At 42.0% G+C, this 144,179-nt stretch overlaps 2 protein-coding genes, 3 long non-coding RNA genes and 1 pseudogene across 8 annotated transcripts; 3 read left to right on the top strand and 3 right to left on the bottom strand.

The window, feature by feature from the left end:
* The first annotated feature begins 29,953 nt into the window (after positions 1 to 29,953).
* On the top strand, positions 29,954 to 43,179 carry LOC129040457 (uncharacterized). Of its 2 annotated transcripts, XR_008503640.1 has the most exons (4): positions 30,523 to 30,673; positions 32,827 to 32,895; positions 33,629 to 33,733; positions 36,314 to 43,179. It is a non-coding gene; the product is annotated as an uncharacterized LOC129040457 (long non-coding RNA). The 2 variants fall into 2 exon arrangements; XR_008503641.1 differs by lacking the exon at positions 32,827 to 32,895 and having other exon boundaries at positions 29,954 to 30,673.
* Positions 43,180 to 47,845: 4,666 nt separating this feature from the next.
* On the bottom strand, positions 47,846 to 74,272 carry LOC129041503 (60S ribosomal export protein NMD3-like; annotated as a pseudogene).
* LOC129041071 (zinc finger protein 736-like) lies at positions 70,705 to 109,279 on the bottom strand. 3 transcript variants are annotated; one of them, XM_054496225.1, is made up of 7 exons: positions 109,113 to 109,279; positions 103,310 to 104,206; positions 102,853 to 102,904; positions 80,025 to 80,151; positions 79,433 to 79,528; positions 77,072 to 77,321; positions 70,705 to 71,199 (listed from the first exon to the last, which is right to left on the bottom strand). In XM_054496225.1, exons 2-6 carry the CDS (start codon positions 103,372 to 103,374, stop codon positions 77,152 to 77,154), a joined length of 510 nt encoding a protein of 169 aa, XP_054352200.1. In that variant the 5' UTR covers positions 103,375 to 104,206; positions 109,113 to 109,279; the 3' UTR covers positions 70,705 to 71,199; positions 77,072 to 77,151. The 3 variants fall into 3 exon arrangements, with proteins under 3 accessions (XP_054352200.1, XP_054352201.1, XP_054352202.1); XM_054496226.1 differs by having other exon boundaries at positions 79,433 to 79,507; XM_054496227.2 differs by lacking the exons at positions 70,705 to 71,199; positions 77,072 to 77,321 and having other exon boundaries at positions 77,881 to 79,528.
* LOC129041502 (zinc finger protein 736-like) lies at positions 71,194 to 77,068 on the bottom strand. Its single transcript, XM_054497048.1, has one exon. It carries the CDS (start codon positions 77,066 to 77,068, stop codon positions 76,619 to 76,621), a length of 450 nt encoding a protein of 149 aa, XP_054353023.1. The 3' UTR covers positions 71,194 to 76,618.
* Positions 109,280 to 113,605: 4,326 nt separating the features above from the next.
* On the top strand, positions 113,606 to 114,952 carry LOC134739840 (uncharacterized). The gene is made up of 2 exons (XR_010126881.1): positions 113,606 to 113,782; positions 114,762 to 114,952. It is a non-coding gene; the product is annotated as an uncharacterized LOC134739840 (long non-coding RNA).
* A 6,622-nt stretch (positions 114,953 to 121,574) lies between these two features.
* On the top strand, positions 121,575 to 137,570 carry LOC129040553 (uncharacterized). Its single transcript, XR_008503669.1, has 5 exons — positions 121,575 to 121,833; positions 125,280 to 125,398; positions 125,981 to 126,070; positions 126,199 to 126,373; positions 137,343 to 137,570. It is a non-coding gene; the product is annotated as an uncharacterized LOC129040553 (long non-coding RNA).
* The last annotated feature ends 6,609 nt before the right edge of the window (positions 137,571 to 144,179 follow it).

Genomic DNA, 144,179 nt, shown 5'->3' with positions numbered 1-144,179 from the left:
CTATCTCTGCTCTGATTTTTTTTTCAACATATGTTACCTTTGCCTGGAATCATACAGCTGCATTATTTTATGTCCAGCCTGTCTCATTTTGCAGGGTTAGGAGAGTCATCCCGGGTCCATGCTTCAGTAGTTTGTTCCTTTGTACTGCTGAATAGTATCCTGTTGTATAAATGCCCTGCAATTCGTTCATCCGTGTGGTTTTCTACTTTGGGCTATTATGACTAAAACGTCTATGAACAACCTTATATAATTTCTAATATTTAATTTCTTTATTAGCATTTAAGTGACACCTCTTTGCATTTTTAGCGGTTACTCCAGGGATTGCAATATGCACTTTTTTTTTTCTTTTGAGATGGAGTCTCGCTCTGTCACCCAGGCTGGAGTGCAGTGGCACAATCTCGGCTCACTGCAAGCTCCACCTCCCGGGTTCACGCCATTCTCCTGCCTCACCCTCCCAAAGTAGCTGCGACTACAGGTGCCTGCCACCACGCCCAACTGATTTTTTGTATTTTTAGCAGAGATAGGGTTTCACTGTGTTAGCCAGGATGGCCTCGATCTCCTGACCTTGTGATCCGCCGCCCACCTCGGCCCCCCAAAGTGCTGGGATTACAGGTGCGAGCTACCGCGCCCGGCCACGATATGCACTTTTAACATACCACAATCTATGTAGAGTTAATACTGTGCAATTTTAATCAATGTACATTATAAAAACCTTGCTATGAAACAATTTTATTGAACTCTTTCTATTTATCGTGCTACCATTATAAATTTAACATCTTCATGATTTAAATTCCACGTTACAATGTTATAATTTTTGCTTTAAATAGTCACAAGTTGGCTGAGCAAGGTGGCTCATGCCTGTAATTCCAGCACTTTGGGAGGCCAAGGTGGGCAGATCACCTAAGGTCGGGAGTTTGAGACCAGCCTGGCTAATATGGTGAAACCCTGTCTCTACTAAAAATACAAAAAAATAGCCGAGTATCATGGCACATGCCTGTAATCCCAGCTACTCGGGAAACTGAGGTGAGAGAATCGCTTGAACCCGGGAGGCAGAGGTTGCAGTGAGCTGAGATCATGCCACTGCACTTTAGCCTGGGTGACCAAATGAGACTCTGTGTCCAGAAAAACAACAACAAAAAAGTCATAAGTCTTTTCACAAAATTAAAAGAAAAATTAAATATCTGCCAGATATTTGGAGGCAGATACTTTGGAACTGTACAAATGCACACAGTTCCTATAACTCTTTAGTCACCATTTTTGAATCGTTCAGTGAATCTTGCTTACGATAATTACTACTGTGGTGTTCTAATGGTAATTTTATATCTGAATTATCTACCTATATTGATTAGTATTTTGGAATTCTGCAAGGAAAATTTTAAACTTCCTTCCTTCCTTGCATCCTTTATTCTTTCCTTCTTTATTTACCTAATCTTTTCTATCAATATGGACTCATGGATATTTATTTTATTCTGTGAGTTAGAGTTCAATGCTATCATGATTTCATTGTTCACATTGTTCCAGCTTGGGCCATTGGGAGGTCTGCCAAGTTATCTCATTTTGACATCTGTCTTTTTTGAAAGGCACTTTTCAGCTTTCTGGCCCTACAAGAAACTCTACTCAACTTTTATTTTCCATTTTCAGCCCTAGAATTATCCATTTTTACAAGCTTTGTTTCCTTTTATTAAAGAATGATATTAGAAATCAAGATCTAGAGAGCTAGGTGTGCTCATAGATACTGGGATATAACTGCTTCTGGGCCTCTCAGCAGACAGACTTTGAAACTGTGTATATAAATATAAACTCAAATATGCCCACATCTATCTATCAATAGATCTATCTGTCCATCCATCCATCCATCCATCCATCCACCCATCCATTCATCCATCCTGAATGTATGGACATGGCTTCATTCTGACATTTCCAACTCCAGTCCAGAACCACTAGTTTATTCTAACATGATTCCTTTGTTTATGTGTAATTGTTGTATGACTATACTGAGAAATGGGCACTAATTATCTACAAAATATATTCTAACGTATAAAGTAGTTTCAGAATTACTAACCCATATTCTTGCAGGAAACAAATTTACCAACTAGGTTCCAGTGTTTGTATACAAACTTGAGTCTTACAGCATTCAATCAAAACACTGCTTTCCAAAGTTACTTAGGTCAAGACTCTTTATCTCCACCCTTTTAAGGGTGGCTATACATTTGTAGTACAGTTAGACTCATTTATCTACTTGTATATTTTGAGATGGAGTCTTGCTGTGTCCCCCATGCTGGAGTGCAATGGCGTGATCTCGGCTTACTGCAGCCTCAGCCTCCAGGGTTCAAGTGATTCTCCTGCCTCAGACTCCCGAGTAGCTGGGATTACAGGCACTCACCACCACACCAGGCTAATTTTTATAGCTTTAGTAGATATAGGGTTTCACCATGTTGGCCAGGCTGGTCTTGAACTCCTGACCTCAGGTGATCTGCCCGGCTTGGCCGCCCAAAGCACTGGGATTACAGGCATGAGCCATCACACCCAGCCTCTGAGTTGTATGCTTTATAATAAACTGGTAAACTTAAGTAAAATGTTTCCCTGAGTACTCTGAGAAGTTCTATCAAATTATTGGACATGAGGGCTTATGGGAGTCCCTGATTTATAGACAGTTGCTCAGTATAGATGGGCCCCAGAGATTGTGACTGGCATCTGCAGTGGGGGCAGTTGGTGGGACCGAGCCCTGAACTTGTGAGATCTGTGCTAACTCTGGGTGGTGACAGAATTTAATTGTTGAAGAACTAGTTTGTGTTGGAGAATTGGTTTGTATTCAGCAAGCTACACACATTTGCTGTCAGAAGTGTTGTCAGATAAAAGACATCACAGGCTGGGTGTGGTGCCTCACACTTGTAATCCCAGCACTTTGGGAGGCAAAGACAAGTGGATGGCTTGAGCTCAGGAGTCTTAGACCAGCCTGGGCAACACGGGAAACCCCATTTTTATTAACAATAGAGTGGCTGTGGTCCCAGCTACTCTGGAGGCTGTGGTCCCAGCTACTCTGGAATCCTGAGGGAGGATTGCTTGAGTCTGGGAAGCAGAGGTTGCAGTGAGTCCAGATTGCACCACTACATTCCAGCCCGGGTGACAGTGGGAGACCTTGTTTCAAAAGAAAAAAAAAAAAAGGAAAGAAAGAAAAGAAAAGAGACATCACAGGTGAGAACCTTAAACTGACTCCAGGTGAGTTTGGCCACTGGTGAGAATCAACTTTCTCTCACTCACCACTTAGAAATGAACCACCCTGGGCTCCATCTCCAAGGTCAGAGTGGTTACTAAGCTTGGGCCTGTGTTTAATCTAGAGTATGGGGTTCCTTATGAACTGTGGATGAAACAGGCTGTTTCCCTTTTTGTTTTGTTTTGTTTTCTTTTTTTTTTTTTTTTTGAGACAGAGTCTCGAATTCTTTCCCAGGCTGCAGTGCAGTGGGGTGATCTCGACTCACTGCAACCTCTGCCTCCCGGGTTCAGGCAATTCTCCTGCCTCAGCCTCCTGAGTAGCTGGGATTACAGGTGCCTGCGACCACACCCGGCTGATTTTTGTATTTTTAGTAGAGATGGGGTTTCACCATGTTGGCCAGGCTAGTTTCAAACTCCCGACCGCAGGTGATCCACCTGCCTTGGCCTTCCAAAGTGTTGAGATTACAGGCATGAGTAACACGCCTGGCTTTGTTTTCTTTATAAAAATCTTGCTGCAATGTAATTCCAGTTTGCCCAAGTATTTAAGAATTTTATTTCTTAATTTAAGTATATGAGTTTTATTTTCCTGGTTGAAAATCTAGCCAGGCACGGTGCCTCACACCTGCAATCCCAGCACTTTGGGAGGCCGAGGCAGGTGGATCACGAGGTCAGGAGGTCATGACAAGCCTGGCCAACATGGTGAAACTCCATCTCTACTAAAGATACAAAAAATTAGCCAGGCGTGGTGGCAGGCACCTGTAATCCCAGCTACTCGGGAGGCTGAGGCAGGAGAATCGCTTGAACCTGGGAGGCGGAGGTTAATTTCTAGCCACTTTTTACATCAGTCAGTCCAGATTCCACAGAGCAAGCAGCTTCAAGAAATGGTTACAAAGCTCAAGGGGGGAAGTGAGACATAACTGCTGCCTAGTTCCTGTGCCTGTGTGGGCCTAATAACTTAGAGGTAGTTTACATTCCTCAGATTAAAAAATTTCTGCCAGGTGCAGTGGCTCATGTCTGTAATCCCAGAACTTTGGGAGGCCGAGGCAAGTGGATTGCTTGAGCCCAGGAGTTTGCGGCAAACTTGGACAATGTATCAAAACCCTGTCTCTACTAAAAATACAAAAATTAGCTGTATGTGGTAGTGCATGCCTGTAGTCCCAGCTACTCAGGAGGCTGAGGCAGGAAGATCGCTTGAACCCAGGAGGTCAAGACTGCAGTAAGCTGTGATGATGCCACATAAAGATGGGAACAGCAGACACTGGAGACCACTGGGTTGGGGGAGGGAGTGGGCCAAGAGTTGAAAACCTACCTGTTGGGTACTATGCTCACTGCTTGGCTGATGGGATCAATCCTACCCTAAACCTCAACATCATGCAATACACCCATGTAACAAACCTGCACATGTAACCGTTGAACCTACAAGTTGAAGTTTTCATAAAATCAAATATTTCCTCTTTATGGATGCCCAGTCATAGTTGAACATTGTAGGTATCTAGAAGGATTCCATAATGAACTATGTTTATTCAAGACTTTTTAGGTTAATCTGTTTTTAAAGTTTTATTTTGCAATTTTGTATGTCAATATCTCATGCTTTAGGATAGGCTACCTCATTTTAGTTGTTTTTTTTTTTTTTTTGAGACAGAGTCTTGCTCTGTCGCCCAGGCTGGAGTGCAGTGGCATGACCTCGGTTCACTGCAAGCTCCGTCTCCCGGGTTCATGCCATTCTCCTTCCTCAGCCTCCCAAGTAGCTGGGACTACATGTGCCCACCACCATGCCTGGCTAATTTTTTCTATTTTCAATAGAGATGGGGTTTCACCATGTTAGCCAGGATGGTCTTGATCTCCTGACCTCATGATCTGCCCACCTTGGCCTCCCAAAGTGCTTGGATTACAGGCATGAGCCACCACGCCCAGCCAGGATAGGCTACCTCATTTTAGTTAATTGTGTTTTGTTTTGATTTATATATTTATAGTTCTGCATGGCAATATTCAACATCATACATTTTAAGCCGGTGTACAGCAAAAGTCAAATATGAATCAGTCATACGTCTATTGCCGCTATAATTATCTTTGTGTTTGTTTGCCTGTATAAATATTACCCACATTTTAAAAATAATTTGTATATAACTGTTATTTTGGTTGGTGATAGATGGTTATTTTCTCATGTGTCAGTGAGTAGTCATGGAAATTGTCTTTATTTCTACACCTGTTTATTGTTGAATATGTATTATCTTGGAGTGAGAGAAACATTTTGTGATTTGGAGGTATGTTTTGAAAAGCTTCCTAACTCTATTGATTGTATGTTTATTTATTTTTGTGAAAAATACACACCAAAATGTACAATCTTAAATACTTCAAATTATGTAGTTCAGTTTATATTATATATATTGACACTGTTAGCAACATATATGTAGAATGTTTTCTATTTTTATGTTATTTCATTGAGACAGAGTCTCACTCTGTTGCCCAGGCTGGAGTGCAGTGGTGGAATCGTGGCTCACTGCAGTCTCCCAGGTTCAAGCAATTCTCCTGGTTCAGCCTCCTGAGTAGCTGGGATTACAGGTATGTGCCACCATGCCTGGCTAATTTTAGTAGTTTTAGTAGAGATGGGATTTTACCATGTTAGCTAGGCTGGTCTTGAACTCCCAACCTCATGTGATCTGCCTGCCTTGGCCTCCCAAAGTGCTGGGATTACAGGCGTGAGCCACCGTGCCCAGCCTAGAATGTTAGTATCTTGTGAAACTAATACACAATCCATGTGAATCCTATTTCCCATTGCCTGGCCCTTTCCAAACATTATTCTATTTTCTCTTTTTAATAGTGTATCTACTTTAGATATCTCATATAAGTGGATTCATATAGTATTTGTCTTTTTTCAGCTGGCTTATTAAATTTAACATAATGTCATCAAGATTTATGTTTATGGTAGATGTTAGAAGACTTCTTGTTTGCTTTTAAAGCTGAGTTGTATTCCATTATTTTTATATTCCAAATTATATTTATCCATTCATTTGGTGAGGGAAGTTTGGGTTGCTTTTACCTATTGGCTTTTGTGAATAATGCCATAATAAATGGTGTTAATAACTCATTTGGCCATACATATGAGAGTTTTTATCTGTGCTGTATTCTGTTTTGTTGGTGTAGGGTTTTCTTTTACGCCAGTACCAAAGTGCTTTGATTACCCTACCTTTGTTTTGTATTTTGAAATCATTAAGCACGATGCCTCCAATATTGTTTTCTTTTTTTAAATAGTCAGGCTCTTTGTGGTTTCTTGATATTCCATGTGATTTGGGGGTTGTTTTCCTATTTTTGGAAAAGAGAAATTTGGAATTTGAAAGGGATTGTATTGAATGTGTAGACAGATCCCTTTGGTCAGTATGGCCATCTTCACAGTATTAAGTCTTCCAAACTTTGAACAAGAGCATGCTTAAGTGTGTATTGTTTAATTTTCATATTTTGTGGTGTTTTTTTTTTTGGTTTTCCTTCTGTTAGTGATTTGTAGTTTCATTCAATTTGGCCAAAAGTAATAGCATGTAATATTCAAGTTTAAAAAATGGATTAAGACTTGTTTTGTGAGATAAGAGTTGTATCCAGGAGAATTTTCTTATGAGCCATTGAAAAAGATTGTGGATTCTGCTGTTGCGTGGTGTGTTCTGTATATGTCTTTTAGGTTTAATTGTTTTACATTGCTTTGAAGTCCTTTGTTCCCTTATTAATGTTCTGTCATGCTTTATTATTCATTACTGAAAGTATTGAAGTACTCTCCCACTGTTATATTACTTCATTTCTGTTAATGCTTGCTTTATATATTTGGGAACCCTGATAGGAGATATAAATAGGTTCCCAGTGAATGAACCATTTTATTTTAATATAATGTCCTTGTTTGTCTCTTGTGAGTTTTTACTTAAACTATGTTTTATAAAATATGACAGCTTTTTACTTAATATAATTAGTTCTCCACCTCTCATTTGGTTAACATTTGCACAGAATGTCTTTTTCCATCCTGCCACTTTCAGTCTGTTTTCACTATTAGATCTTAGGTGAGTCTCTTGGAGACATGACATAGGTAGATTTTGTTTTCTAAATTAAAAACAATTCCTTTATTTAATGTATTTCTTTTGATTGGGAAGTTTAGTCCATGAATATTTTAATACTTTTCTGAAAGAAAATGACTTGCAATTACCATTTTATTGTTTTAGTTGAGTCTTATAGCTACTTTGTCCCTATTTACTTTGTATTCCTTTATGTCTTGTTGATATTTGTAATGACTCATGCTTTGCTTTTTTATTTTCTATTGCGCATCTGCATTTTCTTTATGGTTACCATGTAAATTACATAAAATCTCTTAAAGTTACAACTGTATATTTTAAACTGGTAACAACTTGCACTCAGTTGCACACAAAAATCCTTGCTCATTACATCTGCCCTCAAATTATAATGTCACTGAGTATATCATATATTAACGGGTGTTTTAATTTTCATGATGTCTTTCAAATGTTAGAGCACAATTGTTTTCTGCCTAATTATTATAATACTACAAAGTTTTATTTTTGTGTATGTGCATATCTTTCCCAGAGAGTTGTGTATTTTTTTTTTTTTTTGAGATGGAGTCTTGCTCTCTCACCCAGGCTGGAGTGCAGTGGTGTGATCTCGACTCACTGCGAGCTCTGCCTCCCGGGTTCACGCCATTCTCCTGCCTCAGCCTCCCGAGTAGCTGGGACTACAAGTGCCTGCCACCACGTCCAGCTAATTTTTTGTATTTTTAGTAGAGACAGGGTTTCACTATGTTAGCCAGGATGGTCTCAATCTCCTGACCTCGTGATCCACCTGCCTCGGCCTCCCAAAGTGTTGGGATTACAGATGTGAGCCACTGCGCCCTGAAGAATTGTGTATTTTTGTATGATTTGGTTTGTTTTCTATCATTTTAAATTTTCAATGGGAAAGACTTCTTTTTGCATTTCTTGTAGGACAGTTATACTGGTGATGTGCATTCTCAGCATTTAGTTATCTTGGAAAATGTTTATTTTTTCAAATTTTGTAGGACAGTTTTGTTAAAAGTTTTGTTTCCTTTAGCACTTGGACTATATAACCAAAGCCCCCTCTTGTTGGCGGGGTTTTTGTTCAAAAATTCACGGGTAGTCTTGCAGGAGCATGCATATAGATGATACATCTCTTTTGTCTTTCTGCATTCAAGATTGTCTTCTGTGACTTTCAAAGCTTTGCTTATATTGTGTCTTGTTATGGGTCTCTTTAGCTGAGTTGAAGTTTGTTGAGCTTCAGTTTTTAGTATGTTTTTTCTTACACTGGATAATTTCTCAGTCATTTTTTTATGCTTCTGCTCTACAATTTGTTTCTTTTTGTCATTGTGTTGATATTCTTATTTTCCTGATTAAACTAAGTTTTCTGTGTTTCTATGTTACACATTGAGAATAACTGAGGTGGTTATTTTGATTTTTAAGGCAATTTATACATCATCATTTCTTTAGGGTTGATTTCTGCATACTTGTTTCTTTGATTGGGCCATGTTAGTCTGATATTTGTATATTTTGTAACATTTGGTTGAGATATGGGCATTTAAAAAAAGTAACCTGTCACAGTCTGTATAAAGTGGCTTTCTTCCCTGCAGTGTCTGACACCAATTTACCAGGCTAGATATTGAGAATTTCTCAAACCTGTTCTTAAGATGTCTCTTCCCTAGATTTTTGTGTTCTCTTTATTGAGTTATGTGGTTTTGCCCAAGTTTCTGCTTTACAGCTTGTAATTAGTGGGTACACCTGCTGTTTCTCTGTGGTTCTACAGTCTCTCTGCTGCTATAACAATCATTTACCTTTTGTCTTGCAGACACTAACCTGTCATTCAAAGAGTAGCACCATTTCTTTCAGCACTCTTTGTCACGGTAGACAGAAACCAGTCTTTGGAAAGATCCCTCAAAGCCAGAATTATGGACACATGTGCCACTATTTTTTTTTTCACTTTTGAGAGAGAAGCCAGGAGTTGAGAGTTTACACTTAAAGACATTATTTTGTATTGAGGAGGAAGTATGGCTGTGGTGGGTAAATGTAACAATGCTCCTTTTTCTTCTATGTGGCTGTTGGCATTGTTTTCATCTGTGGCACTGCAGTCTCTTAACTGCTTTTTAGAACTCTTACGAAGGCATTGTGGTCAATATATTTTTGTTAAGTTTACATGTCTATTAAGGAATTGGGGCTTGTGGTATTATGCTATCTTATTGTGCTTGGTATAATTTTATATTTTGTATTTGTAAGGTATACTCACCTGAGTCTAATAAGTGGTATAATTTATTTTTTTTTTTTTAGCTTTGTCCTCTCATTTTACTCCAGATCTTTTGCCTAAGCAAAGCATAAACATTTATTCCCAAAAATGATACTGAGAGGATATGAAAGCTATGACACTGAAAATTTAAACTTAAGACTGGAAAAGTGTGGGTAAGTGTAAGGAACACACACAAAAAAATTATAATGGACTTAACTAATGTTTATCAACTACCCTTAGCAAAATCTTTCAATGTGATGAATGTGGCAAAGCTTTTGACCGGTGCTTAATCCTTACTCAACATAAGATAATTCATGTAGGAAAGAAACCATACAAATGTAAGGAATGTGGCAAAGCCGTTAACTGGTTCTCAAACCTTATTCAAAATAAGAGAATTCATAGTGTAGAGAAACCCTACAAATGTCAAGAATGTGGCAAAGCCTTGAACCAGTGCTCACACCTGATTGGACATGAGAGAATTCATACTGGAGAGAAATCTTACAAATGTGAAGAATGTGACAAAGCCTTCAACCAGGGCTCACATCTCACTGGACACAAGAGAACTCATACTGGAAGGAAACCCTACACATGTGAAGAATGTGGCAAAACTTTTAACTGGTTCTCATACTCTTCTCAACATAAGAGAATTCATTCTGGAGAGAAATGCTACAGTTGTAAAAAATGTGGAAAAGCTTTTATGCATGGCTCAGTTCTTACTAAAAATAAGATAATTCATACTGGAGAGAAATGCTACAAATGTGAAGAATGTGGCAAAACCTTTAACCAGAGCTCACATCTTATTGGACACAAGAGAATTCATACTGGAGAGCAACCCTACAAATGTAAAAAATGTGGCAAAGCCTTTAACTGGGTTTCAAACCTTACTAAATATAAGAGAATTCCTACTGGAGAGAAATCCTAGGAATGTGAAGAATGTGGTAAGTCTTTGATCAATGGTCAATCCTTACTGAATATAAGATAATTCACATGATAGAGAGCCCCTATAATTGTAGGGAACATAGCAAAGGTTTTATTTTGTGCTCAACTTTTACTATAAGTGAATTCATTCTGGAGAGAAATTTTACCAAGGTAAAGAATGTGGCAAAACCATTAATGAATGTTGACATCACAATCTACATCAGTGATTTCACACTAAATAAAACTGGTATAAATGTAATGACTGTTGAAGGGTCTTTCACAAAATATAACCCTTAAAGTGCACAGGATTATTTTACTGAACAAAAACATTACAAATATAAAGAAAGGCACAATACCTTACTTATACCACAGATTTTATTGTACACTGGAAAACTTATACTGAAGGGAAACTCTCCAGGAGTTCCTCAAACTTTATACTGGGGAGAAACTCTATGGATGTAATTAATTGGAAAAACTTTTGTTCCATACATATACCTTAGAAAACACTGAAGAGTTTCTACCAGAATATATTATACAGATTTAGATAATGTGAAAATGTAAATTAGAAATCAAGCCAAAGAAATATCATAGATTGACAGTAGAAAGCACTAAGGCAGTAACAGTTTGAGACATTACTCTAAATCCATGTTGATTATAGAGAATAATTTAAAATAGGTTGCTTACTTGTACCTAAGTTTAAATGGAGAAGGAGATTAATTTTCTCTTTTTTGGACAGTTATAATTACATTCAAATTATACTTTTTGGAATTGAAATAATTTTAGTTATTTTGAAAAGCAAATATTTATGTAAATTAAACACAAATTTCTTGATGTTATATCTTCATTTCTAGTGCTTATGTGAAAGCATGTGGTTTCTGCATCAGACCTCTGAGACATGTTTCACTATTAGGTAGGCACCATTAACACACTTTTCCATGGAACACAAGGACATTTAAATGTAAGACACATGAAAATCTAAGTGGAGAGGCCCTTTATAACAGTGCTGTAAGTGATTCATGAGGCAGGTGTTCAGGGTAATATTATTTTGCATTGTAGTAGAAAAGAAGCATTTTGAATCTTAGAAGTAATTTGTTTTACCAGTTATACGTTAAAATAATGAAATGCGTGGAGTTTAAAATACTTTTTGAGACAATGTTTGAACTTAATTTATTTTAATGGAATAAAATTGTTTTTTATGTGTTAAGACTGTTTTCAGAAGCATAGACAGGCTCAGAGAGCTGCAGTGATATCCTTAGTACCCACCTAGTAGCCTGCAGACTCACCACTGTGTCTTGGAGGAGACAGATACCTACTAAATAGCAGGCCCAGGAACGGTGGATCGGTGGTAAAGTCCTGGTAGGAGCCCAGGAAGATGCTAAAGGAGAAGATGGCTCAACTTGGAAGTCTGGTACAAGAGGCTCATGCAGCTTCTGCCTTGTACATGGCTGGGAGTATCTGCATAATTCCCATCTCAAGGTTTAAGGTAGAGTTTTATTTATTTATTTATTCTGAGATGGAGTCTCGCTCTGTCGCCCAGGCTGGAGTGCAGTGGCATGCTCTCAGCTCACTGCAAGCTCTGCCTCCCAGATTCACGTCATTGTCCTGCCTCAGCCTCCTGAGTAGCTGGTACTACAGGTGCTCGCCACCACACCCGACTAATTTTTTTTGTATTTTTAGTAGAGGCGGGGTTTCACTGTGTTAGTCAGGATGGTCTCAATCTCCTGACTTCAAGATCTGCCCACCTCAACCTCCCAAAGTGCTGGGTTTACAGGCGTGAGCCACCACACCCAGCCAGAGTAGACTTATTTTTTTATGGAGGGGAACAAGAAGAGACATATGGTCAATGACAGCACTGTGAACCACTGGCAGGTTGGGGGCTGGGGCTTATACTAGGAAGCTCCCATTCTTCAGAGACTTGTGCATGTGGAGTACACATGTGTCCATGGTGAAGGTTCAAGGCTTCCAAAGTTATGTGGGCCAGGTGCAGTGGCTCATGCCTGTAATCCCAGCACTTTGGTAGGCCGAGGTGGCTGGATCACCCGAGGTCAGGAGATCAAAATCAGCCTGGCCAACATGGTGAAACCTTGTCTCTACTATTAATACAAAAAATTAGCCAGGTGTGGCAGCAGGTGCCTGTAATCCCAGCTACTCAGGAGGCTGAGGCAGGATAATTGCTTGAACCCAGGAGGTGGAGGTTGCAGTGAACCAAGATCGCACCATTGCACTCCAGCCTAGGTGACAAGAGTGAAACTCCGTCTGAAAAACAAACAAACAAACAACGACAAGAAAGTTTTATGTGGAGGTGGAGAATAATTAAGCCATTAACACCTTCAAGTCATCTTCATGATACTTTGTCATCTGTAGAGCAACGACACCCATCTACATTAATAGCCTGTATGAAGAGAATTATCCCAGTGAGTCCTCAAAAAATGTCCTTCTTGTAAAGTTGGGAAAACACAGGCTTTGTAATGTCAAATGTCTGCTCAACAGCACATTGATCAGAACTGAGAACCGTAAACAGCAAGGGCTGCAAGAAATTTCCTTCAAGCTGTTGGAGGCTCTATCTGCTCCTCACATGGATGGAAAGGGCCTCAAGAAGCCTCATTTTCTATTTTAGAGACAGTGCACAGGGCAAGACAGCCTAGGAATACTTTTTTGACTTTAAGCAACACAATTTTTTAACATTAAAAAGAACCTTGCCAAACAGATACAATTACAGACATGACAAGGGGGCAAATGCTGGGAGAGTCCAGGATGGGAGAAAGCCCACTTAAAGGGCCAAGAATCTGAGCAGATGACTCAGGGAAACACATTTGTGTTAAGCAATTGAAGGATGACTTGAAAATTTCAGTCAGAAAACTGGAAATCAACATGAATCAACATGATTTTATTTGCCACATGGATACCAGATTGGCAAAACATTAAAAGAAAGTTAACATCCAGGAGAATCTGGATTCAGGGAAGCAGCTACATTCAGAAATTGCTGGTGGCAATGTACCTTCCAAAGCCCTTTTGGAAAGTGATCAGTCTATAGCTATTAAAATTTTACATATGCATATCCTTCCACCAAGTAATCTCTTGGGAGTTTGTCATCTACAAGGGAATAATATATCCAATGGGCTGAGTGGTGTCCCCTTCCCAAAGTTCATGTTCTAACACTCAGTGCCTCAGAATGTGACTGTATTTGGACATATGGTCTCCAAAGAGGTTATAGGTTTTGAGTTCATTAGAGTGGACCCAAATCCAATATGACTGGAGTCCTTATTAGAAGAGGCATTAAGGATGCAGAGATAGAAGTTCAGCCATCTAGAAGCCAAGGAGAGAGTTCTCAGAGAAACCATCCCAGCTAACAGCTTGTTGTTGGATTTCTAGCCTCCAGAATTGTAGAAAACTAAGTTTCTGCTGTTAAAGTCCTTCAGTCTGCAGTGGTGTGTATGGACGCTCTATCAGATGGTTATAGACTATTAGGGCACACATAGGATGTTTCCTGAGAAGTGGCTGAAATGGAAATAGAAGATGATCACGTTCAGGCTCCACCTGCATTGCAAGGCTGAACTGCTGAGGAAAATGGCCTCCTTTATGGAATATTATGAAGACATGTGAGGTTGCAGCTCCAGCCCTGATGGGGCTACAGGAATGAATTCTGCGGGATAGCCCATACATAGAGTAGCCTAAACATCCACCCTCCCCTTTTCAGCACCCCTTTTTGTGTAAAAACCTCCCTAGTAAAATTGTGGGCTTTTAAATCTTAAAGGTCTGACAGGGCAGTGGAGTTGCCTGCTATAGGAAATACCTTGGTTGGGTGTTTAAAACAATATAAATAGGCTGGGCACTGTGGCTAATGCCTGTAATCCTAGCACTTTGGGAGGCTGAGGCAGGTGGATCACCTGAGGTCAGGAGTTCAAGACCAGCCTGGCTAACATGGTGAAACCCCGTCTCTGCTAAAAATGCAAAAATTAGCCAGGCATGGTGGCACGTGCCTGAAATCTCAGCTACCTGGGAGGCTGAGGCAGTAGAATCACTGGAACCCGGGAGGCATAGGTTGCACTAAGCCAAGATCAGGCCGCTGCACTCCAGCCTGGGTGACAGACCAAGACTCTGTCTCAAAAAAAAAAAAAAAAAAAGCCAATATAAATAGTAGCAACATGCAAAGATACTCATGGCCTAGTGTAAACAATACAAAATTATTTTTCTCCTCTTTCTACAACTATGTGAGCAAGAACTTAGCACCAAACCAAGCTTCTGTTGGTGATGAATGGAGGTCCAATTCTTTTGGGAGGTGGCTGTGGGTCACTTAGATGTGAAAGCCCTTCGACAGGGGCAATGGAGTCTCCATATTTGAGTCTGGGTCCTGGGCCTGCCCTGATCTTCTTGGATTCCTGTCTGAGGTGGCCCCTCTGTTCCTACTGTCACCCCAGACCAGTGCTGGCCATGGCTGGTGGCGTGGTGCTCCTGCCCTTTGTCCAAGGAGATGGGGTGGTTGAACCTATTACTCATTTCTACTGATCTGCATGAAGCTCTGCAAGAAGAGTGCCCAGAAGCTGGGCCAAGAGGCATCAGTGACCTGCCTGGCTATCTCTGCAGGGGGGAAAGCCCAACCTGAGTGACCTACAAAGAGACTTAGACTCCCACACATTAATAATGGGAGACTTTAACACCCCACTGTCAATATTAGACAGATCAACGAGACAGAAAGTCAACAAGGATACCCAGGAATTGAACTCAGCTCTGCACCAAGTGGACTTAATAGACATCTACAGAACTCTCCACCCCAAATCATCAGAATATACATTTTTTTCAGCACCACACCACACCTATTCCAAAATTGACCACATACTTGGAAGTAAAGCTCTCCTCAGTAAATGTAAAAGAACAGAAATTATAACAAACTATCTCTCAGATCACAGTGCAATCAAGCTAGAACTCAGGATTAAGAATCTCACTCAAAACCGCTCAACTACATGGAAACTGAACAACTTGCTCCTGGATGACTACTGGGTACATAACGAAATGAAGGCAGAAATAAAGATGTTCTTTGAAACCAACAAGAACCAAGACACAACATACCAGAATCTCTGGGATGCATTCAAAGCAGTGTGTAGAGGGAAATTTATAGCACTAAATGCCCACAAGAGAAAGCAGGAAAGATCCAAAATTGACACCCTAACATCACAATTAAAAGAACTAGAAAAGCAAGAGCAAACCCATTCAAAAGCTAGCAGAAGGCAAGAAATAACTAAAATCAGAGCAGAACTGAAGGAAATAGAGACACAAAAAACCCTCCAAAAAATTAATGAATCCAGGAGCTGGTTTTTTGAAAGGATCAACAAAATTGATAGACCGCTAGCAAGACTAATAAAGAAAAAAAGAGAGAAGAATCAAATAGATGCAATAAAAAATGATAAAGGGGATATCACCACTGATCCCACAGAAATAAAAACTACCATCAGCGAATACTACAAACACCTCTACGCAAATAAACTAGAAAATCTAGAAGAAATGGATAAATTCCTCAACACATACACTCTCCCAAGACTAAACCAGGAAGAAGTTGAATCTCTGAATAGACCAATAGCAGGAGCTGAAATTGTGGCAATAATCAATAGCTTACCAACCAAAAAGAGTCCAGGACCAGATGGATTCACAGCCGAATTCTACCAGAGGTACAAGGAGGAACTGGTACCATTCCTTCTGAAACTATTCCAATCAATAGAAAAAGAGGGAATCCTCCCTAACTCATTTATGAGGCCAGCATCATCCTGATACCAAAGCCTGGCAGAGACACAACCAAAAAAGAGAATTTTAGACCAATATCCTTGATGAACATTGATGCAAAAATCCTCAGTAAAATACTGGCAAACCGAATCCAGCAGCACATCAAAAAGCTTATCCACCATGATCAAGTGGGCTTCATCCCAGGGATGCAAGGCTGGTTCAATATACGTAAATCAATAAATGTAATCTAGCATATAAACAGAACCAAAGGCAAAAACCACATGATTATCTCAATAGATGCAGAAAAGGCCTTTGACAAAATTCAACAACCCTTCATGCTAAAAACTCTCAATAAATTAGGTATTGATGGGACGTATCTCAAAATAATAAGAGCTATCTATGACAGACCCACAGCCAATATCATACTGAATGGGCAAAAACTGGAAGCATTCCCTTTGAAAACTGGCACAAGACAGGGATGCCCTCTCTCACCACTCCTATTCAACATAGTGTTAGAAGTTCTGGCCAGGGCAATGAGGCAGGAGAAGGAAACAAAGAGTATTCAATTAGGAAAAGAGGAAGTCAAATTGTCCCTGTTTGCAGACGACATGATTGTATATCTAGAAAACCCCATTATCTCAGCCCAAAATCTCCTTAAGCTGATAAGCAGCTTCAGCAAAGTCTCAGGATACAAAATCAATGTACAAAAATCACAAGCATTCTTATACACCAACAACAGACAAACAGAGAGCCAAATCATGAGTGAACTCTCATTCACAATTGCTTCAAAGAGAATAAAATACCTCGGAATCCAACTTACAAGGGATGTGAAGGACCTCTTCAAGGAGAACTACAAACCACTGCTCAAGGAAATAAAAGAGGATACAAACAAATGGAAGAACATTCCATGCTCATGGGTAGGAAGAATCAATATCGTGAAAATGGCCATACTGCCCAAGGTAATTTACAGATTCAATGCCATCCCCATCAAGCTACCAATGACTTTCTTCACAGAATTGGAAAAAACTACTTCAAAGTTCATATGGAACCAAAAAAGAGCCCGCATCGCCAAGTCAATCCTAAGCCAAAAGAACAAAGCTGGAGGCATCACACTACCTGACTTCAAACTATACTACAAGGCTACAGTAACCAAAACAGCATGGTACTGGTACCAAAACAGAGATATAGATCAATGGAACAGAACAGAGCCCTCAGAAATAACACCACATATCTACAACTATCTGATCTTTGACAAACCTGAGAAAAACAAGCAATGGGGAAAGGATTCCCTATTTAATAAATGGTGCTGGGAAAACTGGCTAGCCATATGGAGAAAGCTGAAACTGGATCCCTTCCTTACACCTTATACAAAAATCAATTCAAGATGGATTAAAGACTTAAACGTTAGACCTAAAACCATAAAAACCCTAGAAGAAAACCTAGGCATTACCATTCAGGACATAGGCATGGGCAAGGACTTCATGTCTAAAACACCAAAAGCAATGGCAACAAAAGCCAAAATTGACAAATGGGATCTAATTAAACTCAAGAGCTTCTGCACAGCAAAAGAAACTACCATCAGAGTGAACAGGCAACCTACAAAATGGGAGAAAATTTTTGCAACCTACTCATCTGACGAAGGGCTGATATCCAGAATCTACAATGAACTCCAACAAATTTACAAGAAAAAAACAAACAACCCCATCAAAAAGTGGGCAAAGGACACGAACAGATGCTTCTCAAAAGAAGACATTTATGCAGCCAAAAAACACATGAAAAAATGCTCACCATCACTGGCCATCAGAGAAATGCAAATCAAAACCACAATGAGATACCATCTCACACCAGTTAGAATGGTGATCATTAAAAAGTCAGGAAGCAACAGGTGCTGGAGAGGATGTGGAGAAATAGGAACACTTTTACACTGTTGGTGGGACTGTAAACTAGTTCAACCCTTGTGGAAGTCAGTGTGGCGATTCCTCAGGGATCTGGAACTAGAAATTCCATTTGACCCAGCCATCCCATTACTGGGTATATACCCAAAGAACTATAAATCTTGCTGCTATAAAGACACATGCACACGTATGTTTATTGCGGCATTATTCACAATAGCAAAGACTTGGAACCAACCCAAATGTCCAATAATGATAGACTGGATTAAGAAAATGTGGCACATATACATCATGGAATACTATGCAGCCATAAAAAATGATGAGTTCATGTCCTTTGTAGGGACATGGATGAAATTGGAAATCATCATTCTCAGTAAACTATCGCAAGAACGAAAAACCAAACACCGCATATTCTCACTCATAGGTGGGGATTGAACAATGAGAACACATGGACACAGGAAGGGGAACATCATACTCTGGGGACTGTTGTGGGGTAGGGGGAGAGGGGAGGGATAGCATTGGGAGATATACCTAATGCTAGATGACGAGTTAGTGGGTGCAGCGCACCAGCATGGCGCATGTATACATATGTAACTAACCTGCACATTGTGCACATGTACCCTAAAACCTAAAGTATAATAATAATAAATTAATAAATAAATTAATTAATTTTAAAAAAAAGAAATTCTATTCCCCAGATCAGGTACATGTGAGCATCTGCATAGACTCCCAGCCAGAGAGAAAACCAGATTACAGTGTGAAGTCTTGGGGTTAACATCTGAGTAGACAAACTTGTTCTCCAACACTCAACTTCTTATCCTGCCAGCCATGACTTGGGATATGATCCTGGCAGACCCATCAGGCTCCAAACACCTTACCACCTGCTCCTGTCCAGGGAAGGCACCCTCAACTCTTGTTCCCCCAACACATGGTGATGGGCAGGGATGTGGGGTTGCCTAGATGGGATCACAGGTGAGGCCTGGCCTGGATGGGTCTTCCCTGAGCTGCCCTGTGTTACCTATGTGTGTCCCCTGCCAAGTGACCTGAGGATTTGTGGATGAGAGCTGAGCCAACGTCTGCATCATTGGAAGATGCCCTCACTTCAAGCCTTCCACAGATGAGAGCCTCAGGAAGTCAAGATACAGCAGTAGAACATCTTGCTCTTGAGCATCTCCATGAAATTAGCTTGATACAGGGCTGTGTCTAGAATAAGGGTTTCTGGTTACCAGAGTTTTAAGTTCTGGAGGGTCTGACACCAAGAAAGTGAGGTTACTTGAAGGTTCCATCACCTGGGCCCCTTCTTTCAGTGCGAGCTGCCCACAGGCCCTGCTGGGGTCCTGACTGCTCACCTTTCTTCCTCGTGTCAACTTCTAGAACTGCCTTAATTGCACATGACATAATCCTTTATGTAAAAATGTTTAAGACTTTCACTAAAATACCACTAGAATTAATAAGTTGATCAGTGTCACAAGATACAAGATACAAATACAAAATTTTACTTAAAGCAACCAACAATAAAAATAAAATGTATAAATCTGATTTATAATGCTTCAAAAATATTTAGAAAAAGTAATAGAAGTGCAAAAATTTTACACTTATTATTATTATTTTTTGAGATAAGGTCTTGCTCTGTCACCCAGGCTGGAGTGCAGTGGTGTGATCACAGCTCACTGCAGCCTTGACCTCCTGGGCTCAATTGATCCACCTGCCTCAGCCTCCTCAATAGCTGGGACTACAGGTGTGTGCCACCATGCCTGACTAATTTTTGTATTTCTTGTAGAGACTGGGTTTCTCCATGTTGCCTAGGCTGGTCTCCAACTGGGCTCAAGCAATCTGCCTGCTTCTGCCTACTAAAGTGTTGGGATTATAGGTGGGAGCCACCATGCCTGGCCTACACTTAATTTTTTTTTTTAATGCTGAAAGAAATCAAGATCTGAAATAATTTAAAGGTGTCTAATTTTCAAGAATAAAAATGCTTAATATTTCCAAGATAACAATATCCCACAGATGGACTGAGAAATTCAAAATAATCCCTTGAAATTCACAGCTATTTTTTGTTGTTGTTGAAATTGACAACTCTCCCCACACCAAAACTGATGTAGATATGCACAGGAAACCAAAAGCGTGAAACAATCTTGAAGAACAATTGACTTCCACTTCCCAATACAAATTCTTACTGCAGACTGGGTGCAGTGGCTCACACCTGTAATTCCAGCACTTTGGAAGGCCGAGGGGGGCGGATCAGTTAAGGTCAGGTTCAAGACCAACCTGGCCAGCATGGTGAAACCCTGTCTCTACTGAAAAAAACAAAAAGCAAAAAACAAAATTAGCCAGGCATGGTGGCAGGCGCCTGTAACCCCTGCTACTTGGGAGGCTGAGGCAGGAGAATTGCTTGAACCTGGGAAGTGGAGGTTGCAGTGAGCTGAGATCACCAATGCACTCTAGCCTGGGCGATAGAGTGGGGCTCCATCTAAAAAAAATTCTTACAGCAAAGAATAATATCTATTACCCCACTTCCTCCCCATTTCTTTCTCTGTCCAGACTTAGAGCTACAGGGTAATTTGACCGCTCTGTGATACAGCCAGCTGCAGGTTTTTCCCTGCAGGCTTAAACCCAAGCCAGGGTCTCAAACATTCCCAGGCACTGATAAAAATGTTTAGGATGTTGCCCACAGCATTGATAGAAACTAGCCCTGGCCCTAAGCCAAATTTCTTAACCTTTATATAAGCTCCATAACCAGATCCACTCATTGCAGACATACCGGGGTAGAACATCTGTGTTTTGTCCCTTGCAAGGATACACTGCCGTCCCCTCTGTGTGTCTGTTCCTTTAATGCATGCTTTGAACAGACCACTCTGGGCTTCGAGGCTTCTTTCTTTGGAATTCCATCTGCCCCATTTCAGGATGGTTTGGGGCAGTCCCTTGTGGGAACTCCCCTCCTGTCACTTTTAGGGCAACTCCAGCCACTGATTCAGCCTGAGGAAAGAACTGGTGTAGTCGGCATTACTCTAAAGAATGTGCTTGGAGGCCGGGCGCAGGGGCTTACGCCTGTAATCCCAGTCCTTTGGGAAGCCATGGTGGGTGGATCACGAGGTCAGGAGTTCAAGAGCAGCCTGGCCAACCTGGTGAAACCTGGTGTCTACTAAAAATACAAAAATTAGCTGGGCATGGTGGCGGGTGCCTGTAACCTCAGCTACCTGGGAGGCTGTGACAGGAGAATCACTTGAACCTTGGAGGTGGAGGTTGCAGTGAGCCCAGATTGCGTCACTGCACTCCAGCCTGGGCGACAGAGCAAGACTCTGTCTCAAAAAAAAAAAAGAGAGAGAATGGCCTAGAGAAAACAGGACCCTACTGGGGAGATCCCAGGATGACTGCAAGCGCCTATGTGAGGCTCTGTCACCCACTGCCTGATGCCTGCAGGCTGCCCTGTGAGTGCCAGGATGCTGTGAAAGCTCCAGCAGGCTAGAGGAGGCTGATGGGGGGTTTGAAATTTCCAAGGATCCCGGAGCTCATCGGGCAGAGAGTTGTTAGGCTGGCCTCTGCCACGGCAGTGCACCAGGGAACAAAGGCTCTGCTGGAGACCAAGAGCAAAGTCCCCAAGTTAGAGGAGGAGGAATGCACTTAGAGGAAGGCCTGCTGATGCCCACTCTGTCAGTTGCCCCTGTGGAGGTTAAATGGAAGAAAGGCTCTGTGGAGAGGTGCCAGGGGATTCTGCAGCCTCAGGCCTGCTTCTGAGGGTGGCTTTGGATGGTAGTGGCAGCAGGTGCTCTGGGTCCCATTTTCTTTGGCAGGCAGAGAAAAAAAGAGGAAAGAGAAGCTGCCTGCCTGCCCCACAGTCACCTCAAGCTCACTGGGGCTCTAGGTGATCTGTGGCGGTAGCTGGACCATGCTAGGTCTTGAGGGGCAGGGCTGAGGGGTGCTGCAGCAGTGGCTGTTTTCGTGTAGACAGCAGGCCTGGCTGATACTTGGACCTGTACAGGCCAGGAGTGGAATTTTTGGGGCTGGGGATGGAGTGTGGGTGCCAGCGTGAGGAGCAGGCTGGTTCCGCCACCTCTTCCCTCTCCCAAGAGTGGAGCTAGCACCACAGCCCCTACCATGACAGGAAGGCCAATATTTCTTTCAATGTTTGGCCATTGAAGGGCACCAGAGGCCCCATGTGGCTAGAATGAGTCACTGGTCCCTTCAGAGCAAGCAACAAGTTTTGGCTCTGAGGGGTCTACATCTTCCCAATCCTCCAGTACATGCTGGGACAAACACTTTCCTGGGAACTGTCCTTGAGACAACCTTACACAAGTTCTATCTCTAGGTGAGGGTCTCAAAAGCCATGCTTTGAGGGGAAGCCAAATGGAAGCCAGTGACATTATCCCACACAAGAGGACTGGTGTGTATCAAACAATGTCGCCTCCCAGGAGGGCACAGGGCATCATAGCTTTTTTTTTTTTTTTTTTTTTTTAACAGAGTCTGGCTCTGTCACCCAGACTGTAGTGTAGTGGCACAATCTTGGCTCACTGCAACTTCTGCTTCTCAGGTTCAAGAGATTCTCTTGCCTCAGTCTCCTGAGTAGCTGGGATTACAGTCAAGCACCATGATGTTGGGTAATTTTTGTATTTTTAGTAGAGATAGGGTTTCACCACATTGACCAGGCTGGTCTAGACTTCCTGACCTCAAGTGATCCACCCACCTCAGCTTCCCAAAGCACTGGGGTTACAGGCATAAGCCACCGTGTCTGACCTGAGATCATGGCTTCTCTTCAGGACTTGGAGAGGATGGGGACTGCATGTCTACACAGAGCCCATAAAACAGCTTTGTGTGGTTGGTGCCAAAGCCTGATGGCACCTGGAGTATGACAGTTGATTCTTGGGATATTATGACAGTTGATCATTGATTATTGGGAACTGAATAAGGTGACTCTGGCCATGCGTGCTGTTGTCCCCCAAATGGCTCAAATCCTGGAAAAACTAAATACTTGCTCAGGTCCATGGCATACTGTCCTGAATTTGGCAAATGCTTTCTGCAGCATACCCTTAGACCCAAAGTCCCAGGACCATTTTGCCTTCAACTGAGAAGACCAACAATGTGCCTTTTGGTTGCTCCCAGAGAAATTTACACAGCCCAACTATCTAACATGGTTTAGAGTGATGTGAGACATTTTGGAGTGATGTGCCCGACATTCTCTGGGAAAACCATATGGATAATGTTATTCTAATCTACAGATTGAAGTCTTTTGCAGAAACCTCCCCAGAAACTCCCAGAGTATTTACAATCCAGAGGATGGGCCAGTCATGCCCAGAAAGTCCAGGGACCAGGGGGCACCATAACATTACTGGGCATGGTCAGGTTAAGTAAGACCAAGGTTTTGCCAACAGCTGTGACCGTCAAAATCCAGACATACCCACAGGCCTGTGTATAGTTTGGATCTGTGTCCCTGCCTGAATCTCACATCTAGTTGTAATCTGCAGAGGTGAGGCCTGGTGGGAGGTGATTGGATCATGGAGGTGGTCCCTCATGAATGGCTTAGCACCATCCCCTCTGTGCTGTTCTTGTGATAGTGAGAGCTCTCACAAGATCTAGTTGTTTAAAAGTGTGTAGGCCGGGTGCGGTGGCTCACGCATGTAATCTCAGCACTTTGGGAGGCCGAGGCAGGCAGATAACGAGGTCAGGAGATCGAGACAATCCTGGCTACCATTGTGAAACCCCATCTCTACTAAAAATACAAAAATTAGCCGGGCATTGTGGCACATGCCTGTAGTCTCAACTACTTGGGAGACTAAGTCAGGAGAATCACTTGAACCCAGGAGGTGAAGGTTGCAGTGGGCCGAGATCACACCATTGCACTCCAGCCTGGGCAACAGAGTGAGACTCCATTTCAAAAAAAAAGTATGTAGCATCTCTCTCCTCTCTCTCTTGTTCCTGTTCCAGTCATGTAAGATGTGCCTGCCTGCTTCCTCTTCCCCTTCCACCATGATTTTAAGCTCCCTAAGGCCAGCAGTGTGAGAATGGACTAATATACCTTGTTTTATGAAAGGGCTGTATCTGCAAAGGGATCCCCAACGCAGAAGGAGTCAGGAAACCAAAGAATGAGACAGACAAATCCAGTTTGTCAGTAAAGGGTAATTTATCGGGGGGAATTTGTGGACAGAAGCATGGTCTTGAGTGGTAGCAAGACAGGTAGTTCCCCAGGCCGTTACCGCCAAGATTTAGGGCTTACTTAGTATAGGAAAAGGGTAAATATGCACTATAGGAATGTGCAGGACATTTAAGGTCAGCCTTCCAGAAAGAGAATGAGGTGGTCATCATAGCCTGTAGTTTGTGTGATGACATATAGGTTGCTTTGACCTAAGAAGATTTGCAGTAAGTATGTAGCTTACACAAGAAACAGTAGATCGGGTAGAAATCTTAAAGGCATTCCCAGAACTAGGGTTAATTCAAACTCAACATGGTGGATTCGCATCCAAGATGGAGCTGCTTTAGCCTCCACAGAGCTCCTTCCCCAGACCCATGGAGCCCTTAGGGTTTAGAGGACCAGCGTGGAAATTCTCATCCAGGCAGTTTCTTCCTTTTGGTTCTCAAAAGGGAATTGAATGTACACATCTGCTTATTATTCTCAAATAATTTCTTCTTTCACCTTATTATTTCTCAAATCTTTCCTTCTTTTCTCTCTCCACAGAAAAAGTTCCAGGAAATTTAAAAATCTTTTCAGAAAAGACAGTACACTGAGCAGGATTTGCACATCAAGAAAAAGTAGAGACAGGAGATGAGAGTCAAGTGTTTTGGGGGGTAGAGAAAAAGATTAGGCTGGAAGGGGTACTGGGCCAGGTGTAGGGGTGTTGAGACCTGCGTGTGTGTGTGTGTTTGTGTGTGTGTGGTGTGTAACATTCTCACTGAAGGTTTACTTGAAAAACTCCAGCCCTGTCTAGCCTGGATTAACAGAAAGATGTGTGTTTGCCCATGGGCAGGTGGGGTGCTTGGGGGCAGGAGACCCCAGAATGGGATGTGGTGATGGCAGCTGGGCTGTTGGGCAGGCGGGATGAGCTGCAGAAGGAGCAGGGCTCTGGTTCCCATGCTTGTCCATCCTGCTGGCATGGAGCCACCTCCAGGCTGTGGGTGGGTGTGGTAGGTGGGGCTTCCTTCCTTCCCCAATCTAGCCCAGCAATTCCCCAGGAAGCCAGACCTCTGCTACTGATTCTTTCTGCACCTCTACAGGGAGAGTCATCCTGTCTGCACCAAGGATGGGAACAGCAGAGGAATCCCACAGGCCAGGTGGGTCACAATGGGTAAACGGCGGGTGAACATATATGTGTTTGCTGTGGCTCCCCACTCTGTCATTTGCAGACACTGCTAATCAGTCAGTCACAGGATTCTCACCCCAGTGCCCAGTGAGCACCACCAAAAGCTCCAGATGGTTTATAAGTATCTGGAGACTCTTGCATTCCCTGTGAATCCTTCCTGACCAGATCTTAGAATCTTCTCTGGAAATGAGGAAGTGGCGTGTCACCACCCAGTACCTTAGGAAGACCCTGCCCTGTCAGTCAGAGATGGCATCTTGGGTGACCACTCCCTGAGTGGAGGAAGAGAGGGTCTTGTGCAGGGAGCTTCCTTGGTGGATCATGGGGTAAGTGATGCCTTTGGTCTGACATAAAGCCTGGCGTGTGGAGCAGAGATTCCAGTGGGGCTGGGACAAGCAGGTGCTGCTCAACCAGGCCTCCAAATACACCTTGTCCCCCTCCCACCATAGCTGAGCCTGGATGGGAATGTGGACACCCCATAGACTCCAGAGGATGGGACCCTGGTCAGTGGTGGTCCTGGGGTGTGGGGTGAAGGCAGCTGGGACAGCGCCTCCAGGTGTGGGAGGAGCCAGCCTCTCCTGTGAGGCCCTGGGCAAGTCTCTGCCCTCTTTGGGCCTCTGTTTCCTCATCTGGCAGATGAACAAATGATGAGCCTGTTGTGCAGGCCTCACAGGGTCATGGTGAGGTTCGGGGAGGATGGGAATTTGAGGGTGCTTGTGCCTGGCTCTTCCCATGAAGGATGATGGTGACAGCAATGCTGAGAGCCACATGAAACCGAGTCCTCAGGAGGCCCTGTGAGGATGGCGTGGTTCCCATCACACTTCCCCGACAAGAGGGAATTATGATCTTCAGACTCAGGAGAAATATGGGGTTTGTTTCAAGTCCATGGAGCTCCACAGTTCTTTTGAGAGGTGAGAGCCTAGCAGGTTGACCTAGCAGATTGACAGAGGGTGGGCGGAGACTCTGTCTTGTGGTCACTTTCAGACAGCCTGTGGCCACAGGTCCCTGGTCAGCAGCAGGCCCTGTTGAATGGGAACCCTGGGCAGGCACTGTGAGGGAGGCCTGAGGTGTGGCTCCTGGAGCCTCACAGCTGCTGCCCTGTCCTACAGCTACAACCTGTCCTGCTGCTGAGCCCCATCCCAGTAGGCCAGCCACGCCCTCAAGGCCGAGAAGACCAAGCCATGAAGAATCTCAGGCCCACTGAGTACCCGGGTGGCAGGGGCAGAGTGCCTCAGGGCTCAGTGAAGTTTGGGCTGAGTGTGTGCTCTGGGAGCCAGACAGCTGCACAGGGCTCCCAGCTCCACCATGACCAGCCCTGTGACTGGGGCAGAGGACTCACTCCTGTGGTACTTGAGCATCATTGTCATATATTTAATGTGTCTGTCCAATCCTTTTCTCTTTTTATCTCTCTTCCTCTATAATCACCATATACTACTGATCTGTTAGTGATAGTGTTCAAATGAATAAACATATGTTAAATAGTGTGTATTGTACTTCCTCATGATTTCTTCACTATAGTCTATGACTCCACTCATACGAGGTACTTAGAATAGTTAAGTTTACAAAAACATAAAGTAGAAGAGTGGTTCCCGGGGCTACAGGAAGGTAGGTGAGGTGTTTAATGGGTACAGAGTTTTAGTTTTGCAAGATGAAAAACACTCCCTATAAATGTGGAGGATGCTCGTAAAACCGTGTGAATGTGCTTAATTCCTTTGACCTGCACTCTTAAAAATTGTTAAAATGAAAAAAAAAATTGTTGACCAGGTGCAGTGGCTCACACCTGTAATCCCAGCACTTAGGGAGGCGGAGGTGGGCAGATCACCTGAGGTCGGGAGTTCAAGACCAGCCTGGCCAACATGGTGAAGCCCCATCTCTAGTAAAGATACAAAAATTAGCCAGGTGTGGTGGTGCATGCCTCTAATCCCAGCTACCCGGGAGGCTGAGGCAGAAGAATTGCTTGAACCCAGGAGGTGAAAGTTGCAGTGAACCAACATTGCACCACTGCACTCCAGCCTGAGAAACAGAGCAAGACTCTGTCTCAAAAAAAGAAACAAAAATCCCAGCAACAAAAAAAAAAACAGATTATAACTATCTGCAATGGCATGAATGAATATCACAAATATAATGTATGAAAGTAAGTAGATATAAAAATATACGTATTATATAATTTTATACAAAATCCAATAAGCAGAAAAAACTGAGGTCCTGGTTTTCAGTAATACTGGAGTAGCTTGTTGAATTAACACAGATTATAATGAAGACACCTGAATAATATATATATTTTATATATATATATATTTTAATGGAGTCTCACTCTGTCACACAGGCAGGAGTGCAGTGGTGTGATCTCAGCTCACTGCAACCTCCAGCTCCTGGGTTCAAGCGATTCTCCTGCCTCAGCCTCCCAAGTAGCTGAGACTACAGGCGCATGCCACCATGCCCAGCTAATTTTTGTATTTTTAGTAGAGATGGGGTTTCACCATGTAGGCCAGTCTGGTCTTGAACTCCTGACCTCATGATCCGCTCACCTCGGCCTCCCAAAGTGCTGGGATTACAGGCATGAGCCACTGTGCCCAGCCTATATTATATATTGTTATAGAAACACATCTGTATGATACAAATATGACCTATGTGTGAGTAAGAACTGAATGAGGATTTCAGCTGTGCCCATTGTAGGGGAGATAGGTATTGAAGTTTGAATCCAGCCCAGTTAAAACCATTTGTAAACAGTAACATCGCTCTTCAAAGCTACACAACAGAATTGAGAGTCTCTATAATGATTCTTTACAGTTTTAGTACACAACTTTAAAATTCATTGAGACGTGTGAGGAAACACGAAAATGTAATCCATACATAATTTAAAAAGCAGGCAGTAGATGTGATCCTAAGATATTCAAGGTGTTATAATTCAGGATGTTTAAAGGCAGTTATTATAAATCTGTTCATGGGGGTAAAGGAAAATATTTTAAGAGATGTGGAACCTAAGCAAAGAAATGGAAATTATGAAACAATAGGAAGATAAAGAAATTTAAAAAAAAAACTTTTGAGCTTATTCAAAGATTAGAAACAGAAGACAGAGCAATAGAAATTGCCCATTCTGAATAAAAGAGAGAAAAAGCTTAAAGAAAATGAAGAGTCTTAGAGACCTGTACAGTGATTGAATCCAAGTTGGAGAGGGGACAGGAAAATTAAATGAGGTACAAAGTAAATCACCAACTAATAGCTAAAAACTTCCAAAAATTGGTCAAACCCCCCAGTGTTTATGCCCAACATGTCAACAAACCCCTCCAAAAAATATAAATAAAACCATACCAAGGCCATATTGTGTTTTAGGAGACTGGTAAGGCAGAGCTTTCTATTGACTTGCTGTGATTTCTAATTTTAACTACCTAGAAGAATGAAAAATAGGTTCTCCTTAGAGTTTCTTTTTTTTCTTGGAGAAAAAAAGTATTAAAGGCAGATGACTTTCCAACTTTCTCTTAAATTTCCAGTGTCTTACTTTGGAAATTATTTGAATTTGTTTCTTCCAAATCCTGCAGTAATACTGATGCTCCAGAAAGGCGTCCCATGGAGATTCTGCTCTTGTGCATCCATGCTGCATGGAGCTGAGGCTGTGCCTCCTCTAGTTTCATTAGCGTGTAGTCGTGGGGTACTTCGAATTAATCTGGAAAACTAAACGTTAAAATGGATTCAGGGCAGGCGCGGTAGCTCACGCCTGTAATCCCAGCACTTTGGGAGGCCGAGGTGGGCGGATCACTTGAGGTCAGGAGTTCGAGACCAGACTGGCAAAAATGGCAAAACCCCATCTGTACTAAAAATACAAAAATTAGCCGGGTGTGGTGGCAGTGCCTGTAATTTCAGCTACTGGGAAGGGTGAGGCAGGAGAATCTCTTGAACACGGGAGGCGGAGGTTGCAGTGAGCCTGGATTCAGTCACCGCACTACAACCTGGGCCACAGACCGAGACTCCATCTCAAAAAACGAAAAAGAAAAATGGATTCAAAGAATTATCACTGTTAAGTTCCACCAGCAAATTACTGAACGTGGTTCCAAAGGAATATTTAAAAAGGGAAATTGTTTCCAAGAAAGCCCTATTTACAGCAGAAACACAGACACTGTTCATGACCTCACTACACAAACTTCCCTCATGTGTTGGGAGGGACCAAGGGGCTCTCTGGTCCTGCACCTGCATTAATTACCTCCAGGAGGTCCACACTAGGACCCCAAGGCCTGGGAACCAGCCTGGGTCAGGGGCAGAGAAGTGGTGAATGTGGTTCCAAGGGGCACTCCTGCGGGGCAGAGGAGGATTTGTGACAGCCCAGAGGATAGAGGAAATGGTGGCTTTGAAAAGGCAAGTGCCAGGTTATCAGGAACCACGTATCTCCATTTCTGCCAGTGAACTGACGGTTCCAGACACTCATGAGAAAGCGTCCCGCGTGGAATGCCCAGAAGTCGGAGAACTGTCAGACATCTGGCCGTTAGCCACATTCCTACGCAGGGGCTACACTGCGCATGTCCGATGGGGCGTGTCAGGGGTGGGGCGAGGAGGAGGTGCCGTTCCGATGGAGAGACGGTGCCGAGGAAGGGGCGGGGCGAGGAGAAGGGGCGGAGCCGAGGGAAGAGGCGGGGCGAGTCCAGCTGCAGGAGGAGGAGCGTTACCATGGGAACCTTGACAGGTTTGTGAGCAGCTCCCCGTCCCCTGCTGCTCCGTGAGGAATCAAACTTCTGGCACTGATGAAGCATGAAGCCAGCATCTTAGGGGGAGGTAGTGACATAATTACAAGATACGATCAGCCGCCCTGGTCCTGCTGTCGCCTGGCAGGCAGGAGAGGTTTGGGAACAACCAGGCTCCCCTTGGCATGGCAGAACTGCTCTGGACACAGGGAGGTGTGGATTGGTGGGCGGGAGCTACGCCTGTCACACTGGGAGTTGTCGTCTTTGATTAGCTTCCAGTTTTTTCATCACTGGGCGACTGGATTACAATCCCAGCCAGCATGAACAGGAGGCGGCGCGCAGTCCTGAAGGCGAAGTCCGGCTGTGCCGGCCTTGCTGTGCATGCTGGGAGCTGTATGTAGTCTCTTCACCGCTCCCGCCCTTTCAAGAGCTTCGGGACTACAATCCTAGCATGTCCCAGGCTCGGGAGCCGGGCGAAGTTCTCGCGGGGAGGAGCGAAGCGGCGCGCGCCTGGCCAGGTACGCTGGAAACGGTAGCTCTTAACGGTTCCCCGCCAGTTGGTGGCAAGGCGGCTGGACTGGAATCCCAGCAGGCGACATGAGAGGAGGCAGGCAGCCCAGGAGGGTTGGACACGGCAGTGTGGACCTCGCCGCTTCCACAGCGATGCTGGCTACTGATCGCAGTCACCTCCTTGTCATGAGAAGTGAGTCCGGAGGGGGACAGGAGGGGCAGGTCCAGGCTGGTCAGTGAGGAGGGCATGACGCCGCAAAGTGCACCTCGCCCTTGTCCAACTCGGACGGGTGGGGTCCTCACCCCACTTCCCGCCGCTCGGCTGGGTTCCCTCTCCCACCTGCACCCGAGGTCTTTCCTGGGCATCGCGCCTCCTGCAGCCCAGGGAGCCGCCTGCTTTCCTAAGCTGCTATGGGAACTGGCCTGAGGTCCAGGCGCTGTGCATTGTGCCGCTGCCCTCTTTTCTCTCCAGGCAGAGCGCAGTGCAGCCACTATGGGGAGAAATCCGCCGCCTGGCCCGCCAGTGCACAAGTTCAAAGCTTTGCAGGGGGTGACATGGCCTGTGGCTTCGTGAAAATGTCACCCTCACCAGTACCTTTTTCACGGATGTTGAGGCGGCAGAGAGGGTCATTATTGGTTTACGCAGGAGATGCTAAAATCCGAGGAGAAAATTTCACTTCCCAGGCGTGTGTCTCTGGTGCGTCATTTTTCACTAACCCATTTGGTGGAAAGTCCCCCAAATGGCTACCTAAAGATAAAGATGGTTTAGGCATTTTCATTGGCACATCATTGGCCTCATCTCAACTGAGGCCTGACTGGGCAGTGTCTCAAAGACACAGATGGCAACCTGATCCTCAAGAACAGGTAGTGCTCCAGCTTTGTGGGAGCGACTTTCAAGGTGTGGACCACTTGGGGAGTCTTTGAAATTCCTTAGCACATCTTTGCTTTGAATAGAAAGCTGATCACCCCTGGCACTCACGACGGTACCTTTACTCTCTCGGGCTGATCTGTTGAATTTTTCTGTCTAGACAATGGAGACTTCTGGAAGCACTTCTAGTTTCGTGTACCTTCCTAATAATTGATGTCCCTAAATTCCATATGTCCTCAGGGACAGTTGCTTTGATTCTGGAATGGCGCCAGCTTTTATGCTTTTATGTCTAATCCCTAAATTCCAAGGTGTTAATCTACATGAAAATAAGACCTTGTTCATATAGCACATTCCAACAGGCTTCATTTGCGATTCCTGAGTGAGAGTTACTATAAATAAAAACCCCTAAAAACCCTGGTCATGGATATTGACCCTGTTATTGTACTTTGTGAATAATTTACTCCTTCAGGATCAGTTACACATGGGCTCATCAGCACCTTTGTAAATAAAGGAATAGGAACCATGGGGCATCTATGGACGTGGCAAGATGAGGTATAGGGAGACCACAGCACATCAGCTCTTCCCTTGTTTTCAGTAGAGTCTGTGGGGTCAAGTACCTGCGTTCCTCCCCCATCCTTCAATATTCTCATTCTACTCCTGAGTGTTCCCTCGTTAGGTGGGAGTTTCTAAATACGTTTGTCTGCAAGTGTTGGTGGGGATGTTGTAACGTGAGGGCATCCATCATCCATCACCTTAAAGGTGAAGAGAGAGGATTTTGTGATTTGTGTTCAAGAGGCACTGCTGTTGTTCCTGTGACTGCAAAAACAGGTGATCTCAGCTGTCCCCAGCAGCTGCCTCATAAGATTGTTGCCAGAGTTAAATTCACAAAGATATCTAAAAGTGACTGTTAGTGCAAGAATCCACTTTATTTAAAAACAAACAGGCCGGGTGCGTGATGCAGCCACAGCTGCTGTTCACACAGCCAGGAGCTCCTTGCAGTTTGGTGTATTCTGCTGATGTTGGCATGCGATCCCCATTTTATAAGTGAGGAAACTGACACTCAGAGAGGTAGAGTAGCTTTATTTACTTCACACAAGCTTTTCATGAATTTCAAGTCTCAACCTAGAAGTCTTCCTCTAAGGTATGATTATGGCATATTCCAGTTTGTGTTTCTCTGCCAGCATCCCGAAGGGGTCCACATCGCATTAGGACTCCATTTTCTTCTTAATGACAGGAAACTTGCAGAAACAGGCCTTTGGTTGGGGAGAGCACTTGCTGGCACTTGGCCTTCCCTGTCCTCTGCTTTCCCCTTGTCAAGGGGTAGATTTGATTTGAGGTGATTTGAGGGAGCTGGAGCAGCGGTAGATCCTGACCAGCACTCACCTGGAACACTTGTTGATATGTAAAGATAACACCCACTCTCTTTTTGAGGTGTGATTTTTTTTGTTTTAATTATTCCTCTGGGCCTTCTCTTCCAGGTTTGTGCTATGTGCTAACATGCAATACAAATACTGATGAAAACAAAACTATTGCCCTCCTACCAAATGGTAACAAAGCTTATATTTTTCCTCCTTTTCTAGTTATAAAATAAATGCATGCTATTTTAAGAATGTCAGATCATAGAGATATTTATGTAGTGAAAGTCTCCCACGTCTTCCTCTTCCTTCCAAACTCACTCCCTTCTTAGAAGAAATTATTATAGCTTGGTGTTTATTCTTCTGGATGTTTTCTATAAATTTATAAATACATATAAAGTTGGCCAGGTGCAGTGGCTCAGGCCTGTAATCCCAACACTTTGGGAGGCTGAGTGGGGAGGATCCCTTGAGCTCAGGAGTTTGAGGCTTCAGTGAGCTGTGATCACGCCACTGCACTCCCAGCTGGGAGACAGAGTGAGACCCCGCCTCCAGAAAAAAAAAAAAAGAGAGATAAATACATGTACAGTTTTTGAACACAAATTATATCATACTATATTGTTTTTATTTTGCTATTTCACAAGCAATGTATCACTTACATTATTTCAAATAAGTGCATGAGATTCTAACTCTCTATTTTTAATGTCTTAAATGTATTCCAAAGAATGGGTATAGAATATTTGTTTCACTGTTTATTTTTTAATAGAAATTTACACTGTTTCTAGTTTCATCATTGTTAAAAAATGCAGCAATAAGATTCTTGTACATAATTTATTACACTGATAATTAACTGTTCAGTTTATCTTGTCTTCTTTTAGTCACAGAATATATCATGAGTTTAATATTTATTTTATGGTTTGTTTCATAGGGAAATTAATGTTATGACTGGATAAATTCGAGGTTGTCTATCTCTGTTTTCTGATGGAAAAGCGTGGAGTTCAGAAGCATTGCTCGCTCCTTCAGTTTCTAACAAGTCAGTATTCTCATAGGAATTTAAATTTAAATGTTTGAATTACCTCTCCTTCCCTCTTTCAGAATAAGTATGTTGTTTTTCTGTTTGTAAAACTTCTGACTCCGGGTTTTTTCAGTTGGGCTTTAGAGAGGACAACTCCCATATTGCTGTTGTATCTATTTCTCTTCAGCATCTGGCTGCATGTGATAAAGATTATAGAATTAGACCTGGTCCTATATGTATTTTGGGACCAAAAATTCAAAGTAATCAACTCAAGATAGGAGTCTACAACTTTAATTCTTAATAAAAGATTTCCTTTGATTTCCCCAAATCTTTATGACTCCTTGAAGAAATTCACTCATGGGTGAAGCATGTGGCTCTGTTGAATAATGTTTTGTTGGGGACTTCCACATCGAGTTTCATGAGGCATACTGTTTTACAGGGTTTGGTTTTGTTTTTTTTTTTTTTGGTACTGCCTTTCTCTGATTCTATTGGAGAGTAATACTAGCTTCCTAAAATATATTGGGAAATGTTCCCTCTTCTACTTTTGGACAATATTAAACTCATAATGACAAGTTTTCTTGTGAAAATGTTCTGAAAAAAATGTAGGGTGGGCCAGTCACAGTGGCTCACACCTGTAATTCCAGCAACTTTGGGAGGCCCAGGCAGGCGGATCACGAGGTCAGGAGTTCTTGACCAGCCTGACCGACATAGTGAAACCCTGTCTCTACTAAAAATACAAAAATTAGCCGGGGATGGTGGCGTGTGCCTGTAATCCCAGCTACTCAGGAGGCTGAGGCAGGAGAATCACTTGAACCCAGGAGGCAGAGGTTGCAGTGAGCCGAGATTGCGCCACTGCACCATAGCCTGGGTGACATAGCAAGACTCCGTCTCAAAAAAAAAAAAAAAAAAAAAAAGGTGTAGGGTGCCCTTTTCCCTTTTGTACTGGGTAATATTATTTATCTTGATTGGTATTTACCCATATACCTGCCAATGGTTCAATGAGCCCCCATCTTCTACTCACCAATCTTACCTCTACTTCAGCCACTCCTCCCTACTTTCTGGTACTCAGCCATATGTTTTTCTCTCCTCACATTCTCAACCCTGTCTCCTTAACATGTGGACTTCCATGCTCTTCCTATATCCTCCCACCCTGCACTGCCAGGAGGCTCTAAGCTGGGGCAGCAACGCGGTCCCCTCTCTTGGTTTCAGCCTCCAGACCTCAGTCCTGTGCTCCTTGCAGATGCTTCTAGTGTTTGGAGACATCTGGTTCATGTGGTTGGTCTGGCTTCGTGTGTGTTTGGTGCCAGAGGGAGTCTGTTTCTTGCTCTTCCACCATACAGAGAGGGCAAAGCTCTGAATTGATTTTGAAATCAATTCTTGGTTATCTCTTTTGGACTGAAATAAATTGACTATTAATTTGTGATGACATAAATATTGTAGCTTAGTTTGTGGTAGTTATAATTTCATTTCTATTTATTGTTTTACAGGCCATGCCACCATATGCAGCTAATGTTTTATTGTTTGGTAGAGGCATGGTCTCACTCTGTGGCCCAGGCTAGTTTCCAATTCCTAGGTTCATGCAGTTCTCCCACCTTGGCCTCCCAAACTGCTGGGATTATAGGCATGAGCCACTGTGCTTGGCCAATAGTTAAAATTTTAGATTATTATGTACAGTACTGTGATTAGCCATATTTAACTTACAGACAGGGCTTTAATAAAAATTACTTCATGTTACTATATTTTTCTTTAATTTTTTTCAAATTAGTTTTCTTTATTTTTCTCTAATCTTTTTGTTCTAGCCTCAGTCACCTTTACCCTGAGTTTCCATCCTGGTCAGCAGAGGCAGCTCCATGGATGATGGGCCTGTGGCTCTGTGTACTTGGAGCTCTTACCAAGTAAGAGTTTGTGACCAGGAGGGGGCCACAGGCCTCTTTTCAGGACAGATCACCTGCGCGTAAAACAAAGGAAGAGCCCTTCCAGGCCAGGAGTGCTTAGCCAAAATCTTTTTGCTTTTGAGGTTTCTTTTTGTTGATTTTGTTGTTGTTGTTGTTGTTTGAGACAAGGTCTCACTCTGTTGCCCAGGCTGGAGTGCAGTGGGGTGATCTTGGCTCACTGCAACCTCTGCCTCCAGGGTTCAAATGACTCTCTTGCCTTAGCCTTTCAAGTAGCTGGGTTTACAGGTTCACACCACCATGCCCCGATAATTTTTGTATGGGGTTTTGCCAGGTTGGGGTTTGCCATGTTGGCCAGGCTGGTCTTGAATTCCTGACCTCAGGTGACCCGTCTGCCTTGGTCTCCCAAAGTGCTGGGATTAAGGGCATTAGCCACCGTGCCCGGTGAGTTTTTGTCTTTATCCATCATTGGACACAATAAATATCCAGACACACAGATGTTTCCCAACATGTCTATACGTTTAGAGATTGGACATTTCTTTTTCTAGTGATCCTGGTTCTTGACCTTCTCACTTAAGGTTTTGTCATCTCCCAGCAGCAGACACAAGGTCTCCTTAAGCCCTGTGAGTGTAGAGGGAGGGTCTTTGAAAATCATCAAGTATACACTGTATTTCAAGATGCATTCACATTTCTCTGTCTCTTCCAGGCCAGGTCTTGGAGAGACCAGGAAGCCAAGAGTTTCCTCCAAGAATGGAGATTCCTTGGGAGCGATGTTTGCCTTGAGTAAAGAAAGATGAATCACATGTGGTCAAAGGCAGTTGTCCAGGGTCTCAAGAAAAGAGCCAGAAAGAGGAGCTGGGGCTGCTGGGATTGTGGGGGTCCTCTCTCCCACCTAAAAAGCTACTACTGCCTGCCGACCCTCTCAAGAGGAGACCTCTCTGGGCTCCAGCATCTAAAACAGACAAAACTGGGAGGATGGTTCTCTCTTCTGTGTCACACATGTCCTAGAGAAAACCTGTGTATCTGAATGACCAAAGAAAATGATGAGAAAAAATGCAAAATCTGTGCCAGGTCATTCAGTGTCTGGCTGGGGCTGCGTGGTGCACATGCATTCCAAGACTGAACGGTGCTGAGCCTGCAGAAAATGTCCGTCAGACCTGCCTCTCACACCTGTAGTATGACTGCCCATCCAGGTTCATGATGCAGAATTGTCTTTAAAAGGCCACTGCAGATATGGAGAGAGGGATTTCTAACCCTAACAGAATATGACCAGCTGTCCCGCTGGGGAAAGCCACATGCACCAGTGACATGCTGCCTAAACTGGCCCAGACCACACTCTGCTGCCTAAGGAATAAGCCCCACATTTGCTCTTTTCGAGTAAAGGGAGAGGGTGAGAGAGAAGAGGAGTGTCTGCACAGACATGAGAAGGCTGTAGATCCAGATGACTCCCTTGCTGATCATGATATTAAAGATCGATATGCGGAAACAATGACCCCATAGCAGATAAGCTTCTAGAGCAGGCTTCAACCATGCTTCATCTGGACCCACTGGCAGAGAAGTCTGCCCATCGTCTATGTTGATGGTCTGGGGGATACCATTTCTGAGACAGATTTAAGAAATGATCTCTACCTGTTGGCGAGATCCGGATGGTCACTGTTGTGCAGAGACAGCAGTGTGCTCTCATCAGCTTTCCACAGGGCAGGCTATGGAAATGGCCACTGAGAAGTCCTTTTGTAAATTGATTGTCCATGGCTGCAGACTCACCGTCAAATGGGGGATGATTCCAAGCCCTCAAGGAAAAGGAGAAAGAGAAGGACAGAACGGCAGACTCTGGGATCCTGCCAGAGCCTATTTCAGGGCCGCCAGGAGCTCCTCCTCCTGCCGCAGCTCTGGTCCCCACCTTGGAGCCTCCTTCCAAGGAGTGAGACTACCTTTCTGACTTTTTCTGACCATAGACAGCTTTTCTGACTATTTCTGTCCTTTGGACCTGCCGAGGACAGCAGACCCAGGGACCCGAACTCCTGGGCCCATTCTTCACCAGCTTCTACTTGATCGTGCAATTTGAAGTCGTTCTTGTGCAGTGGAAGCAGGGCCCCAGGACAACCCGATAGATCAATGGTCTCTGGCCTGTGCCCCACTGATGGTTGAATGGTGGCCACTCAGGGTGCGAGAGTCCAGCCATCGCTGCTTCCTTGAGTTGAAGAGGTTGCAGGCTGGTCCACTTGCTCCTATCCTGCCCTCAGCGATGTGGATGGTTGCTCTTTGAGCCCGGTAACATCACTGGCTTGGCCCTGCCAGGCACGCCCTGCCTTGTGGGGGCCCTGCGTACCCACACACTGCTTTAAGGGGCTTGCCCTTCCCTGGGCCAAATTCTAGTTTTGGCCAGTGCCCCAGGAAGCTCAGTCCCCTCTTTTGTTATCTTGGCTATTTCTCTGGCACCCATGGCTCCCTTGGGTCCCTTTTCTCCCAGGGCTGTAGGTCTGGGATGTTTGCCCTGTGATGGAGGCTCTGTCACGCAAGTGGGCAGGCATGGGGACATGTGACAGGCTGCTGGCTGGCTGGGGCTCTGCCGATGCCACAATCCCCCTCCCCTCCAGCAGCCTCTGAGTCCAGCTTCCGCATTGACGCTGATTTCACCCAGCTCAGGAGCTGTCTGGGGTTGTCTGGGTGCTGTCTTGGCTCTTTAAGGCTGTGCTGGTCAGTGGCCCCTGAGAAAGGTCAGATCCAGGTGCCACCATGCAAGGGGAGTGTCTATGGCCCCACTGCTGGGGTTTCAGTGGGCTGGGCAAGGCCTGGTTGTTGGGGCCCTGATAGGGTTCAGGGCCAGGGCCTGTCTATGGTCCTGGGGGTGTCCAGGGAAGATGTAGAAAGAACAGGGGTTTGGAATCCCTGCTCAAAGCTGCACTGTGGACACCATGAGCCCCGGATGTCCAGGTCCATGGGGAGTTTGGGAGAGAATTCCAACACAGAAATCACCAAAAATCCCATGGTCTATCCTGAGATAGGAACAGGCTTGCCACATCTTGAGCCGCTGGGCCCCCAGAGAGTGGCCTGTTGCCCTGGGCTCTGTGGAATTCTTCTCGTGCTGCTGGGCCTTGGCTTCAGGTCAGCTTCTGGGCTTCTGGAGCTGGGCTGGTGGGCCAGGGAGGGCCAACCTATCCCCCTTGGGGAGGGCCTCCATGCTGAGGGATGCCCGCAGAGGCCTGGGTGCCAGAGACCCTCACTCCAGGACCAGGGCCTTCCTAGGGATCTTTGTATGTTTAGCTGAATGGAAAGCAAACTTGGTCCACTTCTCCCCCAAGCCCATCTGACCTTTGTACGGCTGGGCCCCAGGTATCTGGGTCCTTGGAGTTTTGGGGTCTCTAGTAACCCCCCTGGTCTGACACTGAGGAAACACCTACAGCCTGCTGATCCCACAGTGAGGGATGTGTGCCACCCGGGGTATGGGCGCTCATGAGTGAGGGTCCCTGCTGATCCCACAGTGAGGGGTGTTTGTTGCCTGGGGTATGGGAACTCGTGAGTGGGGACCCCTGCTGCACTCTGGCCCTGTTGGTGCTCGCAGCTATGGGTGTGGGCTGGCACAGATGGGACCGAGCCCTCCAGGGGCTTTCAGGGTTCTTGTAGGGCAGGAGGGGAAGGGTGTGGTGGGGGGCTTGGAGGGGTCTTGCCCTCATCCCCTGCCCTGTTACTGGGGTGAGTCCAGCACCTGCCCTGGGGCCCAGCTGGCCTGTTTTTAGAAGCTTCTTAGAGAAGGAAGAGGAGAAGGAGAAGGAAGGCCTGGGGAGCAGCGATGGAGGGTCCTGGGCACTCCCCACTATTTACTGTCTTAGATGGTGACTCAGGAGGGGACCTGGTGATGGAGACCACCTTGGGGTCAGTGGTCACAGTGCATCTTTCTGAGCTCAGCCATGGAGGCCTCAAAGTGCTTCACAACCACATCATCATCCATAGCCCAGGTATCGGAGAATGCGTCTTAGGAAAGCTCCCACAGGACAAACAGGAGAGCTTCAGGAGAGGGTCTAGGTTTGGGGCTGGGCATCAGGCCAGGAGGGGTCTCCTGGGAGGGGTCTGTGACTTCACCTTATTTCTGCCATGGGCACCTCACACTAGGCAGTGCTGGGTCCTTTCTAGATACCCCTGGGGTCCAGCTCTGCACAGGAGGCCACTAATGGGGGAAGGCCCAGGCAGGGAAGAGCTTGCCACACTCCTGCCTTTCATCTGAGTTTTGTCAGGGGTGGGTTCGGTTTCCAGGAGGACTCATGGTGCCCTGTCCAGTCCACCAGGCCTGGCTTGGTTTGGCCGTCCCTCTGGGTTAAAGCAGAGGGTCCTGTGGACAGTGTGAGCACTGCCCTTGGGCCGGGTTTGGTGTGCTTGTGTGCTCCCCCAGCACCCTTGGGCACATGGGGACAGGGTTCTGTGCACTTTCAATGCCGCATGTGCCCTGGCTATGAGCATGCGCTTGCCCTGCAGAAGGCAGATGTTCCAGAGCCTGAGGATGAGCTTGTGATGAGCTTGAAGTAGGGGTTTGTGGGAACAGCAGGCATGGGAGGACCTGGCCTTTCACGATGGAGGGCTGGTGGCCTGAGCAGGGCCTACTGGGTGCTCAGTCTGTGGTGCTGGGGGCCCCCTCTGCATGGGATGAGACCTCCCCCAGGAGGCTGGATCAGATAAGGTCCTGCAGCTCCTTATGGGGGTGTTCTCATCTCCATCAAATGTGACCCCTGAAAGAGGGGGCTCCCTGAGTGCTCTCCCAAGATGAGTCTTGGCCCAGTCTGCCCAGGATGCTGGCCCTGAGTCCCAGACCCAGCAGTGTGATGCCCCCTCTCAGGCAGGGCACGGTTTGTGTGCCCTGCAGGGATCTTCCTCTGCCTCCTGTGCAGAGGAGGGGAGCTGGGTCCTTCTGGAGGAGCCAGACTCCTGGGCAGGGTCCCTGGACTGGGTCTCCTGTGCACACTTGTCCCATCAATCAAGCACTGTAGGAGTCACTTTAAGGTGGCAATCTGGGTGCACAACATTTGCTTGTCTTCAAGGAAGGAGCAGAGGTGTTCAGAATTCCCTGGACTGCCCTGAAAACCTCACTCTTCCAGGCCCCTCTGCAGACCCTTCCCAAGGCCAGATCTCCAGGCAGTAGGGTGCGCTGTCACCCTCTTCTCTGAGACCCTACCCCTGTCCTGAGACCTCCCCACTGCCCCTCAGATGCCCCATCCCTCCAGATTGCCCACTTCCCCTGGCACCCTCCATGCCCCACATGCCTTACTTGATGCTGCAGCGCTCTCTGAACATGGTGTGGCTTGTGAAGGTTTGGCTCACATCTAGGTCATTCTGGTGCATGTTCAGAGGACATCTTGGCCTGCTCCATTTTCTATAGAGCAGGGCCAAGCCTCAGAACAGACACAAGAGTCACTGTCAAAACTGCTGTCATAAAACAGCCATTCTGGAAGGAAAGGAGTCTTTTTCTGCAGATACTTCATTTCCAAAGCCAGGAAAGTCATCAGCACACAGCTCACCTGTGTTGCCATGCCACTGTCTGCCCAGGATGTGTGACTGACCCCTTCCGCCCCTTTGGGGTTGACTTTCCCTCCATCTGGGTAACTGAGCTTCTGACACAGTCTGGCCTATGCATCCTGCTCTAGCTGGGAGTGGAAGGGCCAGACCTGGTGTTTCCCTGGGTTCTTGGCCTTTGTCTTCTCGACATTCAGTAGAAGTGACCATGCTGGGCCCCAGACCTCTGTGAGGATTCCTTTTTAGACCCAATGAGACATTTGTGGACAGAAGATGCTCTGGTGAGACAGATCTCAGGGTGACCCTAAGGGGGATCTGAGCCTAAGGATTCTGGAAGTTTCCAGTCTTTGGCTCCACAGTTCCTCAAGAGAGGTTCAGTCCGCCTAGGACTGGGCCTCCCTTTTCACGAAGAGTGGGCAAGAGCTCAGGCTGTGAACTCTGATCTGGATTTATTCCTTCCTATGGGGTGTCCAGAAGGTGTTCCTGTTCCTGGCTTAGAAACAGCCCATGCCAAGCCATCAGATTCCTCCCAGCAAGGTAATCCTTGCAGGGATGGGAAGGAGGGCTAGGGACCAGGCCTGTTGTCCTTTCAGTGAAGAAAGTATGTCCTGCCCTGTCTGAGAGGCAGGCAGCACCAGGAAGCAACCATGAGTACCTGCCCTAAACCCTGAAGAGCAGCCATGGGGGACCCTCACTCACAGCTGTGCCTTCTTGCTGTTCCTAGATTTATTCCGGTTAAGCATTTATAGGCATTTATCTGTGTGTCTGATGCCCTGATGTTTTTGCTGTAGGTAAGAAGTGATGGAGTGAGCTGAGCTGCCAGGCTTCCTGGAGTGATTCTTGGATACTGGGTCATGTGCTTAGGGGCCCTGATGGGACTGAACTGGAAGGAACCAGAATAGGACAGAACCAAGCCCCTGATTAGTGGGCACTGGTGGCCTGGCCTCATGACCACAGGACACACTGTTCCCAGGGCACAGACACCCTGGGCTTTGGTTGGGTCTTGGCCTCCAGTTAGGGCCCTGTTGGGCAGCGGGCAGCAACTCCTGAGACACTACTGTGATTCTTGGTGGTGGCTGTGGTAAAAAACCTGCAGGGCTAGAGTTTGGGGTGAGATTCAGCAGTAACTGTGGCCTCTCCTAGTGACAGTATGTCACTCCCACTCCCAGCATGCATGCCCACAGGCCACGGCCACCACATCACAAACCCCCCACCAAGTTGCCCATCTATGGAGCAGCTCCCATACGGCAGGGTCAGGCTCTTACCTCCACCTCCAGGGCACAGACAGGGGGAGCTCTGTCTCACTGTAAGGCAATGAGGAGAGTTGAGGGCCCGGAACAGGCTGGGGGCCATCCCCTTTCCCGAGCAGGCCTCAGGGAAGGACCAGCCCCATCCCCATCTGACCCAGGTCTCAGCCCAGGAGCCTGCATAGGGAAGAAAGGACAGACAGGGCCTCCGTACTGGCGGACACTCAGGAGGGGCTGGGGCAAGAGAGCAGAGGGAGCGCAGGGCCGGGCAGGGGCTGCTGTATTGATGGGTAAGTGGAGAAAAAAACTGTGGGGGAGGTGTTTGTGTGTGTGTGTGTGTGTATAATATATAATGTAACATATTTCAGCTTTTAAAAAGCAGAAGATACTGCCATTTGTGATAACATAAATGAACATGGAGGATATTAAGCTAAGTGAAATAGCTTAGGGAGAGAGAAACATACTGCATAATTTCTGTTACATATGAAACTTTTAAAAAGGTTAAATACATAGACGATAGAATGATGACTGGGGGGAGAAGAGACACAAGTCAACGTTCAGTTACATAAAATAAATGAAACTGGAGTACTGAAGTACAGTTTAAAGGTTATAGTTACTATTTTTATATGATATACTAGTAATTTTTGAATAGGGTAAACTTTAGGTGTTTTGACACCAAAAGAAAACTACATGAGTTCATGCATATGTTAAATTGCTTTACTGTAGTAATCATTTATATGTATATGTATATATGAATATAATTATGGGCTCATTAAATTTAAATATTATAAATAGGTAACAAAGAATAAAGTTAATTGGAAAACTGTGTCATTAGACTTGATTTTGCCTAAATGACAAACTGAAAGTACCTCCTAAATATTAATATTTGTACATCACATAAATTTCATATATTGGAAATATGTTTACAGAAAAGAAATTATGAATTTTAATACAAAATGATGCAGTAAATGCAAAATGGTAGAAAGAGATGAAAATCTGATTAATCAGAGTGGTTAATTCTTAGATATAATTAATGATGTGTTAGGTGTAATTTCAAGACATATACATGTAGATTTAATACCAAAGAGTTCACTGTGTACACAGAGATTAATTAAATGAAAAATTGATACATTTACAATGATATTAATCGATTTTAAAATGATCACAGAAATCAACTGTCTGGTATAGAAAAAATAAAGAGTGTTAAGTAATTATTAGAAAGTTTGAAACTAAAAAAAAAAAAAAAAAGCCAGGGGCGATGACTTATGCCTGTAATCCCAGCAATTTGGGAGGCTGAGGCAGGTGGATCATGAGGTCGGAAGATCGAGACCATCCTGGCCAACATAGTGAAACCCAGTCTCTACTAAAAATACAAAAATTAGCTGGGCATGGTGGTGCGTGCCTGTAGTCTTAGATACTCGGGAGGCTGAGGCAGGAGAATTGCTTGAACCTGGGAGGCAGAGGTTGCAGTGAGCCAAGATTGCACCACTGCACTCCAGCCTGGCGACAGAGATAGACTTTGTCTCAAAAAAATAATAATAATAAAGAAAGAAAGAAAGTTCGAAACTTTATTAGAAAGTTAATCAAGTGGAAAAGTGATCAGCATTTTGGGGCACTAAACACAGGATGGACAAAATTTTCTAATACCAAGAAAATCATTTAATATTGCAAGGTTTTAAATCTAAATTAGTGTCTTTAACTTCACAAAGGCAGAAACCCTATAAGCAATGATTCTTGAACACTGTAAAATGACAATAAAAATTAAAGTAACAAGTAACATGTAGCCACATGCAAATTTCCTTTCAGATTGTTTTATTTTTTTTTATTTTAGGTGAATTTTTATTTCAATAGGTTTTTGGGGAAGAAGTTGTGTTTGGTTACAGGGATAAGTTTTTTAGTGGTGATTTCTGAGATGTTGGTGCACCCATAACCCAAGCAGGGTACGCTGTACTCAATGCATAGTCTTTTATCCCTAAGATTGTTTTAAATGACATCTAGATTAAACAGAACATTCAAACTGAGATTACTTTTACAGCACTAGAGAAATGCTAAGGAGGAAGCTTCATGACTGAAACCAAAAGACCTGAATTTATATATTTAACTCTACTAACTAACATTCTTAATTTTATAGAAGAACAGCAATTCTGCCCACGTGCAGGAGTTATGCATTAAAGTGGAGTATGATCACTTCAGACATTTGTCCGAAACATAAAAATTCTTCCAAGTATTAAGAAAATATTTATACTTCACAGATAACATTAGTGTATAATACATGGGCATTGAATAAGAAAAATTAAAATTTCTCATGTGGCACTGTTCTACACAAAATATTTATGTAAAAATTTTTACTCATAACACGTGTGTACATTTGATGTTTTAGTACAGAATAACATATTCTCAAAGGTCATTTAATGTAGTAACTTAAAAATCTTTAAATTTTACAAGAATTCTAAAACTGCCCAGCAGAACTGATAGAAAAATATAGGAACTTCCCATGACCAGAAGTGAATCAGGAGGCAAATTAACAGTCATGAAAGTGAGAAGTTAGAGCAGCCTTCAAAGACAGCTCTGATTGCAGGGCTGATTACACAGACCTTAAGCCTGTGACGATCGTCCACTCTGCCCCTTGGAATAACAGAGAAAATTGCTAACTGGGGCCATCCCAAATGTGAGATCTCTACAATGTAAGAACTAAATTGTAAATTATGAAGCACACAAAATAAGCTACCCAAAAAAGAGAAAGAAGAAATTATACATCACATAAACTTCATAGATTGGAAACATATTTAAAATAATTCAGTAACACAAATGGGGAAAGAGAATATCAAAATAATTTTGAAAACACATGAAGTTCTAAAGCGGGCACTGGGGGCAGTGGCTCATGCCTGTACTCCCAAGCACTTTGCAGCGGCCAAGGCAAGAGGATCACTTGAGGCCAGGAGTTTGAGACCAGCTTGGGCAACAAAGCAAAAGCTGTCTCTACAATAAATAGATATATAAAAAAATAAGCCAGGCACAGTGGTGTGTGCCTGTAGTGTCAGGTACTGGGGAGGTGGAGGTGAGAGGATCTCTTGAGACGAGGAATTTGAGGTTGCAGTGAGCTATGACCAGCACTGAACTCAAGCCTGGATGACAGAGAGATTCTGTCTCAAACACACACACACACACACACACACACACACACACACACAAAACAGGCATGTTTTGCAAAGACTCAAATAGAAATTTAACAACTGAAACTTACATAAATTTCATATACAATGTATGGTTTAATATTAAATTAGACCAAGTTAATAACAACAGGATTAGTGAACTAGAATACCGAAATGAATAAAACAACTATAGAAAAACAAAATGATCACAATACAAAAATGATTGTACATGTACAAAGAATAAAATGAGATGAAATCAAACACATTGGTTTCACTAGCTTACATACAAATAACAAATCACACTAATAACAAATATTTATAAATTTCTGAAACTGAATATCAGATAGGAACCCTTGAATGCAGAAGTGTATTGTGATTAAAAGTGACCACCAACAAAAAATACTCAACAGAAATAAAAGTCAAACTGCATAACACCAAAGAAAAGAAAAAAATATTTAAAACCATGAGAGAGAAAAGCAGGGAGAATCAATGAAGGTGAGAGCAAAGTCTCCACAGCCTGTGTTCAGCCAGAAAACAGAGAAATAAGTAAGAGTGCTGAGAGGTTACTGTTCAATCAATAATTAGATACTTCACCAACATATTTTGAATAAGTGAGGATGCACTAAATGATTTCCAAAAGCAAAAAAATGAGGAATCTTATTACCAACATGAGCTTATTAAGAATACACTTCAAAAAGAAAAAAAATTAAAATGAAGTTCAAGGAATCAAAATGAAATGCAAGAAACTGCAAACATATTGGGCTATCAAATCATGGTGGACAATGAACTAAAAGATCCCTCAAGTCTTTGGCAGCATCAGTTTTCAAATGATTAACATAAAATAACAGTGTTAAACTCTATAAATGTAACAAAATAAAATATCAAATTTTCTGATACTTCAATAATTTAACTGGTGTTAGAATCTCTTTTTCAGATAATTATTTTCAAAGAAAAAATATGTGATACTTCTGTCTCATCATTTGCAGAATATCAATTTTCCTTTTTTCAGACCTTATTAGCACCAAAGGGCTCACAGTGGCATAGGCCCTGGTCACGCGCCTCTGGACACCTGGGACGACTGGGTCATATGTTGATATAGGGATCGAGTAGGATGAGAGACTCAAATCCATCCAGTACATGACCACAAAGAAACTCACCAATAGCAAGATGGTCTCGGCGGCCCTTTTTTTCTGGAGAGACTCTTGGGGACATTGTTTTTTTTTTTTTTTACTTGCTCAATCTCTTTATTTAGTGGCACGCATAGAATGAATGAATCAGCTCTTAGTTGTGGCATACTTAGTAAGTCTGATCTTGCCTATAGAAATAAGATCTTAATACTTCATTCTCAGAACACTTTAAAACCCAAGCCACAGTTTTTCTTTCAAGGATGTGGAAAGCATTCCTCATTCAAATCTGATTAACGGTTTTATAATGTATGTACCTCATTTTTACTAGTCATTATCTTCATGCTGGATTCTAATGTTCTTTTTGATGGTGGTGTGTTCAATGATAGAAAATTACAGAGAGAAAATTCCTTCCTTCTCAGTTTATAAACAAACATTTTAAAAGCAACATTTTTGACGTGGTAGGAAGACATTTATATGACATATGCAGCTACTGCCTTAAATTGGCAAAAATAACAAAAGAAAAAATTGTTATTTAATCTTTAAATAACGAGTCTCTATTTGCTACAAATCTACAAATATTTTAAATATATTTCCTTCTACTGCAATAAAAATTAAGACAACCCTCTGTTTAACGCTTTTGAAGATGTTAATTTTATAAGGAAATAAAAAAGATTGACTTGCCTCCCAAATATCCAGTGATAAACTGAACCCTAATTTCCCTACTTCAAGAACATAAAAATGATGTAAAGTGGACCAAAGTGTGTAACAATATTAACAATACTAAAAATGATTTTTCATATGGTCTTTCACTAAAGTAATCAATGTAAAAAGAATGTAAAAGTGTGTTTTTGCTTGAAGATTTAGTGAATGTCCAGGGAATCACAATTTTTGAGCTTTTACATCTAGGGTACTATACTATGTGAAAATACTATGGTGCCTCATATAAAAAAGCACAGTGATAAAATTTCATATGTAAAATAGCCTAAATATCAGTAATAATTACATTCTCCATAATCTTTTATTATCTAAAACTTCAAAGCCATCCATCTTTTTCAGTGCTTTGAGTGAGCAATCAAAACAATCGTGTTTATTCAGGTTTAAATCTTAATTTCTCCTCTTGAAATCTGGAGGCATAGATGGAAGAGACACTTAAGGTCATCTTGTCCAACTTCTTAAGCCCACGTATGTGGAAACAGTCTACAACGTTTCATTATATCATCATTGACGCACCTTCTTCACCAGTGGCATTGTGGGAAATATGAAGGTCTTCAAGCATCTCAGCCAGACTAATTCGAGGTGCTCCTTCATTATCATCACTTTCCACAGGGATGATTGACTCTCTGTAAATGTTGACATTTTTTCTAATTGCCTCATCTTCTTCAAGATCTTCAAGAAAATCTTGGTATTGCCTTTCATCATCTGTATCCATGTTCTCTCTCTCGCAAGCTCTTTCAATTTCCAGTTTCTACATCACTGATGTTTGGTCCAGTCTTAGTTCTTCTTGATTAATACCACATCTGGAACTCTATCTGAGTTCATTTTATTGACATGCTCATCATTTAAATTACAGCTGGCCAAATCAAACCCTAACACCAGCTCTCCAGGATTTACAAGATGTCCCAAATGAGTACGACAAAAGTACTGTTTATCTGTATTCATTTCAGATGTCTTCTGTTCCCAGACTTCCCTGAGGGTATGCTTTTTTACATCATTCCAGCATCTGCACCACATTTTATATCTCGGACTATGCTGCATTCCATCACAATAAACTCCTCTAGCTGTTTGGGGTGACATAAACTATTGAAAGAGTGACTCCAGAAAGTGCTCCCATCAATATCCGCAACTTGTAGGATGTTTGGATCAGTGAGGTGAATGGCACTGGTTACTCCAATACACACACAAATGTGGTTCTATTTCCCAGGCTTTGTACCAGTTTTGGAGACAGACAACTTTATCCTTGCATATTGGAACAAGTGTGTGTGTGTATGTGTGTGTGTGTCTGTAGACATACACAAACGTGTAAAGTAGACTCAGAATTGCTAGTCCATACCCTTTTGGGAAGCAAATTGTTCAACTAGAATACAGTGTTTTTGTATAGTTCTTGAGTCTTACAGTATCCAACTAAAGTACTGTTTTCCAAAATTGCTTAGGTCAGGACCTTCCATTCTCACACATAGAATGGGATATAGTTTATCTTAAAAAAAAAAAAAAATAGGCTGGGCATGGTGGCTCATACCTGTAATCCCAGCACTTTGGGAGGCCGAGGCAGGCAGATCACGAGGTCAGGAGTTCAAGACCAGCCTGGCCAATTTAGTGAATCCGCATCTCTACTGAAAATACAAAAATTAGCCGGGTGTGGTGGCGGGTGCCTGTAGTCCTGGTTACTCAGGAATCTGAGGCAGGAGAACCGCTTGAACCCGGGAGGCAGAGAAAGAAGTGAGCCGAAATTGTACCACTGCACTCTAGCCTAGGCGACAGAGAGAGAGTCCATCTCAAAAAAAAAAAAAAAAAAAAAAAACACCAAAAAATTTAACACATGCTACAACATGTATTAACCTTAAGGACATTATGTCAAGTAAAATAAACCAGTCACAAAACAACAAATTCTAAGTGGTTCATCTTTTATGAGGTACCTGGCATAGGTAAATGCATGAAGACAGAAAGTACAATAGTGGTTGCCAAGGACGGGGGAAGGGAAAACGGAAATGGTTGTTTAATGGGTACAGAGTTACACTTTTCCAAGATAAAAAATGTTCTGGAGGTGGATGGTTATGATGATTGTACAGTAATGTGAATACATTTATTAATTCTAAAGTGTACACTTAAAATAGATACAACGGTAAATTTTATAGTATGTGTGTTTCACCACTATTTTAAAAAGGGAAGTTGTCAGCTTTAGTATAATAATAGGCAAATACTATAAACCTAAAAATAGAAAATAATTATCATTGTGTAAGAATACACACAGTTCTTAAATAATATTTTAAAAAATATATTACTAACTGATAGATGATTGATTCAAACACAAATAACATGAGAAAAACAAACTTAAGCATGATAATTTTATGTGATACTTGGGAAGGCTTCTGTAAATATAAAATAAAACATCAAAGTAATTTAGGATAAGATTAATACATTTGAATGTTTTTTCTGAAAGTTTAAACAGCAACAAAGTGAAAATTAATTAGAGACTATAAAATGAATTACAGTGTATTCTGTAAGCAGATAATTTATTTTAATAAAAACTCCACCAAAACAAAACTAACAAAAGTGGGCAAATTATTTTGAACACAAACAAATATTGCCTAAAAGTAAAAGTTCTCAAACCTACTCATAATTTGAGAAATGTGATTGGATATGAGATGAGAAGTCTATTTAAATAATTTTACCCAATACATAGGCAGTAAAAATTAATTTTTTGAGGCAGGTTCTTGCTCTGTCACCCAGGGTGAAGTGCGGTGGCATGATCTCAGTTCACTGCAACCTCAGCTTCCCAAGTTCAAGTGATTCTTGTGCCTAAGCCTCCCAAATAGCTGCAACTACTGGTATGCACCACCACATCAGGGTAATTTTTGCATTTTCTTTTCCATAGAGATGGGTTTTGCCAGGTTGGCCAGGCTGGTCTTGAACTCCTGGCCTCAAGTGATCTGCCAACCTCAGCCTCCCAAAGGGCTGAGATTACAGGCATAAGCTGCTGTACTCTGCCTAAAGATTAAATATTTCTGAAGACATCCATTGAAAGAAAATGTCAAAGTTGGTAAAATAGGGGAGAACAAAAAGTGGTCCCAAGGAGCCAACGCTACAACCCACAGCTTTCCCTGAAATGGCAAAACAAATCTAGCCCCCTGGGTGAGATTTTGCTAATCAAGGAAATTACCATAAGGAGGCTCACTTGGATGTGAAAAGCAGTGTCCAGAAAAATGAAGCCTCTCTCATAGGCCTGGATTTGACCTCATACCTCTAACCTCCAGTGCAACCACCATCATCTTTTCCACATCTCCCTCATGAAGTCCTCACAGCAACAGGAGGAATTCTAGTCAATTATCTCTTCTGAAAGGCCCTGTCCTTGAATTGTCTCTTCTCTTAGACTCTCAGTGTTTCATGCAGCTATTTTCTTTTCTTTTCCTTTTTTTTTTTTTTTGAGACAGGGCCTCACTCTGTTGCCCAGGCTGGAGTGCAGTGGTGTGATCTTGGCTTGCTGCAACCTCCACGTCCCAGGTTCAAGCGATTCTCCTGCCTCAGCCTCTCCAGTAGCTGAGATTACAGGTGCGTGCCACCAAGCCTGGCTAATTTTTCGTATTTTTAGTAGAAATGAGGTTTCACTATGTTGGCCAGGCTAGTCTTGAACTTCTTAACTCAGGTGATCCACCTGCCTCAGCCTCCCAAAATGCTGGGATTACAGGCATGAGCCACCGCACCCGGCCCATTCAGCTATTTTCACACAGAGCAGAGATCCATTGTCTGAGACATTAAAGTTTAGATTCCAACCCAGGTTGCACACTTATGCCCTGAGTGTATAGTGAACTGATTGCTATGGAGCAGGAACAGTCCTCAGGCTTCTAAGATGAAACCACAAGAGAACTCCAACACACACGACTCCACTTTCACATTTGGATAACCAACACCAAAGCCTACTTAAAACCATTTAGACACCTGTGTCTCTGACTGCATCTTCTGTGGGCCAATACCCTTGCTGGAGAAGACACACAATATGCACCCAGATATTGGTTCTCCAAGCCATTTACCTGAATAAGCAGCATTGGAAACACCTGAGAACTTGTAAAAAAAAAAAAAAAAAAGAATATTCTTGAGCCATGGACAAGAACTGCAGAGCAAGACATGAAGGAGAGGCCCAGTAATCTGTGATATTTCAAACCCTCCAAGTGATCCAGATGCACACTAAATTGAACAACGTCTGCAGGAATGAAGTCATAGCTCATCCCTGAGTTAACAAATTATACAAGGAATATACCACAGGCATGTGGCAATTTTGGAGTTTTGACTCAACACTCAAAAAAATATAAATAAAAATCAATTTGATTGAAGACATACCCTTCACTGACTTTTCACTCTTTTCTGTCTCACTTCTCTCCCTGTCCTCTTTGTACTTCCTGGGATCACCTCCCAAATCAACCTCTTGCACTTATTAAGTATCACAATTTTCTAAAGGAAAACAAATGATAATTTATTCACTAATTTATCAAATACAATAGAAAATTCATATGACAAGCGAGTAGCAGATGGTATATTTGATAACATTTTTATTATTGTAATGTGCTTGATAAGTTTTATTGTAAGGCCATAAATAACAATCAAACAAGTAAACAGATTTTCTTTTTTTTTATTATTATACTTTAAGTTTTAGGGTACATGTGCACAACGTGCAGGTTAGTTACATATGTATACATGTGCCATGTTGGTGTGCTGCACCCATTAACTCATCATTTAACATTAGGAATATCTCCTAATGCTATCCGTCCCCCCTCCCCCCACCCCACAACAGGCCCCGGTGTGTGATGTTCCCCTTCCTGTGTCCATGTGTTCTCATTGTTCAATTCCCACCTATGAGTGAGAACATGTGGTGTTTGGTTTTTTGTCCTTGCGATAGTTTGCTCAGAATGATGGTTTCCACCTTCATCCATGTCCTTACAAAGGACATGAACTCATCTTTTTTTATGGCTGCATAGTATTCCACGGTGTACATGTGCCACATTTTCTTAATTCAGTCTATCATTGTTGGACATTTGGGTTGGTTCCAAGTCTTTGCTATTGTGAATAGTGCCGCAATAAACATATGTGTGCATGTGTCTTTATAGCAGCATGATATATAATCTTTTTGGGTATATACCCAGTAATGGGATGGCTGGGTCAAATACTGTTTATAGTTCTAGATCCTTGAGGAATCGCCACACTGTCTTCCACAATGGTTGAACTAGTTTACAGTCCCACCAACAGTGTAAAGGTGTTCCTATTTCTCCACATCCTCTCCAGCACCTGTTGTTTCCTGACTTTTTAATGATCGCCATTCTAATTGGTGTGAGATGGTATCTCATTGTGGTTTTGATTTGCATTTCTCTGATGGCCAGTGGTGATGAGCATTTTTTCATGTGTCTGTTGGCTGCATAAATGTCTTCTTTTGAGAAGCGTCTGTTCATATCCTTTGCCCACTTTATGATGGGGTTGTTTGTTTTTTTCTTGTAAATTTGTTGGAGTTCATTGTAGATTCTGGATATTAGCCCTTTGTCAGATGAGTAGGTTGTGAAAATTTTCTCCCCTTCTGTAGGTTGCCTGTTCACTCTGATGGTAGTTTCTTTTGCTGTGCAGAAGCTTTTTAGTTTAATTAGATCCCATTTGTCAATTTTGGCTTTTGTTGCCATTGCTTTTGGTGTTTTAGACATGAAGTCCTTGCCCATGCCTATGTCCTGAATGGTATTGCCTAGGTTTTCTTCTAGGGTTTTTATGGTTTTAGGTCTAACATTTAAGTCTTTAATCCATCTTGAATTAATTTTTGTATAAGGTTTAAGGAAGGGATCCAGTTTCAGCTTTCTACATATGGCTAGCCAGTTTTCCCAGCACCATTCATTAAATAGGGACTCCTTTCCCCATTTCTTGTTTTTGTCAGGTTTGTCAAAGATCAGATGGTTGTAGATGTGTGGTATTATTTCTGAGGGCTCTGTTCTGTTCCATTGGTCTATATCTCTGTTTTGGTACCAGTACCATGCTGTTTTGGTTACTGTACCCTTGAAGTATAGTTTGAAGTCGGGTAGCATGATGCCTCCAGATTTGTTCTTTTGGCTTAGGATTGTCTTGGCAACGTGGGCCGTGTTTTGGTTCTATATGAACTTTAAAGTAGTTTTTTCCAATTCTGTGAAGAAAGTCTTTGGTAGCTTGATGGGGACGGCATTGAATCTATAAATTACCTTGGGAAGTATGGCCATTTTCATATTGATTCTTCCTACCCATGAGCATGGAATGTTCTTCCATTTGTTTGTATCCTCTTTTATTTCATTGAGCAGTGGTTTGTAGTTTTCCTTGAAGAGGTACTTCATGTCCCTTGTAAGTTGGATTCCTAGGTATTTTATTATCTTTGAAGCAATTGCGAATGGAAGTTCACTCATGATTTGGCTCTCTGTTTGTCTGTTATTGGTGTATAAGAATGCTTGTGATTTTTGCACATTGATTTTGTATCCTGAGACTTTGCTGAAGTTGCCTATCAGCTTAAGGAGATTTTGGGCTGAGACGATGGGGTTTTCTAGATATACAATCATGTCGTCTGCAAACAGGGACAATTTGACTTCCTCTTTTCCTAACTGAATACCCTTTATTTCCTTCTCCTGCCTGATTGCCCTGGCCAGAATTTCCAACACTATGTTGAATAGGAGTTGTGAGAGAGGGCATCGCTGTCTTGTGCCAGTTTTCAAAGGGAATGCTTCCAGTTTTTGCCCATTCAGTATGATATCGGCTGTGGGTTTGTCATAGATATCTCTTATTATTTTGAGATACGTCCCAATTTTTGTAAAATTGAGCATTGAAATAAATGCACAACAAGGTACTCTTAAGGCACTAATCTGCTCTTTAGTAAAATTTGTAAAGAATTATAAAAGGTTTTTGCTTTTTACATTTCTAAGTCATCATTTTGGTTAAATAAGTAATTTATGGCAATCTGGAATTTTATTTCATAACATCAAGTATTTTAAACCCCTAACATGTAACATCCTTCTCAAAATCAAACTTTAGTTACAAAATTGTCTTTCCTAATTCCTGGCTTTTGGATGCTAAAGAGGGCCCCTGGAGTATCACAAGAGAGGTAAACAGGATTATATGACATGTTTAGTTACATGGAATTGCCAAAATGGTGTTTAATATTCTTTAGATGATATTTTGGTGAATAACATTAATACATGTTCCAAAATTGTATGGGATTTCTAAAATTCTAATTTCTGAAGTATATGCTATCAACCACAATTAAGGATTTTATGTTAAGTTTTTGTATGTTAAGTTTTATGTTAAACTTTTGTCAATCATGTTTCTGACTGTAACTACTCTAGACATTTTGTTATACACAGACAATTGTTGTCTTGTTTTGATTTTTTCAAAAAATGTTTTTTAATCAGCTATAGAACTTTGACTCGTATTCTCAAATGCAGGCTTCTGATAACTTTGGAGCTTGTGACATTTGGAATACAGGATAAATGTACAGGACTCACGAAAAGCTAAAATGTTCACGAATATCAAACATAAAAGAGTTAACTGAATGGACTGGACTAGTAGAAAACTGAGGTAATCTGACTTTTGCTTGTAACATTGCTGATCCTTGTATTGTTTACCAGAGTCAAGGAAACTTATTATCAGCTATTTACAGCCTTTAATATTTGACTAAGGTGTACTCCTGTGAACAAGATTTGGAGCTTGTCTCTCTCTGCATGGCTTCTCCAGAGTTTGAGAAATAGTTGTGAGTATTCTTAATTTATGGCAATATAGCTATTTGCATCAGTGTAATAATAATCCACTTTCTTTTGCAACAGGACACAATTGGAGAAACTGGTTGTTTTACCAAGGCCTTGACTAAAAGGGTATGCTTCCCTTTAAAGAGTCAATCTCAACTTGCAGAGCCACTAAGAGCCCCTTGGGAAAAACTGGCCTCATACCTTATCTATGCAGTCCTTGTGCAGGGTTCCTGATCTGTGGTAAGTAAAGAATGACACTTTCTGACAGGCCCAAGAGCTCCAAGTTTATCTTGGGATCATAAGAGGAGAGGATCACACTACAAGTATTTGATGGCACAAACCCCTGGCTGGGCTTGACTTTAGAAAGTCCTATTTGAAATTTCTTGTGGAACAGAGTTCCATCAAAGCCAATGTAAAAGACCTATGTAGAAATATTCTTGCTGCACTTTATGGAAATAATCAGGCCAAGTATAAGACTAAAGTTTATTTTACAAACAACTCAGTACTATCATGATTTGTTTTCAACAAAAAAGAGAACTTGACAGAAAAGATTATGTTTCAAAATTATACATTTGTCATTAAATTCTAAACTTACTAGTTTTGAATTTTTGCCTACATTTTAGACCAACCCTGCTTATTCCTGTGAACCAACTAGTTATCTTCAACTGCAGCTGAGAAGAAACAAAAAAGGATAGGTAATGTAAAAATCTGGATTAATATTCTAATTCTGGGCAATTATCCTGCAAATTCTGCAGAATGGTGGGAATAAATCGAGTGCCCACCCAAATCTTAGCAAGCATAAATATAGCCACTAGTTATCTGGGCATGTCACAAGACGTTTCTTTTCTCTCCCTCGTGGAAAGAGGACTCAATTCCACAGCTTCATCTTAGCATTCAGCTCATAAGTAGTCCATGCAATACTCTGACACACATTTTTATCCCAATCTCAATTCCAAGCCTCAGGTTGAAGCCCTAAGAAAGAATACTGGATCTGAGAAATTCAGAGGCAGATGATAATGGAGGCTAAAAGGCACAGTGAAGGTGAGCATGACTAATTCCAGCTGATTAAGCCAAGCCTCCTATTTCATGGATAAAGATCATGCTAGGATCTGTGGCATAAATTAGGTCTAGTGAACTCTAGAACTACTGACAGCAGGGGAAATAGGGCATATATGGGTAACAGCAGATATTTCCACCCCCCTAGGCCTCCCTGTTAACATGGGTGAAAGCTGCTTTGACACCCATGGGTGGCACCCTGTCACAATCACTGGGACTTGGGGATACAAGAATGGAAGTGGGAAAGAGAACATTCTTTCTTCTATCCCTCAACATACCCTGGGTATTTGCTACAAAGAGAAAGAAATCAGGGACACCTGCTCCTCTCTTTATAAATGAGTAGCCATTAATCTTCAGTCTATACCACTTTTGAATGCATCCTGGACTCTTGGGTCTCCTTTGAAAAAATGCTTTTTTCCTTTTTTCTCCTCTGTCCTCCCCTTACAGATAGGTAATCATGTCTTCATACATGATTGATGTCTACATACATCCCCTCAGATGCATCCTCCAAACTTGGAAGAGTTAATTTCCCAAACCTTAGACTGGTTGGCTTACGATTGGACTCAGGGCAAAAGAACCTGGAAGCTTGACATGCTGGCAAAAGGTCAAAAATATATTTTTCCAATTGGGCTTTTGGCTTCCCTCTCCCTATGCAAACTGATAAAGGACATAGGAATTTTTTAGCTGTCCTTGACACCTTCCCCTTGTTTCGTTTTAATACATGTTTTTTAATAACCCAGTTTGATTCTTCTCACCTTCAGGCTACCAAACTTTAAACAGTCATGCAACCAGAACTTTGAACAATGGCCCCTTTCACTGGGGACACTTAGATAGGCCTCTTAGGGAGATCTAACTGTTGGTTTTCCAAAAGAGTGACCCCTGTCAGCAGGAAGCACTTAAAAGTGGTTTTTGTTCTCATCCTTATCCTTATTCTAACTGCAGTTAGATGTATTTATTTAGAGGGGGAAATAACACAGTTAGGAAACAGCCAAGGGTCCTGGGTGAAATCCCACCTTCAAGCCTAAAACCTCCTGAAGGCTGAAAAATCAGACTGCTGGTACCAGATGAGGTCTGCCTTTTTCCAACTGATTCTCTCTGAATAATGTCCACCTGCACACTGGGGGAAGGGACTGGAGCCATGGGAAGTTCACCCTGTGTGCAGGGAGGAGGAACCTGGCCACTTCAGTTCTTGTATGATGGTCTGCTGTTCAGCAATCTGGGAGGTGGGGGCCTGTAAACAGGACTCCCGCTCAATTTATCGAGATTTTTTCTTTACATTTTTTTTTTCTTTTTACCCAATCAACTTTACTCTTCATCCTTCAGAGTGTCCCTGACCTAATCTTTCCTTGTCATGTAACAAGAACCCAATTTTGCTAAAGTTCTGCAACATGAGGATTTGGAACCCTCGTTTAGAATAAGCTGAGGATATGCATGTAGGTGTCTTTCTGGCTTCTCTTGTTTCAACATGTATTTTTCTGTCCGTATGCCAGCACCACACTGTTTTGATTACTGTAACTTTGCAATATGTTTTGAAATAAAAAAGAATGATGCCCAAGTTTACTCTTTTTTTCCAGGTTGTTTGGCTACTTGTGGTTTTTTGAGTTGATATAGAAATTATAGAGCAATATTTGATGGCTCACTCCTGTGATCCCAGAACTTTGTGAAACCAAGGCAAGTGAATTGCTTGAGCCCAGCAGTTTGAGACCAGCCTGGGCAATATAGTGAAACCCTGTCTCTACAAAAATTACAAAAACTTGCTGAGCAAGGTGACATGCAACTGCAGTACAAACCATTTGTGAGGCTCAAGTGGGAGCATAAAATTAGCTTGAGAGGTCAAGGTTACAGTGAGCCATGATTATGACACTGCACTCCAGCCTAGGTGACACAGCTAGACATTGACTCAAACATTTTAGAATATTTTAATACTTCTGCAAAACATACCATTGGATTTTTGTTACAGATATCTCATTCATCTGCAGATCATTGCAAATACCATTAACATCTAAAGAAACTTGCATGTTCTACCTCTTGAAAAATAGTATGTTCAAGAATTTGTCTAGTTTTCATATCTATGCAGACATGCTAGTTTTCTTTTGGTTTTTAACTTCCAGTTATATTTTATTGTAGTCAGAAATATTTGTTGTGCTTACCATCTGTTTAAATATGCTAAAACTTGCATTCCATCTTAGAAGTTTGCCTATCTTAGAAAATGTTCCATATGCTATTAGAAATATTATGTATTATGTTATTGTTGGGTCAAATGTTTTGTAGATTATCCCCAGGTCTTATTTTTCTTTTTAACCTTTATTTCTCTGCATATTTGTCTTTATCATTATTTTGTTTCTATTTACTTTCATTTTTTTCTATTAATTTCTATTTTTTTATTTTCCTCATTACATTTCCTTCATTTCAAATTTTCTAGATTTATCTTGCTTGTAACATTTTAAAATTTCTTTTAGTTTCTTTTATTTCCATTCATATCCCTTCATATTATTTTTTCTCCAAATATTTTTTCATTTTTTATCTCATTCTTTTTTTTTATTATTATTATACTTTAGGTTTTAGGGTACATGTGCACAATGTGCAGGTTAGTTACATATGTATACATGTGCCATGCTGGTGTGCTGCACCCACTAACTCGTCATCTAGCATCAGGTATATCTCCCAATGCTATCCCTCCCCCCTCCCCCCACCCCACAACAGTCCCCAGAGTATGATGTTTCCCTTCCTGTGTCCATGTGTTCTCATTGTTCAATTCCCACCTATGAGTGAGAATATGCGGTGTTTGGTTTTTCGTTCTTGCGATAGTTTACTGAGAATGATGATTTCCAATTTCATCCATGTCCCTACAAAGGACATGAACTCATCATTTTTTATGGCTGCATAGTATTCCATGGTGTACATGTGCCACATTTTCTTAATCCAGTCTATCATTGTTGGACATTTGGGTTGGTTCCAAGTCTTTGTTATTGTGAATAATGCCGCAATAAACATACGTGTGCATGTGTCTTTATAGCAGCATGATTTATAGTCCTTTGGGTATATACCCAGTAATGGGATGGCTGGGTCAAATGGAATTTCTAGTTCTAGATCCCTGAGGAATCGCCACACTGACTTCCACAAGGGTTGAACTAGTTTACAGTCCCACCAACACTGTAAAAGTGTTCCTATTTCTCCACATCCTCTCCAGCACCTGTTGTTTCCTGACTTTTTAATGATTGCCATTCTAACTGGTGTGAGATGGTATCTCATTGTGGTTTTGATTTGCATTTCTCTGATGGCCAGTGATGGTGAGCATTTTTTCATGTGTTTTTTGGCTGCATAAATGTCTTCTTTTGAGAAGTGTCTGTTCATGTCCTTCGCCCACTTTTTGATGGGGTTGTTTGTTTTTTTCTTGTAAATTTGTTGGAGTTCATTGTAGATTCTGGATATTAGCCCTTTGTCAGATGAGTAGGTTGTGAAAATTTTCTCCCATTTTGTAGGTTGCCTGTTCACTCTGATGATAGTTTCTTCTGCTGTGTAGAAGCTCTTGAGTTTAATTAGATCCCATTTGTCAATTTTGGCTTTTGTTGCCATTGCTTTTGGTGTTTTAGACATGAAGTCCTTGCCCATGCCTATGTCCTGAATGGTAATGCCTAGGTTTTCTTCTAGGGTTTTTATGGTTTTAGGTCTAACATTTAAGTCTTTAATCCATCTTGAATTGATTTTTGTATAAGGTGTAAGGAAGGGATCCAGTTTCAGCTTTCTACATATGGCTAGCCAGTTTTCCCAGCACCATTTATTAAATAGGGAATCCTTTCCCCATTGCTTGTTTTTCTCAGGTTTGTCAAAGATCAGATAGTTGTAGATATGTGGCGTTATTTCTGAGGGCTCTGTTCTGTTCCATTGATCTATATCTCTGTTTTGGTACCAGTACCATGCTGTTTTGGTTACTGTAGCCTTGTAGTATAGTTTGAAGTCAGGTAGTGTGATGCCTCCAGCTTTGTTCTTTTGGCTTAGGATTGACTTGGCGATGCGGGCTCTTTTTTGGTTCCATATGACCTTTAAGGTAGTTTTTTCCAATTCTGTGAAGAAAGTCATTGGTAGCTTGATGGGGATGGCATTGAATCTGTAAATTACCTTGGGCAGTATGGCCATTTTCACGATATTGATTCTTCCTACCCATGAGCATGGAATGTTCTTCCATTTGTTTGTATCCTCTTTTATTTCCTTGAGCAGTGGTTTGTAGTTCTCCTTGAAGAGGTCCTTCACATCCCTTGTAAGTTGGATTCCTAGGTATTTTATTCTCTTTGAAGCAATTGTGAATGGGAGTTCACTCATGATTTGGCTCTCTGTTTGTCTGTTATTGGTGTATAAGAATGCTTGTGATTTTTGTACATTGATTTTGTATCCTGAGACTTTGCTGAAGTTGTTTATCAGCTTAAGGAGATTTTGGGCTGAGACTATGGGGTTTTCTAGATATACAATCATGTCGTCTGCAAACAGGGACAATTTGACTTCCTCTTTTCCTAATTGAATACGCTTTATTTCCTTCTCCTACCTAATTGCCCTGGCCAGAACTTCCAACACTATGTTGAATAGAAGTGGTGAGAGAGGGCATCCCTGTCTTTTGCCAGTTTTCAAAGGGAATGCTTCCAGTTTTTGCCCATTCAGTATGATATTGGCTGTGGGTTTGTCATAGATAGCTCTTATTATTTTGAGATACGTCCCATCAATACCTAATTTATTGAGAGTTTTTAGCATGAAGCGTTGTTGAATTTTGTCAAAGGCCTTTTCTGCATCTATTGAGATAATCATGTGGTTTTTGTCTTTGGTTGTTTATATGCTGGATTACATTTATTGATTTGCGTATATTGAACCAGCCTTGCATCCCAGGGATGAAGCCCACTTGATCATGGTGGATAAGCTTTTTGATGTGCTGCTGGATTCCGTTTGCCAGTATTTTATTGAGGATTTTTGCATCAATGTTCATCAAGGATATTGGTCTAAAATTCTCTTTTTTGGTTGTGTCTCTGCCTGGCTTTGGTGTCAGGATGATGCTGGCTTCATAAAATGAGTTAGGGAGGATTCCCTCTTTTTCTATTGATTGGAATAGTTTCAGAAGGAATGGTACCAGTTCCTCCTTGTACATCTGGTAGAATTCGGCTGTGAACCCATCTGGTCCTGGACTCTTTTTGGTTGGTAAGCTATTGATTATTGCCACAATTTCAGCTCCTGTTATTGGTCTATTCAGAGATTCAACTTCTTCCTGGTTTAGTCTTGGGATGGTGTATGTGTCCAGGAATTTATCCATTTCTTCTAGATTTTCTAGTTTATTTGTGTAGAGGTGTTTGTAGTATTCGCTGATGGTAGTTTGTATTTCTGTGGGATTGGTGGTGATTTCCCCTTTATCATTTTTTATTGCATCTATTTGATTCTTCTCTTTTTCTTTATTAATCTTGCTAGCAGTCTATCAATTTTGTTGATCCTTTCAAAAAACCAGCTCCTGGATTCATTAATTTTTGAAGGGTCTTTTGTGTCTCTATTTCCTTCAGTTCTGCTCTGATTTTAGTTATTTCTTGCCTTCTGCTAGCTTTTGAATGGGTTTGCTCTTGCTTTTCTAGTTCTTTTAATTGTGATGTTAGGGTGTCAATTTTGGATCTTTCCTGCTTTCTCTTGTGGGAATTTAGTGCTATAAATTTCCCTCTACACACTGCTTTGAACGCATCCCAGAGATTCTGGTACGTTGTGTCTTGGTTCTCGTTGGTTTCAAAGAACATCTTTATTTCTGCCTTCATTTCGTTATGTACCCAGTAGTCATTCAGGAGCAGGTTGTTCAGTTTCCATGTAGTTGAGCGGTTTTGAGTGAGATTCTTAATCCTGAATTCTAGCTTGATTGCACTGTGATCTGAGAGAAGTTTGTTATAATTTCTGTTCTTTTACATTTACTGAGGAGAGCTTTACTTCCAAGTATGTGGTCAATTTTGGAATAGGTGTGGTGTGGTGCTGAAAAAAATGTATATTCTGTTGATTTGGGGTGGAGAGTTCTGTAGATGTGTATTAGGTCTGCTTGGTGCAGAGCTGAGTTCAATTCCTGGGTATCCTTGTTGACTTTCTGTCTCGTTGATCTGTCTAATGTTGACAGTGGGGTGTTAAAGTCTCCCATTATTAATGTGTGGGAGTCGAAGTCTCTTTGTAGGTTACTCAGGACTTGCTTTATGAATCTGGGTGCTCCTGTATTGGGTGCATATATATTTAGGATAGTTAGCTCTTGTTGAATTAATCCCTTTACCATTATGTAATGGCCTTCTTTGTCTCTTTTGATCTTTGTTGGTTTAAAGTCTGTTTTATCAGAGACTAGGATTGCAACCCCTGCCTTTTTTTGTTTTCCATTTGCTTGGTAGATCTTCCTCCATCCTTTTATTTTGAGCCTATGTGTGTCTCTGCACGTGAGATGAGTTTCCTGAATACAGCACACTGATGGGTCTTGAGTCTTTATCCAATTTGCCAGTCTGTGTCTTTTAATTGGAGCATTTAGTCCATTTACATTTAAAGTTAATATTGTTATGTGTGAATTTGATCCTGTCATTATGATGTTAGCTGGTTATTTTGCTCGTTAGTTGATGCAGTCTCTTCCTAGTCTCGATGGTCTTTACATTTTGGCATGATTTTGCAGTGGCTGGTACCGGTTGTGCCTTTCCATGTTTAGTGCTTCCTTCGCGAGCTCTTTTAGGGCAGGCCTGGTGGTGACAAAATCTCTCAGCATTTGCTTGTCTATAAAGGATTTTATTTCTCCTTCACTTATGAAGCTTAGTTTGTCTGGATATGAAATTCTGGGTTGAAAATTCTTTTCTTTAAGAATGTTGAATATTGGCCCCCACTCTCTTCTGGCTTGTAGGGTTTCTGCCGAGAGATCCGCTGTTAGTCTGATGGGCTTCCCTTTGAGGGTAACCTGACCTTTCTCTCTGGCTGCCCTTAACATTTTTTCCTTCATTTCAACTTTGGTGAATCTGACAGTTATGTGTCTTGGAGTTGCTCTTCTCGAGGAGTATCTTTGTGGCATTCTCTGTATTTCCTGAATCTGAATGTTGGCCTGCCTTGCTAGATTGGGGAAGTTCTCCTGGATAATATCCTGCAGAGTGTTTTCCGACTTGGTTCCATCCTCCCCGTCACTTTCAGGTACACCAATCAGACGTAAATTTGGTCTTTTCACATAGTCCCACATTTCTTGGAGGTTTTGCTTGTTTCTTTTTATTCTTTTTTCTCTAAACTTCCCTTCTCACTTCATTTCATTCATTTCATCTTCCAGGGCTGATACCCTTTCTTCCATTTGATCGCATCGGCTCCTGAGGCTTCTGCATTCTTCACGTAGTTCTCGAGCCTTGGTTTTCAGCTCCATCAGCTCCTTTAAGCACTTCTCTGTATTGGTTATCCTAGTTATACATTCTTCTAAATTTTTTTCAAAGTTTTCAACTTCTTTGCCTTTGGTTTGAATATCCTCCCGTAGCTCAGAGTAATTTGATCGTCTGAAGCCTTCTTCTCTCAGCTCGTCAAAGTCATTCTCTGTCCAGCTTTGTTCCGTTGCTGGTGAGGAACTGTGTTCCTTTGGAGGAGGAGAGGCACTCTGCTTTTTAGAGTTTCCAGTTTTTCTGCTCTGTTTTTTCCCCATCTTTGTGGTTTTATCTACTTTTGGTCTTTGATGATGGTGATATACAGACGGGTTTTTGGTGTGAATGTCCTTTCTGTTTGTTAGTTTTCCTTCTAACAGACAGGACCCTCAGCTGCAGGTCTGTTGGAGTACCCGGCCGACCGTGTGAGGTGCCTGTCTGCCCCTGCTGGGGGGTGCCTCCCAGTTAGGCTGCTCGGGGGTCAGGGGTCAGGGACCCACTTGAGGAGGCAGTCTGCCCGTTCTCAGATCTCCAGCTGCGTGCTGGGAGATCCACTGCTCTCCTCAAAGCTGTCAGACAGGGACATTTAAGTCTGCAGAGGTTACTGCTGTCTTTTTGTTTGTCTGTGCCCTGCCCCCAGAGGTGGAGCCTACAGAGGCAGGCAGGCCTCCTTGAGCTGTGGTGGGCTCCACCCAGTTCAAGCTTCCCGGCTGCTTTGTTTACCTAAGAGAGCCTGGGCAATGGCGGGCGCCCCTCCCCTAGCCTCGCTGCCGACTTGCTGTTTGATCTCAGACTGCTGTGCTAGCAATCAGCGAGACTCCGTGGGCATAGGACCCTCTGAGCCAGGTGCGGGCTATAATCTCCTGGTGCACCGTTTCCTAAGCCCGTCAGAAAAGCACAGTATTCGGGTGGGAGTGGCCCGATTTTCCAGGTGCCGTCTGTCACCCCGGAAAGGGAACTCCCTGACCCCTTGCGCTTCCCGAGTGAGGCAATGCCTCGCCCCTGCTTCGGCTGGCGCACGGTGCGCTCACGAACTGACCTGTGCCCACTGTCTGGCACTCCCTAGTGAGATGAACACGGTACCTCAGATGGAAATGCAGAAATCACCCGTCTTCTGCATCGCTCACGCTAGGAGCTGTAGACCGGAGCTATTCCTATTCGGCCATCTTGGCTCCTCCTCCTTATCTCATTCTTATAATTTTATTTTATTGCAAATTATTTCATTTATTTCTCTTAATTTTATTGTATTTCTTCATCTTCATTTTATTTTCACTGATCTTAATTACATTTCTCTTTATTTTTCTCTATTTTATTTCAGTATATTTGTCCTATTTTTCAATTACTTTAAATTTTTATATTTCTCTTGATTTCATTTTTTCTCACTTTATTTTTCTATATTTTGCTTTGTAAAACAGAAGAGATGAGCTATTTTAGATTAGCCCAGCCATACTGGTCAAGACTTGTTTGCTGAGGCTGTCTGGCAGCCACTCTACCCCAGGAGTCTCCAATCCAGGGTATAGTCAGGGCCTTCTAGCAGGATTGCTAAGATCCCTTCACAGATCTTTTATTATTACAGGCCCCCCTAGGATTCAGTGCCATGGGCCATTTCTGCTGCTTTCAGAAGCCCCCTTCAAGCCTCAGTGTTTCTAGGCCAAGGCCCTGACTGACTCTTTGTTTCCTAATGAATTCCCCACCCATAATGCAGGGCACTGACTGTTCTTCCTTCTTTTCAAGGACAAGGCCACACACACTCCACTCCACAAGGGCATGCCTGGACCATACGTGTCTCTTTTTGTTCTGAAAAAACAATTTTTTTTTTTTTTGAGATGGAGTCTTGCTCCGTCGCCCAGGCTGGAGTGCAGTGACACGATCTCGGCTCACTGCAATGTCTGCCTCCTGGGTTCAAGTAATTCTCCTGCCTCGGCCTCCCAAGTTGCTGGGATTACAGGTGCCTGCCATTTTTTTGTATTTTTAGTAGAAACGGGGTTTCACCATGTTTGCCAGGCTGGTTTCAAACTCCTATCCTCAAGTGATCCACAAGCCTCGGTCTCCCAAAGTGCTGGGATTACAGGTATGAGCCACCACACCTGGTCAAAAATTTTTTTATTTTAACTTGACATATAACTGATTATGAAAATGTCAACTTTATGGGTAGATATACATGCAAATATGTGCAAAAATGCTAATGATGTAAGAAGACGAGCATTTCTACATTTTATCTAATGATTTCATGGAGTTGCTATTTTACCTTTTCCTGTCTTTATATTTTCAATGGGAAAATCCTCAGTGAAGACTCCTCAGTATGATAGACAAAATGATGTGCAATCAATCATTGATAGATGCAGTGAAGTAACTTCTGGTTTTCATTTGGAGCTCTCACAGCTGGGATTAAAACCTCCTGGTTGTAAACTCACATGATGAGGAGTTATACTATGCTGTCCTCTTCTGCACATTTGTCTACCGTCAAAACTTTTAGAATTGCCAAAGGAAAAAGTGGAAAATAGTTTCCCTCAGACCTACTCATCTCCCTTTCATAGGTTTTCAGGTTGTGCATTGTTCAGATTGCTTAGAAGCTCATGATCACAGAGGTCATGTTTGTCAAGAGAAAGCTTTGTTGCACAAAGATTAAGTGAAGGTGTTTACCACCCAGGGCCCATGGTTCCTCCAGAGGCAGGATGAGCTTAAAAACCATCAATGAAGCCAGAACGTGATGACAGAAGTTGAGGGCTGCCAGAGGAGAAAGCAAAATGCTCCCTTTTCTTTCCAAATGGTCACTGCTTATTCTGGCATTAATCTTGCTTCTGACCATGATGTGTTTCTTAGTCATGTTTTTTGGTATTCCACTGATTGTGCATCTAAGAGGCCTGGATAAGAGCGGTAAAGACAATAACTGCATCCTTCCACAGCTGATGCCTTGGTGAGCTTTGAAGCACATTGAGCAGTCTGAAATCCTTCCTCACTATGGGGTAAGTTGTGTCAAATTCGACTCCCATGGAAATGGCACCATGTTGAAGAAGAAACTCATGTCAAAGAAGAAACTCAGAACCAGTGTATGAGATATGGAGTTTTACTGGGGACTTTTACATAGAAGGGAGAATGTCCAGTGTCTGTGGGCTTAGCAGGATAACCACACCCACTTGCAAAAAGTGTGTAGTTTGTATAGCATTTTTATTTAGCACATTTTTTCTGAACAACTTTTCACCTATCAGCCTTCATTTAACAAAAAAGGAATGGCCTCAGTCCCCTGTGTGGCCTGTATTCCATTCCACAGAATGGGACAGACCAGGGGCTCAGATGTTCCTCATAGATACAAAATAATCTCCAGATTGGCCTCTACTAGAATTTTTAGCTTGGAACTCTGAACACTCAGAAGCATTTTTTAATACAGGGTCAGTCTCCAGGTATGCCCAAGTCAAGTTAACACTGTCAGTTGCATCCATCATACAGGCTGGTTCAGGCAGTGGAGGTTCTTCCTCCTGAGACTCAATTCAAAAAAGCTTTTGCTTTTTCTTCAATCGTTGGGTTGACAGTTTACTAAAAGGCCTGATGTGTGTGCACATTGCTGGTACAGTTGTCTAAGTTTATGAGATGGTTTCTTAGTTGATAGGGTCTGTTTCTGTTACAGGATGACAGGCTGCTGAGGTGCCCCTTCTCCACTTTTTCATTGGACCTTGACTATTCTGGGGCTCCAGTTCTACTATTTTCTAAAGTAGGACGTGCTAAAACAGACCCTGAAATTGTGATTCAGGGTGACCAGGCTGAGGCTGCCCTTTAAAAGGCAGAACTGCTAGGTCTGTCTTATTTGCCTTGTCATTCTAATGTATCTTTTGGTATGGAGACCAGAAAGAGAGTCTTGAGTATGTGACAACACTCCTGCTAGAGGTGGTACTATTTATACATGACTCTTAACAGTCAAGGTAGGTTGAGGCATCTCTCTTCCTGGCACAGCCTGAATAGGCTAGAGCACTGTGACCCTTAAAGCTTAGCTCATGCAGTCTTCAGAGGAATTTCAAAAACCATAAGATGTGGGGGGTAAAGAAAAAGCTGGTACAAATAACAAGTTGCGGGTGAAATAATTGGAGCCAGGAAGAGAATGGGACCTGCTTGGAACAGTACCCACACTGCCTGGGTGCAGCTGAATAGTCAAGTGAGTTTTCTGATTTGGGCCTTGTGCCGTGGAATTAACAGGCCGACTTCTGCTCTGGCCTGGGTGCTGAACTCTGGTTCTAAAACAAAATGTGAATTCTGGACCCTGGAATGCCCATTGGGTTTCACAGGCCAGTGGAGTGAGGAGGCCCACAAAAGTAATTGTGGGTGGGCTTAGCAAACACAACTGGTTGCTTTTGTGCCTATACTCACAAAGAAGAAAGATCTTCATCCTCAAGGCATGCCAGGTCTGAGGCTTATGGGAGCCAGCGAAGAAAAAAGGTGATGCCTCAGCCCAGTGCTTTTGCCCCTGCTGGCTTGTGGCTTTGGGGGCTCAAATTGCTCATCAGAAAAATGGGCAATGAAAGCCCCTCAGTGACTGGCTGCTCACCCCACTTTTACCAGTCCACTGCGCAGTGCCCACCCTGCAGCTCCAGGTACAGCCTCTGCTTCAAAAGGCTGGGGGATCTCTGGGCTTTCAGGGCTGTGAGAGGGTTCTCCCACTCATGGACCACCCCCCCACATACCTACCCGTGTGCCCACCTGACAGCTCACCATGCCTGCAGTATGGCACCCTTATTGCCTGCTCTTGGCAAGCCCATGTCTCCCTGGGTTGGCTAGGGGCACATGTTCACTGAAGCCCAGTTGACCTGTCCATCCTTCCTCCAATGCACAGCCTCAGGCTGGTGCCACCCAGGTTTCCTCCTAGAATGTAATCTCAGGAGGTCACAGCAGCACATTCTGCTCTTATTGACTAGTTCTTCAATAAGTCACTTAATGTGCCAAGATGGGTGTGGGCCTTGACACTCTCCTACCGCTAGTTTCTTGGTGGAAAAAGCTAGCAGGTGAGGCAGGACTCAAGGGCCAGGGATAGGACAGGGCACCTAGGCTGGCCTCCCCCAGGGCCCTCTGAGGCCCTTGCAGGCAGAAGGGCTCAGTGGAGCTCCAGGCCCCTTTTCTAGGACGGTTCCAATAGCCCCTTCCTGGACCTCCAAGAAGGGCCTACTCTTTCTGCAACCTGCACCCACTGGTCTCTAGGAGGTGAGCATCCATTTCTCTTCGTGGACATGGCCTTCTGCTTCATTTCCATGGGATGTTCTCTTAAAAGAAATGCCTAGGGAATCCTGGGCCTGTGCTGGGGGTTCTCAAACTGCCAAAGTCAGTGAGACAGTCTCAAGAATATGATTAATAGTATTTTCTGCACATTACTATCTCAGGGCTACTTTTGTCCAATAATGTGTAAAAACAAAAATTAAGATGTTGATTCTTTACATTATTTTAATTAGGTCATCATACAAACCTTTCGTTTTCATGAATTTTCATGCCAGTCATTGAATTTCTGTTTTCCTCTTTGTTCAAATTGTTACCTGTTTTAGAGGCAAAAATCTTAAAAAAAAAAGCCTCACAAATACTAACAGTTGACAGCAATTTATTTAAAATGTAATTAGATTTCTTAAATAAGTAAATAATTTAAGAAAACTTAGCTTATATTACTTGTATGAATTATTTTACATCTTATCTTCAATCTTAAAAAAATTTTAGCTAGGTATGCAATTCAAAATAGACAGATTTTTAAAATTACTATTATTTTGGAAAAATCGCCCAATTCATAGTCCAAAAAAAAATACCAATCTTACTGGGTTTTACTACTAGCAGAAGCTGGGTTATCTTAGGATCTGATGCAACAAAACCACTCTTTACATATCACTCAATTGCCCAAAATCTACCCAAAACTGAAGGCTGATCCTGTCAGTTCCTAAGAAGACAGTCTTAACACACACCCAATTTTCATTTAGGCTTGTTTCCCACTTCTATCTTCCAGTAATGTCTGCCAGAACTACACTTCTGAGAGCCCAGGACAGCAGGGCAGAAATAAAATCTCCTTGGGTTATAACAAATGTTTGGTTTTGTTCTTCCATATCACACAGGTTTTCTATCCTCGGAGACAGTAAGTTGAGGATGTGCTGTGTCAAGATCTAGAACTAAGGCCGGGTGCAATGGCTCATGCCTGTATTCCCCTTATTTTGGGAACCTGAGGGGGGCAGATCACGAGGTTAGGAGATCAAGGCCATACTGGCTAACACAGTGAAAACCCATCCCTACTAAAAGTACAAAAAATTAGTCAAGCATGGTGGGGGGGTTGACTGTAGTCCCAGCTACTCGGGAGGCTGAAGCAAAAGAATTGCTTGAACCTGGGAGGTGGAGGTTGCAGTGAGCCAAGATTGTGCCATGGAACTCCAGCCTGGGTGACAGAGTGAGACTCCATTTCAGAAAGAAAAAAAAAAAAACTAGAATAAATTCTACTTGAAATGGCTTGATAATTCTGTCTAAGCCAGAACATAGATGAGGAAGACTAAAACCCTATTTTGTTAATCTAAATGAAAAGAGTTCAGGGCATTTTCGGTTTCAAAACCTGTGGAGCATACTCTTAACATGTGTCAGCAATTCCAGATTTGACAGCATAGACTTCCCCTCTAACTCCCTCAATAGATGTTTAAATGTAGAAACATAATCCAAAAACTTTACAAGGTTTTCACTTAGTTTTGCTAAAATGTCCATCTCTTCATCTTGTTTTAATTGGGAGAGTCAATTGTGCACCATAGGTACAATTATGCTCTCTTCATATGCAGAATTAATGTCACTACTATAAATATTTTCAGTTTTTCACCTGAGACCACAAAATAATTTCAAAGAGAATACTGATTTCTAATTATGTAGCTTCTATTATATAGCTAGTATTGTTTTTGCTGGTTAACTTCATGTATATGCCAATATTAAATGTTCAACTGTTTACTTGAATAAATTGATCCAATATATTTAATAAAGTATATCAATTTTATAAAGTAAAATGATCAATAACTAAATGAAAATTGGATTAAATAGCATTCTCTAAACAAAATAGAAAATGTACTAAATAAATAACACACAATAATACACTCAGTGTGAAATTACTCACATGTGAAAATTGTTCTGTGAACACCATTAAATTTTATCAGTCACTTTCATAATCTCTGAGGGGATTACACAAATAATGTTTTATGAAATTAGATGAACAGAAAATTATATATTATGTCTATGGTGAGCAACAGGCAAACAGACAAACCAAAAAAAGAAAAAGAGAATTTGCACAAAATAATTCTAAGCCAGAAGCAATAACATTTTAGATAAATGAATTTAATACAAAGCAGAGAAAATAGATTTGCTTTCAAAATCTTTGGAATTTCTGGTTTGCTGGTAAGATATCAACACTTGTAAAATTATCTGTTTCATTTTAATATTTTTCTTTTCTTTTCAAAATAGGTATACAACCATAAATAAATGATTACTTTCTCTATAAATCTGTTACAACTAAAGTTTATTTTACGGTTACACGTCTGTATATTTAAATCCATATATATCAAAACTAAAGGTCTGTATGTGTTTAGCAGACCAGATACGTCACATGTTCAACAGAAAAAAGTAGAATATTTTGTAACTAGTTGTTCAGAATTCAGAAACATATAGCTCCATTATGCTCATATAATCTTCATTACAACCATCATAATAACCTGTAGTTACAAGAAAAACAAAAATGTTAATTTGTAGGAATCATATTCTCCAAATTATGTTAAGTTAAAGACCACTGACAAAGAAATCACTAGAGATGTTATTCCACAGTCACACAATAGCATATTGTTACCATCTGTTGACCTACAACCTTGGGTAAGATGGGATAAGTTAACATCAGTGGCAAGATACACATTCGGTGTAAAATAGCCTTAACACAACAAGAACAATTTTGGTTTATTAAAACAAGTTCACACATTGTCATTAAAAAGGCATTTTGAAATTCACTGTATTTTAATTACCTTAGTTTGCAAATGGTAAAGCAATTTTCTTCTAAAATTCAAATTGTTTCTCTTACTATGCAGAATATTATCCTAATCACTTACCACACTTCTATCACCCTGTCACTTATAATACTGCTATAAGCCAACAACTAAGTGGCCTTTCCACTTAGAATTTCTTCATGTATCTTAGATTTCAGTTTCCTTAATCTTCCATGGGAAAGTATATAAATCTTTTTATCTAATATGGAAGACCTTCTCCTAACTCTGGTGCAGCAACCATTGACCATGTTCTTTCACATAAATTCTAGAATGAAGACATAGCATCAAATGTAAGAGTTAAATTATATGAATACTTGCTTTTGAAAATATATTAAATTCTTTTAAAATAAAAAAGTAGAAGGAGCTAGACTGTGTAGCTCTCATAGAGAGGAATGCAAGGTGTGTGTAGATACAGCACCTTCAACTCAAACATCCAGGTACTTGCATTGGAACTAATGAAAGAAACAACTTAACTTACGGAGAATGGAGTAAAGCAAGGCAGGACAATGGGCCACCTGGGAACAACATGGAGCGAAGGGAACCTCCCCACCCAGTAAGGCAGTGAGTGCATGTGTGACCCTAGAAACCCATGATTCTCCCACAGACCTTTGCAACCTTCAGGTGAGGAGATACCCTCATGAACCCACTTCACCAAGGCCTTCAGTTTAACACACAGAGCTACATGGAGTCTCAGCAGAGCAGCCACTGAGGCCCGCATAGAGATTCAAGAGTCTTAGATACTCTGGCTTTCCAGGCTTCCCAGAAAAAGTAGCTGCAACTCCAGCAAAGTAGGACATTACAACTCTGTACATACCCATAGGAAAGAGGCGGGACCCAAGTGGCTGAGCAGTGATGGTCCATAGGACCCACTTCCACAGTGCCTCACAGGGTAACACCTACTGGCTTAGAATTCCAGCCAACCACTGGTAGCAGCACTGCACCCCCCCAGGGATGGAGCTACCAGAAAGAGGAATGGGCCATCATCTTTGCTTCTTGGGCAACTTAGCCATTCCAGCCTTCATGCTTTGAAGAGCCCAAGCTGACTGGGGGCAGAAAGGATCTCCTAGCACAGTACAGGTCCTCTAAAAAGACATGGCCAGACTATCTGTTAAAGCAGGTCCCCAATCTAGTTCCTCCTAACTGCAAACTACTTCCCAGCCAGGGTCTCCAGCTACCACCACCGGTGCTCTTTGATCAAAGGAGTTTTGAATCCTCTTTGGGATACAGTTCCTAGAGGGAAGAGTGAGCTGCCATTTTTGCTGTTTGTGTGACTTAGCTGTTCCAGCCTTCTGGCTTTGCAGAGCCCAAATAAACTGGGGGTGGAAGTGGTACTTCAGCACAGCAGAGCTATCCTATAAAAATGTGGCTAGACTGCTTTTTTTTTTTTTGGAGTGGGACAGAGTCTCACTGTCGCCAGGCTGGAATGAAGTGGTACAATCTTGGCTCACTGAAACCTCTGTCTCCTGGGTTCAAGCAATTCTCCTGCCTCAGCCTCCTGAGTAGATAAGACTACAGGTGCATGCCACCATGCCCAGCTAATTTTCTTTTTTTGTATTTTAGTAGAGACAGGATTTCACCATGTTGCCCAGGCTGGTCTAGAACTCCTGAGCTCAGGCAATCCACCTACCTTGGCCTCACAAAGTGCTAGGGCAACAGGCGTGAGCCACTGCGCCCAGCCTACACTGCTTTCTTAAGTGGGTCCCCAATCATGTTCTCCTCACTGGCTAAGACTTTTCAACAGGGGTTTCCAGGTACCTCCTACAGGTGCTTTGGGGCTGGAAACAGTCCTGTACCTCCCTGGGATGGAGCCCTTAGAGAAAAGGGCATGTTGTCATTGTTGCTGTTTTGCAGCATTCAGTGGTGTTAAAAGTCAGGTGCTGGAAAATCTCAGGTGACTAGAAACTGCAGTGGACACCCAGCATACTGCAGCAGCTCTTCAGTAAAGTGGCCAGACTGTTACGTGAGTGCCTTTTCTCATATATTCTCACTGGTCAGGTTCTCCAGGCCTGGGCCACTAGCCAATTTCTTCCAGAGCTATTGAGCCAGTAGCAACTTAGAAACTCCCTGGACAGAGCCTCCAGGGGCAACTGAAAATATTTCTGCCTCTGTTTCTGCAGTAGAACTCTCCTTGCTACTCTCAGACTAACGAAAAATCCAAAACCCTAAGTGCCTTATTCACACCTCAAACAAGCTGCAGTTTACCCAAGGAGAGGAGGCCAGTCCATCCTCCATGGGTCCCACAAACTACACACTGCTCATCACCAGACAGTGAACAACTAACTTGGCCAAAAGCACAGATCCTCCATCCTGGGCAGACTGCACTGAGTGATTACTGGCCTAAATGTCTCTGAGATGCAGCCCCCAGAAGACAAGCAAAGAGGTGGGACAGCAAGCCAGCTCATGTGGTGCCCAGACGGTTGAGCTCAAGAGCATCTGTAATAAAGTGTGGCCATTGATGGCCATTTCTGTAGGCTCAACTTTCTCCCATAAGAGACTTTATCCTTACGGGAACTGTTGGACCTAATTTCTGCAGGATGGTCTTGCAAATCAGAAGAAGCTGGTCCAACTGAGCACTCCTTGGTCTGCTGGCCTCTCCCAGGGACCCAGTCTGACCACAGCTGCTTACAGGGCAGTCTCAGGTACATTAGGAGCCCATATCAGAGCATATGCACTGGTGGGCCATACCTGACCCATGAAGAGCTACAGCAAGGCAGCCTCTATGAATGGACCGGCCCACATGTTTCTTCCCCATACTACAGCTTCCCCTGAGACCATGACAACTCCCCAAATTAGTTTGCTGGCATATGTCTGCAAAGGTGAGTTTGGCTTTGCTTGCCCCACCATCAAATGGAAATGCAGTATGACCCTGCCACCCCCAAGCAATTGCCATTGTAGGTGAAGCTTTGGTGGGTAGACAGCCAGAAAGCCCCACCCTGGCCTTTGTGGTAACACTGTGCGGAGAACAGGGTATCCTCCCACACTCTGAACAATCACTCCTTCTTGGGGGACACAGAGAAGGCATCAAAACCTTCACTGGGCAGTATCCTGCCCCAAGCCAACACCACCTTTAGTGCAACAGCACACAGTCTCCAGCAGGTAACCCCCACTCCCCAGCCAGCAGCTTTGCTCCTGCCACTGAGGTGAATACCCAAAGACAGGCAGAAACCCCGTATCCACTAGCACTCTGCTACAGCTGTGGCACCTTAGTCCCATAGAGTGGTGGACTCCAAATCACAAGGAGCCACAGAACACAGTTGGGGTTCAATACAAGTCCCCCAGAGTTAGAGTATACAGACTGAGTTGTGAGCTGAGCATTACCTCCTCTCCACCACCAAAAAACAAAAACAAAAACAAAAACAAAACAAAAAAAACCTCCCAGGAACAAAGCTTGTTGGCTGAATCCACCTTTTACCACAATCAAATACTCAAGACCATCAAACAGGATCCAAAAGTCCAAAACCCCATTCAAGGTTCAGCAACTTCAAAGATATGCCCACAGAGATGAGAGAAAATCAGTGCAAAAATGTTGAAAACACAAAAAGCCAGAGTGACTTCTTTCATCCAAATGACCAAATTACATTTCCAGTATGGCCTAAGTTTAATGACAGAAGCAAAATTCAGAATATGGATAGAGACAAACTTCATTGAGCTACAAAAGTAAGTTGCAAGGAAGGACAAATGCAAGGAAGGACAAAATTGCAGGAACTAATGCAAAAAACAACCAGTCTACAGAAAAATATGGCCAAATAGAGCTGAAAAATACAATACAAAACCTTTATAATGTAACCACAAGTATTAATAGAAGAATACACCAGGCAGAGGGAAGAATCTCAGAGCCTCAAGACTGGCTTTCTGCAATAAGACAGACAACAATAGTGAAGAAAGAATAAAGCAGAATGAACAAAACCTCTAAGAAATATGGGATTATGTAAAGAAACCTGTGAAGAAACCAAATCTATGATTAAAGAGAGTGCCTGAAAGCAATGGGAGTAAGAAACAACTTGAAACACATATTTCAGGATAACATCCATGAGAACTTCCCTAACCTAGATACAGAGACCAACATTCAAAGGCAGAAAATGTGGAGAACCCCAGTGAGATACCCCCTGAGGTGGTCATCCCCAAGATACATAATCATGAGATTCTCCAAGGTCAAAATCAAAGAAAAAATATGTTAAAGGCAGCTAGAGAGAAAGACCAGGTTACTTCTAAAAAGAAGCCCATCAGACAAACAAAGCTTTCAACCGAAATCCTACAAGTTAGAAGAGATTAAGGGCCAATATTCAACATTCTTAAAAAATAATTCTAACTCAGAAGTTCATATCCGGCCAAAGTAACCTTCAGAAGCAAAAAATAAATATGATCCTATTCAGAAAACCAAATGCTGAGGAAATCTGTTACCACAAGACCTGCCTTACATGAGCTTTTGAAGAAGGCACTAAATAAGATGATTACCAGTCACTACAAAAACATACTGAAGTACACAAACTGCTGACACGATAAAGCCACCACATAAAAAAATGTGCAAAACAGCCAGCTAAGATCATACTGACAGAATCAAATCCACATATATGAATACTAACCCTAAATGCAAGTGGGTTAAATGCTCCAATTAAAAAATAGGTAGCAAGCTGAATAAAGAATCAAGATCTAACGGTATGCTGTAATCGAGACACCCTTCTCAAATAAGTTCAAAATAAAGGGAAAAAGAAAAATCTACCAAGCAAATAGAAAACAGAAAAAGAGCAGGGATTGCAATCCTAGTTTCTGGAAAAAGAAACTTTAAATCAACACAGATTTAAAAAAACAAAAAAAGACAAGGGCATTACATAATAGCAAAGGGCTATATATGCACCCAACACAAAAGCACCCAGATTATAAAGCAAGTTCTTAGAGACCCTCCAAGATGTTGAATGTTCTTCAACAGTCATTAAATTTATACTGCATTTGTTCAGTATTGTCTCTGATGTTGAACACAATATGACAACTCGTTAAAGGCTTCTCCACATTTTTAACACTTGTGGAGCTTCTCTCTAGTATGAATTCTCTTATGTCTAATGAAGTGTGAGAACGAGCTCGATGCTTTGCCACATTCTTCTCATTTGCAGGGTTTCTCTCCAGTGTGAATTCTCTTATGATTAGTGAGGTCTGAGAAGCACTTAAAGGTTTTGCTGCATTCTTCACATTTGTAAGGTCTCTCTTCCATATGAATTCTCTTGTGGTTAATAAGGGTTGAGGAGCGGGTAAAGGCTTTGACACATTCTTCACAGATGTAGGGTTTCTCTCCAATATGAATTATTTTATGTTGACTAAGGGCCAAGATACATGTAAAAGCCTTTCCACATTCATTATATTTGTAGGGTTTCTCTCCAGTATGAATTCTCTTATGTTGACTAAGGGCCAAGATACACGTAAAAGCCTTTCCACATTCATTATATTTGTAGGGTTTCTCTCCAGTATGAATTCTCTTATGTTGACTAAGGGCAAAGATCCACGTAAAAGCTTTTCCACATTCATTACATTTGTAGGGTTTCTGTCCAGTATGCATTACCTTATGTCAAGCAAGGTTTGAGAACCACCTGTAGGCTTTGTTACATTCTTCACATTTGTAGGGTCTCTCTTCCATATGAATTATCTTGTGACTAATAAGGGCTTAGGAGCGGGTAAAGGCTTTGCCACATCCTTCACAGACGTAGGGTTTCTCTCTAGTATGAGTTTTCTTATGACGACTAAGGACCGAGATCCACGTAAAAGCTTTTCCACATTCATTACATTTGTAGGGTTTCTCTCCAGTATGAATTCTAAATATAAAATAAGGACTCTAATGTATGACAAAATTCTTAATAATCTTAAAAGAAAACATATTTTAAAACCTTAATATTGGTTTTGAAAATGAATTTGGGATACAACAGCAAAAGTACGGCAATAAAAGCAAATATAGACAAATTAAACTGCATCAAACTAAAACACTTCTGCATAACCAAGAAAAAATAGAATAAGAAAACCATATCTGGTAAGTGGTTAGAATCAAAAATATATAAGAAACTCATACAAATAAAAGGTAACAACTATACTAATAGTAATAATAAGAAGATGTAAAAGATAAGCCAAGGACTAAATAAATGTTTATTAATGAAAACATTTAATTGGGCAACAGGTATATAGAAAGGTGATCAATGTCACCAATCTGGCAGATGCAAATTAAATTCATGGTGAGATATTACTTATACCTGTTAGGATTGCTAATATCAAAAAGAAGATTTATAGCAAGTGTTGACAAGAATATATTAAAGAAAAGAAATGCTTTACGTTCTTGGTGATGTGTAATTTTTTGACACATTATGAAAACCAGTATGAAGGTTCTTTAAAAATTTTTTTTAATAATACTACTGTACAATTTAGCTATCTTACATCTGCATATACAATAAATTTACTATCTCAAAGAAATACCTGCACCTCCATGTTCATTGAAGCATTTTTCACAATTGTCAAGATACAAAAGCAATCTAAAGTGTTTGTGGAAACTGACTGCACAAAGAAAACATGGTATATATACAAAACAGAATATTATTCAGCCATAAAAAGTAATAAAACCCTGCCATTTCTACAACATGGATGGACCTAGATGACATTATGCTAAGTGAAACATGAAAGAAACAGAAAGTATAATCTCACTTCTATGGAGAATATAATAACGTTGGACTCCTAGAAGAAGAGAGTACAGAGGTGAGTGCTAGGCCGTGGAGGTGGGGAAAGTGGGATATGTTGTTCAAATGGTACAAATGTTCAGTTAAAAGACAAATAAGTTATGGTAGCCTAAGGTACAGCTTTATGACTATAGAAAGTAATACTGTCAGGCATGCTGAAAATTTGCTGAGATCTTAATTGTTCTCACTACAAAAAAGGTAAGGTCATAAATGTGTTTGTTCACTAATTTGATTGCATTAATCATTTCATTATGTATACAGATATAAAATCAATACACTGTATACAATATATAGGTATTCAACTATTTGTGAAAAAAATGTTACTGAGATTGTATATGTGTGTCATACACATACATCTATACACGTGTTTATATATATACACATATGAATGACACAGTCACAGTAAGCTTTATACTAAATAAAATCACAAAATGATGTCATTTAAAATAAAGTTAAAATTGAGAGTTTAATATGTACTCAGCAATGTTTCAATCTCTCCAGTGACATAGTATATTTAATAAATGTATGAAGTAGATACACTGAACTATATTACAATTGAGGCATTTGGCCACATTTATGAACATTTGTTTATATGAAAAGAATAACATTTGAAGTAACACAATTTTAGAGTTTGTTTCATTTAGGGAGATGCTTAGTGTTTTGATATAATTACTGAGTATAAATTTCTGTAAAGTCACGTTTGAAGGCTCCATAGAATAGAAAATTATAAAGCAGGAAGCACACATCTTTTTGTGGTGTTCCTGGGATTTCTGATCCAAATTGCAACATCACCAAAACTTAAATATTTAGACATTATCTGAAAAGAGAACTTAAAAAATGGTTTAATATAGTTTCTCAAAAATACAAATATTGCTGTTTCTCCCAAGCAATGGAAAAGCAGTTAAATCACACATTTTCTTTTAAGCCATGAAAACAACTTTCATTATCACTGTAAACTTAAAGAAAAAAAAAAAACAGCAAGAACAACAACAAAATACATTACTGAAGGGGAAGTACTGTGCTTGGAAAATTCACAAGAATGGGACAAACAATATCCCTATATTAAAGCAAGAGAAAGAAATGAAGGCTTCTCAGAAATGATTTCCACTGGAGCAGAGCTTCTGGAAGCATGTTTAAAGGTCTGGCTTCCTCCTTGACATTGGGATCCGTCATTTGTGTCATTTGCTTCATTCACTCCCACCTACCTGGGTGTTTGGCTACTGTCTTCTGTCTCTTCACTTTCCAGGGCTCTTTTCTTTGCTCCAGACAGGTCATCAAGTCTGGCATAAAGATAGCAAGACCTGTTTTATTAGAAAAAAATAACATGACTCTTGCTAGGATAATCTGATTACTAATCTAGTACTGTGCTCAGTAGAGAAGAAAGAACATTATAGAAGACTCTAGAAAATTAATTCCAATCTACTGTTTCCTAACATAAACTTTAGAATATTTAGAAAGTATTTTAAATTTGTGGGTTCTTAGCTCTATTACCCAGTAATACTGAATCAAAAGTCAGTTGTGAAAATTGCATTTTTAGGTGTGGGTAACAATATTTTATGCTACTAAATTTCTGATATTACCACTAATTTAGACTGTATACAGATGAGCTCAAAAAAGGGAAAGATTAATGTTAAGATGAAACATCTTGAAGATTATATTTTCTACCTGAACAGATACCCAATTTTTTCTTTTTAAAGCAGGATTCTGGAACTCACTTATGCAAAGCAGAACTTCCAAAAAAAACCAGAATAAAATATTTAATGTAGAAAATGAGTTGTATATTGAAGTTATTCTCACCCAAGGAGACCAGATTTCCGTAGTTCTCTAACATCACATCCCTATACAAATCCTGCTGAGCAGAGTCCAGGCATTCCCACTCTTCTGGGGAGAATTCTACAGCCACATCCCTGAATGTCAACACTCCCTGAAAAACAAAACATATTTACCAAGTGACCACAGAAAGAATTCTTGATTTGACATCAGGTAAAATGAGAGTAAAGAGAGCTGGTTCTGACTTACATGAGTTACTGAAGTTATCCAATAGGATACTTTCTAGCGCAGAGATATTCTCTAATGTGTTTTTAACTCTGAGAAAAGATGGCATAAGATCATGAAACTAGTGTATGTGCAATACTTTTCTTGATGATACAGTTTAAATAAAGGACATCAACACAGGCATGTACATTTCTTAATGCTATATTTACATAATATAAGATGAGTTGTCTATACTTCCCATATGGAAACTTCATGGTGAGTTAAAAGCATACTTCTCACATCTTATTCTCAAATCAATTAACAGGAGATCTTGTTAAAATGTAGATTTTCACTCTGAAGATCTAGGGTAAAGCTTGAGTTTTTGAACTGATAGTTTGCCAGTGGTATCACTGCTTCTGGCCCAAGGGGAATATTTTGTCAAAAATTCAGTAAGTGGCACAGCCTAGGTTTTTAGTTTATTTGACCAGTAAAGAAAGACGAGAGCCTTCACTTTCCATAGGAAGCTATATGCAAAGAGAAGGTAAGAAGAAAGAAGAGCTGTCAGATTAAATGTGGTTTAATCTTGTTTGCACATCACTTGCTAAAACTCAAGGTACCTATTAAAAATAAAGAGTAAAATAATTAACCCTAGAGTGAAAAAAATATGTCAAAGAGCATATTTACCAAGTAAATAAATGAAGATCAACTACATTAAAAGAAGTTTGTATCAGGTGCTGATTAACAAAGAAGGATATGACACTACTGTGCTATTATTAACATTAACACAAAAAAGGGTGAACTTAATCTGAGTCTAGTCATGAAGAAACATCAGTTTTGAGCAAAAATTTAAGCTACAAATATCTCCCATGTTCTGTAATCTCTAATGGTGTACATAAATAAGTCTTTCTTTTTTTTGGTTAAACTTTTTTTTTTTAACTTTAAGTTCTGGGATGCATGTGCAGAACGTGTGGTTTTGTTACATAGGTATACATGTGTCAAGGTGGTTTGCTGCACCTATCAACCTGTCATCTAGGTTTTAAGCTCCACATGTGTTAGGTATTTGTCCTAATGTTCTCCCTCCCCTTGCCCCCAATCCTGACAGCCCTCAGTGTGTGATGTTCCCCTTCCTGTGTCCATGTGTTCTCATTGTTCAACTCCCACTTATGAGTGAGAACATGCAGTGTTTGGTTTTCTGTTCCTGTGTTAGTTTGCTGAGAGTGATGGTTTCCAGCTTCATCCATATCCAAGCAAAGAACATTCTTTTTTATGGCTGCATGGTATTCCATAGTGTTTATGTGCCACATTTTCTTTATCTAGTCTATCATTGATAGGCATGTGGGCTGGCTCCAAGTCTTTGCTATTGCAATAGTTAGTGCAATAGCTGGTGCTATTGCAATAGCTAGTGCTGCAATAAACATACATGTGTATGTGTCTTTACAGAATGATTTATAACCCAGTCGTGGGATTGCTGGGTCAAATGGTATTTCTGATTCTAGATCCTTGAGGAATTGCCACACTGTCCTCCACAATGGTTGAACTAATTTACACTCCCAAGAATAGTGTAGAAGTGTTCCTGTATCTCCACATCCTCGCCATCATCTGTTTCCTGACTTTTTAATGATCACCATTCTAACTGGCATGAGATACTATCTCATTGTGGTTTTGATTTGCATTTCTCTAATGACCTTGTGGTTTTGATTTGCATTTCTCTAATGACCAGTGATGATGAGCTTTTTTTCATGTTTGCTGGCTGCATAAATGTCTTCTTTTGAGAAGTGTCTGTTCATATCCTTTGCCCACTTTTTGATGGGGTTGTTTTTTTTCTTGTAAATTTCTTTAAGTTCCTTGTAGATTCTGGATATTAGCCCTTTATCAGATGGATAGATTGCAAAAATTTTCTCTCATTCTTTAGGCTGCATGTTCACTCTGATGATAGTTTCTTTTGCTGTGCAGAAGCTCTTTAGTTTAATTAGATCCCATTTGTCAATTTTGGCTTTTGGTGTTTTAGTCATGAAGTCTCTGCCCATGTCTATGTCCTGAAGCCTAGGTTTTCTTCTAGGGGTTTTATGGTTTTACATTTAAGTCTTTAATCCATCTTGACTTAATTTTTGTATAAGGTGTAAGGAAGGGGTCCAGTTTGTTTTCTGCATACGGCTAGCCAGTTTTCCCAGTACCATTTATTATATAGGGAATCCTTTTCCCATTGCTTGTTTTTGTCAGGTTTGTCAAAGATCAGATGGTTGTAGATGTGTGGTATTATTTCTGAGGTCTCTGTTCTGTTCCATTGGTCTACATTATCTGTTTTGGTACAAGTACCATGCTCTTTTAGGTACTGTAGCCTTGTAGTATAGTTTGAAGTCAGGTAGCATGATGCCTCCAGCTTTGTTCTTTTTGCTTAGGATTGTGTTGGCTATATGCATTTTTTTTGGTTCTATATGAAATTTAAAGTAGTTTTTTTTCTAATTCTGTAAAGAAAATCAATGGTAGCTTGATGGGAATAGCATTGAATCTATAAATTACTTTGGACAGTATGGTCATTTTCACGATATTGATTTTTCCTATCCATGAGCATGGATTTTTTTTCCATTTGTTTGTATCCTCTCTTATTTCCTTGCTTTAGCATCCTAGAGAAGAAGTCTCTTCTAATTATTTTTTATTTAGAACTTTCTGAGTTATCCCGGGCAATAAAGACCATTCTCATTAAATGTGTGTTTTTACAAGCAGTTTTGCATAGATTTAATGGAAGCTAAACAGTACATGTTCTCCTTCACTGATAACCAAGGACCTGATCCCATCTCAAACAAGAATCTTGGGCATCTACATCTTTCTATGTTCTACAGCCACAAAAGGAACATTTGTAATGTTGCAGGTTATAAATTCATGGTGACAATTTTTTCATGGCTTATTAAGAGCTGGGATGTAGAGAATAAAGATGGATCTGTGATCCCTTCCAGGTGTGATTATCTGCACAAATTAAATCTGTTTCTTGAGAATATGCCTTTGAAGCATCAGTGAAACTCCTTCCCTTGAAACCACCACACCCACAGGCAGAAGGACCTAGAATTGCAGATAAAGTCTGCCTTTGTTTGTCCTTTATCACAGGAGAGGTTCAGAACCAATAAACTCCTACATAAAAACAAAATGTGAGTTTCCCCCTTCCAATACTCGTTGCCCTTCTCTGCCACAGATGCCAGCAATTTCTACTGCAGCAATGGGAATACAGGCCGCACTGACCTGCCCCTACCAAACCCAAGCAGAGCAGTCTCTATGATCTTTATCTGGGACTAAAACTAAACTCACCTCTCGTGAATGTATCTGAAAACACTTGTGGTTGACCCTGGGCTCACCTTAGCCTCACAGGTAGCACTTAACTCAAACAACATGGCTGCAGGGGAGAAGAGGAGCAAGATGACTAAATAGCACCCTCCAGCAACCATCCCCTGAATAAAACACCAAATAGAATGACTATCCAAATAAGAAGCATCTTCATAAGAACCAAAACTCTGGGGAGCGATCACAGGACCTAGTTTTAGCATCACATGAAAAAGGCACTGAAGAGGGTAAACAAGAAAGTTGTTAATTGCCAAGAGCAGCCCTCCTCCATTCCCTGGCAGTGCAGCTTGGCAGAGAGAGAAAATCCATGTGCTTACAGAAGGGTGAGTGCAGTGATTATGAGACTGTGCAGTAAAACTCAGAGCTGCCTGTCATAGCAGAAAGCAACACGGGGCAGAATTCAGCGAGAGCCTACAGACGGAGCACTCAGAGTAGCCATAGTCAGAGAGGAAGTGTCCATTTCAGTAATCAAAACCTGAGTTTCAGGTAGCCCCATCACCATAGGCTAAAGCACTCTGGGGTTCTAAATAAACCTGAAAGGCAGTGTAAGCCACTGGGACTGCAATTTCTGGGCAAATCCTGGTGCTCTGTGAGATGCCAACTGTGATGGTCAAGAAAGTGCCTGCATCATCCTTACCCCAGGCACAGGCAGTGCAGTTCACAGCTCCAGGAGAAAATCTTTCTTTCTACTTGAGGAGAGGGGAGAGAAGCGTAAAGAAGACTTTGTCCTGCAACTTGGACATCATCTCAGCCACAGTAGAATACAGCACCAGAAAAAGCCCTGAGGCCCCCATTCTAGGACTTAGTTCCTGGGTGACAGTTCTAGACATAGCCTGGGCCAGAAGAGAACACACTGCCTTGAAGGGAAGGTACCAGTTCTCACAGGATTCATCACCTTTGGCCATGAATAAACATCAGCAGTAACTAAGTAGTACTTGCTGCAGCCCCTGGGGTGTAAGACCCAGTGCAGTGCAACCCAAGCTGTAGTAGCCATGTGGAGAGACTCCTGCTTGAGGAAAAGAGAGGGAAGAGTAAAAGAGGCTTTGTCTTGAAGCTTGATTACCAGCTCAGCCATAGTGAGGTAGCAGTAACAAGATAGCTCCTGAGGTCACTGATTTCAGGCCTTGGCTCCTGGACGACATTTCTGGAACCACCCTGGGCCAGAGAAGAACCCACTGCCCTGAAGCAAAAGAAGCAGGCCCAGCAGATTTCACCACAAGCTGACGCAAGATCCCTTGGGTCCTCACTGGATATCAGCAGTAGCCTGGAAGTACTTACTGTGGGCTCTGGGTGGTGGTGACCATGGGGAGTGGCTTCTTATGCTTGAGAAAGGAAAGAAAAGAGTAGGAAGGATGTTGTCTCACGGCTTCAGTGCCAGCTAAGCCACAGCAGAATAGGGCAACAAGTAGATTCCTAAGGCTTCTGACTCCATGTTCTTCCTACCAAATGGCATTGTGCTACCCCCAGCCCAGGGTGGGTAAGAGCTCACTGCCCTGAAGGAAAGGACATGAGCCTGGCTGGATCCACCACCTACTGACTGAAGAGAACTTGGGTCTTGAGTGAACATCAGCAGTACCTAGGTAGTGGTCACTGTGGGCCTTATGTGAGACCCAGTCCTGTGCTGGCTTTGGGTCTGACTTAGTGTAGTCCTAGTGATGGTGGCCACAGGGGTGCTTGTGTTTCACTGACCCCAGCCCCAGGCAGCTCAGCATGGAAAGAAAATTCCACTTATTTGACAGAACGTAAAAAAACAGAAAAAGAGTCTGCCTGGTAACCCAGAGACTCTCTTGGTTCTTACCTAAGACCACCAAGGTGGTACCCCTACAAGTCTGCAAGGATCACAGTGTTATTCAGGTTGGGGTGTCCCCTAATGCAGATATGACTGCAATGATCAAAGACTTAGATTACAACACTCAATTCCCTTTGAATACTTGGGAAGCCTTTCTAAGAAAGACAAGTATTAAAAAGCCCAGAATGCAAAGACTAAAATAAATACCTGACTTATCAATGCCCAGACATCAATGAACATCCACAAAAATTAAGACTATTCAGGAAAACATAACCTCACTAAAACCAAATAAGGCACTACTGTGCAAATCCTGAGAGACAGAGATATGTAACCTTTCAGACAGGAAATTCAAAACAACTGTTTTGAAAAAGTTCAGCAAAATTCAAAATAACAACAAAAAAAGAAACTCAGAATCTGATCCAATAAACTTAACAAATTGATTAAAATCATTTTGAAGAATCAAGCAAAAATTCTGGTTCTGAAAATTTAAATGATATTGAAGAACGCATCAGAGTCTCTCAACAGCAGAATTGATCAAGCAGAAGAAAGAATCAGTGAGTTTGAACACAGGTTATTTGAAAAGATACAGTCAGATGAGATTAAAAAAAAAAATAGCCTCAAAAGAGCTAAGAGTTATGGCCTTCAAGAGGAGGTAGAAAAAAAGTTGTGGGTAGAAAGTTTATTCAAAGGTATAATGAGAACTTCCCATACCTAAAAAATTAATATTCAAGTATAAGAAGGTTGTAGAATACTAAGCACAATTCACTTAAATATGACCACCTGAATGTCTTTAATAATAAAATTCTCAAAGGTCAAAGATAAAGGATTCTGAAAATAGCAAGAGAAAAAAAACAACATTCAAACAAGTACCAATATGTTTGACAGTGGACTCTTCAGTGAAAATCCTACAGGCCAGGAGATGATGACATGACATACTTAACATACTGAAGGAAAAAACTTTTATCCTAGAATACACCCAGCAAAAATATACTTCAACTATTAAAAAAAAAAAACTAACAAACAAGATGAGAGATTTTATTAACAGCCCCAGACCTGTCCTACAAAAAATGCTAAAGGCAGTTCTTCAGTCTAAAAGAATAGAATATTAATGAGCAATAAGAAAACATCTGGTACAAAACTCACTGGGAATACGAAGGACACAGACAAACACAAAATTTTCTAGCACCGTAAATGTGGTGTGTAAACTATTCATATTTTGAGAAGACTAAAAGATTAGCCTATACTTAAAATTATTAAAAATAATAACTCTCTACCTCCTTTTTAAGGCCATAACTCTCATATTTCTACTTTTTGGATAACTGTTATAGTTATCCAAAATACGAATTAAAACAAGTTTAAGACATAGACAGTATAATAAGATATAAATAGAAACAACAAAATGTTAAAAGGTTGGGAGAAAAAGTTAAACTATTTTTTATTAGTTTTTCTCTTTGCTTGTTTGCTCATTTTTACAGTAAGTGTTAAGTTGCCATCAGTTTAAAATAATGGGTTATAAGATGTTATTTGCAAGCCTCATGGTAACCTCAAATAAAAAAACTTACAATAGACACACATACATAAAATCAAAAATTAAAACATACCACTAGATAAAATCATCTTTACTAAAAGAAAGACAGGATGAATGGGAGAGAGAAAAAGAAAAATACCACAAAACAACAAGAAATCAGACACCAGAATGGCTGACCTAAGTCTTTACTTACTAACACTGAATATAAATTAATTTAACTCCCCAATCAAAAGACATAGATTGGCCAAGTGGGTAAAAATAAAAACAAGACCCAACAATCTGTTTCCTACAAGACACACACTTCACCTATAAAGACAAAGACAGACTGAAAATGAAGGGATAGAAAAAGATATTCCATGCAAACAGAAATCAAAAAAGCAGGAATAGCTACACTTATATTAAACAAAACAGATTTCAAGAAAAAAACCATAAAAAGAGACAACAAAAGTTATTATATTATAATAAAGTGGTCAATTCAGCAAGAGAATATAACAATTGCAAATTTATATGCATATGCACCTAACACTGGAAAACTCAGATATATGAAGTAAATATCAGAGATAAAGAGAGATCAACCACAATACAATAATAGCTAGAGACTTCAACAACCCACTTTCAGCAGTGGACAGATCATCCAGATAGTAAAATCAACAAATAAACATTGGACTTAATCGGCACTGTAAACCAAACAGACCTAATAGATATTTACAAAGCATTTCATCAAGAAGCTACAGAATACAAATTCTACACCTCAGCCCCTGGGTTATTCTCAAGGATAGACCATATGTTAGGTCACAAAATAACTCTTAAAATAATCTCCCCCCAAATAAAATTGTATCAAGTATTTTCTCTGACGATAATAGAATAAAACTAGAAATCACTAACAGAAAAAACTTTGGAAACTATACAAACACACAGAAACTGAAACATGCTCCTGAGTGACTGGTGGGCCAATACAGAAATAAAAAATTAAAATGTTCTTGAAAAAAATGAAAATAAAAACATAATGAAACTATGAATAGAGTGAAAGAATTACTTAGAAGGTTTATAGCAATAAGTGCCTACATCAAAAACAGTTTTAAAAAAATCTCCAAATAAACTATTGATGTATCATATAGAACTAGAAAAGAGCAAACCAAACCCAAAATTAGAAGAATATAAAAATTATCACAGAAATAAATGAATATAAAACAAAATATGAAAAGATAAACATAATGAAAAGTTAGTTTTTTTGAAAAGATAAACAAAATTTACAAAATGTTAGCCCATTGGCTAAAGATTTGGGATTCAGGTTCCCATGGTGTTGGAATTACTTTCAGGTCTGAAGGTGCCAAGTGCATTGAAAGATGGAGCTGGCATGGCTGATTGCTCTGCTGTGAAGCTATTTTTCTACAAATCTGGCTGAACTGCTCTGGAAGGGACTGTGTATCACAAATAGGCAGAGAAATATTCTGCCTGCAGATTTTGGGGCAAGCCAAAGAGAGAAAAGCCTCTCTGAACTAAAGCCTTGTGCGTACCTCCTGTGTTTATATCCTGTCTGGTAATTCTGTACAGTGTTTGGAAAGCATAATTAAAAACAAAATTATCTCCAACCTCAGAGACACTCTAAAATGGTAGAAGAAAATTGTTTTATTACATAATTAAACCAGAATGTGATATACATCATAGGCAATCTGCTGAGATTACAAATGCAGAAATAAAAATCACCATATTTAGTCTTTAAGTGGAAGACTTAACAGCATTATCTGTCATATAGTTTATCCTAAATTAAACTGGTAATTGAGAAGGCTATCTGTACATTGCGTATATTCAATGAAAATTTAAATTGGCTATATTCAAAAGCAAAATAAGCTTTCCTTGGCTTCATAATATTTTATGAAGTTACCTACTGTCCAGCAGAAACATAAACCATTTATATTTCAAAGCAATGGTTCCCAGGTCCTAAAGAAAGACATTTCTAAGTTAAAAAGACTGACAAAGTCCTATGTACCTATGTAAATGATTTACATGTATTTAATAGAGACACAAAATAAATTTATGTATAAAAATTTTTTTTAATATTTTTAAAAAGGAGAGCAAAATGTCTTCTTTTATATTCAACTTGGATAATTAAGTCTGGTATTTCTAATTTGTATTTGCCCTTACAACAGCCAAGTCTAAGGCCATGACCTTGAACTCATGGACATCTGATTTCCAGTAGGCATTTGAATCAGGCACCTGAGGAGTGGCATTGGGTACAATTTTTCACATGAAAGAGGGTTTGGTCAGGAAGTAAAGGCAGAAGAAAGATGTTATGAAGAACTGTTAATCTGAAATAATCTGAATAATCAATAAAGCCTCAACATCCAGTTTTAGAGAGTTTATTCAAGTGAAAAGCTAGAAATAGTCATCCAGGAGACAAAGGCTCTAGTGAAATGAGATGAGTGCTTCATAGCTGAAAGTTAAGTTCTTATTTCTACAGGCAAAAAACAAAGAAATTTAACAAGGCTACAACATTTTCTATACATGGCTGGTTTAAGATTTACAAAACATTCATCAGTTACAGTGTTTTTTTCCTACATTTTTTTTACAACTGGTTTTTCTTTCCTTTTCAACCTAAGAGTGTATTTAACATTTCACCTTAAGACAATACAACAGGCGGCTGGGTGTGGTGGTTCATGCCTGTAATCCCAGCACTTTGGGAGGCCGAGGCAGGCAGATCACGAGGTCAGAAGTTCAAGACCAGCCTGATCAACATGGTGAAACCCCGTCTCTACTAAAAAATATAAAAATTAGCCAGGCGTGGTGGCACACACCTGTAATCCCAGCTACTCAGGAGGCTGAGGCAGGAGAATCGCTTGAATCTGGGAGGCAGAGGTTGCAGTGAGCCGAGATCACACCACTAAAGTCCAGCCTGGGTGACAGAGCAAGACCCCATCTCAAAAAAAAAAAAAAAAAAAAAAAAAGACAATGCAATAGCCATAGGTAATAGGTTAATCTATAATGAAAGTCAATAGTGAAGGGTAAAGAGGTCTTCCATGGGGCACTTCGGCCATTTACAACACCTGACAAGAGAATGCAGGTGTGGAAGTAGGTATAATCCATAAAAAGAAAAACAAAGGTTACAGCTGCCTTGTGACTGCCGCCTGCCGTATTACCCAGATCTTGTATTTACATTCCTTTAAGGCCTGGAATAATTTAGAATATCAAACAGCTTAAATTTTGAATTATTTAGTTTTACAGGACCTATGGGCAGGGGAAAGTCCAGAGTTAGTGGAAAGACTAATTTGTGCTACAGATAGTGACTCAAAAAGGGTTAGGCTCTGGCTTATTTCTGTGTCTGTGCAGGTAGAAGAGACTATGATCAGGTGACTCAGAAGCCCAGTTGAGTGGATGGACCAGGTTGTTGACACAGATTTAGGGTCTGGGGACAGGGATAAGTCTCAAGTCCTCTAGGCACTTGTGTTTGGCTGAAAACTCCAGGAGCAAAGAAAATGTGGTTGCAATTCGTGAGCACGAAGATTAGTCCTAAGAGGGGTGTGAGCACATTATTATGTAGTGTGCATGTGTCCAGGTGGGCAGAATCACATACTGGTAGCTAAATGGGAAAAGGAGTCTGCCCTCATAACTCATTTCCTATGTATCCTCAGTTCCTGTTGATCTTGGGAGAAACATGGAATCACAGAACAATTTACAGTGTGACAATCTGTGTGCAGCAGAACAGAACCTCCCTCTTCTGAGACACCTGGAGTCTCCCTTCAGCCCAGGGCCTGCCTGACACATGCTGAGTAATTCACAGGCACACACATGTCCTTGGCTCCTCTTATTTGTAGTAGATGATTGACCCAAGTGTCAAAAACATGAGCAAAACAACTCCATTTTCTTTTGAGTAACCCAGGGCATATTGTGAGAAGTTACTATAGCATGAGCATGAAGATGTTTTTATCCCAGCTTTGTTGGAAAATTAACAAATCAAAAAAAAGAAAGAAAGAAAATGAACAAATCAGCCACAATGGACATGTGGTAGGAATAGATGGAAGCCTTTTGACAATTACGCCATGAATCCATATTCTATAATATATAAGGAATAAAGCAGAATATAACCACATTAAGAAATCAGATTATATTGTTTTCAAATAGTTTGTGTGTATGTGTTTAGTGCGAATTTTTGTACTACAAATACCCCCACTTTTAGGTATTTATTTTTTTACTTTTTTTAAAAAAATGAATTTTATTTTAAGTTCCGGGTCACATATGCAGTTGGGCAGCTTTGTTACATAGGTAAATGTATGTCATGGTAGTTTGCTGGACAGATCAACCTATCATCCAGTTCTTACGCTCAGCACCCATTAGCTGTTCTTCCTGATACTCTCCCTGCCCCTGCCAGGACCCAGGGTGTGTTGTTCCCCCAGTGTGTCCATGTATCTCATCATTCAGCTTCCACTTACTAGTATGGGAGCATGCAGTGTTTGGTTTTCTGTTCCTGTGTTAGTTTGCTGAGAATAGCAGCTTCCAGCTCCATCCATGTCCTTATCAAGGACATGATCTTTTTCCTTCTTACGGCTGCATGGTATTCCATGGTACCTATGTACCACATTTTCTTTATCCAGTCCACTGTTGAAAGGCATTTGGGTTAATTCCATGTCTTTGCCATTGTGAATAGTTTTGTTTTACTTTTTAAAACAGTATACTGGTAAAGGTTAATTAAAAAATACAATGTAAAAACATACTTTGAGAGCACTGAACCTATTGAAAGGTAATAAGTGTTTCATGCTCAACAAACAACTGTAGTTTAATATTTGTTATAAATAACTCTTTGTTGGCTGTGTTTCAAAATTTCTTATCTAGTATTTTTCAAAAATGTTTATGACTTCAAATGAGTGTCCACAATATGGTAAAGATATAGATTTCAAATAAGAAAGAACTCACAGAATTTACATGTTTCAAGGAAAATGTCACAGCTATAACTGGTTAGAATTTACATAAAGGCAGATGTCTTTATACAAACACGTAAGACAGAAAAGCAGAGAAAAACTGTGGTTTGCACCAGGCAAGATAAGGAAAAAAAGAAGGAGCTAAAGAAGGGAATCCTGATAAACAGTGTGGTTGAGGACTGTAAGTTTAGGTGGCCCTAGAAAGGCCTTCCTAAGAATCAGGAAGTTTTTAGTAATTAATAGAGAGTGACTAAGTAGTTTTGTAAAAAGTAAACAGAAAGACGTACATTTTTTGTAGGATTAAAATGTTGACACTCCTACTAAATAAACTATTATTTAATCTATTCCAATAATTGACATATTCTTATTGTTATCTCAGTTAACTATACTGATAAATATTTTAATTTTCAAGTCAGGATATTACTTCTGTCTCTTAACATACTCAACAATAAAATAAATAATCTGTTATTATTGGTTTCACAAATGAGAGCTGTGAGACACAAAGAGCCTGTGTAACTTATAAAAGTTGACTCTTTAATTGTGGGGTTAACTTTCAGGCCCTTTTTTAAGCCAACTTCCTTCTCTGTTAGATGTCTTTTGTCACATTCTCAGCCATAATTCTAGAAATGTCTATGTCTTCACTCCTGCTCACACTGTATTTTGATGTCACGAGTTACTATCTTAACACTTCTCTAGAACAGTGCCTGGCATATCGTACATAGCACTATCAAACATGATTCCCAAAGGAAAAAAATAAAAACATAATTTCTATTTGTAGATGATATAATATACCTAGAATTCCAAGAGATTCAACAAATACCAAAATTTAGCATAGTGGCAGGATATAAAATAAACCTGTTTATAAAATAAATATAAAAATTAATGTTCTATCATATTGAGATACCACTTCACACGCATGACAATTGCTATTACACAAAAAACAACATAATCCCTAAAAGAGCAAGTGGTGTAAAGAAGAGGGAGAAATTAGAATGCTTTTTAACTCCTGGTGCAAATGTAAAATGGTGCAGCCACTATAAAAACAATGTGGACATTTCTTGAAAAAAACAAACAAAATGAACATTCATTCTTCTATTTAGAACATAGAATTATACGATCCAGCTATTTCATTACTAAATATATATCCAAAAGAATTAAAAGCAGGGGATTGAAGAAATATTCGTATGCTTGTGTTTATGGCAGCACTATTCACAATAGCCAAAAGCTGGAAGCAACCCATGTTTTCAGCAATGAATAAACAAAATGTGGTACTTACATGCAATGAAATATTATTGTCTTAAAGGGGAAAATAAATTTGACACATGCTGAACCTTGAGGACAGTATGCTAACTGAAACAAGCCAATTCCAAAAGAACAAATACTGTATGACCCCACTTACATAACTGACTGAGAATGGTAGAATTCAGAGAGAAGGAAAGCAGAATGGTGGTTATAAGACAGTGGACAATGGGAAATATATAGTTTCAACTTTGCAAGACAAAAAGAATTATGAACGTCAATGGTGGTTATGGTTGCAAAACAGTGTTAATGTACTTTATTGTCACTTTATGTACACTTTTTCTTCTTTTTTTTCAGATGGAGTCTCACTCTGTCACCCAGGCTGGAGTGCAGTGGCGTGATCTTGGCCCACTGCAGCCTCTGCCTCCTGGGTTCAAGTGATTTTCCTGCCTCAGCCTCCTAAGTAGCTGGGACTACAGGTGCACACCACCAAGCCCAGCTAATTTTTTTTTGTATTTTTTAGTAGAGACGGGGTTTCACCATATTGGCCAGGCTGGTCTCAAACTCCTGCCCTCATGATCTGCCCACCTCAGCCTCACAAAGTGCTGGGATTACAGGCCTGAGCCACTGCGCCCAGCCTATGTACACTTAATAATGGATTAAAATGATAAATTCTATGTTATGCATATTTTTCCACAATATTATTTTTTAATAATTTTTATATAGAAAACCAATGAAAATTTAGCAAATATAATAAGGGGGGGAAGATGACATTACCAAAGCTACAATAAACACATCTAGGAGAAAATTTTAAAAAGATATGTAAAACATATAAAAGAACAACCTTAAAAGACGTTAAAAGACACGAAAATAACCTAAAATTTTTTGTAACATCCTAGAGACTTCAATTTTAACACAATTTTAAGTACTTCACACAATAGACAAAAAGTTGATGAATAAAGGCAGTTGACTCACAAACTTGAATATCATAAAAATGGAAATGTACACTAAGACTACAGAGATATACCTATTTTTACCTCTCAGTTATAAAAAATTCCACAATATTCAGTGATGCAGTAAAAACAGACACTCCTGTGCAATCAAATTAGAAGAGAATATACAAAATACCTAAGCATTAACTTTGAACCTTAGAAACTCAATTCTGTGACTATACCATGCAACAGAGCTTTACAAACATTAAACTAATATTGCTGAGGTTATTCCCTGTGACTGTCATAGCAAAATAACAGAGCAGCTATGCTTATTTATAGTGCAAAGGGTGAACAGTCTCACACCACCATCTATATTAGAACACTCAGCAGCTATTAAGATAGAAGAGAGAAACCTCTGTGTGCCCATATGGAGCCTCGGTCATAGCATACTGTAAAGGGCTGTGTCAGTGTGAGAATGCGATTACAGCAAAAAACATATATTGGTTTCTATCCCAGCAAGTTTAATTCCTGAGGTTCTAAGCAACCTCATCTTTCTCTCCTTTTCTCATCTCAAACCTGAAGATGAGTTTTTCTTTCACTGCATAGACCAACCAGAAACTGAGGTGTGCTTTCAGACATGGGTGTGCATTGAGGGAAGGCCACCCTCGCATCCAGGGCACGGCTTTTCTTGCAAGCAGAAGCCAGCCCAAAACAGCTACTTACTGAGAGAGCCTCTGCATATACTAATTCCTGCTGTACATCCGTGCCTCCTCCACAGAGCCTGGCAGCTCATGGTTAGGGTATTTATGCCCAGATGGGTGGTCCAGAACAGCCTTCTCCCCCTACTGCTTCCACCCGTGTGCTGGATACACATAATCTATTAACAATGAGAAATCAGATACAACTTTTTTATCTGATTAATGTGAGTAACCTCTAAATTATTAGGCCCAGAGACACAGGAATGAGGAAGCAGTCATGTCCTGCCTACTCCCTGTATAAGTATGTTTTCATGCTGCTGATAAAGACATACCTGAGACTGAGCAATTTACAAAAGAAAAAGGTTTAATTGGACTTACAGTTCCACATGACTGGGGAGGCCTCACAATTATGGTGGAATTGTGAGAAGGAATTGTAAGAAGGAACAAGGCACATCTTACATGGATGGCAGCAGGCAAAACAAAAAAAAAATGTGTGTAGGGGAGCTTCTCTTTTTAAAACTATCAGATCTCATGAGACTTATTCGCTATCAGGAGAACGGCACAGGAAAGCCTTGCCCCAGTATTCAATTACCTCCCACCGGATCCCTCCTACAACATATGGGAATTCCAGATGAGATCTGGGTGGGGACACAGACAAACCATATAATTCTGCCCCTTGCCCCTCCCCAATCTCATATCTTCACATTTCATAATCAATCATGCCTTCCCAACAGTCTCTCAGAGTCTCAACTCATTTCAGCATTAACTCAAAAGTCCACAGTCTCATCCAAGACAAGGCAAGTCCCTTCTGCCTACGAGCCTGTAAAATCAAAAAGCAAGTAAGTTACTTCCTAGATACAATGGGGGTAAAGGCACTGGGTAAATACAGCCACTCCAAATGGCAGAAATTGGCTAAAACAAAGGGGCTACAGGTCCCATGCAAGTCCGAAACCCAGCAGGGCAGTCAAATCTTTTTTTTTTTTTTTTTGAGACGGAGTCTGGCTCTGTAGCCCAGGCTGGAGTGCAGTGGCGCGATCTCGGCTCACTGCAAGCTCCGCCTCCTGAGTTCACGCCATTCTCCTGCCTCAGCCTCCCGAGTAGCTGGGACTACAGGCGCCCGCCACTACGCCGGGCTAATTTTTTGTATTTTTAGTAGAGACAGGGTTTCACCGTGTTAGCCAGGATGGTCTTGATCTCCTGACCTCATGATCCACCTGCCTCGGCCTCCCAAAGTGCTGGGATTACAGGCGTGAGCCACCGCACCCGGCCAGGGCAGTCAAATCTTAAAGCTCCAAAATGATCACCTTTGACTTTATGTCTCACATCCAGGTCACACTGATGCAAGAGGTGAGCTTCCATAGCCTTGGGCAGCTCCGCCCCTGTGCCTTTGCAGGGTATAGCTCCCCTCCTGGCTGCTTTCATGGACTGGCATTGAGTGTCTGCAGCTCTTCCAGGTGCACTGTGCAAGCTGCAATGGATCTACCATTCTGGGGTCTGGAGGGCAGTAGCCCTCTTCTCACAGCTCCACTAGGCAGTGCCCCAGTAGGGATACTGTTGGGGGGAGCTCTGACCCCACATTTCCCTTCCAGACTGCTCTAGCAGATGTTCTCCATGAGGGCCACCCCCTTGCAGCAAACTTCTGCCTGCGCACTCTGGCTGGGGAGGCCTCACAATCATGGTGGAAGGCAAGAAGGAGCAAGTGATATCTTATGTGGATGGCAGCAGACAAAAAAAATAAAAGAGAACTCGTGCAGGGGAACTCCTGTTTAAAAAACCATCAGATCTCTGGAGACTTATTCACTATCCGGAGAACAGCAAGGGAAAGACTTGCCCCCATAATTCAATTACCTCTCACTGGGTCCCTACTACAACACGTGGGAATTCAAGATGAGATTTGGGTGGGGACACAGCCAAACCGTATCATTCCCCATCTACATCCTTGAGCTTAATAATTATTTCTTGAAGCTACTCGCTATGTGAAATCTAGACTTACTGATGCCATGAGTAGCTATAAACTATTCTGCCATATTAGACAACATAATTCAGACTGTAGTTCAACAACATATAGCTAATCACTAATCACTAATCAATGTTATTTCTGCAAACTAATGAGAATTCCTGACAACACTGGCCAACTGCTTATTCTGCTTCTTACTTTATAAACCGTATTAAAAAGGCCAAATTTCATATCTTAGGTAACATGCATCTGGGTCTTACAGGAAGCTGTCCTCACCTTGACTCAAGTAAATTCTTTAAAATTTTATTTTTTGCTCCTGCTTCTTCCTTTAGATTGATATTTCTGGTGCTGTGAGCAGGATTCAAAGAGACACCCCCAACCATCCAATATCCCTCTTGAACTCAAACTAGCCAATGAGAACCCCTTGTATTCTTCCAGCTCCCAGTACATCATTGAGTGTAAGGGGTGAGTCCTCGTGAATTCAGATCTCCCTAATATTTCGTGAGGTCTAGACTTTGCTTGAGCTCTTCTTTTCAACCCTCACTTTCTAGAAAAAAGATTTCCATTTTTGGCTAAAGTTTGGAGATTTCAATTTCAATTTTTTTTTAACTGCTTTCTCTGCTTCTGTCTCAGGATAGAAAATCTGGTTCATAATATCGGAAGTCTAGCACTGGTGGTTTTACTTTTTTTGTTCTAAAATTAGGTAACATGCTTTAAAAAAAAAAAAAAAAAGCTGTTTTCTATTGTTCTAATTTGAACTTGACTTTTTATTTGTGACCAATTCCTGTCAGCTTCAAACCAAAAGGTGCATGGGAGTGAATTCTCTCATCCCAAAGAGAAAAGGCAATTTCTTTATCTGACTCATTTGGGTGCTCTAGGCAACTTGAGACTTTGTAGAGCTGTTAGGATGATTTTCAATGATGTGTACCAGTCTCATAGGGTCTTCCCAAAAGAAAAACACTTGTAGAGACTTTTAGCTAAGCTGGAAGGTAAACATAAGCATTGCTTACCCAGCACTATAATCAGCAACTCTCGGGTGACACCTTGAGGAGTGACGCAGATACACACCACACTTAGACCTGGTACACTGTTCTGGCCATGATCACCTTTGAAAAATTTCTAAATTATGGAAAACTGATCATCAAAACCATACTTTTCCTTCGAGGTAACATCCCTTAGAAACATAAGCTGAACTTATGTATAACACCTATGGAGCTTCACCTTGCAAATGCCTGGGTAAATGGACCAACATGACTTCAGATGACCCCAAAATGCAATAGCAAAAATGAAGGTCTTTTGACATTTCTAAATTAATATATTTCCATGCACAATTGGAAAAGACAGGTTTTAGAATGAAATTTAATGGAAGGCCTTCTTTCTGTTTTGCCTGGCTAAATTCTAACAAGAGATTTCAAAGTAAGTTTTAAGAGGGCTCTTTTACTTTCTGAAAAAAGCCTTTTGAATGTTCAAACTGCCTGTTTGACTTTGCTGCAGGATTTACAATACATACATTTTCATTTACAATACATACATTATTCTTTTCTCAGTCTCTCAGAGATGTAAATCTTACCATGTATTTGAAATGTTAACATCCAGAGAATTAGCAAAACAGCATTCCAGCTGAGATCAAATTGGAAAAAAAATTGAAGTCTTTTAGACCAAATTTCAAAATTTTATTTCTCAGTGAATATCTCTAGCTTAAGCAAGAAACATTATATACATAATAATTAATAATTTATTTCTTATTATTTTATTATTACTTTTGACCTTTTGGAGTGCACATTTGTAAACCTGTCTACTCCCACAGACAGCTTTTGTTCTCCTGTTTGACCAATCATTTCCTAAAATATTGTGTACCAGGAAAATAACATGTGTTTCTTGGTGAAAAAAATTATTTTAGAAAGAGACAAGAGGATGTGGTTTTTCTTAAAGGCAATTTTGCTGAGTTTAGAGGTTATTTAAAGGATATGTAAAATTGAAAGAATAAAAGATAAAGAAAATGAGGTAAACTTAATGAATATAGAAAGTTGGAGAAAGAATAAAGAAAATGTTAAGGGGTTACAAAAGGTTTATAGAAATCTTATGTTGTATGGTCAAAGCTGATTGACATTGAATACATCTGTTTATAAGGTTTACTTAAAATTAGCTTTAATAATAATACAATAATACAAGAATAAAATTTGATTTTCTCTTTTAAACAAGATTTTTATGAAGAAAAAGATTTACTACAAATTGGTTGGAAGGAACCATATTAGATTTTCTTGGCCAATACCTGTGCCGCTTAATTGAAGGCCAATGTCTTTTAGAATATTTGGTCATCGCCCTCTCTATACATAGCTGTGAGAAAACCCAGTACTGGACAAATTGTAACTTTTCCGCAGGCATGGCCACCAATCTGTTTTTGATGAAGATTCTATTTGAAAAAAATCTGCTAATTATCTGCCTGGCTTTCAAAACACAGCTTCATGCATTTTATTGGAAAACATGCTTTTGCCTTGGTGAGTTGTCACCTCCCATGAACATATGATTACAGTTACTTTTATAAGATTAGAAAAAATTACTGATAAAATTGTTGCATCCATTGCAGCTTAAAAAAAAAAAAGCTACTGATTCACTGACTACGATTATACTAGACAATCATATGGCTTTAGGTTACATATTACCTGACCAAAGATATGTATGTATGGTGGCAAATAACTTTATTGTGTACATATACTTCCCATGAAATAGAAATTTTTCTAAAAAATACCGAGTTGCCCACTGTCACAAATTCTCCACCCCGCACGAGAGAAACTGATGTTTTCATGAATGTTTGTAATTTACGTGTTAATCTACCACGCTTTCTTGTAAAAATGTATTTATTTTTCTGCAACCATCCTGAGAGAGACATTTCCTCTGTCTTTTCCCAGATGGCATTCCCAAAGCTAAGCCCTGGGATTCTGTTTGAAATCACGCTGAAATAGAACAGACCTCAGAATCTTACTACACTCACTATGCAAAATAAAAATAAAAAAGGTAAATGAGAATTTTTAACCAATGGAATATAAACTTCTTTTTCTGAAATCTACTCTTTTCTCTTAGAAAACATTTGTGTTTTTTAATCTTTCAAGCTCTAATGATAAAAATCCATTATACAATTAATAAAAACCTGAAGTCGAAATAAGTGAATATATTCCAAGGCGAAAAACACAAGAAGCAGTGCTGACTAGAACACAGATGTATTAGACTCATGTGTCAATCACTTGAGAGATTCTCCCACCCCCATTCTGCTCACTAAACTACTTGATCACCAGCCTCTCAAAAGACACTGCACTTGCCCCCTGTGTGGCAGATGTGTATTTTGCTTTGCAAATTTATACAATCTCTCACTAGGGTGGGTCTTTCCTATACTTTGGGATAATTATTCTCCTTCACAAGCCTGAAAGAAACCAGAGGGCATGATGCATTTGTGCCTTTTCCCCTCAATACCAGCACCTGATTGGTTGACCACCAATGTGTCTGCAAGAAATGAAAGCTAGGGTTGAGAGGAAAAAAATTATAATGTTAAAACAGTTAGCTTTTTAGAGGAAGGGTATATCAGGAAACTGCTCTCAGCACGAGGGCATCCAGCTGCTCCCCTGAGAGGCTCCACCCAATACCTCAGGCTCTTCTCTGAAAGGAGATGACCCAGGAGTTAATGTTTGGCTAGACACTTCAAGAGACATGGTCCTTGTGGGTATCTTGGATCATCCCCAGAAAGTTGTAATACTTGGAACCAGGAAAATACAGGAGAGTGGCTGAGGACACATGACCGTGCAAAGGTTCCAAAGACATTCTGGGAAGGCGCGTGTGCCTAGAGAAGATGAGAGGAGATGCGCAGAGCATCAGGTGATTACTCTTTGCTTTCCTGTCATGTGAAATGTTCACGAACAGACAAATATATTTAAAAGAGCCACCTACTGCTCTGTTAAACAAAAATAAACAATTAAAATGCCACATCCGTTTTAAAATTAAATAAAGGACTAATAGTTGATAATGTGATCTGGAGAGGGATAGTTGGCATTTGGGAATGTGGGAAAGAAATTGGAAATGTAGAATTTTCTACAGTCCCTAGAACAGGCTGGGAGAACAGTCATGGATTTGAGACCCTGCTTGCCAAACATTTGAAAAATGAAGAGAAAACCAACGACCTTGTAGAGCATTAAAATAATTAAATAGCTTGCAATTAGGCTGAAGTGGCCTTGGTGCTCTGGGATTCTGCCTAAGGAAACCTAACTACGTCAAAGGAATTTCTTGTAAATTACTAACTTTGAGGAAAAAAAAAAACAAAACAAAACTTAGGCTTAACCAACCACAAGCTGCCAATAAAGCTCTAATTACATAACCAGGACATTTCCACTGGATGGGTGCAAATGCAGTACATAACTGTAACCAATCAAATATTGAATCTGGTTTGCTTCCTCATACCTCTTACAAAAGCCTTTTGTTCCAAGTCCCTCCTTTGAGCCCCCAAACAACAAACCATAGCTGGGTGTTCTCTGTTTCATAAATTGCTGTTTGTGCAAATAAGCTGTTTGTATTAATTTATGTAATTTATAAGAAAGAGGATTAAATGGCTCATGGTTCCACAGGCTGTACAGAAAGCATAACACCAGCATCTGCTTCTGGGGGGGCCCCCACCCAGGAAGTTTAAAATCATGGTGGAAGGTAAGGAGCTTGAAAAGAAGGCAAGGGGGGTTGATATACACTTTTAAATAAGAACTTCAGGGAACTCATTCACTATTGAGAGGACAATACCAAAAGGAATGGTGCTAAACTATTCATGAGAAATTCGTGCCCATAATCTAACTACCTTCCACCAGGCCCCACCTCCAACATGGGGGATTACATTTAAGTAGGAGATTTGGGCTGGAAAACACATCCAAACTATATGCTAAAGATGCCTCAATTTAGGCTAGAGCGGTGGCTCAGGCATGTAATCCCGGCACTTTAGGAGGCCCGAGGCGGGCAGGATCACCTGAGCTCAAGAGTTCCAGACCAGTCTGAGCAACATGGCAAAAACCTGTCTCTCCAAAACAAAAAAAATACAGGCATGGAGGCGCACCCCTCCAGTTCTAGCTACTTGCAGGAGTGGGGTGGGAGGATCATCTGAGCCAGGGAGGTGGAGGCTGCAGTGAAGCAAAATCTTGCCACTGCACTTCAGCTTGGGCACAGAGTGAGACACCGTCTCAAAAAAAAAAAAAAAAAAAAAAAGCCACTTTTTTTTTTTTTTTTTTTCCCTGAGACGGAGTCTCGCTCTTTCACCAAGCTGGAGTGCGGTGGGGCGATCTCGGCTCACTGCAACCTCCGCCTCCCGGGTTCAAGCGATTCTTCTGCCTCAGCCTCCCGAGTAGCTGAGACTACAGGCACACGTCGCCACAGCCAGCTAATTTTTTTTTGTATTTTAGCAGAGACAGGGTTTTACCATGTTGGCCAGGATGGTCTCGATCTCCTGACCTCGTGATCCGCCCGTCTCGGCCTCCCAAAGTGCTAGGATAATAGGCGTGAGCCACCGCGCCCGGCCAAAGAGCCACAATTTTTTCTTTTTTTTTTTTTTTTTTGAGACGGAGTCTCGCTCTGTCGCCCACGCTGGAGTGCAGTGGCGCGATCTCGGCTCACTGCAACCTTCGCCTCCCGGGTTCACGCCATTCTCCTGCCTCAGCCTCCCAAGTAGCTGGGACTATTGGCGCCCGCCACCACGCCCAGCTAACTTTTTTGTATTTTTAGTAGAGACGGGGTTTCACTGTGCTAGCCAGGATGGTCTCGATCTCCTGACCTCGTGATCCGCCCGCCTCGGCATCCCAAAGTGCTGGGATTACAGGCGTGAGCCACCGCGCCGGGCCCACAATTTTTAAAAGGAGAAAGGAGGGACTGGGGACCCCACTGCCCGCTGCTTCTTCCACGGAGGTACTCCGGACCCTAAATGAGGATTCTCCTCTTATGACCCTCCCATCATCCCCGCACAATCTGGAGACTCGGGATTGCGGCACAGAGCTGCCCAAAAAAGGCTCCTGGCTGGGAAGAAATTCGCGCTTATGGACAAAAGAAGACGCTCGGGTTTTGGCTGTTGGCTCAGCCCCTAATCTGCGACGGAGGGAAGTGAGGACTGAACTGTGCCCGTGGGGACTCAGAGCTGCAGACTCCAGAGCCAATCACTAGAAAGCCCAGCTCCCACCGCAGCCGGTTCTGGCCGGATTCAAACAGCCTCTTCCCGCTTCTCTGGACACCCACTCCGCGCACTTACCATTTCCCAGCCTCCGGATGTTCCGCCGTCCTCCCTATGGATCTCCCAGTACCTGCAGGTCACGGGAAAACAGGGGCTTTGGTAGAGTCACTGAGGAGCTCCAGGATCGGAGGAGATGGAATAGTGCAGATGGGAACTGGACTCAAAGCCCGGGAGCTAGGAGAAAAACGCCTTGCCATATCGAAGAGGCCGCCTCTTCCTCTCTAGCTGCGCACTGGATTGGACAATTTTCACACTAGCGCTACTGATTGGCTGGGGCTCTAGGCCTCACCCATTTAGACCGTGATTGACAGGAGATGTAATCAGATACTATGCTGAATGAGGCAAGAGTGACTGGTTTTTGCCTGCTGCATTTTCAGGCAGAGATTCCTCCCTGTGTTGGGGGCCTGGCCCTGCCTAAGGGACATTTGTATTTAACCTTACATATAAGATTATATCACTTTCTGATTATATTTACCTGTGTGTATGTGTATCACTTTCTGAATTATAGTTATGTGTATGCTGCAGGACCTGTCTCAGCATCCTTTCTTTCCCTTTAGTTGCAGGAGATCAAAATCCTCCAGGAGATGCAGCTGCTCCAGCTGGCTGCAGACAGTTATCACCTTCAGTCTGTGAAGTAATTTTGGGTCTGCTTCCAATTAATGGAGTGGCTCAGTGAGACTGAGAGGTGAGGGCCTAGCAGATTGGTTAGAGGTGCCACTCGCCCAGGCCTCCCAAAACACCCTGTCTCTTTCCCACCAAAGCTGAGCCTGCCTGAGGACCTAAGCAAGCATAGAGAAACAAGATGGGACCCTAGTCAGGGATAGTGCTGGGCTGTGGGTTAAAGTCAGCTAGGATAGGGCCTCCAGGTGCGGGACGGAGCCAGCTTCTTCTGTAGGGCCCTGGGCAAGTCACTGCCCTCTTTGGGCCTCTGTTTTCTTGTCTAAAAAATGTAGGGATGATGAGCCTCACAGGGTAATGATGAGCTTCAAAGGAGAAAAGAAATTTGAGAGTGCTTGTGCCTGGCTCTTCCTGAGAGATGATGAGAACAATGGTGACAGCTACATATAACTAACTGAGTCCTCACGAGGCCCAGTGAGGTAGGTGTGGTTCCCATCACACTTTCAAGTTGAGAAAAACAGTCTCAGGGAGGCCTGGCTGCATGCCCAAGGTTCCACACACAGTGAGTGTTGGAGCAGGGAGTGAATCTAGAATCAGAGCTTACTGGAGGTGGCGGGAGCATTGGACCAGCTTACTCACACCAGTTATCCAGGGTACCAGGTCAGTGTAACTGGGGCATAACTGGATGAAGGGAGCATAGTCCCACTGACCTTGTCCTTGACCCTGGCAGGTGAAGACATCCATGTTGTCCACCCTAGAGAAGAAACCACAGAGAGCCCAGATGAGGCTAAAGCAGCAAAAAGACAGTGTCCCTGTGATGGGGAGGAACTCCAGGGAGTCAGAGGGAAGAGCTCCTCCCTCCCAGCTGGAGGCCTCCACATCAAAATAGCAAGGGGCCTTTCTCCCTCAGCCCTTCCCTCCTGTGGCAACAGTCCCTGAAATGCCTCTGTAGGAGAAATCAGAGTAAAGGCCTAGAAGAGCTGGGCTGAGTGGATTTGGGAAATGGTGGGGCCGGGGATCATTGTGACTTGTTAAAGTCTCACCACAGACTTAACAAGGGGGTGCTTCATGTTTTTGGAGGCCAGCTAGGAGGAGGGGAGAGAGTTGGGGAAAGGCAGCTGAGTGTCTTTGGCTTTTTCAAGTGGAAGATGTGGATAGGAGGGTCCAGGAGACAGGGGCTTATGAGATTTCAGGGGACAGACCTTGAATGGACACTCAAAATTGGATACTCATCCCCATCACTACCGGATGGCACAGGGTGTTGCCTCCATCCTGGGCACATTTTCCAGTTATCTGGTGATGGGAGACCCTGCCAGAAAGGATTATATGGATGGGAGTGAGCCTGGGATGGGCAGGGCTGGAACCAGGATCCTGAGGCTTGGGAGAAGAGAATGCAGGATTACACCCTCAGATCTCAGCACTTGGCAAACCTGCTCTCATGAGAGCCTCACAGCTGCCTCTGTGAGCTGAGGCGTCAGGCCCCTCTCCCCTATGAATGTTGATGACTCCACATCAGCCACCGGTCCCTGTTCCCTGAGTAGTGAAGCTGCAGAGCTGCCTGCTTGCAGAGCTCCGTAAAGTTTGGCCTGAGCTGGACTCAGACTCTCCCTCAAGTAGTGCCAATGGAAAGAGAGTAAACTTAGACCTCTCCAAGGGCAGGCAGCTCATATGTGGCAGAGCACTTTTTTAATGCAAGCCCTCAGTTTTTCTGTCTGTCATCAGAGAGAGTTGGGGCAGGAGGTCCCTGAGCCTCAGCTCCCATTGTCCCCTTTGAACCCTAGAACCTGACGCAGAGCCAACTCCTGCTTTGTGCACATCCCCTGACCCTGGTGGCCCTGGCAGTAATGCAGCATGAAGGGAGTGGGGAGGGGGCCTAGTCAGGGTCTAAGGAACCTTTTTGTTTTTTGTTTTTTTTTTTGAGACGGAGTCTCACTCTGCCGCTCAGGCTGGAGTGCCATGGTGCGATCTCGGCTCCTTGATGAACACTGGCTGTCTGACTTCCAGGGAAATGTGAATAACACCCAGAAAAAAAAAGGAAGGTGAGCACCTGGGGCAACATTTGGGGAGAGTGGAGAGGTGAAAGTCAGAGATGCCCCCGGGGAGGATACTCTGTGTATCTAACTTATTTATTTATTTATTTTGATATAGAGTTTCTCTCTATTGCCCAGACTGGAGTGCAGTGGCACGATCTGTGCTCACTGCAGCCTCCACCTCACTGGTTCAAGTGATCCTCCTGGCTCAGCCTCCTGAGTAGCTGGGATTACAGGTGCACACCACCACACCCAGATAATTTTTTATATTTTTGGTAGAGATGGGTTTCACCATGTTAGCCAGGCTGGTCTTGAACTCCTGACCTCAAGTGATCCACCCGCCATGGCCTCCCAAAGTGCTGGGATTACAGGCATGAGCCACTGTGCCTGGCTTAACCTTTTCAATAAATCTAAGATGCAGAGGATGGAGCCTCTGCAATCTCAGATTTAGATTCCATCCTCTGCATCTTAGATTTATTGAAAAGATTTGATACACAGAGAGAGAGAGACCCATTACAATGGAGGGTGTGAGTAGGGGACCGAAATTAAAAACCAGTTCCTGAAGGAGGGGCTTTCTGTATCCAACTCTGAAAACAGGTTGGGGCTGAGTGACATTAGAGAACAGGAAGAGGCCCTTAAGAGAAAAGTCCCAGAAACCAGCCCCTGTTACCTCTCTTGCCCACAAGGTCCCTTCAACATCTTTCACCAAGGCCCAGTTAGTAGGAAGTTTACTCTCCTTCCATTGGGACCACCTGAGGGAGAGTCTGAGTCCAGCTCAGGCCAAACCTTACTGAGCTTTGCAAGCAGGCAGTTCTGCAGCTTCACCACTCAGGGAACAGGGACTGGCGGCTGATGTGGAGTCGTCAACATTCATAGGGAAGAGGGGCCTGACGCCTCAGCTCACAGAGGCAGCCGCGAGGCTCTCATGAGAGGAGGTTTGCCAAGTGCTGAGATCTGAGGGTGTAATCCTGCATTCTCTTCTCCCAAGCCTCAGGATCCTGGTTCCAGCCCTGCCCATCCCAGGCTCACTCCCATCCATATAATCCTTTCTGGCAGGGTCTCCCATCACCAGATAACTGGAAAATGTGCCCAGGATGGAGGCAACACCCTGTGCTGTCGGGTGGTGATGGGGATGAGTACTCACTTTTGGATGTCAATTCAAGGACTGCCCCCTGAAATCTCATAAGCCCCTGTCTCCTGGACCCTCCTATCCACATCTTCCATTTGTCCTTCCCTTTAGCTGCAGGAGATCAAAGTCCTCCAGGAGATGCAGCTGCTTCAGCTGGCTGTAGACAATTATCACCTTCAGCCTGTGGAGCAATTTTGGGTCAGCTTTCAGTTAATGGAGTGGTTCAGTGAGGCTGAGAGATAAGGGTCTAGCAGATTGGTAGAGCGCATGGAGAATATTTATTTGGGGAAGGCTGCTGAAAGCCTGTAGCCATGGCTCCCTGGTCAGTGTCAGGCCCTGCTGCATGGTGACCCCTGGGGCCCAGCACTCCAGCTGGGCAAGCTGGATGTCTTATCTCAGTAAGCCAGCAACACCACCCTCAAGGCCATGGAGAACACGCTATGATGAATCTTAGGGGACACTGAGTACCTGGACCAGCAGGAGCGAAGTGCCTTAGGGCTCAGTGACATTTGGGTTAGGCATGGGATCCGGGTATCAGACAGCTACACTGGGCTTCCAGCTCCACCACTGACCAGCCCTGTGCCTGGGGCAGAGGACTCACTGCTATGGTACTTGAGGCCCCATTGTCATAAATATAATGCGCACTGCCAATTCCTTTTTCTCATTTATCTGTTCGTTTATAATCACCAGGTACTACTGATCTTTGTTGGTGTTTTTATTCAAAATTAATAAGCATTTGATACATTTTTTATCATTGTTCCTCATGATTTCTTTACTATATGATTCCTCTCATGTGTGGTACTTAAGACTAGTTAAATTCATAGAAACACAAAGTAGGAGAGTGTCTCCCAGGGGCTAGAGGAGAAATAACAGAAGCTGTTGTTTAATGGGTACAGTTTCAGTTTCAAAAAATGGAAAATGCTTTTTATATATGGAAATTATGGTAGCAAAATAATGAGTGTACTTAAGTCACCTCAACTGAAACCTTTAAAATGGTTAAAATAGTTAATTTTATGTGTATTTTAACATAATGTATAAAATTATTTTAAATTTTTATATTATTTTTTAAGAGACAGAGTCTTGCTCTGTTACCCAGACTAGAGTGCAGGAGTGCAATCATCACTTCCTGTAGCCTTGAACTCATGGGTTCAACTGATCTTTCTGCCTCAGCCTTCTGAGTAGCTGGAACGACAGGCACATGCCACCATGCCTGGCTAATTTTTAATTTTTTGTAGAGAGAGTATCTCACTCTAGTGCCCAGGCTGGTCTAAAATTCCCAACCACAAGTGATCCTCCCACCTTAGCCTCCTAAAATATTTTAGGCTGAGCATGTTGGCTCATGCCTGTAATGTCAGTCCTTACATATCTGCAGCAGCATTGTTGATATTACAAATATGATGTACAAAAGAAGGTAGATGTAAAAGTATACACACTATATAATGTCATTTATGTAAAATCCAAAAAGAATATAAAATTGAGGTTTTGACTTTCAGTAATGGTTGAGTAACTTGAACACTACTCTTACAAATAACAATGGTAAAATCTGGATACAATGTCATATATTGTTATACAGAAACACACATCTATCTATCATACATAGGATATATGTACGGATAAGAACCGAATGAGAATTTTAGCTGTGCCACTGAAAGGGAGAAAAGTATCTGAATTTGAACCAGCCAAATTAACTCCCTCTTTGAAAATAACACTCTTCAAAGGAATATAACACAATCCAGTCTGTATTATTTATAGTTTTTAAAATACAATTTTAAAATTTAAGAGGCATGAGAAGAAACACAAAAATGTAATCCATACACAAGACAAAACATAGGCATTAGAAGCTATCCCCAAAATGTTCAAGATGTTGTTATCAGCAGCCAAGTATTTGAGAGCACCTGTTAAAACTATACTCATGGGGTGAAGAAAAAAAAATTCTCATAATGAATGAATACATGTGGAATCTCTGCAGAGAAATGCACATTATTAAAAAGAACCAAATAGAAAGATAATGAAATTTTCGAATAGTACTTTTAGGTTGATTCATAGATTAGAAAAAGAACAATAGAAATTATTCAATCTGAAAAAAAGAGTAAAAAACGTTTGAAGAAAATGAACAGAGTCTTACCAATCTGTGGGAAGACTGTGTCCCAGAAAGAGAGTGAAGAGAACAAATAAATGGGGTACAAAAGTAACAACTAATAGCTGAAAACTGGCAAAAATTGGTCAAAACCCCACATTTTTATATCCAAGCAGTCAACAAATCCCAAAAAGAAAATCTAAGTAAAATCATACCAAGGCCATATTGTGATTTAAGAAACTGGCAGGACAGGGCTTCCAATTGACTTTCTATGATTTTTAATTTTTACTATTTATAATGATGGAAAATAGGTTATTCTTGAGAGATTTATCTTGGAGAAAGTCTCACATATCAGGCATAGATGACTAAGGGTTATTAAAGGCAGATGACTTTCTAGCCTTGTTTTAGAGTTTTAATTTCTTACCTTGGAAATAAATTTGTTTCTTACAAATCTTGTAGTAAAAGTGATTCTGCAGAAAGATGTGCCCAGGATATTCTGTCCTGCTGCATCCTCCCTGCACAGAATTAAAGCTGTGTGTACTTCAGTTTCAGAAATGTACAGTATGAATTACTTAGAGTTAATCTGAAAAACTAAAAGAAAAACGTGAATTAAGATAATTACTGTTTGGCTGGGCACAGTGGCTCACGCCTGTAATCCCAGCACTTTGGGAGGCCGAGGCAGGTGGATCACGAGGTCAGGAGATTGAGACCATCCTGGCTAACACGGTGAAATCCCGTCTCTACTAAAAATACAAGAAAATTCGCCAGGCGTGGTGGCGGGCGCCTGTAGTCCCAGCTACTCGGGAGGCTGAGGCAGGAGAATGGCGTGAACCCAGGAGGCGGAGCTTGCAGTGAGCCGAGATCGCGCCACTGCACTCCAGCCTGGGCGACAGAGCGAGACTCTGTCTCAAAAAAAAAAAAAAAGATAATTACAGTGATGTTCCTTCAGCAAATTACTGAAAGTGGTTCCAGAGAGATATTTAAAAATGATTATTAAAAGAAGTTCTAAGGGAGCCCTATTCAGGGCAAAAAGACATTGTACATTACCTCAGTACACAAACTTTCCTAATGTTTTGGGAAGGACAAAGGGTTCTGTTTTGTCCTATTGGCCCGTGTTAACTCTAGGACACCCGATTCCTGGGAACCAGCCTGTGTGGCAGTCACAGAAGTGGTGGATGTGGCTCCCAAAGGAGTCGTTTTTCTGTGCGGCTGAGTATCTTGACTGTATGAAGGAGTCAGGCCCTTCCCCTGTAATGTTTTCTCCTCTTTACTACAGTGGCAGGAGCATCCCTGCGAGAGGCCTGACCCAGGAGTGTAGGCCAAGCAGCCAGCCCGGAAATCCAATGGGGTGTTCTTGGGGTGCAGAGGATAATTTGTGAAGGAAAAGATGTCTTTGAAGAGGCAAGTGCGAAGATACCAGAGATGGGGTATTGTCATTTTAGGCAGTGAATTGACGGTTTCACTTACCAGGGAGCTCCCATCATGGGCTCCCAAAGGCCTGACAACTGCTAGGCCCGCGGGCCATTAGCTCCACCTTTACCGAGGGGTTGCGCTATGCACTTCAGAAGCGGCACGGGACAGAGGAGCGGGCAGGCATGAGGGAAAGGACGGGGTGAGGGAAGAAAAAGTGTGAGCTGAGCTGGAGGGTAAACCTAAATACCGCAACGCTGAGCCGGCTGTGAGAGGCTCCCGGCCTCTTGCAGATTTGTGAAAAATCAAACTTCCGCCCAAGTCAAGAAGCCGGCATCTCGGGTAGGGGCCATGCCACAATCACTGGTTGAGATCTGCTGCCCGGGCCACGCTGGCTCCCCGCAGATAGGCGAGATTTGGGAACAGCCAGGATCCCCTCCGCAAGGGGGAACCGCTCTAGACGCCCAGAGCAGCGCAGTCGCAACGGGTGCCATCACCGTACATCCTGGGAGCTGCAGTCTCTTAACCGCTCCTAGCCCGTTGGTGGCTAGGCGACAGTATTACAATCCCAGCAAGAGCAAGGTTGGCGGCGGTGCGCGCCTCTCTAAGCATATTGGAAGTTGTAGTCTCTTAACCACTCCCAGCCCCTTGGTTGCAGGACTGCAGGACTATAATCCCAGTATGCTCCTGGTTCGGGGTTGGGGCACAGCCATAGAAAAAGAAGCAGGACGGCCGGGCGCAGTGGCTTACACCAGTAATCTCAGCACTTTGGGAGGCCGAGGCGGGCGGATCACGAGGTCAGAAGATCGAGACCAGCCTGGCTAACACGGTCAAACCCCGTCTCTACTAAAAACACAAAAAATTAGCTTGTCGTGGTGTCACGCGCCTGTAGTCCCAGCTACTCGGGAGGCTGAGGCAGGAGAATCGGTTGAACCCGGGAGGCGGAGGTTGCAGTGAGCCGAGATCGCGCCACTGCACTCCAGCCTGGGCGACAGAGCGACACTCCGTCTCAAAAAAAAAAAAAAAAAAAAAGAAGAAGAAAGAGAGGCAGGCGCTGGGCGCTGCACACCTCGCCGGGCATGTGAGGCGCTGTAGTCTCTTAACGATTCCTTGGTCGCCTGGCTGCAGGACTACAATTCCAGCAGGCACCGGACTCAGTGGGTGGGGCAGGGTGGTGTGGACCTGGCAAAGCAGTGCTGCCCGCTCACCTGCTGCTGCCCCCTCTTCATGGGTAGTGAGTTTGGAAAGGGATATGAGGGATAAAACTGGGCTGGACAGTGAGAATGGTGTGACTCTTGGAAGTACACCTCGCATTTGCCCAAACCTGGCGGGTCCCACCTCCGGCTGAGCAGCTCGGTTTCCTCTTTTTATCCTTACCCGCTGTTTTTTCCAGGGCATTGCGCCTCCTCCAGCCCATGGAGCCGCCTGCTTTCCTAAACTGCTACAGAAACTGGCCTGACGTCTGTCTGAGACATTGTACATTGTGTCACTGGCCTCTGCTTACTCCAGACACAGCTCCAGTTCAGCAGCATTTGGGAGAAATTTGCTGCCTCGGTTGCCCGTGTATAATTTCAGCTTTGCAGTGGGTAACATGGGCTGTGGTTTGGTAAAAATGTCAACCTCACTGACCCCTTTTTCGTGGAAGTGGAAGTTGAGATATGAGGGAGAGTAATTATTGGCTTACCCGCAATCTGCCGAAAGCAGAGGAGAAAGCCCCAGTGTTTCAAGGCATGTGTCTGGTGGGCCATTTTCACCTACCCATTTAATGGGCTAGGCCTCCAAAAATCAACCTAAAGGTGATGATTGTTTTAATATTTTACACACGTAATCATGGGCCTCATCTCACCTGAGACCTGACTGGTCAGTGTCTCAACGACATAGATGGTGACCAGCTCTCTCTGGAACAGATGGCGCTCCAGCTTTGTGGGAGCAACTTTCAAGGTGTGGATCACTTGGAGGTCATTTGAAACCTGTGAGGTTTAACATCTCTGCTTTGGATGGAAAGCTTATCATCTACAGCAGTCAGGGATGTAACTGAACTTGCTGGGACTGATCTGTTGAAATTTTCTGTCCAGATAGTGGAATCATCCAGGAGCACTTCTGCTTCCATGTAGCCTCTTAATAATTCATGTCCCTAAAATCCTATGTTCTCAGAAACAGTTGCTTTCAGTGGAGCGCGGTGGCTCACACCTGTAATCCCAGCACTTTGGGAGGCCGAGGTGGGTGGATCACCTGAGGTCAGGAGTTTGAGAACAGCCTGGACACCATGGTGAAACCCCTGTCTCTACTACAAATACAAAAATTAGCTGGGCATGGTGGTGTGTGCCCTAATCTCACCTACACAGAAGGCTGAGGCAAGAGAATTGCTTGAACCCGGGAGGCGGAGGTTACAGTGAGCCGAGATCGCACCACTGCACTCTGGCCTGGGTGACAGAGCAAGACTCCATCTCAGAAAAAATTTAAAAAAAAGGAAGAAAGTTACTTTAACAAAGTAGGTACCAGCTTTCCTGTTTTTATATCTAGCCTGTAAAAACCTAGGTTTTTACTTGAGAGGCTGAGCCACAAGAATCGCTTGAACCCTGGAGATGGAGGTTGCAGTGAGCTGAGATCGTGCCACTGCACCCCAGCCTGGGTGACAGAGCAAGACTTTGTCTCAAAAAAAAGGGTGACTAGGAGGATGGAAACCAGATCCCAACTGAGGAGAAAAAGGTTTTTTGGTTTTGGTTGTGTTTTTCTTGAGACAGAGTCTCATTCTGTCTTCCAGGCTGGAGTGCAGTGGCGCCACCTCGGCTCACTGCAGCCTCGACCTCCCAGACTCAAGCAATCCTCCCACCTCAGCCTCCCAAGTAGCTAGGACTACAAAAGCATGCCTCCATGCCCAGCTAATTTTTAAATTTTTCTTAAAGATGAGGTCTCCCTGCCCAAGCTGGTCTATGACTCTGTTTCTTGTTTTTTTTTGGAAACAGAGTCTCACTTTGTCACCCAAGCTGGAGTGGTACAGTGGGGTGATCTTGGCTCACCACAACCTCCTCCCCAGTTCAAGTGATTCTCCTGCCTCAGCCTCCCAAGTAGCTGGGATTACAGGCACGCACCACCACGTCTGGCTAATTTTTGTATTTTTAGTAGAGATGGGGTTTTTCCATATTGGCCAGGCTGGCCTTGAACTCCTGACCTCAAGTGATTCACTCACCTCGGCCTCCCAAAGTGCCGGGATTACAGGCATGAGCCACCATGCCTGGCCTATGACTATTTCTTGGGCCCTGCCCTTAAGGGGTATTGTGACGTACCTTTAGGTTAATCACTTAGGAATGTGACTTACTTCTGTTGCCTAGAACCTGTCCACAGGCAGCACTGTAACATGTTTCTGAGCCCATCACGTGGGTAATGTGACTCTCCTCTTCTCTTTTTGCCCTGCCCCAAGTGAAGATTGTGACATATCACCAGGCCCATTATCTAGGTGCTATGACTCTTCTCTCCTGCCTGGGCCCTGATTACAAGGGGGATTGTGACAACCACTGGGCCAAGCACCCAGATAATACGACTTTCTCTTCCTGTCTGGGCCTTGTCTACAGAAAAGATTAAGACATATCACTGGGCCAAGCACCCACACCCACATGATGTTACTCACCTGCCTGCATTCTGCCTACAGTGGGTATTGTGACATATCCCTGGCTCAGAACCAAGGTAATGTGACTCACCTACCTGGCTCCTGCCCACTGATGGGATTGTGACATATATGTAGGTCCAGCTCACAGGCATGATGGTAACTGCCATACGTGGGCCCAGCCAATAAGAGAGATTTATACTCATAGTTAGGCTTATTACAACAGGTATGCTTCTGGGTATTCTACATATAGAGAGGTCACAGACTATTAAGATGCTCATGCATATTTTATAAAGACCTCGGGTGGTACAAAGATGTTGTAACAGGCCAGTGCACATGTGAAATTGTGCCTCCCATAGGCACATCCAGCCAACAATTATGATTTTCACCCTCAACACATGCCTACAGCCCACTCTTGAGGTTCTCAGTGTCACACCTGGTAGCAATCAAAATTTGGAATTGCAATTCTCATATGTGGATTTGATTGACAGGTACAATTATGTATATATATATTATACATATATATATATATATTTTTTTTTTTTGAGACGGAGTCTTGCTCTGTCACCCAGGCTGGAGTGCAGTGGCACGATCTAGGCTCACTGCAACCTCCACCTCCTGGGTTCAAGCCATTCTCTTGCCTCAGCTCTTGGACAAAACTTCAGCACTCCTGTTAGGGTGTGTCTGCCCTACTAAGACACTGTGCACAGGTGGAGTTGAGGCTCTTATGTATGGATCCTGTCCACTATTGAGACTGTGAATTACATGGGTAGACTCAACTCACAGGAGGTGTTGACTCCCATACCTCCATCTGGGACATGTGCAGGATTAGAAATTTTATTTCTGGATCTTTCTGCAGGTATGATTGTGACATATACTTTTGCCTAGCACCTGATTGCTTTTATATTTTTGCCTGGGCCCAGTCCACAGTTGAAATTGTGACATATACTTGGGCTACATAGGTGATGTGATGCTCCTGCCTGGGCTCTGCCTTCAGGAGAAATTGTTACATATCTCTGGGCCAATCACCTGGTGATGTGACTCTCCCCTTCTTTCTAGGCCCAACTTATAGAAGGCATTGTGACAGATCTCTGGGCTCATGATCTAGGAGATGACTCTACACTCCTGGCTGGACTGTGCCTCACTGAAGATTTTGACATATTACCAAGCCCATAAACTAGGTGACATGACTCTGCTCCCTAGCCTAAGCCATGATTAAAGGGGACATTGAGACATATTGCTGTGCCCAGCACCCACGTGATGTGACTCTCCTTTCCTGCCCAGGCTCTGCCTACAGAAGAAATTGTTCATATCACGGAGTCAAGAACTCAGTTGATGTAACTCTCCTCCTGGGCCCTGCTCACAGGGGAAATATTGGCATATTCCTTGCCTAGCACTCAGGTGACGTGAACTTCTGCCTGGTCCCTGCCCATATGTGAGACTGTGACATACACCTAAGCCCAACTCACAGGCGTAATGATGACTCTCTTACCTGGACCAAGACAATAGAAAAGATTTTGACCTTCTAAATAATCTTATGGTAATAGGCAATTTACTGGGTCTTTGACTTGTAGAAAGATCAGAGATTACAACACTCGTGCATATTTTATAAAGTTCCTGCGTGGCACAGAGAGTGTCATAACAGGGCTCAGCACACAGGTGGGATTGTGACTCTCATAGGCACACACAGCCAACAGTCAGGATTGTCACTTTGCCACATGGACACAGCCCAGTCACTGCTGAGGTTCTGAATCTTACACTCAGAGACAGTCAAAACTTGGAATTGTGACTCTTATATGTGAATCTGTTCCACAAAAAAAAGATGACTCTCAGACAAATATTCAGCACACATGTGAGGCTGTTATTATTCTACCACAAGAAAGTCTGCAGGAGTCTTGGGGCTTTCATGCACAAGTCCAGTTCACCATTGATTTTCTGACTTGAAAAACTTGTACCCAACTCACAAGTGTTTACTCCCATACCTGAGGTTGGGACCAATGTGAGATTGTGAATCTAATCTCCAGACATTCCTGCAGGTGTGATTGTGACATATACCTTTGCCCAACTCCTGAGATTTGATTATTTTGCCTGGATAAAACGCACAAGTAAGGCAGTGACATATATTTGGGCCACACACACTGGTGATATTACTCGCCTGTCTTGGCCCTTTTCTTAGGGGAAATTTAGACACATCTCTGGGCTTATCACATGGGTTATGTTACCATCTTTTTCTGCCTGAACCCTGTCCACAGGAGAAATTGTGATATATTTTTAGACCCATCACCTAGGTGATGTGGCTCTTGCCTTCTGCCTGGGTCCTGCTTCCAGTAAGAATTGTAACATATCGCTGGATCCTGCACCCAAATGTTGTGACTCTCCTGCCTGGGCCATGCTGACAGTGGGAATTGTGACATATTTCTGGGCCCAACATTTAAGTGATGATGTGACTATCATCTCATGTCCACAGAAGGCGTTGTAACATATCACTAAGCCCAGCACTCAGGTGACATGACTTTCCTGCCACATTTAAGTAATGTGACTATCCTGTTATGTCCACAGAAGGCATTGTAACATATCCCTAAGCCCAGCACTCAGGTGACATGGCTTTCCTGCCCATGGCACTGCATGCAAGGAGAATGTTGACATATCCCTGGCCCAGATTTCAGGTGATGTGACTCTTTTGCCTGATCCACACCCAGAGGTGAAATTGTTACATATACCCAGGCCCAGTTAGTAGAGATGATGATGACTCTCATATGTAGACCCAGCCAATATAACAGATTTTTTTTCTCTCCCAGCTAGACTTAGGGACAGAGGTAAGGGTCTGGGTTTTCTTATAAAAGGTCACAGGAGATTATGACACAAATATTTTATAAAGCCTTTGGGTGGTATGAACTGTGTCATAACATGGTCCAACAAGCAGGCGAGATTGTGACTCTCATAGGCACATCCAGCCAACAATGGGATTATCACACTTAAACCTAGACACAGCCCACTGCTGAGGTTATAAATCTCACATATGGATGCAGACCACAGTTGGAATCGTGACTATCATATGTGGATTTGGCCACAGGTCGAAGGGGAAGTCATTTCTTGACTAACTCACAGGCACATTGTTGTCCCTTATGTTTGGACCAAGCTAATAGAAGAGACGTTGACCCTCATTGTTAGGCTTAGGAAAGTGGGTATGGTTCTGGGTCTTCTACTTGTACAAAGGTCACAAAAAAATCACAAAAGTCATCCATAGAGTATAATGCCCTGCAGTGGTACAGAGAGTGTCAACACAGCCCAATACGAAGTTGAGGCTGTTATTCTCATATGCACAGCCAGCTGACGTAAGAATTGTCACCTGCACATATGGACAGATCCCACTAGTGAGGTCCTGACTTTGCCTTGTGGATGCAGTTGACAGTTGAAATTGTGACTGTCATATGTGGATCTCACCACAGGTAAGATTGTGACTCATTTCTGGACCAAGCTCACAAACATGGTGATGACTGTCATACCTGGACCCAGATGATAGAAAATATGTTGACTTCTGCCTGGGTTTAGTATAACAGATAATATCTTGGATCCATGAAAACATAAAGTTCTCAGAGCAGAATTCCACTCTCAAGCGTATTGTGTGAAGCTCTCAGGTGGTACAGAGAGTGTCATAACAGAGCCAAAATTATAGAGACAATTGTGAATCTCCTATGCATATCCGGCCAACAATAAGGATGGTCACTCTCCCATATAGACACAGCTCACTGTTGAGGTTCTGAATCTCACACCCAGAGGTGATGAAAAGTTGAAAGTTTGACTCACATACATGCATCTGGTCAACAGGTAGGATAGTGACTCTGAGACCAAGATTCAGCACCCTGGTGAGGCTGTGTCTATCTTATGGGGACACTGTTTGCAGGTGTGAATGGAGCTCTCATGCACGGATACTGTCCAGTGTTAAGACTGTGTCTCGTGTATTTGGCTGCAACTCACCAGAGGGGTCAGCTCTCAGACCTGAAGCTGGGAAATATGTAGAATTTTGAATTTTATTCCTGGGCTTTCCCGCAGGCATGATTGTGGCATATACTTTCACACAGCACCTAATTTATTTTACTAATTTGCTTGGGCCCAGCCAACAGTTGGGACTGTGACATATACCTGGATCAAGTACCTAGGTGATGTAACTCTCCAGCCTGGGCCTTTCCACAGGGTGCATTGTGACATATCTTGGGACTTATCATCTATGTGATGTGACTCTACTGTCTTGCCTCATCTTGGCCTCCATTGAGAATTGTGGCATATTGCTGGGCCCAGTACCTGAGTTATGACTCTTCTTTGCTGCTTGTCATTTAGAAGGGATTGTGACATATTGCTGGGCCAAGAACCTAGGTGATGTGGCTCTCCTGCCTTGGCCCTGCCTTCAGGGGAAATTGTGACATGACTCTGGGTTTATTACCTTGGCGATGTGACTCTCACTCCTGCTTGAGCAAGCCCAAAGGGGTCATTGTGACATATCTCTGGGCACATCACAGTAGTGGTATGACTTTTCTCTCATTCCAGGACTCTGGTCTCAGTAGGGATTGTGACATATCATGGAGCCCATAACGTATGTAATGTGACTCTCCTATCCTGCCTAGGCCCTGCTTACAGGAAAGATTGTGACATATGGCTGGGCCCATCACCTAGGTAATGTGATTCTCCTTTTCTTCCTGTGCCCTGCCCCCAGTGAAGATTATGACAAATTTCTGGGCCAATCAGCTGTGTGATATGACTCTGTGCTCTTTCCTGGGACCTGCTAGCAGGGAGCATTGTGAAATATTGCCAGGCTCAGGACCTAGGTAATGTGATTCTTCTTGCTGCCTGGGCCCTACTTACAGAAGGGATTGTGATGTATTGCTGAACCAAGAACTCAGATGATGTGACTCCCCTGCCTGTGCCCTGCCTGCAGTGGGCATTGTGACATATCACTGGATCTAGCAGCCAGATGATGTGACTCTCCTGCCGTGTTCCTGCCCACAGGTGAAATTGTGGCATATACCTGGGTCCAGATCACAGGCACAATGATGACTGTCATACCTAGACACAGCCAATGGGAGATATTTTGACATTTGTAGCCAGGCTTAGGCCACAGGTAATGTCCTGGGTCTCCTACTTGTATAAAGTTCACAGAACATTACAACACTCAAGACTATCACAGGAAGCCCTAGAGTGATACAGAGAGTTTCTAACAGGGCCTAGCTAACAGCTGAGATTGTGACTCTTGTATGCAGACCCAGCTGAGAGGCTCTTCATTCTTACACATAAACAGAGCCTACGAATGAGGCACTTAATCTCACACATAAAAACAGTTGCAAGCTGGATTTGTTACTCTCATATGTGGATCTGGTTTCCAGGTGGTTTGGTGACTCTCGAACCATGATTCGGCAGACCTGTGAGGCTGTGAGTTCCCTATCGGAACACAATCTGCAGGTGAGATTGGGGCTGTTGTGCATGGATTTGTGCATTGTTGAGACTGTAACTCCTTTACTTGAACCCCACTCACAGGAGGGGTTGCCTCTCATACATGAAGCCAGGACTTGTGTAAAACTGTGAAACTCATTTCTGTACATTCCCAATCACAATTGGGAAATATACCTTTGCCCAGAACCTGAGTGATCTGACTCTTTCCTAGGCCCAGCCCACAGATAAAATTGTGACATATACCTGGACCACCCACCTAAATAATGTGAAACTCCTTCCTGGGCTCTGCCTGTCAAGGGCATTTTTACATTTCAGTGTGACCAGCAGCCACCCAGGTGCTGTGACTCCCCTGCCTGCTCCCTGCCTACAAAGAGCATCGTGACTTATCTCTGGGTTCATTACATAGATGATGTGACTTCATTCTACTGCCTTGGCTCTGCGCTTAGAGTGCACTGTGACATTTAGCTGGGTACTGCACCCACGTAATGTGACTCTCCTGACTGAGTGCTTCCTACAGGAAGCGTTGGGACCTATCACTCAGCCCAGCACCTAGATGATGTGATTCTCCTCTCTTGCCTGGTTCCTGCCCACTGGAGAGATTGTGACCCATTGCTGAGCCCAGCGCCAAGGTGATGTCACTCTCCTGCCTTGGCTCTGCCCATGGGGGCCACTGTGACACCTGTCTAGGCTAATTACTTAGGTGAAGTGAGTCTCCTTTCCTGCCTAAGCTCTGCCTACAGGGGGGATTTTGATATATCACTGGGCCCAGCAGCCAGGTGATGTGACTCTTCTGCCAGGTTCCTGCCTACAAAACTTGTTTTGTAGATTACATTCACAATCTCACTGAGATTAGATTCACAATCTCACACTGGTCCCAATGCCAGGTATGGGAGTAAACACTTGTGAGTTGGGAATAAGTTTTCAGGATTGTGACATATCTCTGGACCAGCACCCAAGTGATGTGTCTTTTCTGGCCTCTCCCTCCCCACAGGTTGTATTGTGCCATATATGTGGGACCAAATTACAAGCACAATGATGAATCTTTTACCTGGAATCAAGACATGTGCAGGATGGTGAAACTTATCACTGGACCTTTCCACAGTGTTATTGTGACATATGCCTTTGTCCAACATGTGATTTGACTCTCCAGACTGGGTCCAGTTCACAAATAAAATTGTGACATAAACCGGGGCAAAAATCTCGTAGGTGTGACTCATGTGCCTGGGCCCTACTCTCAGAAAGATAGTGACATTACACTGCACCTAGCACCTAAGTGATGTGATTCTTCTCTTCTGCATGGGGTCTGCCTACAGCGACACTTGTGACGTATCAATGGGCTCAGCACTCAGGTGATGCGACTGTCATTTTTCTTCCTGGGCCCTGCCCACATGGATAATTGTGACATATCACTGGCCCCAACTATCAGGTGATGTGACTCTTTTGTCTGGGACCTGTCAACAAAGGGCATTGTGACATACTTCTTTTTTTTTTCTCCAGACGGAGTCTCGCTCTGTCACCCAGGCTGGAGTGCAGTGGTGCGATCTCAGCTCACTGTAACCTCTGCCTTCCGGATTCAAGTGATTCTCCTGCCTCAGCCTCCCGAGTTGCTGGGACTACAGGCATGCACCACCACACCCAGCTATAGTAGAGATGGGATTTTACCATGTTGGCCAGGCTGGTCTCAAACTCCAGACCTCAAATGATCCACCCACCTCAACCTCCCAAAGTGCTGGGATTACAGGCATGAGCCAGAGCGCCTGGCGTGACATATTTCTAAGCTCAGCACTCAAGTGCTGTGACTCTCCTGACTGGGCCCTCCCCACGAGGAGAATTGTGACATATCCCTGGGCCCAGTCCTTAGGCCACATGACCCTCCATTTTTACCTAGGCCCAGCCCACAAAAGTAATTGTGACATATCACTGGGCCCAGCATCCAAGAGATATTATTCTTCTGCCTAGGCCCTGCCAACAAGAATACTTTTTACATCTCTCTGCTTCAGCACCAGGTGATGTAACATGTTTTCTGGTTTGCACCCACAGGTTGTGGGTTTTGACATATACCTTTTCCTAGCACCTGAGTGATTTGCTTCTTTAGCCTGGGCTAATCCCACAAATACAATTTTGACATATACCTGGCACACCACCTAGGTGATGTAACTCTTGCCTTGGTGCTGTCCTCAGAGGGGATTGTAATATATCACTGGGCCCAGCACCTGGTGATGTGACCCATGTCTTTTTCCCTGAGCCCTGCCCCAGTGAGGATTGTAAATATCCCTGGGCCTTGTATCCATGTGATGTGTGCCCTGCCCACAGAGGCACTGTGACATCTCTGGGCACATCCTTTAGGTGGTGTAATTCTCCTTTTGTGCCCAAGTGCTGCCTTCAGGAGGGATTGTGACTTATGCCTGGACCAAGCACCTGGATGATGTGACACTCCTGCATGAGCCCTGCCCTAAGGGGATATTTTTACATGTTGCTGAACTCAGCCTCTAGGTGATGTGACTCTACTCTCCTGCCTGGGCCCTGCCCACAAGGGGCATTGGAACATTTCACTTGGCTCAGCACCAAGAAGATGTTACTCTCCTACCTGGACCTCTCCCACAGGGGACACCTAGACAATGTGATTTTTCTTCCTGGTTCCTGCCCAGAGTTCAAATTGTGATGTATATCTGAGCCCAAAACACAGGTAAGGTAATAACTCTCATAGCTGGACCAAGACAATAGAGAGATTTAGACTTTTGTAGCTAGGCTTAGAACAATGGGTACATATTCCTGACCCAGCTCCCAGGTAACATGACCCTCCTACCTGGTTAGTGCTCACAGGTGGAATTGTTACCTATGTTTGGACTCAGCTGACAGGCGTGGTGATGACTCTCATACCTGGACTTAGCCAACAAAAAAAAATGTTAACTCTTGTACCTCAAAAGAGAAAATCAGGTAAGATGATGGGTCCATACCAGAATGAAGGTCTCAGAGCTGATTACAACTTTCCTGCATATCATATAAAGCTCTCCAGTGGTACAGAGAGTGTCATAACAGCCCAGCATATAGATATGATTGTGATCCTCATATGTACACCCAGCTGATAGTAAAGATTGTCAACCTACCACACGAACACAGCACACTGTTGAGGTCCTAAATCTCACAACCAGAGACAGTCAAAAGTTGGAACTCTGACCCTCATATGTGAATGCCATCCACAGGCTGGATGGTGACACTCATACCAGGATTAAACACGCCTATTAGGCTGTGATTTTTCTACCAAGACACAGTGTGCAGGTGTGATTGGGGCTGTCATGCACAAATCAAGTCCAGTGTTAAGATTGTGACTCATGGTCGGACGTGGTGGCTCACTCCCAGCACTTTGGGAGGCCGAGGCGGGTGGATCACCTGAGGTCAGGAGTTGAAGAACAGCCTGACCAACATGGAGAAACTCTGTCTCTACTAAAAATACAAAATTAGCTGGGCATGGTGGCGCATGCCTTTAATTCCAGCTACGCGGGAGGCTGAGGCAGAAGAACCTCCTGAACCTGGGAGGCGGAGGTTGCGGTGAGCCAAGGTCACGCCATTGCACTCCAGCCTGGGCAACAAGAGTGAAATTCCATCTCAAAAAAAAAAAAAAAAAATTGTGACTCGTGTATTTGAACCCAACTCACAGGAGATGCTGACTGTCATACCTGGAGCTGAGACATGTGCTGAATTGTGAATCCCATTTGTGGATTTTACTGAAGGTGTGATTGTGACATATGCCTTTCTCTAACATCTGAGTAATGTGACTCTCATGTGTGGGCCCAGCGGGCATCAGATGGGATTGTTACATACACCTGGGCCAAGCACTTAGGTGATGTGACTCTCCTGCCAGGGCGAGCCCTGTACTACGGAGGATTTTAACATATTGGTGTACTCAGCACCTAGGTGATGTGATTTTTCTTCCTGATTCCTGCCCAGAGTTCAAATTGTGACATATATCTGGGCTCAAAACACAGGTAAGGTAATAACTCTCATACCTGGATGAAGATAATACAGAGATTTTGGCTCTTGTAGCTAGGCTTAGAACAATGGTTACGTCCAGGGTCTCCTACTTGTACAAAGTTCCCAGAAGATTATGACATTAACAGATGTCATATAAAGCTCTCGGGTTGTACACAGAGTATCATAACAGGACCAAACACAGAGATAAGATTACCCCTGTCCTATGCACACCCTGCTGACAGGATTGTCACCCTCACACATGGACAGAGACCAATGGTGAGATCCTGAATCTCACTTGTAGGCAGAGTCTAGAGTTGGAATTGTGCCTATTATATGCATATCCAGCCACAAATAAGAGGGTGACTCATTTCTGAACCCAGCTTACAGGCAAGGTGATTACTTTCATACTTGAACCCAGCCAATAAGAGAAGTATTGACTCATGTGCCTGGGCTTAGTTAAGGCAATGGGTAGTATCAAGGGATTATACCACCACAATATTTCAGAGCAGACTCACACATACCCTATTGAACTCTCTGTGGTACAAAGAATGTAATAACAGGGCCTAGCACACAGGTGAGATTGTTGCCCTTGTATGTGCATCCAGCCAACAGTAAGGATTGTCACCCTCTCACATAAACTAGCCCACTAATGAGGTTCTGAATTTTACATCCGAAGGAAGTTGAAAGGTGACATTGTGACTCTCCTATGTGGGATCTGGTCCACAGTTAGGAGGGTGACTCTCAAACTAAGATTCAGCACAACGGTGAGCATATGGCTACCCTACTGAGACACTGTTCACAGGTGGAGATGAGGCTCTCATTCATGGATCTTGTCCACCATTGAGATTCTGTCTCACGTACTTAACACAACTCACAGAAGATGTTGACTCTTATACCTGAACTCTGAAAATGTGTGGGATTATGAATCCTATTCATATACCTTCCTGCAGGTGTAACATATACTTTTGCCCAGCAGTTGATTGATTTTACTGTCCTCTGGAAGCCTAGCTAACAATTGAGGGTTGAGATTCTGAAATATACATGAAGCAAGCCCCTAGATGATGTGACTCTCTGACGTGGACTCTGCCCACAGGGGACATTGTGACATGTCTCGGGGCCCATCACCTAAGTGATGTGACTCTACTTTCTTGTTTATGTTGTGCCTCCATTAAGGGTTTTGACATGTCACTGACCTCATCAGTTTGGGATATGACTCCTCTATTGACTGTGTCCTACCAACCAAAACAACTGTGACATACAGCTGAGCCCAGCACTTAGGTAATGTGACTCTCTTTTGCTACCTGTGCTGTTTCTAGATAAGGGATTGTAATGCCACTGGGCCAAACACCCAGGTAATTTGACTTTCCTGCCTGTGCCCTGCCTACACTGGGCATTGTGACATATCACTGAGCCTAGCACCCAGGTTATGTAACTCCTTTTTTTGTACTGTCAACAGAAAGGATTGTGACATATCCCTGGCCCATCACCCAAGTGATATGACTTTCTTGCCTTCTTTTCACACACAGGTAGAACTGTGACTTCTACCTAGGCCCAGCACACAGAAATCATGATGTTTCTCAGATGTGGAAACACCCAATTGGAGAGTGACTCTCATAGACATGTTTAGGGCAAATGATAAGGTCCTGAATCATCTACTTTTAGAAAGGTTACAGAAGGTTCCTACACACACACATATATTGTGAAGTCCTTGGCTGGTACAGACAGCATCATAATACAAACCAGAACACAGGTGAAACTGTGACTCTGATAGGCACACCCAGCAGAAGATAAGGATTGTCACTCTCATGCATAGACAGAGCCTACTGGTAAGCTCATGAATCTCAAATGCACATTAAGTCCACAGTTGTAATTGTGACTGTTACATGTAAATCTGGCCACAGGTGGGACGGTGACTCATTTTTGGACCCAGCTCACAGGCACGGTAATGACTTTAATACCAAGACCCAGCCAATAGAAGAGATGTTTACTTCAGTAACTAGGCTTAGGGCAGCAGGTAACATCATGGCTTTCTTACTTGTATGAAAGTCACAGAGCCTTACAACACACAAGCATATTGTACAAGGCCCTCAGGTGGTAAAGAGAGTTTCATAACAGGGCCCAGCACACAGATGAAATTGTGACTCTTGTCTTTGCTCTCAGCTGACAGTAAGGATTATCACCTTCCACATGGACACAGCCCATTTTGAGGTTCTGAATCTTACAGCTGGAGGCAATTGAAAGTTGGATGTGTGATTCTCATACATGGATCCAGATCACGGGTAAGATGGTGATTTTTGAATCAAGATCAAACACCCTTGTGAGGCTGTGTCTCCCCCATTAGGACACTGCTTGCAAATGAGGTTGGGGCTGTCATGCACAGATCCTGTCCATTGTTGAGACTGTGACTTAGGTACTTGTACAGAACTCACAAGAGGTGCCCAGTACCTGATTGATTTTACTTTTCTGCCTCAGTACAGTCTAAATGTGGGATTGTGACATATACCTAGGCCAAGCACATAGGTGATGGGACTCTCCTGCCCAGGCCAGTCTCTCAGAGTTGGTTTTGAAATATTTTATTCACCAATCACCTAGATAATATGACTCTCCTCTCCTGCCTGGGATCAGCCCATAACGGGTACTGTGACATATTACTGGGTCCATCACCTAGGTGACATGATTCTCCCCTGCTGCCTGGGCCGAACCCCCATTTGGAATTTTGACATATCCCCAGGACTATCACCTAGGTGATATGAATCTCCTCTTTTGCCTTGGACCTGCTTGCATGGGGAATTGTGACAGATTACTGGGCCCATCACCTAGTAGATGTTACTGTCTATTTTTTACCTGGATCCTGCCTACAGAAAGGATTGTGACAAATCAGTGGGCCAAGCATCCCGGAGACGTGGCTCTTCTGTCTTAGCAATTCCTATAGTTGGGATTGTGACATAAACGTGAGTCAAGCATCTGGGTAATGTAACTCTTCTTTCTGGACACTTTTCTCAGAGAACATTGTGACATATCTCTGTGCCCATCACCTAGGTCATGTGACTCTCCTTTTTTTCCTGGGCTCTGTCCACAGGGTAATTTGTGCCATCCTGCTGGACCCAGCACCCAGGTCATTTGACTCTCCTGCCTTGGCCCTTCCCACAGAGGGCATTGTGACATTGAGTGGGCTCAGCAGCCAGGTGATACGACTTTCCTGCTAGGACTCTTCCAACAGAAGGGACATTGACCTACTCAGGCTCAGTATTCAGGTGATGTGGCTTTCATTCCTAGTCCCTGCTTGCAGGTGGTATTGTGACATATAACTGGGTCCAGTTCATAGGCATGCTGATGACTATCATACATGGACACAACCAATAGAAGAGATTTTGACTCTTCTAGCTGGATTTATGACAATGTATAATGTCTTCAGTCTCCTGCTTCTGGTAAGATGGCAAAGTATGAGCAAGCTTATGCATATTCTATAATGCCCTTTGGTGGTACAGAGCATGTCATTCCAGAGCCCAGCACATAGCCAACAGTTAAAATTGTCAATCTCACACATAGACAGAGCCCACAGTTAAGGTCCTGAATGTCACTAGTAGATACAGTTTACAGTTGGAATTTTGACTGTCATATGTGGATCTGGCCACAGGTAAAATGGTGACTTATTGCTGGACCTAGCCCACAGGCATGGTAATGACTCTCATATCTAAACCAGTCAATAGAAGAGATGTTGAATCTCATCCCTAGACTTGGAGAAATGAGTAAGATCATGGGTTCATATAGGCACAAAGGTTTTAGAGTGCATTGCAAGTCTTACACATATATACAGCCGCAGATGGTGCAAAGAGTAATAATATAACAAGGCCCAGTACACTGTTGAGATTTTGACTCTCATATGCATATACTGCCAACAGTAAAGATTGTCACACTCCCACATGGACACAGCCCACTGTTGAGGTTCTGAATCTCACACCCAAAGGCAGTCAGAAGTTGATATTATTACTCTAATATGTGGATCCAGCCTGAGTCTCTGACCAAGATTCAGCACCAATGTTAGGCTTTAACTCTCCTAATAGGTGCTGTCTGAGGTTTGGCTTTCATGCATGGATTCAATTTGCTGTTGAAATTGTGACTTGCAGCTTGGTGTGGTGGCTCACGCCTGTAATCTCAGTACTTCGGGAGGCCAAGGCAGGTGGATCACCTGAGGTTAGGAGTTTGAGGCCAGCCTGGCCAACATGGTGAATCCTGGTCTCTACTAAAAATACAAAAATAATCTGGGTGTGGTGGCACACACCTGTAATCCCAGCTGCTTGGGAGCCTGAGGCAGGAGAATCACATGAACCCTGGAGGCAGAGGTTGCAGTGGGCTAAGATCACACCACTGCACTCCAGCCTGGGTGACGAGAGTGCAACTCTGTCAAACTAAAGAAAGAAAGAGAGAGAGAGAGAGAAAGAAAGAAAGAAGAAAGAAAGAAAGAAAGAAAGAAGAAAGAAAAGAAAGAGAAAGAAAGAAAGAAAGAAAGAAGAAAGAAAGAAAGAAAGAAAGAAAATGGTGATTTGCATTCTTGGACACATGAGGATTGTTAAAGTTCACGAGGTGTGTACTTTTATACCTGGACCCAGAACATGTGCAGAAATGTAAATTCCATTCCTCGACCTTCCCACAGGTGTGATTGTGACATATAACTTTGCCCAGCCAGAATTTGACTGATTTGACTATACTGCCTGAATAAAGCCCACAATTTGGGTTGTGACATATGCCTAAAGCCAAAAGCCTCAGTAAGGTGACCCTCCTGCCTAGTCCCTTCTCACAGGTGGCATTGTGATATACCTCTGGTCTCATTCCCAGATGATGTGATTGTCATCTCCTGCCTGGGCCCTGTTCACAATGGGGATTGTCATGTATTGCTGAGCCAGGAATCATGTGATGTAATCTTTCAGCCAGGGTTCTGCCCACAGGAGGCATTGTGACACATCACTGGTCCCAGCACCATAGTGATGTGAATTTCCTACCAGCACTCAACTCACAGAGGGGATACTAATATACCCCTGTCTGAGTATTCAGGTGATGTGACTCTCCTGCTTGGTTCTGCCCACAAGTGGGATTCTGGCATATACCTAGGTTCGGATCACAGGAATAATAATGACTGTCATGTGAGAGCCCAGCCAATAGAAGAGATTCTGACTCTCATAGCTGAGCTTAGAACAATCAGTAAGCTTCTGGGTCTCCTAATTGTATCACAATTACAGAGGATTTTGACATTCATAAATATTCTATAAAATACTTGCATCATATCAGAACTCATTACAGAGGTAAAATTGTGCCTGTCAAATGAGGCACACTATCCAAAAATTAGGATTGTCACTCTCACACCTGGACAAAGCCCACTGGTGAGGATTCAGCAGTCCACAGTTGAATTTGGGACTGTCATATGTGGATCTGGCCACAGGTCAGAAGGTGACTCATTTCTGGACCCAGCTCATAGGCATGTCAATGACTCTCATACCTGGTCCCAGTTAATAGAAGAGATGTTGACTCTTGTATCTAGGCTTAGGGCAAAAGATAAGGTCCTGGACCCAAAAACAGGATAGGGCAATGGGCGTGATCCTACATTTGGGATTGTAACAAACACCTGGGCAAGCACAAAGGTCTCAAAGCAGATTGTGAGTCTCACATGTGCCATATAAAACCCTCAGGTGGTACAGAGAGTGTCATAACAGGGACCAGCAAACAGGTGAGACTGTGACTCTCATATGCACACCTGGCTGACAATAAGGATTCTCACCCTCTCACCTGAACACAGCCTCCTTACAACGTCTTGAATCTCACACTCAGAGGCAGTCAAAAGTTGGAATTGTGACTCTCATACATGAATGCAGTCCACAGGTAGGGCGGTGACTCTCACACCAAGATCCAGCACCCCTGTGAGACTGACTTTCCTACTGGGACACTGTCTGCAAGTGGGGTTCGGGCTCTCATGCACAGAGCCAGTGCACTGTTGAGGTTGTGCCTTGAATACTTGAACACGTCTCACAAGATATGTTGACTGTCATAAGTGAAGCCAGCACATTTGTGCGGTTTTAAATCTTATCTTTAAACCTTTCTGAAGATGTGACTGTGACATATACTTTTTCCCAGCATCTGATTAATTTTATTCAATTGCCTGGGCCCAGTGTACAGTTGAGATTGTAACATATACCTGGGCCATGCACTTAATTTATGTTTTTCTTCTACATGAGCCCTGTCCTCAGGAGAAATTAAATTATAGTGAAGTGAGTCTCTTTTTCTGCCTGGGTCTTGCCCTTAGTTGGGATTGTGACATATCACCAGACCTTTAACCCAAATGATATAACTCTTTTTCCTGGGTTCTAATTACAGAAGGCATTGTGAAATATCTCTAGACCCATCACCTAGGTGATGCGACTCTTCCTTCCTGCCTGAACCCTGCCCCCAAGAGGCATTGTGACATATCACTGGGCCCAGCTTCCAGGTGATGTAACTGTCCTGCTTTGGCCTTGCTCACAGGGGGGTATTGTGACATATCGCTGGGCCCACCACCTAGGTGATATGAGCCTCCTGAATTGCCCCTGCACTAAGGGGAGATTTTGACCCTGCCCAAAGTGGCAGTTGTGAAATATCTCTGGCCAGCACCCAGGTGATGCAACCCTTGAGCCTGGTCTGTCTCCACAGTTGGAATTGGGAAATACACATGGGCACAGCTTACAGGTGGAATGATGACTCATACCTGAAGATATGACTCTTGTAGTTAGTCTTAGAGCAAAAACTAAGGTTCTGGGTCTTCAACTTGTAGGATGGCCAGAGACTATTATGACTTGCATGCACATTGTATGAAGCCCTCAAGTGCTACAGAGTGCCATAATAGAGCCCAGCACACAGGGAAAATTGTGGCTGTTGTATGCAAACTCAGACGAAAGTGAGGATTATCACCCTTCCACATCAACAGAACCCACTGTTGAGGTTCTGAATCACACACCAAGAGGCAATGGAGTTGGAATTGTGAATCTCATGCATCAATCCAATCGACAGATGAGGTGTTAACACCAAGTCCAGGATTTAGAACACCAGGGGGCTGTGCTTCCCCTATCAAAACACAGTCTGTTGGTGAGATTTGGGCTCTCATGTATTGATTTAGTCCACTGTTGTGATTGACTTGCATACTTGAACTCAACCCACAAGAAGTGTCGACTTTTATACCTCTAGCTATGTCCTAGAAAATGTCCTGGATTGTGAATTTCTGCTACTGACTCGGTCCAGGTATGAGTTCCATTGCTGTTCCTGTGAGCTGGGTTCAAAAATGAGTCACTTTCTCACCTGTGGCTGCACCTACATATGACAGTCACAGTTCCAAGTCTGGATTGCATTTGCATGTGAGATTTAGGCCTCACCAGTGAGCACTGTCTATATGTGATGGTGACAATTCTATTCAGCTGGATGTGAATATGAGTCACAATCTCAACTTTGTTCTGGGTCCTGTTATGACATTGTATTATTTGAGGACTTTACACAGTACGCCTTGGTATCATAATACACTATGACCTTTATTTAAGTAGAAGACCAAGGACCTTGCCTGTTGCCCTAAGCCTAGATATCAGAGTCAAAATCTGTTCTCTTAGCTGGATCCAGGTATGTGAGTTATCACCTCACCTGTGAGCTATGACCATGTATATGTCACAATTTCACCTGTGGGCAGGAACCAGACATGAGAGTCCTATCACCCAGGTGCTGGGTAAGTGATGTCACAATTCTTACTTGGGCAGGGTCCAGGCAACAGAGGAGAGACACATCACCTACATGACTGGCCCAGCGATGGGTGAAAATCCTCTCTGAGAGCAAGGCCCATTCAGGAGAGTCATATCACCTAGCTGCTTGGCCAAGCAACATATCACAATGACCCCTTTGCACAGGACCAAGACAAGACAGTTCCATGACCAGGGAGCTGGGTCCAGCTATATGTCACAATTCCTTTTGTGGAAAGTGCCCAGTTAGAAGAGCAGAGTCACAGCACCTAGGTGATGGGCCCAGAGAGATGCCACAATGCCACTTGTGGGCTGGGCCCTGGGAGAAGAATAACATCACCCGGTGCTGGGCCCAGCAATATGTTGCGATCCCAACTGGAAAAAGGTACCAGGCAAGAGAGGAGAATCACATCATCATGTTGATAAGCCAAGAGATATTTCACAATCTCCCCTGTGCACATGTCCCAGGCAGAAGACTCGAATTACCTTTTTACTTAGGCCAGTAATGTCACAGTGCTTCTTCAGGGCAGGGCACAAACATGATAGGACAGTCATGTCATTAAGTGCTAGGCTTGGTGATATGTCATAACCTTACCTGTGGGCAGGGTCCAGGCAGGAGAGAAGGTTTACATCACTTAGGTGCTCAGTAAAGGATATATTACAATTCCTTTGAGGGAAGTAGCCAGGCAATATAATCATATCACCTAGGTGCTTGGCCCAGGTAAAAGTCACAAGATAACTCTGTGTTGAGCCCAGAAGGACAATGAAATTACTAAGGTTCTAGGTAGAAGTGCATGTCACAATTCAACCTGCAGGAAGGCCCAGGAATGAGACTCCCAATTCCACACATTTCCCCACTCCAGGTGTAAGAGTCAGCAACTCCTGAGACTTAGGTTCAAGTACATGAGTCACAATCTCAACAGTGGATTGCATCCTGCCATGAGAGCCCCAATCCCTTCTCCAAGCTGTGTTCCAGTAGAGGAGTCGCAACATCAATGGTGTGCTGAATCCTGGTTGGCGAGTCCCCACTTCACCTGTGGACTGGATCTGTATATAAGAGGAGAGATGTTGACTCTCATGCCTGGGCTTAGGGCAATGGGCATGATCCTACATTTCGGATTGTAACAACAACTCTTGACAGCCCCTGGGTGTGAGATTCAGAACCTCAGTTGTGACCTGTGTACACTTGGGCATGTGACAATTTCTACTTTTGGCTGTGTATTCATACAAGACTCTCAATCTCACCTGTGTTCTGGGCCCTGTTATGAGACTCTCTGTACCACCTACGGGGTTTATTCAATATGCATGGGTGTCATAATTCTCTGTGATTTTCATACAAGTAGAAGACCCAGGACCTTACTCATGGCCCTAGGCCTATCTGTGAGAGTCAAAATCTCTCTCTTTGGCTGGGCTTGTGTGTAAGAGTTATCATAATGCCTGTAAGCTGAGTCAAACTATATGTCACCATCTTAACTGTGGGGATGCACGGGCAGGTGCAATGAGAGTTGAGATGGGAGGAGGGTTATGATGTCCTCTGTCATGATGTAATTATTGTTTTGGGGCTGTTTTTAGATATTGTCATATAAAATAAATTTAGATGTAGGTAAGAAGTAACTTTATTCTAAAGTAATGTTGTGGCCAGGCACAGTGGTTCATGCCTGTAATCCCAGCATTTTGAGGGGCGAAGGAGGGTGGATCACTTGAGGTCAGGGGTTCAAGACCAGGCTGTCCAACATGATGAAACCCTGTCTCTATTAAGAATACAAAAAATTAGCTGGGTGTGGTGGCGGGTGCCTGTAAATCAGAGCTACCCTGCCTGGACCAGTATCTGTAGCACTAACCGGTCTTTTCACCAACTGGGTACTGTTTTCTACCCATAGGTTTTTTTTTCTTTTCTTTTTCTTTCTTTCTTTTTTTTTTTTTTTTTGAGACCTAGTTTCACTCTTGTTGCCCAGGCTGGAGTGTAGTGGTGGGATCTTGGCTCACTGCAACCTCCGCCTCCCAGGTTCAAGAGATTCTCTTGCCTCAGCCTCCCAAGTAGCTGGGATTACAGGTGCCTGCCACCATGCCTGGCTAATTTTTGTATTTTTAGTGGAAACTGGGTTTCACCATGTTGGCCAGCTGGTCTGGAACTCTTGACCTCAGGTGATCCACCAGCCTCGGTCCCCACAAAGTGCTGGGATTACAGGCATGAGCCACCGTGCCCAGCCCCCATAGGCTTTTTATAATACGTTCCCTTATTCTGCCTTTTGATTTTCCACAAACACTCTTTCACAAACCCAAGTCCACACCTCTGTGCCTTAATACAAACCTTACTGGAAATCAAATGTCCATGAGTTCAGGATAAATTTTTTTGACCTGCTTATTGTAAGCATAAATACAAAATAAAAATAAGACAATCATTCAACTTCAAAACAATAAAAGGAATTAACTCCTCTTTTCTTAAAAAAAGTTTAATTTAGATACCTTTTATATGTAAATTCTTTCTCTGCTTTTAATATTTTTTGTTGTCCTTTCAGTATGTATGAAGTCTATTTCTTTTGTAATTTTTATTATTTTTTCTTTTTTTCTTTCTTTCATTTTTTTGTTTTGTTTTGTTTTGGACAGAGTTTCACTCTTGTTGCCCAGGTTGGAGTGCAGTGGTGCCATCTCGGCTCACGGCCACCTCCGCCTTCCGGGTTCAAGTGATACTTCTGCCTCAGCCTACAGAGTAGCTGGAATTACAAGTGCCCGCCACCACACCTGGCTAATTTTTGTATTTTTGGTAGAGATGAGGTTTCGCCATGTTGGCCAGCCTGGTCTAGACCTCAGGTGATCCACCCACATCAGCCTCCCAAAGTGCTGAGATTACAGGCGTGAGCCATGGCGCCTGACCTATCATTTACTTTATTATGCTAACTTTGCGATTATTTAGTTGTCCTTTTTCAAGTATTTTGTGGATTAAAATTATGTTTTTTATTTGATATCTTTTCCTTTTTCTTAACATGCAAAAACAGCACTATAAACTTGTGATTTAGAACTGTTTTGTGGTTTGTTTGTTTTTTTTTGTATCCCAGGAGTTATTGTATGTTGTGTTTCTATTTTCTTTTTTCTCAATACACTTTCTGATTTCCCTTTGCTTTTTCTCTTTGACCCATTGGTTGTCCAAGAACATGTTGTTCACTGTCCCCATATTTGTGAGTTTTAAAATTTTTATTTGGCTATTATTTTCTAGTTTTATTAAACTGTAATTTTAAAAGTTGATAGAGCCAGGTGCAGTGGCTCATGCCTGTAATCCCAGCAGTTTGGGAGTCCGAGGAGGGTAGATTACCTGAGTTCAGGAGTTTGAGACCAGCCTGACCAACATGGTTTACTAAAAATACAAAATTAGCTGGGCATGGTGGCGCATGCCTGTAACCTCAGCTACTTGGGAGGCTGAGGCAGGAGAATCGCTTGAACCCAGGAGGCGGAGGTTGCAGTGACCTGAGATCACGCCATTGCACTTCAGCCTGGGTGACAGAGTGCAACTCTGTCTCAAAAGCAAAAACAAAAAAACTTGATATAATTTTAATCTCCAAATTTGAAAAGAGTTTGTTGTTTTTGTTGGTCCAACATATGATCTATCTTGGATAATGTTCCATTTGTGCTTGATAAGAATGTGTATTCTCATACTGTTACATGAAATAGTCTACATAAGCCCGGGGGGTACAGTTGTTCTTCAGCACTATCCAAGCACATTGTTTTCTTTCTAGCTTTCTGTCTGAATAATCTATTGTTTTCAGTAGAGTAACAAAGTCCTCTATTATTGTCATATTTGTCTGTTTTTTAAAGTTCTGTTTATATATGTTTACATATTTATGTGCTCCAATGTTGGGTTCATATATTTTTTAATTGTTAGATTCTTTTGACAAATTATCCTCTTATTATTAGAGAGTGATGTTCTTTGTCTGTTGGGACAGATTTTTTTTCTAAAAGTCTATTTTGTCTGATATAAATATAGCCACTCTTACACTCTTTCAATTATTATTGGTATGGATTTTTTAAATTCTTTAACCATTAACATATGTATGCCCTTAAATCTAAAATATGTCACTTGTGTGAAGCATACTGTTAATTTAAAAAATCTAGTTAGACACTCTGCTAATCTTTTATTTTATTTTCTGCTTTAATAACAGAATATCCTAGAATTTTTTTTTTAAATTAATTAATTTATTTATTTGAAACAGAGTTTTACTCCTGTTGCCCAGCCTGGAGTGTAATGGCACGATCTCGGCTCACTGCAACCTCTGCCTCCTGGGTTTAAGTGATTCCCCTGCCTCAGCCTCCCAAGTAGCTGGGATTACAGGCGCCTATCACCACACCCAGCTAATTTTTGTATTTTTAGTAGAGATGGAGTTTCACCACGTTGGCCAGGCTGGTCTTAAACTCCTAACATCAGGTGATCCACCCGCCTCGGCCTCCCAAAGTGCTGGGATTACAGGTGTGAGCCACCGTGCCCAGCCTTAGAGTTGGTATTTTCTAAAAAATAGGAGTTTACTTAGCTCACAATTTTAGATTATGGATGTCCAAGAGCATCCCATTGACATCTGATGAGAATCGTATTTCCACATCACAAAATGGCCAAAGGCATGAGGATGACTGAAGGTGCACACCAGAGAGCTTACTTTCATAATAGACCGACTTTCTTGCCGACTAACCCACTCTGGAAATAATGACATTAATTCATTCATGAGAGTAGGTCCCTCAGGACCTATTATCTTCTTAAACGTCTAACTTTATAATTTTATAACAATAGCAGTTAAATTTCCACATGAAATTTGAAGGGGACATTCAAACCATAGCAATGTGTTTTTATTAGATAAATTATTTGATACTTAAACAATTATTGATAGGTAAGTACTTTCTACTGCTATTTTGTTAATTTTTGTCTGACAATTTAGTATTACACTTTAGTATTTTTGCCATTACTTTTAATGGCAAAAACTGCAATTACTTTTGCACCAACTTAATAATATCTTTTTCTTTTCATGCTGTCTTGTGTTTTGTTGAATTTTTTTTGTTTTCATTGTTGTTATATGCTTTGATTCCTTTTCCTTCCTTCCTTCCTTCCTTCCTTTCTTTTTTTGTTTGAGACAAAGTTTTGCTCTTGTTGCCCAGGCTGGAGTGCAATGGCACGATCTCAGATCACCATAACCTCTCCTTCCCAGGTTCAAGCGATTCTCCTGCCTCAATCTTCTGAGTAGCTGGGATTACAGGCATGCACCAACCACTCCTGGCTAATTTCGTATTTTTAGTAGAGATGGGTTTCTCCATGTTGGCCAGGCTGGTCTCTAACTCCTGATCTCAGGTGATCTGCCCGCCTCGGCCTCCCAAAGGGCTGGGATTACAGGCATGAGCCACTGCGCCCAGCCCCATAAGTCAGACACTTCTATTGCCTATAAAAGTTACTTATGTGATATTTACCTGTATAAGTATTGCCCCATTTTGTTTATTAATTATCTATTTCTTTTCTCAGGTGGTTGTCAGTGTTTTATTGTATAGATGAGTAGTCAAAAAGGCAGCCTAAAATTACCGTCTATTTATTGTCTGAATATATGTTATTGTGTGAGAAAAACACTTGTTATTTAAAGCAATTTTTAAAAATGTAACTTTTTTGAGAGATGTAAATATTTGTGATTAAAAAGATAAAAGTACCATCTTAAACATTTTAAAGCTGTATACTTAAACTATATGTTGAGTGCTTTTAAGTATATTTACATTATTTTGAAACAGATTTCTAGATCAATTTTATCTTTAAAAGGTACAATTTGGCTGGGCGCAGTGGCTCACACCTGTAATCCCAGCACTTTGGGAGGCCAAGGCAGGTGGATTGCCTGAGGTCAGGAGTTCGAGACCAGCCTGGCCAACATAGTGAAACCCTCTCTCTACTAAAAATACCACAAATTAGCTGGGTGTGGTGGCAGGCGCCTGTAATCCCAGCTACTTGGGAGGCTGAGGCACGAGAATCACTTGAACCTGGGAGGCTGAGGTTGCAGTGAGCCAAGATCGCACCACTGGACTCCAGCCTGGGCAACAAGAGTGTTACTCTGTCTCAAAAAAAAAAGTGCAATTTAATATCCAATAAACTGTCTTCTCCTTCTCTCTTTTCTGCTTCCGAAGAACATCATTTTACTTTCTGTTTTGTCTGCCTCTTTTTGACTATCTTATTTTAGTCAACATATTTTTTTCCCACATAAGTTATTCTGCTCTCAGTTCAGATTCATCAGGAAATTGAATCATATCCAGAAGAATTAAAACTGAAAGACCAATACATTTGTTAAAGCAATGCAGATTGTCATACTAATAAGCTCTAAAATTTCAAAGGCTTAGCAAAATAATACATTTTCTGCTTAAATCACCATCCCCTTTGGTTTATTTCTGGTTAAGAAAACTTCTTTGTGATTATTCAGAGATTAGATTTAAAAAAAAAAATTTCTATCTGCATTCTCTGTTTCTTCAGCCAATAAATGAAAAAAGATTCAAGGAAGACACATTTGCTTTTTATTCACACATCACTTCCTGTCACTATGCTGACCAGAGTCAATGTGAGCAGAGTTGAGAGTAGCAGTTTTCTGGCAGGAGAGCCGCTTCTCAGCGAAAAATGACACAATAAAAGTATAAATCTTTCATGGAAGGCTCACATATTTTCAGCAAATTAAGCATATGCATGAATAAAATTCTTGTGGTGAAATAAAGATTCATTTTATTGATTCCTATTGAGCTCAGGTAATACTGGATGAAAAGCAAAAAAATTATTTGAAATAGAAATATTGTGAATAAAGTTATTCTGTCAATTAAAGTAAAAATATTTTAATCTCACACTTGTCATCTTATGTATAGTTGTACAATATCAAATGCTACTTTTTATTAACAATTGTACTTCATGTAAGTATTCCATTTATTTCACCCTTCTTAACTGTTTCAATGCCTTCTGCACTTCATATCAGTGAAAAACAGGCCGGCTGGTGCCAGGAAATGGATGTGGTGCTATTGCTACTTTAAGAGTACTGATGAAGAATGCTTGTCTGAATTGTTCCCATGTGGCCAACACTGTTATTTGGCCCAAAGTACACACACTTCTTATTTTCCTCTAAATTTACTGATGAAATAAAATTCTTAGCTAAGAAAGGCTTGATCTCATTCAAATATGTTTTATGAAATTTGGTTGACATTTCAGTGTGTCTGACTTAAATGGAATATTGAAAATTTTCATGAATCCAAATAGAGTGTTACACATGAACAATCTTTTACTAAAAGCCTTTCTGAGGCAGAGCAAGATTCATAAAATTTCTTTATAATATAGAAGAAATGTGCTAACTATGTTCCCAGTAATCAACTCTGAACATTGAGCATCTCAGTTCCCAGTATTCACCCTGAGGTATTCAGGAGAAATTGGTATCTCTGTAAGAAGACAGAAAAAGATGTTTGGGGGAGGGTCACAACATTGCACATAAATGCTTTCTACAAGCACCTGTTAGGATCTTAATCTAATTGGTCTATCATTTGCATGGCTAGATAGTTACTGAATGTAGTCATATTATTTTGGTTTTTGCAGCTAATGACATCTGTTACCTATAAGTTTCATACAATAACTTGCTCAGCTGAAACATGAATCTTTTGTTAATTTACCCTAAATTTAGGAACTAGATTTGCAATTTCCAACATTTCAAAGTTAAAGCAAATCAGAGAAGAGTAATGTTTGTATGTAGTATGCATTTTCTTGCCCAGCTATCAAAATTCTTCTCGTACTGCTTTTGACACTCTAGGCAGCCACCTAAAATATATTCCATCCTAATTTTTTAGCCAGGATATTAGATTTCAAAAGGTCAAGGACTTAATAATTGGGCAAAGCCAAAATCTTGTCTTTGCTTCTTGACCATATCAAAGAGCATGGCAATTATGCCAAGCCATTGAAAGATGTGATTCTGATGACTTTTATTTTATTTCAAATGTTTTCTCTAATTGTTAGTCCTATTGCATTAATCTAAAAGAGAAACTATCTACATAACAATTTATGCATTCAAGAAATATTCATGTTAAGGTGTTTGAAGTTCAATATTGTGTTACAAAAGAGTAGAATTCTCTAAAATTAGAAAGTCAGATTATTATCAATAAATTCATTATTTTTTCAACATTTTCCAATGTTGAAATTAAAGAATTGGGTATGCTTTTTCATAAGTTCAGTTCTAGGAGGGTACTCACTGGTCTGCATGGTATTTTTGTCATAAATTATGTAAAACTGAGTTACCAGAATGGTGCAGAAATGCTAATTTAATCAGAATGAGAATGAATTCAGCCGTGTTGGTAGACTATTAGTATCCCAGCGGCTGATCATTTACTTCGGTTGTGTAGACATTGCTTCCTAATGCCAGTGAGCCCTTTCAACCAAGTTGCCTTTGTTTCCCATTGATGTGGTCATGTTCTGGTCTCTGTTTTTCTTAAGCCATCCCAGATGAGGGGTGATTGTTTCTTGCATAAATGAGATTCCTTCTTTTTTCTCTGCCATGAGATCCTCCTATTCTCTCTACTGAAAGCAACATGTTGAAGGTAGAAATAGAGACAATATACAAATATATCCCTTGCCATGTGGCCACGATAAACACTTTACGACATGGCTTACCAAGAAGTTTGATTAATTTCAGGGAAGCAGGGATGTTTTTCTATGATGTGCTCTTTCTCTTAAAGGCAACTGTGATTAAGTTTAGTCTAATCAAGATAATCTCTCTTATGATAAACAGGAAGCCAATACATTAGTAACCTAATTACACGAATAATGTCCCACCACAGTCACACATTTTCTCACACTCAGGAGAAAAGGATTACACAGCAGGTGTGCACTGAAGTGGGAACCTGAGGGTCAGCTGAGAATTTTGCCTACCCACCTGAATAGATTTCTAAAATCACCTTTCAGTTGCTTTTGTTGTCTTTCTAAGTAAACTAAGATATCATCTGCAAATAATAATTAATTGAACTGCTTTTTAATTTTATTAAAATTATTATTAGCTTTTCCTGGCTTACATGAAGTGTTTCTCACTTATACATTCACATACATACATATATAACAATAAAAATGTATCCATTTTAAATTTTTGTTAAATTTTTAAGAATGGGTGTTAAAGGTAACTTCTTTTCTGTTTGAAAGGGTTTTTACTGTTGTACTCAAGAATATTATCTCTGGAATCAAAGTTGCTTGTGTTTTAATACTGGATCTGCTATTGTAAGCAAGTTATTTCTCTCTCTGGCTCTGTTTTCTTCTTTGTAAATTGAGGGTAATAATAATACGTTTGTTATTAAGTTACTGTGTCTATTAGTCCATTCTCACACTTTTATAGGGATGTACCCAAGACTAGGTAAATTATAAAGGAAAGAGGTTAATTTGACTCACAGTTCAGCATGGCTGGAAAGGCATCAGGAGACTTACAATCATAATAAAAGGGGAAACAGACATGTCCTTTTTCATATGGTGACAAGAAGAGAAAATGTGCCGAGCAAAAGGGAGAAAAGCCCCTTAGAAAACCATCAGATCTTATGTGAACTCACTATCATGAGAACAGAATGAGAGTAACTGACCACATGATTCAATTACCTCCCACCAAATGTCTCCCATGACACATAGGGATTATGGGAACTACAATTCAAAATGAGATTTGGGTGTGGACGCAGCCAGACCACATCAATGTGACAACAAAATTTATTAACACATGTACAGTGTTATGGTTAGTGCTCAGTACAAATTAGCTATTATTAACTAGATATTTATATGCTGAATTATGTTAATACATGCTTTCACACAAATATTTTTCAATTACACATGAGTTTTCCAACCATTAGATGAATATATATTTAAATTACAATTTTATTCTAAATGTGGTATATATATTTAGAATAATAGTAAACACAATGGAATATTATGTAGCCTTAAAAAGGGGGGAAATATTGTCAATTGAAAAAATATGGATACATTTACAGGATACTTTGCTAAGTACAATAAGCCAGACACACAAAGAAAAGTACTGCATGATTTCACTTACATGTAGAATCTAATAAAGTTTTAATAACTAAGTAAAATGTGGAATAATTGGTTACCAGAGGCAGATGTTGACAAAAGAATGCAGTTTTACAGACAGAATAAAGAGGCTTTGAGATCTATTGCACAGTAGGGTGATTATAGTCAATGATAATGTATCTATATTTCAAAATAACTAACAGTAAGTTTTAATGTCTCACCGCAAAAAATGATAGGTAAGTGAAGGTGATAGATATATTAGTTAACTTGACTTATTTCATATTTTATACATATATAAAATATTACACCATACCCCATAAATGTACACAATTTTGATTTGTCAGTCAAATATACTGGTAGTAATACAAGTATTTTTTTGTAAAAATTAACTTTAAAAAATTGGGCCAGAGAAATAAATGTTTCTTCCTATCTTATAATTTCAGGAAAGATATGTATATATTTTTAATTACACACAGCTTGGTTACCTAGTGATGTTGGTACTTTTGATATCATGAATAGTGTGAACCTATCACTCAGTAATAAAATATGTTAATTATCATTGTTCAGAATAATATAATACTTTCTCTCTTTTCTTTTCTTTTTTTTTGAGACAGAGTTTCACTTTTGTGGCTCAGGCTGGAGTGCAATGGTGCGATCTCAGCTCACCACAAACTCCACCTACTGGATTCAAGCGATTTTCCTGTCTCAGCCTCCCGAGTAGCTGCGATTACAGGCATGCGCCACCACGCCCAGCTAATTTTGTATTTTTAGTAGAGGTGGGGCTTCTCCATGTTGGTCAGGCTGGTCTCAAACTCCCGATCTCAGGTAATCTGCCTGCCTTAGCCTCCCAAAGTGCTGGGATTACAGGCATGAGCCACTGCACCCGGCTTTATTTGATAATAGAGTACTTTTCAATAAAGACTCTAAAGCAACTGTTTAAAGTAAAATTATCTCAAGATAAATGATTTTCTTCACTTATAGAGAAAAGTTATTTAAGTATACATTTTAAACTACCTTTAAATTTACCAAGTGAACCTAAAAATTCGTTGGCAAAAAAAATTTATTAACCAAGTAGATCACAAAACAATTTGCCTCTTTCTCTAATTTAAAACTGACAACACTCAGCATTTAAGTGCTTATTCTCTAGTGTTACTAGAGTGGTAAAAAGCAGTACAAGATGAGGGATCTCTCTTTAGTATTTATATACATGCTGTATGAGAATATATGAGAATTTGCCAAAGATTAAAAATATCCATCGACTGTTACGTTCCCAAACTGACCAATTAAAATGAACATGGATTACAACCCCCTGGTGTGGCCACCTTGTTGTTCCCGGGCTTAACATTGGTCCTGATCTAAAAAACTATACAAATCACCAGAGCTAATAAATTTTCTGTACATTCATTCTATGCTGGGCCCTCTTCTGACACCTTTGTTTTTATTAATTGCTTTAATTTTACCAAAACCCTAGGATTTAGGCAGTATTATCCTTACTGTACAACTGAAGCACAGAGATGTCAAGAAATTCTCTCCAGATCACACAGCCCATAAGTGACAGAACCAGGATGCAATCAGGAACCACCAGATACTGAGCTTTAATATTAACCGTTATGGCCAGCCCCCTCTCACTCAATGTTTTTTTCCATTTTTTATTTAACATTTTTGCTTTGAATTTTCTAATTTAGTAGAAATGAAGCAGAATTTAAAAACAACTTTTTGACCCTTAGATAGTATGGAGAACTTCATTTTGTGTTCAAAGAACTCATAACAAAGCCTAACACAAATGCTTTGGTTGATAAATGGTTTCTAACAACCTGGTTCCTTTCATTACTTAAAAGAGTCACTAATAGTACTTTTGAAAAATAGCCTTTACATTAAAAGCTACAATGAGGCTGGATGCAGTGGCTCAAACCTATAATCCTAGCATTTTGGGAGGCCTAGGCAGGTGGATCACTTCAGGTCAGGAGTTTGAGACCAGGTTGGCCAACACAGTGAAACTGTCTCTACTAAAAACACAAAAATTACCCAGGTGTGGTAGCAGTGACTGTAATCCCAGCTACTTGGGAGGCTGAGGCAGAAGAATCACTTGAACCTGGGAGGCAGATGTTGCAGTGAGCCAACATCATGCCACTGCACTCCAGCCTGGGCAAAAGAGCAAAACTCCGTCTGAAAAAAAAAAAGCTAGAATAAACCTATTATTTAAAATTTGTGATCTAAATGTACAACCTTATTCACTGAGTGGTCTAAAGTTTCTGAAAGTTTTGAAAACACTAATAAATGAACACTTTTTTATATGGAATGATTAAAGAATATTGTTTTCTCAGTGACTAAAATGAAACAAATTAGAATTACTAATCAGTCACTTACAATGTGGTGTTAAATGTTATTTAATGACCACATGTGTAGTTTCTTTGAGCTCATTTTAACCACTTATTTCTATTGCTTCTTCACTTCTGTTAGAAAATAATTAAAATTTATGTTACTAAATAGGTGTGAATTTTATTTTAATCTTAGTGATCATCTTAAAAGGCCTTGTATGCTTATGATTATATAAACCCTATTCACTACTTACATTTAGAAGAGAAATAATTATTTTGCAGTAAACCAAATGGGGCAATTGTTGCTCAAAATTATCAGTGATTACAATATTAATACCATCATCTAGATAGAACTTATAGATATCTGCATGTTGAAATTGCTTCAACTTACAATAATTTAGAAACTAGAAAGTTCTATAAACTATAAAGAACTAAAAAATGAATCAATGCATTTTCCTCAGTTTTTCTGTGCTGTTTGTTATTTAACTTGTCAGCAATAGCAATAGAAACTCTGATATTTACAGCATATTCTGGGTCCAGCAGCGCATGGGAGGAGCCAATATACTTCAGGGCTTTTACTTTCAGCTTGGGGACCTTTAGTTTCTGATGCTGATGGCAATGTAATGGAGGACACTAAAAATCAGCTGTTGCCCTCTGTCACATGACTGGTCACTGTGTGACACAATAAACATCTTTGCATGAAAACAACTGAGTAAATGTTTTAACCCAAAAGCTGCCATTATCTCCAAAATTTTCCCAGAAAAATGACCAAAATGTTGGCTACACTTAGGTGACTAAGAGTGAAAACTGTAGATTGTGAATCTCACCCATTCAAAAATAATCACAAAGTAACGGAAAAAGCTCTCAAGATTGTAACATTAATATGAAAAAGAAATATTATTCCAAATTTTAAATCCACAGAACTCATTTTATTTGCAGCATTTAACATTCACACTCAAAAATACATGATTCT

Source organism: Pongo pygmaeus, chromosome 6, assembly GCF_028885625.2.
Source record: "Pongo pygmaeus isolate AG05252 chromosome 6, NHGRI_mPonPyg2-v2.0_pri, whole genome shotgun sequence".
In the NCBI taxonomy this organism is placed as follows: Eukaryota; Metazoa; Chordata; class Mammalia; order Primates; family Hominidae; genus Pongo; species Pongo pygmaeus.
This window is presented reverse-complemented; position numbering and strand designations above follow the sequence as displayed.

Coding starts and splice junctions, on each gene's coding strand:
- LOC129041502 (XM_054497048.1), bottom strand. CDS start 77,068: ATGCATACTGGACAGAAACCCTACAAATGTAATGAATGTGGAAAAGCT.
- LOC129041071 (XM_054496225.1), bottom strand. CDS start 103,374: ATGCTGAGACAGGTCCTGCAGCATACACATAACTATAATTCAGAAAGT. Junction 80,152..102,852: donor CATCCGGAGGCTGGGAAATG/GTAAGTGCGCGG, acceptor TTTGTTTTTCAG/GGAGTGTTGACATTCAGGGA. Junction 79,529..80,024: donor CGGAAATCTGGTCTCCTTGG/GTGAGAATAACT, acceptor CTAATAAAACAG/GTCTTGCTATCTTTATGCCA.